The 141,351-nt window shown below is 43.8% G+C and overlaps 7 protein-coding genes across 24 annotated transcripts in view; 2 read left to right on the top strand and 5 right to left on the bottom strand.

The window, feature by feature from the left end:
* Positions 1 to 4,365, bottom strand: part of baz2ba (bromodomain adjacent to zinc finger domain, 2Ba) — a 79,804-nt gene extending 75,439 nt beyond the window's left edge. For 7 of the 9 annotated variants that reach the window (XM_088295624.1, XM_088295630.1, XM_088295627.1 and 4 more), the window contains exon 1: positions 4,126 to 4,361. The gene's annotated coding sequence lies outside the window, so the exon portion shown is untranslated. Of the gene's footprint in view, positions 1 to 3,173; positions 3,387 to 4,125 lie in introns of those variants that run through there. The other 2 variants (XM_088295631.1, XM_088295625.1) reach the window with 2 other exon arrangements.
* A 17,165-nt stretch (positions 4,366 to 21,530) lies between these two features.
* marchf7 (membrane-associated ring finger (C3HC4) 7) lies at positions 21,531 to 35,065 on the top strand. Of its 4 annotated transcripts, none has more exons than XM_088295389.1 (11): positions 21,531 to 21,601; positions 26,187 to 26,384; positions 28,136 to 28,267; positions 28,901 to 29,069; positions 29,975 to 30,151; positions 30,237 to 31,245; positions 31,721 to 31,890; positions 32,364 to 32,467; positions 32,547 to 32,651; positions 33,740 to 33,788; positions 34,052 to 34,280. In XM_088295389.1, the coding sequence occupies exons 2-11, from the start codon at positions 26,196 to 26,198 to the stop codon at positions 34,141 to 34,143; spliced, it is 2,196 nt and encodes a 731-aa protein (XP_088151515.1). In that variant the 5' UTR covers positions 21,531 to 21,601; positions 26,187 to 26,195; the 3' UTR covers positions 34,144 to 34,280. The 4 variants fall into 4 exon arrangements, with proteins under 4 accessions (XP_088151515.1, XP_088151514.1, XP_088151516.1 ...); XM_088295388.1 differs by having other exon boundaries at positions 29,972 to 30,151; XM_088295390.1 differs by lacking the exon at positions 33,740 to 33,788 and having other exon boundaries at positions 29,972 to 30,151; positions 34,052 to 35,065.
* A 4,255-nt stretch (positions 35,066 to 39,320) lies between these two features.
* ly75 (lymphocyte antigen 75) lies at positions 39,321 to 64,405 on the bottom strand. Its single transcript, XM_088295391.1, has 35 exons — positions 64,202 to 64,405; positions 62,489 to 62,860; positions 60,856 to 61,029; positions 59,779 to 59,940; positions 59,323 to 59,442; positions 58,348 to 58,488; positions 58,084 to 58,281; positions 57,010 to 57,167; positions 55,701 to 55,808; positions 55,110 to 55,198; positions 54,682 to 54,839; positions 53,769 to 53,962; positions 52,982 to 53,124; positions 52,834 to 52,912; positions 51,892 to 51,963; positions 50,816 to 50,939; positions 49,775 to 49,810; positions 49,211 to 49,380; positions 48,412 to 48,479; positions 48,247 to 48,323; positions 47,134 to 47,270; positions 46,780 to 46,888; positions 46,532 to 46,692; positions 45,833 to 45,962; positions 45,542 to 45,762; positions 45,298 to 45,460; positions 44,416 to 44,580; positions 44,228 to 44,347; positions 43,342 to 43,533; positions 42,845 to 43,071; positions 42,015 to 42,213; positions 40,653 to 40,814; positions 40,448 to 40,564; positions 40,063 to 40,248; positions 39,321 to 39,555 (listed from the first exon to the last, which is right to left on the bottom strand). The coding sequence occupies exons 1-35, from the start codon at positions 64,272 to 64,274 to the stop codon at positions 39,380 to 39,382; spliced, it is 5,181 nt and encodes a 1,726-aa protein (XP_088151517.1). The 5' UTR covers positions 64,275 to 64,405; the 3' UTR covers positions 39,321 to 39,379.
* Positions 64,406 to 64,925: 520 nt separating this feature from the next.
* On the bottom strand, positions 64,926 to 87,434 carry pla2r1 (phospholipase A2 receptor 1). Of its 2 annotated transcripts, none has more exons than XM_088295392.1 (30): positions 87,151 to 87,434; positions 85,679 to 86,059; positions 85,432 to 85,605; positions 84,481 to 84,645; positions 84,027 to 84,140; positions 82,902 to 83,051; positions 81,952 to 82,140; positions 81,718 to 81,881; positions 81,290 to 81,403; positions 80,745 to 80,857; positions 80,484 to 80,653; positions 79,633 to 79,844; positions 79,405 to 79,550; positions 79,114 to 79,198; positions 77,684 to 77,819; positions 77,574 to 77,609; positions 76,564 to 76,724; positions 76,240 to 76,304; positions 75,774 to 75,877; positions 75,566 to 75,702; positions 74,227 to 74,344; positions 73,458 to 73,597; positions 72,892 to 73,033; positions 71,656 to 71,891; positions 71,127 to 71,301; positions 70,591 to 70,725; positions 69,832 to 69,954; positions 68,347 to 68,523; positions 67,375 to 67,410; positions 64,926 to 66,859 (listed from the first exon to the last, which is right to left on the bottom strand). In XM_088295392.1, the coding sequence occupies exons 1-30, from the start codon at positions 87,299 to 87,301 to the stop codon at positions 66,645 to 66,647; spliced, it is 4,464 nt and encodes a 1,487-aa protein (XP_088151518.1). In that variant the 5' UTR covers positions 87,302 to 87,434; the 3' UTR covers positions 64,926 to 66,644. The 2 variants fall into 2 exon arrangements, with proteins under 2 accessions (XP_088151518.1, XP_088151519.1); XM_088295393.1 differs by having other exon boundaries at positions 66,711 to 66,859; positions 67,319 to 67,410.
* An 815-nt stretch (positions 87,435 to 88,249) lies between these two features.
* On the bottom strand, positions 88,250 to 102,967 carry itgb6 (integrin, beta 6). Of its 4 annotated transcripts, XM_088295394.1 has the most exons (16): positions 102,779 to 102,966; positions 99,988 to 100,136; positions 99,580 to 99,659; positions 99,315 to 99,513; positions 98,702 to 98,948; positions 97,750 to 97,915; positions 97,527 to 97,688; positions 97,357 to 97,452; positions 96,106 to 96,195; positions 94,591 to 94,725; positions 92,792 to 93,212; positions 92,489 to 92,711; positions 91,027 to 91,121; positions 89,696 to 89,809; positions 89,139 to 89,305; positions 88,250 to 88,840 (listed from the first exon to the last, which is right to left on the bottom strand). In XM_088295394.1, the coding sequence occupies exons 2-16, from the start codon at positions 100,040 to 100,042 to the stop codon at positions 88,742 to 88,744; spliced, it is 2,349 nt and encodes a 782-aa protein (XP_088151520.1). In that variant the 5' UTR covers positions 100,043 to 100,136; positions 102,779 to 102,966; the 3' UTR covers positions 88,250 to 88,741. The 4 variants fall into 4 exon arrangements, 3 of the variants coding, with proteins under 3 accessions (XP_088151520.1, XP_088151521.1, XP_088151523.1); XM_088295395.1 differs by lacking the exon at positions 89,696 to 89,809 and having other exon boundaries at positions 102,779 to 102,967; XR_015843106.1 differs by lacking the exon at positions 88,250 to 88,840 and having other exon boundaries at positions 89,265 to 89,305; positions 89,696 to 90,898; positions 102,779 to 102,967.
* A 5,193-nt stretch (positions 102,968 to 108,160) lies between these two features.
* Positions 108,161 to 125,284, bottom strand: rbms1a (RNA binding motif, single stranded interacting protein 1a). Of its 3 annotated transcripts, none has more exons than XM_088296655.1 (14): positions 124,941 to 125,284; positions 121,110 to 121,252; positions 119,790 to 119,848; positions 118,257 to 118,348; positions 116,315 to 116,472; positions 114,946 to 115,025; positions 114,761 to 114,861; positions 114,623 to 114,672; positions 114,447 to 114,537; positions 113,414 to 113,464; positions 111,285 to 111,386; positions 110,827 to 110,895; positions 110,513 to 110,587; positions 108,161 to 108,806 (listed from the first exon to the last, which is right to left on the bottom strand). In XM_088296655.1, the coding sequence occupies exons 1-13, from the start codon at positions 124,989 to 124,991 to the stop codon at positions 110,519 to 110,521; spliced, it is 1,116 nt and encodes a 371-aa protein (XP_088152781.1). In that variant the 5' UTR covers positions 124,992 to 125,284; the 3' UTR covers positions 108,161 to 108,806; positions 110,513 to 110,518. The 3 variants fall into 3 exon arrangements, with proteins under 3 accessions (XP_088152781.1, XP_088152783.1, XP_088152782.1); XM_088296657.1 differs by lacking the exon at positions 124,941 to 125,284 and adding an exon at positions 122,117 to 122,303; XM_088296656.1 differs by lacking the exon at positions 108,161 to 108,806 and adding an exon at positions 108,892 to 109,177.
* Positions 125,285 to 130,291: 5,007 nt separating this feature from the next.
* psmd14 (proteasome 26S subunit, non-ATPase 14) lies at positions 130,292 to 136,412 on the top strand. Its single transcript, XM_088296165.1, has 11 exons — positions 130,292 to 130,438; positions 131,507 to 131,562; positions 131,685 to 131,756; positions 131,937 to 132,056; positions 133,169 to 133,239; positions 134,088 to 134,238; positions 134,323 to 134,430; positions 134,688 to 134,762; positions 135,591 to 135,716; positions 135,928 to 135,990; positions 136,239 to 136,412. The coding sequence occupies exons 2-11, from the start codon at positions 131,515 to 131,517 to the stop codon at positions 136,335 to 136,337; spliced, it is 933 nt and encodes a 310-aa protein (XP_088152291.1). The 5' UTR covers positions 130,292 to 130,438; positions 131,507 to 131,514; the 3' UTR covers positions 136,338 to 136,412.
* The last annotated feature ends 4,939 nt before the right edge of the window (positions 136,413 to 141,351 follow it).

Raw genomic sequence — 141,351 nt, 5'->3', positions numbered from 1 at the left:
GCAAAATGCCTATTAAGGGTATTGATTGGACATGAAAAATAATGAAGCACAAATTCATTATAGACAATATATTCATTCTGAAGTTTTTATTGCTGAAAATTGCTAAATTAGGGGAGTCAAGCCAAGAATGTTCTTTACAATATAAATAATAATAAATTCATAAAATATAAACACGGCAAGCTGATCAATATGGCTTTAAGTTGGGCAGTAATATGCAGCATTTTTTTGTCCATCTCGGAGGCGGCCATTTTGCCATTTTCTGGCGACCAAAAATGACATCACAGTTGGTCAGCGCTTAACTAACGACCAATCATAGCGAAACGTCAGCAAACAAGTGAGCCGATCAACACAATATGAATCGGAATGTTGTGCTTACACTCATGAAAGTGCAGAGAACATTATTATTTTTAGGTTGACTAACTTGTGGATTGTCTTCTCACGCACACCATTTCAGATAAAGTGCTGCAAAAAAGCCAAAGAGAAAGAGTTTGTTTGGCGTATGCCAAGTTTAAGAGTAAATCTTGCGATGCAAAAAGTGTACCACACAAGCGAGTCTTCTGAGGGGCACTGGATGGCTTCTGACATCACATATAAAAGCAGAAACAATGTTGAGAACACTGCAGCATAACGTTAAAGCAGAAACAATTGCTGAAGATATTTACATCAGCACAGTCAACAATACGGACGTTCAAATTCATCCGTTAGTCACATGAATTTCTTCAGGCATAGTGTGAAAATGACTTGGGATGCGAAATGATACATTTGAAGCCCTTCCATTCAGTCAAAGGCACTTTCTATCTCACTCACTTTTTCGATAGCATTCGTATGGCATCAGAGCAAACCCAAACATCGCCGCTAATTTTCTGAAGAATTGTCTAATTCCAACATCCCGGCAGCAGACTATGGGGCTGGTCATCAACACATGCATCATTTAACATGCCGCATCAAAGTCGGTCAGTAGACCAGCCAATTTGATTTGGAGACAAAAAGCTATTGATTAAGACGAAATAAATCGCTATAATATTCTCAAACATGCAGCGCTTGGGTCGCGTGTCTCCCAAAAGATATTTTGTAATAAAGGATTATAGTGCATGCGGCTTTGTGTGCACATGGGATTGTATTCTCCAAAGCTGTCCAAGTTCTGTCAGATTCAGCACCCCAAGACACAGAGCTCGTGAACCTAATTTCACCTAATCAGCTTAGTCAATAGCAACCATTTGCTGTGACTTTGCTAGACATGCAAATAGGGCTTAACTATGTCTATCCTTAATTCCTCAGTGTTCATGTTGAGCAGAGTTCCTCCTTTATTGCTGCAAAAACAACAGTTCCAATATAAGAGATGGGACAGCCATAGTGAGTATTAAACTATTGTGAGTGTGCTTTCATCTCAAAGCAACGACGCAAACAACCCCTGACGGATCGGTTAACCCTCAACACGTTGGCTCCTGCCTATTTCTCAAAAATCTGGATGGGAAAGCACAAAATGTAAGCACAGTGGAACCCTGACTTAAAAATTCCCCATTGTATGAGTTTTCAAGTTACCAGCTGTCGTTGAGTCACTTTTTTGCTTTGTGAGCCATATTTTGCATCATCAGCAAGCGGCTGCTCAAGCAAAGTGAAAAAAAGTGTCATCAATGCACTTTCAGTCTTTTATTGAACAGGTCAAACAGAAATGAAAGCACTTGCAAGAAGCATGGCGCAAGCCTTCAAACAGCCGAACAGAGCTGCTGATGTCACCAAGTCACGCCCCCTTAAAGGCAAACTCGTCACCAGACCTCAGTCCAATTCTTATCAGCCTACAAACGGTACTTGCTTAGCTCGAGATTTTTAAGGACCTTTCTGTCGTCTTGAATGTTGCACTTTGCGACACGTGTTGGCCATCTTTACGCAGGCTGGCAAGTATTTACATTACATAAACATAGATCCTGCCTTGAGTGCTGAATCACTCGCAGACATGGCAGCCATACTGGAAGTGGCAAAGTGAAGAGACCTGTGACGATACCTCGTTCATTCACTCCATTAAGATGCACCTTCATGGCGGGGCTCATGAAATTAATACTGAACCATTACTTCTGATTGCATGATGACATTTTAACACCAATATACGCGTACAATTTGCAGATTTTATGGCAAACAATAGCCACATCCAATATGGCTGACGCTCTTGACGTATTGTACGGAAAGTGCGGCTCTCTCCTATCGATTGTTGGCATGAGTTGATTTCAATTGGAAAATGGGTCCTGGCACATAAGTCACCTTGTGAACAAGTGAGAGCGACATTTGAGAATTTCAAAAGCTGAGATGCATTGCTGCGTTTTCAATCCAGCGATACTACAAATGGCTTCTAAGCAGCTCCATGAAATCAAGCAACTGTTGTGTCGATGCATCAGCGGCGTGAGGAGGGAGCACCATCTCCATAAAGACAGGACAGGAGGACATGGGGGACACGGGGGGTCTACGCCGGCCTTCATGTTTGGCTAAACATCTGCTTCTTGCCACTCTGGCTTTGCAGCAATAAACGGCCAAACAAAAGAGGTGGGAGGTGAAATGATCACATTTTCCATTTCAAAGCGTTTGCTTGTTTGGCTTAGTTTTTCCTTTCCTGTCCCCTTTGGACATTGAGCTCAAGTTTAGCTCCACTGACTCAACAACATGGACTAGCGAAAATAAGAGATAGGAGACAATTCCTGTCTCTTTGGACATACAAGATGTGAGCTGAAGTTTAGCTTCACTGTCTCAAAATGTGTGCAACAATAACTAGAATAAGAGATAAGAGGATACTATGAAGATTAATGGCGTCTCTTTCTTTCGAATCCCAAGTAAAGCTCAGCTTGGATTACAACAGACAAGACAGACAGTCTTCCCCCAATCAATGTGCTTTTATGTTAACAAGCTTACATTAATTAAAAGACATTTCATTTCAGATTAATTCGCGCTATTTGGACAGAATTGACACTGACAATTCTCCCCTTAATAAGATTCATCGTAATTAACTTCCTTGTTTCCCTTTCCTCCTCCTTTTTTTTCTCTCAAGTGTCTTTTGCTTCATTCGGAGATCAACAAAGCACAAACGTACTGGTTCAACTTGAAATCAACATTTGAACAATGCACGAGTATTACTCACACGTTTGTGAGCAAAGACAAAACGGCAGCTTTCACTATTTTATACCCACCTGCCCATCGAAAATGACGAGCTTGATCGCCGTTTCGTCGTCTTGTCCACTCGCGGCTAACTCGACCGCTCATTGCATTTGCATGTGCTCCCACAAAACGTCAATCACGAACTCGTCAATACTCCCTCGTGTGCTCTCCCGTCAGCTATACCTCCGTTTTCGCTTCTTTTTTTAGTCGAAAACTTTGTTGTAAAACTTAGCAACACAACGTGGATGCAAGCGAAGGTGAGTAGTGTTTGTGTGCTGGTGCTGGTGCTGGCGGCGCGGGGGGGGGGGACATTAAAGATAGCCAAGATGGCGAAGGGCTTGTTGTTTTGGCAAGGGGACAGAGAAACTGACGATATTGTGAATATACACACAAAAAAGGGTTACATTTTTCTGTGTCACGGCTTGAGGAAGCGACCTCTTCTCCCCCTCACCCCCGCACTTGTGTCTTGACCAGCCAAACAACGGAACCGGGGGCACCACGAACCGGGGGGGGACCAATGAAGGACTAAACCGAAATCAACCTTCGGGAATATGCTACAGTCGTGGTTAATTTGTTGTTAAAGTGGACGGCGTGCCCCGTTAAAAAAAGAACTAGAACAGCCACCAACGCGATAAGCGTTCGTTCGATGACTAAAAGCTAAAAGCACCACGAAGGCAACGTAAAAGTTGAATATGTTGATAAATAAAAGCAAATAGAAAGCAAATGATGCGTGAGAAGAGAAGCAAGCGAAGCAACACAAAAGACGATCTATCCCACTCTCGGGTCACCACGAAGAGAAGCGAGAACACTTCGATTGTGTATGTAAGAGCAACAAAACTCCGATTTTAAAACTCATTTGCTGCTTTCAAGTAGTGTAAAGCACCAAAAAGCGAAGCCACAAAGCAGCGATTCCACTTGCTTGTGATGAGAGCGAAAACGCGGCGACACTCACTCAGTCACAGTGAAATAAAACCAAACACTTACCTTGTTTTACTTTCCACTTTACTTATTTCCAACGTGGATTAAAAGGCTCAGCTAAACACTCCGGTTTGTTCGTTTGTTTTGCTTCTTTTTCCACCTCTCTGGGTCGCTTTTGGTTATGAAAGAGGTCGATGACGAATGATAAAGAAGGGGAATTGGGCAGTAATTGAGTCTCGCAGAGTGCGTGTGTGTGTGCGTGTGGGTGTGTGTGTGCAGATTGAAGGAGACTCTCCTCAACGTTTATTCAGGCTCCACTTCAAGGAACCGACCTGACGTCGTCGGCTCTCTACTGCCACACAAAGAGAGGAAAAAAAGTTGTTATTTGTGCAGCGGCCCCTTGGCAACCAACAAGAATGCAGTCATTGACCGTTATTACTTTGAAATGCGACATGACATTAAAGACGTCCAATGCTCGTAGCGGCCCCTTAAAAAAAGACGATGCGTATCACTTTATGGCGATAACCTGCCTCAAATGAAGACATGAAGTCACATTGTTAGATTTGCATTCGTGTATTTCGAGTATTCTCGACCAAATCCTAAATGTCCGATTTTGCTTTCTTTCATTTTGACATGACATTCCACGTGGAATTATTGATTGCAATAAATGTTAATGATGAAAATGATATCCCAAGCTTTCTAGCACGCAGTGTTAAAGGTTAATAACGTATGCAAGTAGTCATTTGAAATAAAAAAAGTAAGACTAGATCTATTTCCAAGCGTAGTGAAACGCCTTCAAAACTTTTGTATGCTTATGGTCTTTTTTTTAAAAAAATTAAATCCATGTTTCATTTAAAAAAAAAATCTCTGTGCATGGAGCTCTCCCTGTGCTGAAAAGGCTGATTTTAAAAAGACAATATAGTCAAGTTGTCACGGTTCCGTTTGAAATTCATGTCAAATGCGACTATTCCCATTGTTGATAGAAAGACCATATGGAATGATTGATTGTGTTAAATTGAATACTAAACATTGATACTCTATATTCAGAGGTTTTCAAGCATGCACTATGAAGGTTATGACAAGAATATGCATTTTTAGTACTTATTCTTTTCTCCATCATTGAAAGTGGCATACGGTCTCCCCTCACATATTTAGAGTTCTGCATTCACATTTTCACCTATGAGCAGATTTTCTCTTAACCTTGTTTCTGTTAGTCATGGAAAAACATACATCGTTCTATTTTCTGTGGCAAAATACTGTCTAGGACAAGATTGTAAGCATATGAAATGCTAGTTTACAATCAGCGTTTGTGGCATATTTATGGTTGAAACTAATACTACAGGCAACTAATCAATTTTAGGGTTTCATCAATTATGAGCAGAATTCCACTATCTATGGTTGTGGCCACTGTATACTTCTAAGTGGACCCAACTTAAGTCAAAATATGCAAAATCACAAATAAGACCAATGGTGCTTGTGTTTAAGAGTTTTTGAGGGAAAAACTGTCGCTTAGTCGATTTGTATTGATTTATTTATTTTTTGTCGCTTGTTAGGAGCAGATTACGGATGAGCTTCATGTACACTCCCGCTTGAGTTAAATTGAAGCAAAGTTGGCGACGTACTTTCAGCCCATTATTGAAAGGGAGACACAGTCAAACATACAAATACAAAATGTTGTATGTCAGTTTATTGAAACTGTTTGTTTCTTGCATGCACTCTTTTTTCTTATTTCAGGATGAAACGTATGATGTGATTATTAGATGCATCTTCATCCCAATCTGTCTATGTGCAGCCATTTTTTCATGATCAAAAGTATGAAATGATACTTTCTTGAGCTGCAACTAACGATTAGTTTAATAATCGATTAATCTGTCGATTATTTTGTGGATTAATCCATGAATTGGATTGAAAAAAAAACAGTTTTAATTGCCATCCCTTTATTTAAAAAAAAAATCAGATTGACTGCATCGAAAATGCACAAACATAAATGAATGTCAGAAAATACCACAGAAATATGAGAATATTGAAATATATGAAATGCTGAGATTTTGCACAATTTGGAATGAAAAAGGTCATCTATTTTCGGTTCATTTGATGATTGTCCATGGACTGTTGCACCTCTAATACTTTTTATGTCCAGTTACTCGCTCCGAATCTTTGACTAAAGCGTTGGCTGCAATGTGAGGGGGCGGGCAGAGGAAAATAGTCTCACTAAGTGACCAATTGATGAGCGTTGAGGGGGTGATACTTGATCAAACAAATCCAAATCAGTTGCACACGGGCTCAACATGAGAAGGCATTTGTCAGAACAAAAAACAGAAACGGGACAGCTCTTCCTCTGGGTAGGATCAATACATTGCCTGGCAAAGACAGCCATCTGTGCCTAATTGTATTCCTTACCTCCTCTTCTGAACACACAATAAGCAACAGGCTGAGCACAGGCCCTCTGACCCAGACTGGCTTTCCAGACGGTGGAAGATTATTTCATTCAACTGGAAAACAACAAGGGGGTGGGGCCATGGGGGATATATATATTTTTTTTTTTGCAGATGGAGTGGGCAACTGCTCCTTAATGCCCCACCCTGATGAGGACGGGTCAAACAACTGGTGCATTGCCTCATGTCACATCACTATTTTTAACCGGTAGTACAAACGATTAACAAAGTGCTCACTCTTACTTTATCGACACCCCATAAATCAACCCTAATTCTTGTTAGGAGCTGGGTGGAGGGCTGCTTTACAGGCACGTTCATGTTAACGCTTCATAAACATAGAAAATGACCGTTAATGCTTGATGCTTTTTCTCTCCTCTCTGCCAATGTCACCGTGTGTGGCACCTTTGAAACTTTTTGCTGCTAGTGCTAAATCAATCGGAATCGTCTTTAATAGCCGAGTATGTTCAAATCACAAGTTCTCATCAATAGTTGGGGTGAACTCAAGTACTTTAACGAAAAATCAACTATGCACATTGACTTGTTTGTGGAACCTTGAAGTCATCCTGTCACCATTTTACTTGCATATAAAACCAATATTAATGCCCAATGAAATGAATCCAAATGCCAGCCCTTAAAACACAACATTTGTGCTACATGGTTTTAATAAAAGAAAATAGCACCTAATTCCAAACAAGTGGCTTAGTAGAGAATTTTCTTTATGAAGCGTAATTAATTACTGTATCTTGGGAAAAGTCGGAGGTCTCAACAAAAACTGAATGCCTGAGCTGTGTACCTTTAATGGCTAGTGACATGAGGAAGATAGCAGGTTAGTCGCACTCTGCACATTTGGACGTTCCGTAGCTCATTTTGCATTTGTGTGTTTGACTGGTTGCGCCGTTCAATAAATACTTGGAGGTACTACTGTACACATTCAGACGCATACATAAATGTGCAAAGTACATCGAATCCTTAGTCATATAAAGTGACTTGATAAAACCGAATTGTGAAAATGCTCGAAGCACAAATATGACGAATAAAAATGGCACCGTTGAAATGTGCAAATTGGCCAAAGTGTCGCTGCGAAATTACAAGTTAATCATTTAAAACAGTCGACTTATGGTAGCTCACGTGGTATGCGAAATAATTTAACATGTGCCTAAAAAAAAGGACATTTTTATCATGTCGTGTGGCAGCAAAATAAGGAAGCTCAATGTGTTTATTTTTAATTCCCCTAGATAACGTCTGACTGGGCCAAATCAGATAAGTGCATACAGTTCCATTCCCCAAAAATATTGCCATATGCATATTGCCAATTCTCGCAATGTGAATGGTTTTTCAATATATTGTGTGTGGTCTAGGTCAGACAGAAAAAAAAAACATTTGAATTGTGAAGCGCCCAGATACTGAGTCTTGGGGTAATTTTCTCCGCACTGTGTAGTGTTGGCAATGAATACTCGTTACTTTTGATCCAAATTGTATTAAGTGTTGAATATTGAACACTTAAATGTTACTTTAGCACCGCGTAGTGTGGATGCATATGACAGTTTGTCAAAATGAACACCCTATGGTGTCGACTTAACACCAGATTTGTAACGTACTGCACTGGCTAGTATTTTCTGGAGTGCTCCATGGTGTCAAATGATAAGAAATTAATGGCAATCTTGGTTGGTTCCGTAGTGCTGACCAGAGGGAGGGCGCTGGGAGACATAGTGACCAGGGCCAGCTGAGGCCAACAGAAATTCACCTTGCAGCATGCACATCCTCAAGAGTAGGTTGAGAGCTTGCACATCGTACCACTGAGAAGGCCGAGAAGGTAGGAGGTCATCGGTGATTCTTTGACTTGGAGGATGGAGCAAGAGAGCATGTTGTGGCTCATTCCCGAATTCGAGGACCATTTACGCAGCCCCCTTTTTGACAGACTTTCTTTTATTTTATCATTCCAGAAAAACAAGCTAAACATCCAACCGCGCTCTAAACACTGTTATATATATTGCTCGCTTTGGAGCAAATCCCATTAGAGATAGTCAAAAGCACCTTTTCAAAATATTGCTGAATAAATGCTACGCTAAATCAGTTTTTGCTCAAGAGTTAGCTTGCTGTTATTCCCGCTGAGTCGTATTGCTCCCTTTTTTTTCTTTTCCTCGTGTTGGTTAAAAGGTGTTTGGGAAAATATCAGAGCACAATTTCTACTATTTAAAATGTGTTTGTGGTAAAGCAAAATGTTTTAAGATTGACAAGGAGAATGTGGCAACAAAATACCAAAAAGCTGTTTTGAGAAGTATTTTTTTGATTATTTCTTTTATTTTAATATGTGAATTGGTCAACGAGAGGGAGGGAAGAGAGTCTCACCTAAGAGTATTTTTCTGAATGAGCCTCACTATACCTGCACCTACATTTTTGTCTCAGGACAACACATTTACATAACAAGTGCACGTATGCATGAATTATTTGAACAGAATGTCCTTTGATTCTGGAATGACCCTTCTCCGCATGTTCTCCATCTTCCGAGGTCATTGATTTCTCTCTCTGTGCTCCTTTTTCCATTACCTGTTGCGATGGGGGGGGGGGGTCTGGCTGCAGTTCTTCAAACAAAATCCTCCCCATCTGCCTATGTAGCCTCTGGCCCCCCTGCTGTATTTCTCCATCTACGTTTGTCGCAGCGCTGACAGGCCATGAGGAATGACAGTGTTTGTCATACAGTAGCAGCGAGAAGCAAGGATTTTTTAATTGCACTGGAGAATCTTCATTATGGAGAGCGTGTGGGGGCGGCATGAGGAGTGTGTGTGTGTGTGTGTTTTTTATGGTGGACGTGGGGATGGGGGGGGACACACTGAGCATCGTCATTAGGAGAAGGCACTCGCCGCAAAGAAGGGTGGGCCCTCTTTGCATGCACACTGAGAATGGCTGCCGTACCTCAGTCATTTGTAACATAATAAGTGCCAGCACAATGACTGCAATGCTAGAAAGAGCACCACAGGGAAGAGAAAGGGGGGAAGGGAGAGCGAAAAGAGTTTGTGTGTGTGTGTTGATTAGAAAGTATAATGAGCTCTAAAGAAACAAGAAAAAAAAATCTCTCCTGAGACTGATGGAAAACAAATTAATCTGGTGATTGGGATTTAATTATTATTTTCCTATTCGTCCAGCCTGCAAAGACAGAGACAGCCGTCAGAAACGAGGAGCTGTGCTTGCATTTATTGATTTTTGCACAGACACATTCAGGGAATACAGATGAATGTGCCCTCCTCCCCGCACAATCCTCAATGTGGGATGATGCCTTTAACGCGACTCTGAGATGCTCAATTTGAACAACAGAAAGTGGCCTTAAAATAGTGCTCAAACAAGAAAAGTGGCCTAAGGAAAGCATCCTTTTCGAGAGCTGAATTACACCTTGCTTAGCATTTGGCGCTACGCTACATCGTAACAATTAAGCAGCCAATAAATTCAACAAAGACAATGTTCTGCTGTGTTAAGCATCATTGTACCGTTAACATCTTAGAGCCGTACAGTCATTTCATTTTGAACCTCGCATCCCCCCGCATCGGCTTCTTTCTTTGCAGCATCCTTTCAATACGTTCAACATACGAGTGGAGAATATAATGCTTTGCAAAGTCAATGATTTGAACTGCTGACGTGATGAAAGCACGGGGGAGCAATTTGCCACCGGTCTATGTAATATTGCTACGCCTCACGTAACACACTGGCGCTCCCTGACATGAAATTCTGCCACGATGCGACACGAACACTCTTATTGATTCGAGCGCAACCGACCGGCCGTCATTGAGGAAGGTTTGCGGCTCAAGTGATGGCTTTGAGTGTGCCCGACCAATCGGAGATCTTCCTTGAGCTTTTCCTAAAATCAAAAAGTGCTCTTCTTCACCTTTAACCCTCAGGGACATGGCACTGACATTTGCGGCACACCTTGGTGTCAGCAACAACAAGATGATTACGGGACTCATCACCTTGCATTTGCAGAGTTTCTTTTTGCGGAAAAGCGGTACACATAATGGATGGATGGATAGATAGATATCCTTCTCACCAAAAGTTGTTGGACAACACTTTCACTCTGAGCTATAGAATTCAGAGTCCAGTCAGTGTTTTGGCTTCGACCAGTCTTTTTTTTATGATGTATGCTCTTAAAGGGGAAGTCAACCCCCCCAACATCTTTGCAATCATTTGTTCTATGCGTCTAAACACATTTAATATTGCCTTTGCGTCATATAAGTCAAGCATTCAAATGCAGCCGGTGTCACTTTCGGTTGACTGAAAATGACATCACAGTTGCTCAAGTAATGACCAATCACAGCTCGCCTACCTTCTGACGCTGGTTGTTGGCTGAGCCCTGAGCAACTGTGATGTTATTGTCCGTCCACAGGTCAACTCAAGTGACAAAATGGATGGCTAAAAGCTGCTTAACTGCATGAAACTGAAAATTTGGGGCTTGACGTCCCCTTTAACCCGTATTCCACAAAGGCAACGTGAATCAGAATGCCGCAAACATATTCTTGTGAAGCGGTTTTAGGGCTTGACTCCCCCTTTAAGTCCAGACTCGAGCGTGAGTACGATGCCTACCTCGAAAGCGCAACGGAGGACATCTATAAAATGTGTTGTTGGTTTTTTTTCTGCCTGGTTGACTAATAAACCCGACCCAGTCCAAAGGAGAGCACTTTGGGCAGTGTTGATCGTGGCCAATGGAGTCCCTCTGCATGATGTAATGCACAGACGGGAGAAATCATCATAATGGCAGAGTAGTGGAGTGACTCATTTGTTGATGAGGTGTATTCACAGTGTCATTCGGTGATGAGATGCGTGCGCATGGTGTCGGTGTGCGACCGACCGATAGAGCGGGAGGGAGAAAGACGAGCGAGAATGCATTAGTGTGCTGCTTTTCTGGGAACGGGGACTCATTTGTGCCGGGAAAAGTGCGAGGCCCTTCAGTGATGCGTCGCTCCACAAACAAACGACTCCCCGGCCCAAATCCAACAAGAAGCCGTCATTTGAATTTTCCACGTTTGCCTTCTGGCAACTTTTGCCGAGGCCATCGCATTTCTATTTCCTTCACGTGAGCGTCACCCCGACAAAACAAACACAGCAGTTGAATCCACTGAGCTGTGCACTTTGTTTTTACAATTGGAGCAACAGAAAATACAGTAAGCTGGAGTTTCCCCTGACATGGAAGAAAGAAGGTGCTTTCGTTCATTGCCTGAACGGTTGATCTTGTTCTGCATTTGTGACGCCTGCAGCCGAGGGGATTTCATTTGTCACGGTTGATGTGAAACTAAATAGGAGTCTCTCTCTTTTTTTTTTTTTTCCTCTCTTGGTTGGCACGCGTACGCTCTCGTGACAAACCGTCAAATCAATCACTTCTATCTGTTAACATTCAGCGCTGGACGAGTAGCACCAGTAGCGCTTGATAATTTTGCTTACTATCGAAGACATGAACACACCCTTTCACAATATTGTGATTGCGCATGTTGAGTGGAAATGCAAAGTCAAACCTTTCACGGGCTTCCACACAAAGAAAATCCACAGGAGACGCTCAGCTCCCATGGACAACGATTGTAGTTGGTCGTCGCAAATGTTCTTTGCTTCCTTTCAAGCAGTCGCAAGTTTGATTTGGTTGAGGGTTCGTTCTCTTTACATTTTGGTTCAAAGCGTGGAAAAAAATTAAAACCAAACAACAATCCTGTGCATTTGGAAGTTGAGGTACCACTTTATTATTAGAATTAGAATTAGAATTAGAATTAGAAATCCCTTTATTGTCATTGTACTCAAGTGTGCAACGTGATAAAGCGGACACGGCGGGAAAAAAAACGTTTGATGTAAATATTTCAGAACATTTGTATCTTGAATCATCGTCTCCGATTGAAATGAATGCAAATGTAAAAAATCCATTCCAGCCCTCAAAAAAGCACCAAAATTATTTTGCCATCGACACCTGCGGATTTACCTATATTTCTTAATATTTGCAAAGTTTTTTTTTTATTGGCGTTTATTCCACTTTGTCAATAATTTTATATGCAGATTCCTGATCCCTCTGCACCGCCACATTTGGTCTCCACATAATGTGCACCCATGGCAAATGCGAGCAGAAAACATAAGCGAAACGAAAGTTTCGTTTTCTTCTTCCTCATCTGTGGCTTTTTTTGGCATTTGGCAAACCAGCTTCATGACGATTTGGCCACCAAGTCATATCGTCCTTCTGCTGGAAAGAAACCGTTGTGAGATGAACTGGCACCATCTTCGCCACATTCCAAGAGCAACTTTCTTGCAAGTATCTCAACACAACTTTATTTATGTAGCGCATTTCACAACAGCAACTGGAGCTGTAAAAAAGCGCTTTCCACAAATTCCATTCAATTACAAGCTTGGTGGGGGAACTCAATAAACCTGTAAACCACTTGATCATAAAACAGTCAAGGCGAATTAAATCAAAACCCGAACCCTACCCCTAACCCTAACCTAACCCTTAACCGACCCCTACCCCTAACACTAACCCTACCCCTCGCCCTTTTTTTGATAACCTTTTTTTATTTTAATAATATTCCCTTTATTAGTCCCACAATGGGGAAATTCGAGATTCGAACCCAGGCCTCCTGGGGAGACTGGGTCCTGAACGCGGCGCCTTAGACCACTCGGCCATCCTGGCAGCCACCATTTTTATTTAGTTTTTTTTTTTTTGATGCCTTTTTTTTTTTTTTTTCTACTTGGGCGGCGTGGCGTGTATGTGTTTGAAAAACACTCGACAGCTGTTTGACATTTTGTTTTGAGCAGCTTTTGATGACGTATTGCTCTCCTATAAGCGTAGTGCGCCATTTGGATTCATTGACGAGGTGTCTCGCTGTCGTCATCGTTTTTGGAAGTATTACTGATTTGACTGCATTTCAACATGCGTCCAATTCAATGTCGTTATTTGGATAGCATAAAACACCAATTTGTTCACCTATTTAGGATGTGAATGATGCTTTAGTCATTCTTGGCTCTTTGTTCCCCCTATGAAAAAAAATACAGGCAAACTTTGATGACAAGAAACTGCGCCCAAATTATTCGTCCGGTCCAATTGGAGACCTCAAAGTCGGAATGCACGAAAAATGTCCATACATGTCACAGGCTATTTTCAGACTGTGGTGAAGCTCGCATGATATTGCTGATGCGTATGTATAAGCAATTATTATTATTATTATTTGAAAAAAGAAGTCATCCACAAGCATGCAAGACAAAAGACGTGCAAGTGGAATTGCAGAAGTGCTTCAAAATGAGTTGAGTTTTTCTATTTGATTTCAAATATTTTAAAAAATGGAAGATCTTAATCATTATACTCGCCGCTACCACAATCCAAGAATCGTTGGCCGAGCTATCTGATTATGTTCCCTACTTAAGACATTTCCCATCAAATGGAGCAGCGTGCGTTTCAAAAGCAAAAGAAGTGATTTTATTGATGTGGATGGACATGTCTGCATGTATGGAGACGAAATAGTCATCTTTTCCCATACCGAGCGTGAATGCTCAGCACAAATCTGCACGTCGTAATGCTTCTGACTGTGTCGGATTTGAAATCCGTGTTGACAAATTCAAGGACCTTTTCAAACCCCCCAATAAATTGTACAAAATGTTGAGATGGCTCCAAACATTTCCCAGGGATGTCTAGGGGGTGGTCCCTAAAGAAGAAAAAAAAAAACCCGGGCCGTGTGTTCCTTAATGGTGGCAGGCGTGGGCTGCTCTTGGCGGTGCGCTCGCCGTCCCTCAGTGACGTCTGGTCACAAATAGGGCAGCACACAGCACAGAAATGATCCCAATGGTGACATCATCTTTGCCTTCGGTGTGCAGGGGCTCCCCTCAGAGCTCGTCGAAACAAAGAGCAGTCGGCGTGGAGGGAGGGAGGGAGGCAGATGTCACTTTGTGTCTGGGGAACATTAACGCCAACAAATGTTCGCTCCGTGTTTTGGGGAAAGCCTTTTAGTGCCGTTATTGGGTTGGACACAGCTTGGAAAAAGTCCCTAATTGAAAATAAACGGCTCCAAAATGTCACTTTGTCACGAGCCTGCACAATACGTGGATTTCAATCAAACAGTTAGATCAACAGGAAGTATATTTGCTTGGAGTCGACTCATCGCTTACAAGCATGTGAGATGTCGGCCCCGGACGATGAGAGCCAAAGTGTTGCCGCATGCGGCCTTGCCTCCCAAACGTTTGACGACATCGCCGGCTCCGGAAGGAATATTTCTGGGTCGTGAGTTTCTCAAAGCATAATACGGTGCTAGCGAACACCCCTCTAAAAAGGCTTGCAATCGGTTATAAAGGATACAAGGTGGTGTCAAAGTGCTACTTTTGTCAAAATGAAGCTCATCATCTGCCTTCAACAAAGTTCCTCGGCGCCAAGATACCACAAAATGGCAACACAGCCGACTTAAATAAAGCCCTTGAATAGAGGTCCTTTGCACTAAGTTGCCACAAGGTGGCACCAATGCACTACTTTTGCACCGATGAAGCTCCTCAACTCACGTTAACCTATTTCCTTGGTTAACGTGAGATGGCGGCGATGAACCTCCCCAACCTCCTCCTCAAGATGGCGGCTAAGCTATTCTTTGCTTGATTTGACCGGATCACAAAAGCACAAATGGAGAGATTTGTTGCAAACAATGAAAGAGAATTGGCCAATTGGCCTCAGTGGAGAATGACGTCAAATTTGTTTTTGAAGTCCATTCAACTCTGCCGCGGACCGAGTTCTTCTCTTACTTGAATCTTCCTTTTCATCTGCACTCGCAAGAACTCCGAAGCTTTTGCCCTCACGTTGCTTCCTCCCGGAACATGGCGGGGGCTCTTGAAGACATCGAGCTTAGCATTGTCATTCTCCTCCGTGTGGTGTCCGTGTGTCTCCACAAACATCGTGAGAGAGGAAAGCGAGGCAGGGAGAGGAAACAGATTCTCAAGACCCGGACAAGCCGTGGGAAAATGGGGGTCCTGTCGAGGAAAAGCAGAAATGTCTCAGGACATTCCTTAGTGATTACACACTGCTGGACAAATCCAGACATTCTTCCAGTTATTTTGTCTCTGAAGACTTGAGCCGAATCCACACTGTGGGCCTTTCTGAATTGCACAAGTAGTCCGCAAGTGCGTGCTTTTCGGGTTTACTCACGACACCCTGCTATCAAACCAAGCAGCAGACCTTCTTTTCTTTTTGCAATTTAAAGATCTTTCCAAAGTAGCGCGTTGCTTTTCTTGCTCATTTCTTTTGAGCCATTGTTGCCGTGTTCCTCCGTCACGCTGCATCATTCGCACACTTGCTTGGTGAGCAGCTTCAGATTGACGAAGAGAAACTTTGGACAGATACACGAAAACGTTTCTAAGGAAGAAGAAGTCACGTTGGGCTTTTTCCTGTCAGGGGGTCACTCGCATAATTTGTTTGGCACAGTTTTTCTGCCCGATGCCCTTCGTGACGCAACCCACCGTCAAATACTTTGCTTCAGTCCCATCTTGAGGCATCTTGGTGCCACGTGTTCAAGTGAATTGAGGAGCTTCCTTTGGATCCGTGTTGTGATTGTGATTGGCCATTTGGTTGCGCTATTTTGGTACCCTGGACCTCTACTGAAGTCAGTTGAGGAGTATCATTTAGACAAAAGCAGGGCTTTGCCACCATCCTACAGAATCTCGACGCCGATGAACTATGTTGAAGTGAGTTGAAAATTCGGGCTTTGCCCCCGTCTTCAAGCATAACCATACTGAAGTCAGATGAGGAGCTTCATTTGGACAAAAGTAGGGCTTTGCTGATATTTTTAGGCATCTTGGTGCCAAGGAACTACGTAGAAGTGAGTTGGGGACTTACATTGAGGCAAAAGTAGTGCTGTGCTACCATCTTGTGGCATCTAAAGACAATGACTAACATTTTATTTGCGGATTTTCATTTTCATTACGGCAAGACGGAGACAATTTTGTTTTCAAATAGTAGGCCAAAAAAGCGGAGACACATTCTTTTTCCGACCTCGTAACCACCGACACGCAATTATTCAGCAAGCGAGCGAGATGTGGACATGTTGCCGTGAAGCGTGCCTTCCCGAGCACTGAAGATTAACGATCAATGCCTCACAGAGACAGGTAAGTATCCACCTCATATCCAAGGCACATCAAAAAGAAAGGAGTGAAGCAGGAGGAGGATATTGTGCGCGCATCTCAGGTTACATGTCCATGAGTGTCGACGGCATGGCCTGGGAGAGCGAGCGGCCTCCGGTGGAAAAACAAGCGTGTTCCTCCCGCGTCACAGCTAGCATGAATGAGAAACGGCTTTGAGGAACGCTCCATTGTCATCCTATCAGCGGCACTCTCGTTGTCTCCGTTCACACAGAAGTGTGCACAATCGTGTGTCTGAAGAAGGCCGAGGGGGGGTGAACGCTACTGGCCTGCAGCCCTGCAATTGGGTTGAGCAGTCTCCTCCCCTACGCCACAGACCTTGTACTTCCTCGTTTGTCTAGGTCACGCATCCTATTTTGCTTTTTTTTGTCAACAATTAATTTGCGGAGCCGCCCTCCTATATTTATCCCTTTCGCTCTCCGATTCTCCTTCACCTCTGGCTCTGTTAGCCTTGAGTCGATTTACATTTGGCCGATCACTGTTGTGAATAGAATAGAATAGAAATCCCTTTATTGTCATTGTACTCAAGTGTGCAACGAGATTAGAGGGCTCCCCTCTCCAGTGCAATACAACAATAATACAGATAAATATATCAATTAGATAAATAAATAAGACTGAATAGGGCATATAGAAACACATCACAATGCTGTTTGTTGTGCTGCATACCCCGGCGTGATAATGGACCGCCGGTGCTTTCAAGTGCAACATCTTCACATGTATGATGAGTTATGCGGTTGACCTTCACATCATCATGCATGTCGCTGTGCAAAAAAAAAAAAAAAAAAAAACCTTTCTGGAGCCCCTTGCACTTAACACCACTATAATGTGTTACAGTTCTCCATTGAAAATGTATTTTACGCTGAAGTCGTGTGTTTTATTTAGTCTGTATCATATCTGTGATCAGGAGACAACATGAATTTGAGTAATTGCAGTTGACTGCTGAAAATCTTAACTGAAATGCTGCGGAAGTAATCGAATTGTTGAATTGTCGTCGTCACAAAGCTACATTTCAACAAATCAATTATTCTCACAGCACTTGAAGGAGGAACGGTTTGAATCAGTCAAGAAGTGTGGAAGGCGGCGAGAAATGAGTTCAATTTCTCTGATTATGAGATTTTAGGAATATGATGAATAGTCCCCAAAATGAATGAGCTGATCAGTTTGAAGTCGGAACGCTTTAAACCAGGCAAGACATGTGGAAAATATCTCTTCATTTGTGAATTTTATTGTGGAATTTGGGCAGAAAGATAAACCGTTTCAAGATGTCTTGAATGAGCTGAACAGTTTGAAGTTGGAATGGTTTGAATGGTGTGGGAAATGTAGAAGGTGGGGGGTCAAAATGTCAAACGGGTCACAATTTGTTTTTTTGTTTTTTCTCGATAATTTGGGAATTTCTTTCATGTGATAAATAGTTTGCCAAATATACTAAATGTCTTGAATTTGCTGACGTTGGATTGTCTTTAATCAGTTGAGAAATGTGGGAGGAAGTCCATATTTAAAAATTCTGCGTTCTTTTCGGAATGTTGCCAGGGAAAATGTGGAAAAATGAAAAGTGTTGGAATTTTTGCAATGTGGAAACTTTGTTTTCAAGATTTGGAAGATGAGAGGATGAGTTACATTTGGAACATGTCTCCATTCATTTGAACTGATTATTTTTTTCATGGAAAATGTGGAAAAACTAGAAATGCCGAAGGCGTATTGACAAACATGTCAATCGGCACCGAAATGTTTTAATTAAAAGTAGACTAATAATGAATGCGCAAATGTTATCCAAGGTTTCCTTCCAAATTAGAGCCGAGTTTGAGTATGCAAATCAAATGAAGGCTGCTCATCCAGGATTTACAGCGATGACAGGATCCAACAGTGCTTTTCAAAACAATTATTCTAATTGATCTAATTGAACTTGTTGAAACCGGATTTAATCGTCCCCCTGACTTGGCAAACAACTTCTGGAGTGCAAATTAAAGACGGAGCGGCTTCTAAATTGGAAAACCGAGACTGTGGTAGATAAAAGTGTGAACTACACCGCCCTCTAGTGGCTTTAAATATTACCGCGATCACAATGACGTCATCATCTGAACGGTGCTCAGTGTAAGATATTAATCAAAATACAAATACAATACAAAATAACTTCACATTAGCATGCTTTTCCAATCTCCGAAAATGTTTATCCTTCGTTGCAATTTTAATGTCATGCGTGAAATGAATGGCTATACATTTTTTTAACCATCAATCTGTTGAAAATATAAAATATATTGACCTTGTTTACATAATTAGTTTTAACAGCAACTCTTAACATAAATCAGAAATGGTAACATTGTCGGTAAAGAAAACACGTTAAAAGTGTCCTCCATTTGTCGCATTTTGATGAAGCTGTTCCAATCACGTTACATATTTGAGAAGCTAAAAAAAGGGGGGGGGACGTATTGTACGACATGTGTCTTTAAGCTTCAGTGCAAAAAATGTATTATCAAGGCTAATTGAATAGCCTCGACCGCAGCGTACATTGGACATGTTTTATTTTTAATGTGCTCATGAAGTAATTACGTTGTACATGCTGTTGCACTTCAAAATGGGGCTTTGATGTGAAAGTATTTATGTCCTTGTGTCAAAGCACTCCTGCTCAACAGCAATAAAACGTTTACCTGTGACTATTAGAATCAACACCATAAACGTGGTTGACTAAATGGAAGATTACACAATTAATCTTTTTTTTCTTACTATTTTATCAGGGGAGCAGCATGTTCAAGTTCACGGTTTATAGACACCAATATAAAACACAAATACAATTTACAATCAATCAAATATATTCTTTTTAAATCGGAATCCCCGGAAGCTATCTATGGCTTATAAGCAAGGCCCAGTTATTTAAAAAAGAAAATGATCATTTACAATTCCAACCAATGAATCAGAATCAGACCCAAATGAACACGATTTAATAAGACATATCATTTCATCATTTTCGTTGAAGTCTCTTTTTGGAAATTGATCCAGACTCTTTTATATTGCTATCAATCTCATTCCAAATTTTTGGACCTTTGGTTACATTTCAATTTCCTTTTCTTTCCCTTTAAAAGTTCTTTTCACCTTTTCTTGTGTTCATGAGTGGCAACATGAATTGGTATGAGATGACAAAGTCTATCATTGAGTCCAAATACGACATGGTACATAACTCAGGCATTGTGAAAAGTTTCAGAAGCTTTTACCGATCAAAAAAAGCATTAAATTTGCTCCATGATCTAACTCAAATCACTTTCTTTTTTCCACAAAAATAACTTGATGTCTGTGGCTTAGTTAATAATATGAATTATTAATGATACAAATTCCTTGTATTCATTTATATGTGAAGACACTGATCATGTTTTGCTCAGTTGCTAAAACACATTTTAAACCCTCCACCCACTTTTTTCAAAACACTAAACACAAATCCCACATTTTTACTGCATTTACAGAACTCCTGACTTTGCGATTGCAATTTCAAGTCCACCTCAAAGGTGTTCAAAAACAAAACAATGAGTTCACGCAAGATAAACACACACAGAGTAGTTGAGTCACGATGAGATCAACTTTTCTTGAAGAACTTACGCAACTTGAATGTCTGGTTGGTTGTGGCTGACATTACTTTTACGGTAGTGTTGCTCATTGTTTCCGGGAGAATGGTTTTGAAAACAACGACCTACGTGTGTACCATCTCCTCGTGACTGACCAATTTGCGGAACACACGTCATACTTTGATCCGCTCTATGTAAACATTTGAAGCTTGTAGACCGAGACGTCGTCTTCACAGACTCGGCAAACTGAGGAGGATTGCAGTTGTCCGATCTGTTTCAAGGTCTTTCGAGCTCCTGTCATGCTCCCGTTCGATCACGGGTCCTGTTGTGCAAGTGTGCGGATGCGGCACCGGTGGAAGCAGAAAGGAGATCCATCGCGTCCAGTCTTGAGAAGGCGGAGCTCAATGCAACTTGCCACTGAACAACGCGTGTGAGACCTTCCCTCACGCCTCAGTGGAGTCAGAGGCCATCTGACAGTTGCACAAGAAAAAAAAGGAGCTCTTCTTCTCAGACCATGACGAGTCTGTGTGCCTCATTTACAAAGATGCAAAAATCCACAATGGCCACAGATTCTGTGCCCTCGATGACCACGCAGAGAAACTCCAGAAAGCTCCGCAGGACGTGAGGACAAGAGTGGAAGTGAGAGAAAGTGCATCAAGGTCCAGAAAGCAATTTTGAGGAGCTTCATCACTTTCCAAATCTGAGGAGAAGGCCAAGTCGTCTGCTCTGAGGATGGAGAAGAAGAAGAGTCACATGATGACAAAAAAAGATTGAAACTCTCAGCAGCTCAATGGGTGCTCGCTCAGACATGGTCAGAATCCTCCCATTTGTATTCTTTAACTTTTGACTCAACATGAGACTGTCACTGTTCTGCTGTTCTTTTTTGGTTTGTATTGTAAATGTTTTTATATGTTTTGATGTGTGTTCTAATTACCTGCTAATTTATATTAAACCATATGGAAAGCGCTTTGTTACACCTCCAGCTGTTGTGAAATGCACTATAAAAATAAAGTTGTATTGTATTGTAATCAACTGTTTTCAAGCATGCTGGGAAGTGCATCGCTACTCGGTAGGAATAATATGTTGCATTTTCTTGGGCAAAAATGTAACAGGTCAGTGCAAGGCCGCAGGTTGAGTCCGCAAAGTGTGCCCCAAAGTGCAAATAAATTATTTGAAGTCAAGACCTGGCCCATGATATGTTGTTTTCTCCCCAACAGCAGAGGTTTCTTGCACATGTGACATGTCCCTCCTCATCAACCGCTCGCCACATCCAAAATGGCGAACCCTACGTGTGATCTTTCCACTTATATTTGTAATCTATAACACCATAGACTTGCCTGCTATTTATGCCGTGCCATGTGACTTCCTGGCTCTGTGCTATCACAACAACTCCGCTCGTTGGCACGCCGATTTGCTTTTACCAGGAAATCCGAGGTGAGGCTTGTCCCTTCTGTTTATTATCGTGCTTGTATTTGTCAATGATAATAAGTCGAAAGGGGACGACTATTCCATAAGGATTTATTTGCTCGATCAAAAAAAAATAAACAAAACAAAACAACCTTTGGTTTTCTCGTGTCAGCGCCATGCTAAGCTAATCTGTAATCAGTTGTCATGTACACATAGCTTTACTTACGAGCTCCTCCTTTGAAGCTTTTTATACCATTTCAAAGCAGAAATATTAGCGAAAGTCTTGCGTCCTCATTGATCTCATCATCAGGCTCAAAGAGTTGCTATACAATTGTAATTTAACGAGCAATTTTGAGTGCTCAAGTTTGTTATGAGGCCTGTTGAGACGCACGGTCTTTTCTCTTTTTAATGGCAACGTGTCGAGAGAAAATCACTGAGCAGTTATTCGATATCCTTGATGTCGTTGGCGTCGGGCCGCAAAAAAATGAGTCACTTTTCAGGATTGCACGTTTGTCAACCATAATCGTTGCATCATCAAAGCGATCAAACCATTTTGCAACACTTTAGCTTGGTCTCTAATATGTAAAAATAAATAAATGAATAAAATTACAACCACAAGTGTGGGCTAACCAGTAGTATAGGTTCTTGAAAATATATGAAATTGCCCAAATTGTGACTTGCGAAGTTTTCCTCCTGAAGTCGGTGACATCTACTCGTACGGCCTTCAATTGGACATCAATGATATTGATTAAGCAATTTGAGCACTTTTTCAATATTGTCCATCTTGAAGAGATCATTCGGTCCGGATGGTCCTTTTTTCCCCAACAAGCAATATTTTTTTTAATCTTATCGGCTTGCATTTTCAATTTCATCAATTTGATTTGGAGAAATTGGGAAGTAACTTGTCTCAAAATGGCCCTTCCAAGTCAACAATATAGCCACGCCCTCCACCCCATGTTTTGGTAGGACTCGGGAAAGGAACTACACTAAAATGTGTAAAAACTGGGGTCAGTCGCCTCCAAAATGTATGTGGACATCTTTTACTTATGTCCTTTTTTAATGTAACACGAGTTAGACTCTGCATGACTGATTTATGAGCATCTTCCATGCAATCTCGCTAATGCCGGATGTGTTTTTGTTGCTAAGGCACCAAGATATGCTAACACAATGCATTTTGGGAGGCTTTTCATAAGCCACATTGTTTGTAGGTTGTTTATATTTTAATTTCAATTTCTAAGCGCTAGCGCGATGTACTTCTACTTGGTGGCGATTGGTCACCGTTTTCAGACACTAGGTGACAACAGAATGAGACAAACCAAGCCAGGAAAAACCAAAACGTTCCTCCTTACTTCCCTGATGCAGTCTGTCTGATATGTCCGTCAAGTAGTCCCCTCCCAGTTTGGGGGAGTTCCAACTTGTGCTAAAATTGTCCCCCCCTCCAAAAAAAAAGAAGAAGCTACAAGTAGTAAATATGCATCAAGCGCTAGTCTCCTCCAGGACCTTTATCTAAACGAGATGAATATTTAAGTAGCAGGCCGTCCTCTCGTCTTGCCAACTATTAAATGACCGCCTATCGTTGCGATATCACCTATCGTAAAGCGTCATGGTCTAAAGGGCATCAAAGCATTTAAAGGCCCTGACTGTTTGAAAAGTAGACAGTTGGGAGAATGCCACTTGCGCAATCCCATCCTTACGTTGTGTCAAAGGTTTGCCCCCCCAAAGGCTCCAACAGTGTTTTTGATTTGTTCGTGGAAAAATGTATTTAAATCCGTCATCGTGTTATTTATTTTTTTTGGGGGGGGGTGTGGGGGTGCTTGAGACCCGGTGCGGTTACTTGCTCTAAAGTAGTCATTAACATTCTCTATTCGTCTCGATGTTATTAGTTACTGTGCCACAGACTAACGATTGTTATTGGTCTGGTGAGACCAGTGATTGTGCCTCAAAACCCTCCCAGTTCATAGGAGAGTTCCGGCGCCCTCTTCCTGCTTCAAGGTCCGAATAGTCCAACTTCCCAGCTTCCTCGAATGCAGCACAATACTATTGTTGTCTCTCCGGCATAGTTGGTTTGAAGTTAAATTTGGGCCATTGCCGGTGAAGGCTGCGGTCGTGTCCCCTCTCCCGCCGGCTGGCGTTGGCCGTTGGGGCTTCTCCAACACGGCTTGCAGCTGACTGTCATTGCTGTGGGCAGCGCCGCCATCCTCACTTGTTACCCTGGCTCGTTGTTAGCGCGGCTTGTGTGTGCTGCCCAATGAGCCGCAATTGATGCGTGCTCCAGGCACTGAGGCTTGCTGCACAGGGGCAGATCTCATTTGTTGCTTTGGAAGACTACGGCCTCCCCTAGACAGCTGCCGTCCTTTCACCCTATGCGCTCAAAATGTTGTGGCGTGTCTGCTACGATAACCGGTCCCGCCATGAAGAGGGTGACAAGAGAGCAACAGCTGGCCTCAGCAATGGAGCGTTTTCACGCGACGTTGGCAGAGGTGAGGTCCCTCTTGCAAGAACCTCAACCTCCTCTTTCTACGCAGGTGGCTGGACCGTCCACCCGCCCACAGTGGCGCTCGCTCGGGATGTCATTTCATCGGTGCCGCTTCAGCGTCTCATTTCCGTGACGTTGAGGAGGGGCCGGCATCCATGATTTTCGAACCAGACCAAGGCGGGGATGGCTCAGGCTATCTTGCGTAGTTCTTTAGAGCTCCTGCTTTTAGAAGTTCCACAGCCGCCTATTTCAGGAGCAGCTCCCTTGTCAGTGTCTCTCTGTTCCATTCCGAGAGATACTGGGCTCTCTCCCAGGTTTCGGTGGACGGCTGAGCTTTGGCGGTAATGCGTGACGCCACGAGTGCCGGCTTGGATGGAATGCCTGACGTTGAGTTTGTTATTGCGTCCCCTGAGCGGACTCTTTGGCCAGCTGTGCAATGTCCTCAACCTCCGTGTCGGGTTGCTGATGACCTTCTGGCAAGGTCCTGTAACGCCGGTGCACGTGCACATCATATTAATAACCCCTGGCTCGTCTTGTGTTTGCAATCAATCCATCCATCCATTGGGGCGTCTTGGACACTGCTGCATCGTTTTCTGACCCAGCTCTGCAAAAGCAAAGAAACGTGGACCAACCATGCCCTCCTGGTCCAGACGCTGGCGCGGAATCCTCAAGTGAAATAGTCGGTCGTGTTCCTTTGGAACCAGGCAGAGCATTTTGGTTCTGCTCGCAGTGGGGCACTGGCGAGAACCGTTTGCGTCTGTGAAACTCGGCAGCCCCTCTTGGGCCTTTATCTGAGCTTGTCAACAGAGTTTCTCATTCTAAAATAAAACGCATTTCCCGGGAATCCGGCAAATATTGCGAAATGCATCTTCAAGCGTCAGAAATAAATCTTGCATATTCCATCCTCCTGGAACACTTCACGTTGAGTACATTTGGCGTTGGATTCCTTTTTCGAGGGCAGCTATTTACATTTGAAGTGTCGTAGTCCCGTGACTGCGTTCTCAGTGCTGAAGGTCCCGCCGTGCACACGCTCGCGTGCGCTTCATTTGGAACAACACACCACTCCTTGATTGCTTGATGGGCACGCGTGCCGCTTAAGGGCCTTGACCAGAAGGTTTTTGTTTTTTTTTGACGTCACCAGGTAAAATACAGCCCACTTTTGAAAACATTATTTACACAACAATTCCTTTGCTTTGATTATGGATCAGGTGAAATGCAAAAGAAGCACTTTGAATTAGGGGTGTCCTGATGTGATATTTGTCTCGGATATCGGTGGCCAAGAAAGGGCGTAACAATAGCAAATTGCTCGAATTTGCAGTTTGTACATTTGGATCTTCTGCGGTCTTAAGTAGAGTTACAATACGCAAAAGCTCGAAGGGGGCTGAGCCCAAAAAATTGGAAGTTGTCATTTAAAAAAACAAAAACTGAAATGGGTTATCACTTGATGAAAAGTTTAAGGACACAAGCTATAAAATGCCAAATCTCCTCAAAATATATTTAGTTCTTCTCTAAAGTTGCTATGCGTTATGGCATGGATGTGAAATGTGTTGAAAATGTTGCCATCAAAGTGAAAGGTGTATTTTTCAACACTTGTGTGTTTTTCAAGCTGAACTAATGAAGTCATTTACTACCAGCAGAGTTAAAAAAAAAAAAGGATATTTGACGTCTTTCATCGTCAATGGCAGTAAATGAGTTAGTTACGGAAGTCCAACAAGGTTGAAGGGGTTTCCATCTGGGCGGAGAAGGTAAAAAAAAAAAAAAAAAATCCGTATGACGCTGGTTGATTGAAATTACAGGTGTCATTTTTTTGGATTGTTCTTTCCAGCTGTGCATGGTCGGACCAATTTGCTCTGGAGACGGAGAGCAAAATCCAATCCGGTTTAATGGCACGCAAGAAACTTGTCAACTCTTTACTCTTTTAATTGTGATCTAGTTGGTGTTGAGGGCTGACATCTTTTCTGGATGGAAAGAATGTATGAATGAATCTTTGTTTGCGGTGCTTTCCCACGAGATTTGTGACACTCGGAAGTTCTTTTGTCAACCAGAACAGGTTGAGACGGTCCATGCCCCGCCTTGACGCGTTCCGTCTCGTCTCTGTCAGTAATTGTGGCGTGGCGTCTTTGGCTTGCTCAACAGGGAGCCAGAATGGACTCCAGGTCTCTCCGACTTCCCTTTTGCCTGTCCACGTCTAGTCCCAGAGCGTCCTCGTCCTCGTCCTCATCCTCGTCCTCGACGTCAATGGGCCCCGGCAGGTGGTACAGCCGCGAGACTCTGCCTCAACACGAGCGCTTCCCGAGAGCATCGACCGCTTACAAAGCCGATGTGGACCAAAAGGTACTCTTGGTGCGCTTGCTTTATGTTTCGCCAATGAGCATACGTCCAACTTGATTGGTCACTACTCGTGTCAAGTTGAAGACGGAGTGAACTGGCAGGCCAAATTTGGGCTGAATAATTCTCATTGTGATTTTTTGGGTTTGTATATGAAAAATGCGTTTATTTTCTTCATGCCACTCGTCTGCCAAAAATCCCGTTTTCCAAATTGGAATGAATCGTTCTGCTTCAAACTGATGGTTCTCTCTCTTAATATTGACCATATCTCAGTCAGACTAAATGTTGTTAAAATCAGCATCTCTTTTTTTCAATGTATTTTTTTTATCGAGACAGATTTGAAATGTCAGACAAAAACCTCCCCTGTTGTGTTGTGCTGGTGCGTGACCCTGAGCACTTTACGGCCGTGGTTCTATTTTACTCCTGGCATCTACAATGGATGCTGCTCCAAAAACAAACGTATCATCACACATTTATGGGGCAAATCCGTCTTATCGGCTGGATTTTGGCCACACTTTTGAGATTTTGAGCTCATTTGCATATTCCAATTCCTAGAAAAAGTCCAAAAATGGCAGTGAATGAGTTAAGAATGGCGAGGGGACGTCATGACGAAGAAGACCAATGACATATGGATCAAACGCGCCAATTTGCAGTCCGGTTCCATCTTGAAGGCAGACGGCGACAGTTGGACCTTGCTTAATTCAGCTTTCCAATCAAATTCTTGAAAGGATCACGCTGTCAAATTGCAGTCGTGTGAGACGGGTTCAACGTTCTCGCCGCTTGCGTTCGGCGGGCGTCGCGAGAGTGTTGCGACGCGTGCATGTCAGTCGAGTGCCCCGCCGGCCCCCCATCACGGCTCTTTTTATAGAACATCCTAGATTCCTTGCCAGTTGGCGCGCGTGTTGTTGGTCAAGACTCCTCTCACAGGATTGTGTTGCAGATGGTCGGCGGGCGCGGGGTGTCACGTTGTTTCCAGAAGAACGCAGATTCGGTGCAAAGGCCCAACAACAAGCTTGTTTACGTCTTATTTGAGGGGCCGTGCGTGTGTTTTGAGACTTTGTGGACACGAAGTATAGCACAGAATTTACGGCAGTACTTTTTAGAGGTGGTACAGAATTCATTGATGACTCATCGATTTATCAAATGAATCCATTTAGAATCATCCGCAAGTCATTTCAACACTTAATTGAAAATGTCCCAATTCTTGCAATTGAAGCTTCTCAAAAGCATCATTGTCTGATGTCCGTCGTCGTTCGTGAAAGCAGACTCATTATCTTGTCCTGTGCTGGCGCCGATCCCGGCTGACTCCGGGCGAAAGGCGCATCGCACCCTGAACCGGTCGGCGGACCGGCACTGCGTGGGAACGCAGCCCACGCCGCCCGCGCACAAATCAGGCGAAGGCCATCCGTGACTCTCGTTGTCTTTGCGTTGAATCCAAAGAAAACGTTCAACATTTTTGCGCATTTTCCCACATCTTTCATCGGTCTGTGCACTTTCGGCGCCGTCAATTTGAAATGTCCCGTTTTTGAAGACAGGGGAATAAAAGTTTGTTTCAAATCCGATGAGCCATTGTTAAAATCCTTTTTTTCCTGCTCTGGTACTTTTGAATGCATTACCTCGGGATGTTTGATTAGTTATAATGCGGACATGTGGAAGGTTCCGATGACGTAAATGTCAAATGACTGGTCTCGGCGTTCAATACGAAGGAAGTGTTTTGCCATGTTGTTGAAGACTACCGCAAATGTTCTACTTGATAGAGGTCTCGCCTGCTGAGCTCGTCCAGAGACTACAGCAGCCCCGACCGCAGCGGCCGGAAATCGCTCACATCTTCCACCCGCTCTTATGAGCGTCCGTGGGCCGAATCATCCGTCGGCAGCAGGACTAAACTGGTACGAAAGCTTCCACAAGCTCTTGTTTTTGTGCGACAATTCACAAACTTCTTCTTGACCCCAAAATCGGCCGCCGTGTGTGTTGTGTTTTTCCGTGACGTGTTTTCTTGGCCAGCCGTCTGCAAGTCAAGGTTTGGCGTGTGTGTGTGTGTGTGTGTGTGCGCGCGCGGGGCCTCCCCCCCCCCCCTTCTTTACTGATTGGAGGCCTCCAGCTCAGCCCGCCAATCAGGCCAAAGTGGGGAGGGAGCGATTACTTTCCGATGTGCCTCCAGTGACCGTTTAAATGTGGAGTCGCGTCGCGTCACTCACTTTTTGGGTTGCTTTGTTTTGGTAGCGCTGTCGTTGGTGTCGTGCACTCTTTCTTTCTTTGCCATCCCCCTCACCCATCCATCCGTTTGTTCATTTAGCCACTATTCGGTCGCCAGAACATCTTTGGATTATTTACTTGTCAGTTCATTTGGGGGTGAGAGAGTGCACCCCATGTCTTGTTTTCGTGCGTTGCCGTTTGCCCCTCGGTCGTGTCTTCCACCACAATAGCGCAGCACACCGCTTTACTTTTATTCTGCTCTCTCCAAACATTGCAATCTGGAAGTTCCTTTTTTTTTTTTTTGCCACATCTTCATATTTCTGCAGACTGATGCGGAGGGGAGGTTTGGCCGTTCCGGTCAGTTGAGCGGCGCTGATGATGGAGACAATAAGCGGGCCAAACTGACAAACAGCGACAGGGGACTCTACTTAAAAACATCCGGCACCTCGTTTGCAGGATCCGCCTACTCCAGCAGTGGCTCTCGCAATTCCGGAGGTACCGAAAACCCGATTGAAGCCAAAGAATACTCAGCGGCCAGCACTCTTTGAAATGAGGAATTTCTAAAACAAAAAGTCCTCATTTTCACCCTTCACATTATTTTGCCGTCCGTTTTCAGTCTTTCTTGAATATGCCACCGTGATGGTTTTGAAATATCGTACGCGCCTACCACACTCATAATGCGAGCAGGAGCAGCAAGTTGAATGTAGTTGTGCTTCAATACCTCAACTTGACTTTTTTTATAGAGCACTTAAAATAAATCAATAAGCAAAAATCACACGTTTAAAACCGAGACAGTTCAAACAATAAATGAATAAGAAAGGAAATGCAGTAAGACGCCAAAGAATAAAAACAAATTTTAAAACGACACGGAGCCGAGGCTTGGCGGGAAGCCGTTCCGAAGCGAGGCGACGGAAAACGCTCGATCGCCTCCCGGCCGTCTTCGGCGCCTTCGGTAGCGTCTGGTCGGCAAAACTGAGGCACCAGACGGCGACGGAAAGGCGGAGGAGCTCACCGAGGCAAAGTAGACAAATTTTAGAATCTTAAAGTGACCCCGCAAATGAAGCGGGGCCAGAAAAAGAAAATGTACAGCGGTGGGTCAGAGTAACCCGATCAGATGCTGTCGGCACCTTCTTTTCTGATTCGCAGTCAGTGATCGGTTGCCACGGAATCTGGTGGGAATAAAATGGATGCACAAACAAAGCGGAACATGAACGGCAGCGACAAATATTTTCAAATTTTAGTAAATTGTTCAAGACCCAAAAAATAAACCTGCTGTCATGAAAATCTCCTAAGCGGAAATGCACAGAAACGCAAGACGGGACTCATCGGGAAGGTCCAGAAAGAAGAAAAGTTTTTGCAACAAAAGCCAAATGTTTCGTGCCGCGTTCGTCTCCCAGCAGGTGTGAAAGAGAAACGCAGCGAGTCGTCGTGGAACCCGAGCCATTTTCTGTCACGCTCGTCACCTTCCTGCTCAAAGACGTCGTCGTCCAGCAGAGACGCGGCCACGCCCAATGAGCCCGGTGTGTCGGGGCTGCGCGAGCGAAGGGCGAGAATCCAGGAATTGACGTCTTCGTTGTGTGCGTACTTTTTGCCAACACTCGGAGGACTTGCTTGTTTGTTTGCTTTTTATTTATTTATTTATTTTCTTGTCGCCGCTCTCAGATCAGACAGACCGTCTGAGTTCCTCGTACGCCCAGGGTGCCCGACCCAAAGACTCGGCCTACTCGTCTTGCTCGTCCACCGCGGAGCGAGCAAGCTCCCCGGGCGGTCACACGGCTTCCACCTCCTCCGCAAATCGCTTCTCCGCACCTCGCGACTACAACACCAGACCCTCGGCGCGCTTCGTGAACGCCTCGTCCAGCTATGACTGGTTTCAGGAGCAGCCTTCCTCCCGCAGGCGGGACGCCCCGCTCCCTCCGAGACCCGCCCCCGAAGGTGGCGACCCCCAATGGCGTACCTCCACGCGCCATCTCTTATCCCGCCTCTTCTCGTCCCGCGCCAACCAAGACTCGCCATCCTCCAGTAGCTCATCCAGCGTCCGCTCGTTTGATGACGACAGTCTGTCTTTGGACAGCGACGAGGGCGCCCGGATGTCCGCGGATGCGGAGCTGGCCTCTCACAAGTGGAAAGCAAATCACGCTGGGAGCGGGCAGCGCCGAGCGGACCTCTCCCCGATTTGGGAGAATAAAGACCGCGGCGTGGCTGGATCCCGAGCGCCGATGCCGAGAGAGCCTGAAGTGGCGAGCGGCGAGGCGGCCGCTGGCGGGAACTCCTGGCTCGCTTCCTCCCTGCGGAGTCGCTGCCCTCCTCTCCTCTCTCGTCTTCGAAGACATGCGCAGGACGAGAGCGCGCGCCCGTCTGCCGGTCCTACCCGTCCTCAGCACGTGCTGAGAAGATGGGATGACCTCGAACTGAGAGCGCCTCCGAATGACGACGACGACGACGATGAAGAGGAGCGAGGGGCCGTGGGTTTGAATCGCTACAGGACCGCCCGTCCTCGCAGGCAAGAAGAAGACAAGTTCCCCCAAATGGAGGAAACTTTAGTGGGCTTGGCACAGCGCCGCAGGGGAGCTGCACTCCAAAACGGAGCCACGGCAACTGAAGGTGGTGCCGAGAGGACGCCGGACGTGTCGGCGAGCAAACAGGAGAAGCTTCGCATTATTAAGGAGAGGTAATTGACGTCCGTTCTTCCATTTGACTTGATTTGCCCGGACGATTTTATTTTTTGGAACTAGCTTGCGTCGTTCAAAGCGCATCCCGGCCCATGTGCGCTGTGTACGGAAAGCCGGTTGGGTCATCGACGGGAAACCGGCAAGCTTGTTTTATTTGTAGCGCACTAAATGGTGGAAATAGAAAAGCGCAAACGATTACGAGAGCGGCATGACAAATGAGGAGAGACGCGACGCAATTCTCAAACGACTCGCACGCTCTTTGTCGTCATCGGTAAGACAATTTGGCGCACCTCAAAAGGACAAAAAGGAAAGCCGTTTTGAATCATAACCTTGTCATTTGTGTTTTCTTTAAACGAGGGGCGAATGATTACAATTGGACGGATTGGATGTTTTTTTGAAAAAGTTGGTCAGGAGTGTGTGGTCACACAGAAGACAGAAAGAAAGCGCAAGTGATGCTCTTGTTCTCTCTGCTAGGCTGCTGCTGGAAGATTCCGACGAGGACGAAGGCGACCTGTGCCGAATTTGCCAGATGGGGGCCGAGTCGGCATCCGACCCCTTGATTCAACCTTGCCGATGCACGGGAAGTCTGCAGTACGTCCATCAGGACTGCATCAAGAGGTGGCTCTGCTCCAAAATTGGTTCAGGTGTGTCGCCTTGTCCCCCAAGCTCAGTTGCTTTCTTTTCATTGTTCCGGTGGTGCCAAGTCACAAAGTCGACGTTTCGGGTGTCCGCACGTTACATTCGGAAACTTTTTAACCATGCAACGTAAGACGAGACGTTCGGCCCAAACTAAGCCAGTCAAAACGAGACTGCGCCGCAAGTTGTGACGGGGCAATCGGCGAGTCTCAAGAAAGCTGGCGCTCGCCGGACGGCCTGCTTTTTGTCAAACGATGTTGTCCGTCATCTGCGTTTCGGTTCAAGTATTGCCTGACGTGGCTGCTCCTCCACTTGCCGGACACGTTGAAGTGGCATCGAGTGTAATTGTCACGTCACGACACAAATATTTGTCGCGCGGAAGCCCCGAGCGTTGACCAGCGTGTTGTTTTTTTTTTTGTATGGCTCACGTGCTCCACCTTAACAACAACGAGTGAAACCTTTGCCACTTGTGTCGTTGAAGGCACGAACATGGAGGCCATCACCAATTGTGAACTCTGCAAGGAGAAGTTGCGCTTGAACATCGACAACTTTGATGTGCAGCAGCTTTACCGGACGCACACGCAGGTAAGGAGCGCCTTTTGGTGCCCATGTCAACGGAGGCCTTTTTGGGAATTGCGCTGAGACGTCTCGTCTCGCTCCACAGTTTAAATATGACGACTTCATCAGCAGTGGTCTCTATCTGGTGGTCCTGTTGCATTTTTTTGAACAGAGGTTCGCCGATGTCTTGGGGGCCATCGACTCCGCTGGGGTGAGTGGACTCGACTTTCGGTCTGCGAAAAAAGCGAACGTGGACTCATGATGACGGTTGTTTACGACCAATGTTCATTTTTGTGAACGTCGGTGCTTCTCAGCTGAATAGCATCATTGCCTACGTCTTCATGAAGTGTTTACGCCGCAGGGGTGTCAAACTCCAGTCCTCGAGGGCCGGTGTCCTGCATGTTTTCCATCTCTCCCAGCTGCAACCCACCTGATTCAAATGAGCAGGATACTTATCAGGCTTCTTCAGAGCTTGCTGATGAGCTGATCATTTGAATCAGGTGGGTTGCAGCCGGGAGAGATTGAAAGCATGCAGGAAAGCGGCCCTCCAGGACTGGATCTTGACACCCCTGTACGGAGAACAAGAAAAAAACAAAACCAAGTCGTCTGGTCTCAATTGAACCTTTGCAGCCGAGTTGAGAATCGACGCAGACTTCAAAGGAAGGGAAAGAGTTTTGAGCGAGCGCATCGGTGGCTTGATAAGAAGTGAAATCGGACTTGGTCGATGATGCTATCGGGCTAATGTCAAGAAAAAGTGGAGTGACGCACAAATGAATCCGAGAGAAGGAAGTGACGTTTGGAACGGGCCAGATCGCAACCGAGAGAAAACCCGCGGCGGCTTCTGAAGATTGCCGTCCGCCGAGGAACATGACTTGGGTGAGGCGCTCTTGCAAAAAGGAGCGTGTGAACAAGATGGCGCTGAAACTGCCAAAGGAGATGCGACCAATAATTAAATGCACACTCAGACGATTTGTCTTTAGTCAAGAGCACTTGGAAACAAGAAGTTTTGGAGGCTTTTTCTTTGTTTTGTGCTGAGAAATGGAGTGTTGCTCATGGGTACGAAGATTTTTGTAGAAAAGAGCATAGAATCTGATTTCAAACAACTGGACATTTTCTAATCTGAAAGTTCCATCGACTCCATATTAGTGGCAGGCTCGGCAAAAAATGACAACTTGTTCATCACTGAAGGCACGCGACACCAAATTTGGACCTTCTGTCAATGAAAGTTGGGCCATGTAACGTGCGTTCACTGTATTGTTTTGTTTTGAAAAGAGCAAATTGTTCCCTCTTCCCATCCAGTCGTTTAACCTGGTGAGAATTCTTCCAGAGCACATGGACAACGTTGAAAGTATGTCCCGTCCTCTCCACTCACGAGTCACAAACATCGGCATGCGTATGGAAATCCCTTTGAGCCACTTTCCCTGCCTCGATATCCACGTACCAGCCGGTGAAAAAAGCCGTTGCGAGTTGTCCGGGTCGTGAGGCCAAATTGCGTTTGAAGTACGCGCTCCTTCAGCCGGATATGGGGAAAATGCTCAAAGGGCTTTCGACTTGTCCGCGCGCGGCTTTGCCAAGGCGCACTTCACCGACTTGACTTTGTTGTTGCCGCAGATCCTCGTGAGGAAACAAACGATGAGGAACAAGATGGCCGTCCTTCGATCGACTTCTCCGACTTGGACGACGATCTCGACGAGGAATACTGAATCATCGTGAGACTCATCCGCTTGCGGCGAATGGAAAGCTGCTCCAGCATTTCTTCCATATCCTTGATGTCGTCGCTGTCGGGCACAATCCTCACTTTTACAAATTCACTTTTCGGATTGGGAATTTTTTTTTTTTTTTTTTAATTAAACAAAACTGGTAGCAAACCGCACACATTGACATTATACCTTTTACCTGCCGTTGCACATGCCACACTTCCACCCTGAAATTCTCTTCAATCCCGAATATGCTGGGGAAAAAAACCGCATCTAACAAAAAAAATGAGGCCAAACTGCACACGAGTTGACAACGTTCCAATTGTACGACTTGACATCGAGCACAAGCGTCTCAAACGCTGGTGGTTGAGGGCCACTTTCTTGCGTGTTTTCCACCTCATTCAAATGAGCTTGCTGAGGAATCGGGGACAGACGCAAAGCGGCCCCCGGCGCTCGCCGTTTGAGACGCCCGAAGCGTTCGGTGGCGGCGGCGGCGGCGGTACCAGTTCTCTAATTTACCTACTAGTGTGCTGAAATGTCGCTCGTAAGACACAAACGTTCTAGTAGTGCACCAAACTGTCACGAGTGAGGACAAAGGGTGTCCTCGTGCCAGCGCATGGACCTCAAAGGCTGGATGGCAAAGATATGGAATAAATACTTGATTGCCGACACTGCAAACGTTTACCGATAAGCAACAACTGAATTGCCGTGTGAAATTTGTTGCTCAAGCACGTTGTTTTGTTTGGATGCGAGTGCACTTTATTATACAAATGCAACCACAAGTGCTTTAATGTTGGAAGGTTTTGTTTTTGATTTTGTCTGCTTTTCCAGCTGTCATTGTCATGTCGGTGTTCCAAAAAAATATGTTGAAGCATAAATTGAGTTGAACATGTTTAATTATTGAAATAAAGACAATTTTGAAAAGCTACCTTGCTCTCTGCCTTTCGTCGTGTTACCGTGGAGCTCTCACAGCTCATATTTATACAGTGCGTGTGTAAAGCTTTAAATACAGTTCAATATTTAAACTCTGGTTTATTTGCGTCAAAGCTAATTTGCATTTGCAAAGCCAAATCCAAGCACTGTCCATATTTAGCACCTCCCAGAACAAAACACGCTGCTTAGGTTATCATTGCCTTGCGGACCAACACTGCTGAAGTGTGCTGCTTGTTGGCACCACTAAAGTTCTGTGCAAGTTTTGAGAAATGTTTCAGAGAATGAGGCCTGTAAAGACGACTGTTCAGAGCGTACTCAAAGATCAAAGAAAGCTATTAGACTCTACTTCGTATTAATTACAAGATGATCGTCAATGTTCACAAAAAGTAGTTGAAATGTGATTCATCGCAATTAATTAGGTCACTTTTTTGGCGATGAGTTAATGTAATCGCTTGACAGCAATAAAACAAAAAGGAGATGACCTTGTCGTTCCAATACTTTTGGAGGGGACTGTCTTTAGTTAAAAGTCAAGTATTTGGAGGGATAAACATTTTATTACTGCAGTCAGGCCATCCTCCACTCGCAAAGACGAAGTTGAGCCAGCCTCCACTCTTATTTTCAATACTGTGCAACACGGTGCATTACGGTAATGCGCCGAAAGCGCTTGTTGATGGCCACCTTCAAAATAAAAGCTGTGAAACTCAAGTATGCACGTCAGTGGTTCGGATTTAAAATAACGTTATTAAACTTTTCTTTTCACCCAGGCGGAATGCAAACTGACTCAGAATTGTACCAAGAAATGTTCTGAATTGCGAGAGAAATTAATGTTTACTGTGCATCAATGGCTGATATTACAACTGAATTAAAAATAATAATTAAAAAGTAAGTTTTCGTTATCCCGCAACCAGACAAGGGCTAGACACTTGGCCACCCCAGGTATCCAACCAACGTACTTTCATCAAACTCTGATGTGGCATTTCAAAATAAAAGGCCAAAGAAAAATACCAAAATTTGATAATTACCCCCGAATTTGAAAAATCATTCAAAATTAAGTTTTCGTTATTCCGCAACCAGACAAGCGCTGGGCTGCACTTGACCACCACAGGTATCCAACCAAAGTACTTTGAATGAAATCTGATGTGTCATTTCAAAATAAAAGGCATGAGAAATCTCAAAATTTGACCTTTACACACGATTTCGAAAATGTATTAAAAATTAAGTTTTCATTATCCCGCAAACAGACGAGCGCTGGGGCACACTAGGCCACCCAAGGTATCCAACCAAAGTACTTTGAATGAAATCTGATGTGGCATTTCAAAATAAAAGGCCAAAGAAATATCAATGTTTGAACTTTACACTCGATTATGAAAAATCATAAAAAATTACGTTTTCGTTATCCCACAACCAGACCGGTACTGGGGCACACTAGGCCACCCAAGGTATCCAACCAAAGTACTTTCATCAAAATCTGATGTGGCATTTCACAATAAAAGGCCAAAGAAAAAATCAAAATTTGATAATTACCCCCGAATTTGAAAAATCATGAAAAATTACGCTTTTGTAATCCCAGAATCAGACTGCTCCTGGGGCACACTCGGCCACTCCGGGTATCCAACCAAGTTAAATTCATTAAAATCTGATGTGGCCTTTCAAAATAAAAGGAAGAAGAAATCCCAAAATGTTTCATTTACACCCGAAAGTTGAGATTTCTTCCGCATTTTATTTGGAAATGCCACATCAGATTTTGATGAAAGTACCTTGGTTGGATACCTTGGGTGGCCTAGTGTGCCTCGGCAGTAGTCTGGTTGCGGGATAACAAAAACTTAATTTTTAATGAATTTTTTAAATCGGGTGTGAAGGTCAATGTTACGGCCCTGGGCTAGGGCCCACCTACAAGGCCACGCCCTTTAGTTGTAAAGTCAATGGACTTGTGCCTCATCGCTGGACTGCTTTCCCGCTCGTTCCCTATTGGTGGACTGCTTTCCCGCTCGTTCCCTATTGGTGGACTGCTTTGCCTGCTCGTTACACATGGACGTCCCCATCAACGAGCTCCACCTGTGCAGCTGGGACCAATAAAAGGACCTCGGTCCAGCTGCTCAGGGCGGCTGGAACTTTACAGTTCAGTTCGCCTCGCTTGCGCTCGTGCTCGTTGTGTCTCTTGTTTGGACTTTTGTGAATTCTTGAGACACTCGCTTTTGTTATTTGTACTCATTTGTTAATACTGGTTGATTAAGATCCTTTGTTTAAAACCTACCTCTTTTCTTTACTAAAAATAAATTGTAAACTCTTTCCACACCAGCTTGGTTTATGTTACTTCCCTCCTTCCCTAGCAGAGCTGGTCGTAACAGTCAAATTTTGATATTTCTCCTGCCTTTTATTTTGAAATGCCACATCAGATTTCATTAAAAGTACCTTGATTGGATACCTGGGGTGGCCAAGTGTGCCCCAGTACCCGTCTGGTTGCGCGATAACGAAAACGTAATTTTTAATGATTTTTTCGAAATTTTGATATTTCTCATTCCTTTTATTTTGAAATGCCACATCAGATTTTGATGAAAGCACCTTGGTTGGATACCTGGGGTGGCCTTGTGTTCCTCGGCACCAGTCTGGTTGCGGGATAACGAAAACTTAATTTTGAATTATTCTTTTATCAAATCAGTTGTTATATCAGCCACAGTTGATCCACAGTTAACATTGATTTCTCTTTCTTTCTCGATTCATAACATTTCTTGGTGCAATTCCGAGTCAGTTTGCATTCCCCCTGGGTGAAAAGAGAAGTTTAATAACATCAAATCCAAACCATTTAAATCCAAACCACTGACGTGCATACTTGAGTTTCACTGCTTTGATTTTGAAGGTGGCCACCAACAAGCGCTTTCGGCGCATTACCGTAATGCACCGTGTTGCACAGTATTGAGAATAAGAGTGGCGGCTGGCTTGACTTCGTCTTTGCGAGTGGAGGCTGGCCTGACTGCAGTATTTTATTGGAGGGAGTACCTGATTTTTAGAAAAACAAAGTCTGCTGTACAACTTAGAAACCAACTTTACAGTTAAACACAAAAGGCATGGTCAGGTTTGACATTCAACAACTGAAGCATCTTTGGTTTATTTGCAAAGCAAATCCACATGTACAAAGCATGTCCAGCAAACGCGTGCGCACAATATCAACCCTCCAAATGTGTCTTCCAGGTGGCGCTGCTCAGTTAAAGTGCGTTCTTGCTCAGTGACCAAGTTCATTAATAAGTCCGAGCTGACAAGGCAGCAATTTTGGACGCTTGTCTGAGTCGCCCTCTGCTGGCCAACTACTGTACTTGCAGTTAATTATAAACATGCGTTCCTCGTTGCCCATCTGGTCGTTTGTTCAACGTAACAAAAGCTATTCCAGTGACGTGACCGCTCCCATTTCTTTGCAGGACATCCAAAAAGGCACAGTAAAGCACAAAAAGTCTTTGTTTGTCTTCTTTAAAAGGCACAAACTTTAGAATTAAAATAACAATTGAGCTCCTTCAATCTATTCCTTCAGACGATCGCAAATTAACAGGACATTTTAGTAAAAAGGAAAACAAATTTTACAACGTGAGTGTTCATCAGTGCAATGGAACCTGCCCAGGCAGAGAAATTAGATTTTGTACACACGATTTAAAAAAAAAAACAAAAAAAAAAACCTCAATTTGGGGAAAAGAAAAGTCGGCATCTAACGAATGCCAAGAACAAATGAACTTTTTGGCGCAGTATCAGTTACGGGTGGATTACCACCATTTGCGGCAAGACTTGGTCTAGTAGGGAGTGTAGCGGATTTTTGTCAGGCAAAAACCAGCTTGAAGCATCCATGCTTGGCTTCTTGGTTTGGCGAAAAGCAAGCCAGAGAGTCTTTGTTTCCTCAAAGTGATGTTATACCTTTTTTTTGGAATGCAAGAGGTTGACAAGGTACTGTGGAATACTTGAAAAAGTGTGTTTTCACAAATTCAAGTGTGTTTAAACTGTGTGGGATTAGTGCAACTTATTTTTTCCCCAAAATGCAAATGGTCTCACTGAATTGCAAATTTTCACCAACAGCGGGTGCGTCTGCAACGTATCCCCCGGCAATAAACGGGCTCATTGCGCTTTCAAAATGTAAAAAAATCTAAACGAAGACACGGCATTCACACAGTCGGATCATATTTACACTCTTCAAAGAAGCCGGTGGGAGAGTTGATTGATAAATAAATTATTTAAGCATTAAAAATGGGCAGGAAAACGGAGGGTGGGCAGGAAAACGGAGGGTGGGCGGGGCACAGCCAAACTTCCTGAGGCAAACATTCGGGCGGGCTCATTCGCCTTCTGTGATAATACTGGTGGTGTCCGACTGGTCGGTGGTCCTCTTGTAGCGCACCGTGGAGGAGAAGTGGGCTCGTTTCTTCTTGTACACGATGAAAGCCACGGCAAGCGCGAGAGCGAGCAGGACGACCACGAAGAAGCCCACAGCGACGGGAGAACCAGAAGACTCTGACAAAAAGATAGTAGAAAATGCTATTCAGCAGGGGAACAGCCAGCGTATATTGTATTATATTTACAAATGTCAAAGTACAAATGCATTTTGATTGTCAATTCATGGGGGATGAAAAATTAAAATCTGCCAAGAACCCTGAAAGGGTTTGTAATTCGCTCTAGCAGAAAATGTTTGTCCTTTTTATATATATATTGGGAATTGTTTGGAAGAAAAATAGCTGTAAAGACGACTCCATTTAGATCATATTCAAGGAACGAAGAAAGCTATTAGAACAATATTTGATTTAAAATACAATTGGTGATTTTACATTAATTACAAGATATTATTCAAGTAAATACCTGTTAAAAGCTGCAGCAAAAAATAGTAGCCGAAAAAAATGGGATGAATTGCAATTTCTTTTTTTTTTTGCGATTTAATCGCTTGACAGCACTAACATATTTACTTGCAGAGAGTAGAAATGATTTGTACTCGGCTCCAGTAGTTGGGCGTGCGAAGACACTCACTGGCTTTGGTTTGGCAGACGACGCGACTGAGGCTGGCCTGGCAGCTGACGACACTCCAGCTCCCGCTGTCCTTGGTCGCCATGACGGCGCACGGGGCCTCCTTCCGCTGCGCCGCGCTCACTAAGCCACCCGACTTCCAGTTGGAATACGACAGAGACGAACCGTCCTCCCAGCCTGTGGGAGAACCTAATCACAAAAACGTTGGTACAAACTCACCGAGTAGAAAAAAGCGATTGTGAAAAAACAAAAATGACAGAATATTGTCTTTCAAAAACTGTGCTTAATAGTTTTACTTGTACGCTCTCTGGCCTCACATCTCCATTGATGCAATTAAAAACAAACAAAAAAAAAAACCGCTTCGTTACGCTCTGCATCGGCAGTTCACCTCGCTCATCGATGGCGACGCCGAGCCACACCCGACCGGTGATGAGAGGATCGTCGCTCACATGCTTGGCCACAAAGTCGTTTTCCTCTTTGCTTTTCACAGACAGCAATTGAGCGTCTGCCAAAACAACAACAATAAACACGGCAGCAGTTTGAATAAGATGGCTTGCAAAAGTGGCTCGCTGTGAGCGCAATGGCCGCCGCACCCATGCTCCGACAGATGCTCTTGGCCCGCCGCATGTCGTAGACGCTGTAGTTGTAGAAGCTCATGTCGAAGGCGTAGCAGCGGTCGTCGCGCTGCACCCACTTGGACGTGCCGTTGCTCTGAGGGCAGCTGTTGACCTTTGCGCTCGCCTGTAGCTTGGCTCCTGGTTCCAGAACACACGCAAAGCCGGAGGTTGGACGTTAGCGGGTCAACATCAAGAGGCCCAATGAGATTCATAAAAAAAGAAAAAAATCTAACAAAACTGGTCCAAAAATGAAGCATGCAGCTCAATGTAGCAAGATGCCACCGGATGGCGCCAAAGCTATTTATTGTACGTATCATGTGACAATGTCCTGAGCACACAAAGTGCAAATAGGTGAGTTTTTGAGGAAAGAATGGAGAGTAGACTCTCCAAAAATTCAGGCAGACCACAAAAGGCCAAACGGTGATTATGAGGCAATTTGCTGCACAAGACACTGGTCCAATTTGTGAGAATTCAACGTGTATTCTTATTTTATTTTTTATGGTTTTCCTCTTTATTGTTCAAGGATTTAATCTGAATTTTTTTTTAACTTTTTTATTTGCCTGTTGATTAATGTATGAGTATTTCAATAAAAATGACCATCGTTTCGTTTGGTTTATTCTGAGTGATAAACTACCTAAAATTTTTTTTTCTATGTCTATTTCAATTTTGAAATTTTATGGATGTTTGTTAATTAATATGGGAATTTAATCTGCTTTTTCTATCAAACATTTAATGTGTGTCTTTTTTTTAATGTATGACATGAATATGAATGGGTTTTTTGTACAAATATTTGAGTTTTTTCTTTAATGGGAATTGAATTTAAAAGAAATGTTATTTCACATATAAGTATTTAAAACATGCATTTTTTTCAGTTTTTGAGTGTGGTGATTTAATTTGCTTGCCACTTGTTCTTTTAATGTAAAATAATTTGATCTCGATTTTTCTCACTTTTTTGGTGTTTGTTTAATCACATTTCTTTAGAATTAACAATGCAGTTTCACTTTATTTGTGTTTGTTCTTTAATGTATGAGAATCTAATCATGTTATTTCTTGTTTCATCTTCAATGTTTCATCATTTACTCTGTCTATTTCCCCCCCCCCTTTTTGAAACGGAAGTCATTTTATTCTACGACATCATTTTTGGTCCCTTTCATTGGTAACAATTCAACGTGTAATCCCTCCTTTTTTTTGTATTTGTTTTTTCAATGTGTGTAGTTAGTTTGTATTTTTGAGTTGGTTGTTTGAAAACCAACCTCTTGCTCAATGCTAACACTCCTTTCATATCCATTTCTTATCAAAAATAACCTCCCCGTGTGTACTTGAAAACGGATGTCTTACTCTGGAACGGGGTGCTGGTGTTGGTGTTGTAGCAGATGGCGCCATCGAGCAGCGAGCGGCAGCTGCTCTTCACCCAGGCACCCGAGGGCATGACAAAAACGCAGTTGCCCACATTCGGCTGGCCCTCCACAGACTCCGAGATGTCCACTTGGTACTGGGAGCTGGTCCCATCCGACCACTCGTACGACTCCCCCGCGGCCTAAGTGGATGCACGCAAAAGGTTGCGGAGTAAGGAAAAAAAAAAAAAAACTTCAATCGCACTGCTAAACTCTTGAAGGTCGACTCATGTACGGAGGTTTGGATCCTATATTTGGCAAAAAATTGCATGTTAGAGAAATGACGGTATATTGTATAGGCTGCGTTCGGGATGCAAAGATTCAGCCAAAATTGAAACCATATCGATTGAAAGGACTTAAAAAAAATAATGAAATAAATCAACCTATTGATTTGCAACGCCATGTCTCTGAGGTCTCCGCTGTAAAAAAATTCTGTAATCCGGGTCATCCGTGATGCCAAACAGCCTCAGGGACGTTTCAATGATGAGAAGCAAAACAAAAACATTTGGGAAAAATCAATTCAAGTGCTTATTCGACTTTTCTTGAGCACAGATGACACATGAGCCGAAATTTGTTGATGGGATTTCAGTCCCATCTGCAATAAAAAAGTGGATTGGCGTCCAAGGAAAGTGAAATATGTTTGCATGTATTTTAAAGATCGTTTCACAGAATCGTGTGGAGTTTTGGGTTCCGTTTCAAAAAAAATCCATCGGATAATGGTCAGACACATCCAAATTAGAATTGAGTGAAAACGGACTCTCAGCAAGTTCTGACCTCCTGGTTGGACAGCCCAACCCAGAGCGGGAATCCGTCCGTCTTGGCGAGGAGCTTCACGCGTGCGGCATGCTGGCCATCGTGCACGCTGGCCAGGTGGCCTCCACGCTGAGCGCACTCTTCCAGAGCTTGGTACCAACTCAGTTGGCGTCGCGTCACCACCTCGTACGTCAAGTCGCCAAGATGCTGATAGTTCCTCGTGGATTCGGAGTACTCCTCTTTTGGTTCTTGGGGGAGAAGCAATCGAGTGGTGACAAATGGGAAAATGCCCACGCTCGTCCAAATGTGTCGACTGGAATGAATTCCCGCACGTCGGGACATTCCACTGCGCGACGGACGTCAACTCCCATCGACGGCAGAACGACGCATGAAAACGAGTCGGCTTAAATCTTCTTCTAGCGTGGCCTTTTCCACGAATGAGGCCACAACATATTCTTGCAAAGACATTTTCCGACTTAACCTCCCCGCATTTTCCTCCCGATTTGCGAATGACAAACCGTGATCCAGTTTGCAGGTCACGATGGCTCGTCGCTTGAACTCGGAGAATAACATTGGGTTGGTGACCAGAACCCATTCGCCTTGGAGATTGACACCGGCCATAAAGTCGCCATCCACTTGCGGTCTTCCATTTCTCCAGTTGGAATATTGCACGTTGGTGCCATCGTGCCACTTGAACGGGCCGGCGCTCGCTGCAAACACACATTTGACAAGCTCATTTTCAAGACGCCACATTTTGCTTTCCTGAGAAGAAACCAACAAAAAAAAGTCAAGAGAAATATGGAAAACCAAATTTTGCTTTTGCTATTTGGTCCAGCCTGCTACTAGTGCTTGACAAACGCCTACTAGTTAGGTCTACTACGGTTACTAGTGCAGCACGCTAGTTTGCTCTGAAGGTTCCATTTTATTCCAAAAGTTGAGTCGGCCAAAAGTCGTGGAAAACCACCAACGGAAACACAAAGACAGTTGTTGGACAACTACGAGCGAAAATTGTCTTCCAAATGACAAAGAACATACAAAAAAAAATGGAAGAAACGCTTCGACGCTTTTCGATCATTCGATGACATTTAAAACACGAGAGCTTTTTCTCTTCTAAATCCGTCAATGGCAGCGAATGAGCTGGAATGCGCCAAAATATCCAATATTGGGCCACATCAGAAACATTCGCTGCGGAACGCCAACGCATTCGGAATATGATGATGACATCATCAATGTCAAAACATTCCAAAAATGTCCCGGTCAAATTCAATGTAATCGTGCACCATGAGAGAAAAAGTTTTGGGGGTTTTTTTTGTCAGCGTCGCGACAGAAACAATTTGCATGGCGTCACAAACGTGGTGGGCGAGCGTGCGCGCGCAAGAAAAGCAAAGCCGTCCAAACACCCACTTTTGTTTCGGATCAGCCCGAGCCACACAAACTGAACCAAGCTTTGAAAAGGCACAAGTTGCTGCCTGATGAACTCGTTCTCCTCGCCGTTGCGGATGCTGAGGATGTCGGCGCCGTCGTCTGCAACGCAAACACCTCATTGGGACCGGCACGCGGAAAATTCTCATTTGCTGCCGCGACTTTCTCACAAAGGTTCACGCAGGTTCTGCCGATGGACCCGCGGTCCATCGGATCCCATCTGGACGCAGCCAACTGGAAGGAGTAGCAGTTGTTCTTGAAGGGAATCCAGTTGGGGCCGTTTATTTTGTGGGGACACTTTGCTGCCGCGTCTTCCGGTGTGGTTATTATTTCTTCTGAAAATCAAAAATGGCACATTTAAGTTTTGTAAAGATTTTTTTTATTGACATCAGAACAGTTGACAAACAAACCAATCCAAAAGCTTTGTTGGGGGTGCAAAAAAAAAAAACCCCACAATATTAGATCAACCCGTCGAGTACAGAAATGTTACCCAGTAGGACAACATCAAGGAAATTTGCCCAGATTTTTTTCAAAGATTGCGGACTTCCTCCTAACCCCAAAAATAGATTTTCCGGCGTACAATAAGAAGAAAGTGAAAAAAGACTTTATTTGAAGTTTGTTCATAATTTTGACATGACACTTGTCATGGATCCTTCTGATAATCGTCATTAAGTGTCATTTGCTCAATGATGAGGTCACTTTTCATGTCAACTTTGCATCCTTTATCGAATGACACCTGAAGGGTTGAAGGACATGAGCATAAATAAACTTCAAATAAAAGTTCATTCAACCGATGACTTCCCCAATCAGATGGTGCTGTGGGCGGGCCAATCTGCTTCTGCAGGCAGGGCCACCAGCACAGCAAAGAGAAAGAGAGAGAAGTGGGCTGCAGCGAGCCAAAATAAACCAGCGTTTAATGATAGCCCGTGAAAGTTTAAAACAAAAAAGAAATTGGCAAAATGATCATTATGGGGCCGATAATCGGTCTATCACTAATGTCCGGACAGGATGGCAATTGGCGAAAATGGGATAAATGAGAAATCGTCACTCACCGTGCGGTTTGTGGCAGATGGCGCCGCCGAGCTCCTGCTCACACTCGGTGGCTTTCCAGAAGCCGTCGGTGTCCAGGTAGACGCAGGAGCCGGCCGTGACGTCAGAAGACCAGCGACTGAAGACGGTGTGACTGTGGTCCGTCCAGCGGTAGTGGATCCCGTCCTGGGGGGAGCGAGCGCGGGAGCCTTTTGAGCATTGCGTTGACGTCAGAGGCCAAACGTGTCACGCGAGGGGCACACAAACGTCTTCGCTGAAGAGGCCGATCCACATGGGCGTGCGCGCACGGCTCACGTGCACGCTGAGCGTGGACTGCAGGAGGGTGTCGGCAACGCTGGCCAGGTCCGCGCCTCCTTTCGTGCACAGCTCCAACGCCTCGAACCAGGTGAGGTTGCTGACGAGGAGCCGGAAGGTGTGGTTGTTAATCTGGAAGGGCTCGCGAGCGACGGACGGCTCCTCCACTTGATCTGAAATGACAAGAGAGCCACGATGAAGAAGGCCAAAAAGTTGGCTCGGCAGCAAGAAGCGGCGTTTCACCGGCGTAGTGTTGGCAAATTGCCCCATGTTGATATTGGCTACAGGAGGTGAAGTCCCACGTTCCCATCATGGCTGAGTTTGGGTTATTGATTACAAAGACACACAAATCCAAGTTGTCGGGGTCAAACGTCTGCAAAGAAAAAAAAATCTCCAGATGCTTTGAAGACAAAATTCAGAACGCAAAGAAATGAAGTGAGGACCGCGGCGCCGCTCAACTTAATGTACACCAACACGGTTCGGTAACAGACAACCCCCCCGAGGACCACACGGGACATTGTGATTTTCTAGAAAAGCTGCCGACGTCATTTGAAAATGATCAGTTTTGGTACTTCCATATGAAGAACAACATATGAAGTCATTCCGCCCGTCCGTCCGCTGCCCATTGAGGAAGACCAATCGTTGAGGCGTTCGAATCTGAGACACTGCGCTTTGCGTTCGGAATGATGTGAGCTTTGCATGACATTCGCCAAATCACAATTTGCTTTATAAGAAATTATAAACATGGTTCAATGTTGATGGAAAACAAAAAAAAGTGACGAATATTCGCATACACTGATTTTTCATCGTCACCGTCGTGCGAAAGCGTCGCCATGTCGCCACATCATGCGACGGCGATTCCTATTTTGCCACTTGCAAAATGTGACACACATGCGGCGTTCACTTGATCCCGCCCCCTAGCGGCCGCGCATCGGCACTCACGTTGACGATTATGGGCTTCTGCATTCCAACCAGAAGTGGGTGGAAATTGACGTAATTCACCGGCGACTTGTCCAGCCACTCCAGTTTGGAGTGTTTGCGTTTGAGACCGAGCCAAATGCCTCCCATGTCCTTCATTTGAGGCAACAGGCTGGTGATGAAGTCTAAAGAAGGAAGCGGTAGCATTTGGGATGTTAGGAACAGAATGTGCTTCAAGCTCAGGGCAGTCATTGGAACATTCAAAGAATGACCTTGCTCCACTTGGTCAGATATGGTGACCAGCGTTCCTCCAAATGAGAGGCACACCTCGTTGGCCGTCTTGAACGACATTGGCTTCGCATTCGGCAGCACTGTGTAGCACTAGAAAAAAAAGAAATCAAATGATTGTCGTTTCTGGAAAAAGTTGCAACTCAATTGAGGGAATCCAATGTTGGAACGAAAAAGAGGAAACGAGGTGGAACAAAGAGTCAAAACCGCCTCGTAAATGTCGCCGAGTGCTTCGGACAACAGAGCAGGCCCTGACCACTTGCCGCCATGTCGAGTATTATTTACACGCCGCTGGCAAGGAAGAGGGCAGTGACGAAAGGATGTGACAAGTCTCAAACCTTATTTCTGAAGGCCAGCGAGGAATTTCCGCACGACAGGCCCCCAGAATGAGGCTGCAGAGGGTCGCTCTCCACCAATGTGACGTTAAGTCTTTCGCACACAAACGGCAACTGCTGTCTGCAACTGTGCTCGTACTCTGAAAGTAATGCGGCACAGAAAAAAATAAAAAACAAAGCCAAAACAGAAAAAAAGTCAAAACATTGTTTAAAAAAAGAACAAAAAAAACCAAAGCCAAAACAGAAAAAAAGTCAAAACATTGTTTAAAAAAACACCAAAAAAAACCAAAGCCAAAACAGAAAAAAAGTCAAAACATTGTTTAAAAAAACACCAAAAAAAACCAAAGCCAAAACAGAAAAAAAGTCAAAACATTGTTTAAAAAAACAAAAAACAAAAACAAAGTCAAAACATTGTTGAGAAAAAAAGTCAAATTATCCAGTGGCCACCCGTGTCCATGGCGCTTTGTTTAAAAAAAAAAAAAGAAATTTTAGCTGAGTAAATGCAAATGTAATGAAAGCTCTTTTTTCCTGTTGACCTTTCGAAATGATCAAGAATTGTTTGATCAAATTGAACTTTTGGAGCAATGTGGCCACTTTTGACAATTAAAATCCACGAAAACTCTTGATTTTGTTCCAGACTCAATTTGCTTTCCTAAGTTCATTGTTTCTCACTTTTGAACAATTTCAAGTCCCATTCTTAACGTAGAGTCGCTTGTAAAAGTGTCGTTTAGTGCAGACTGCACTTCAACGGAGCAAGAATTTATTTTGAAGAAGTGGCGATACCTTCTGCTAATCATGGAAACCATTTTGCATCATTTTGAAGTGAACATTTGGAAGCGTTCTCTGTGCAAAAGACTCAAAAGTAATATTTGCAATAGAAACAAAAAGGTGGGTGGAGTCTTGAAAATATACCAAAAATTTTTCAATCTGTGTATTGTGCAAAAAAATAAAAATAGATTGGAAAAAAATGAAAACAAATGGTTATTTTTCCCCCCAGTAAAAGAATGAAAAGGCATGACAAAAATGGAGCGTGGCTACGAACTCGGCAAGGGAAGTAACATCAAACAAGGCCTGCCGGTTGAACTCACTCAACTTCAACGTATTTTATTGACTCACTCGGAAAGGGGCTCTCGGGACTGATGGAGGTGCATCGACCAAAGAGAGCTGAATAAGAAAAGTGCAGCCACGAACGTCTGCAAGACACGAACAAACGCTCATGTGCCGAAAAGCCGACTGGCAAATGAGCAGCAACGGCGCCGGCGGCGGTGGCGATTGTCTTACGTCATGGGGAACATCGGCCGGGGATCTTGCAGATGGATCCACCAACCTTGCTTGGGAGAACTTGACAACTGCTCAAGATCATTTGACAATTAATAGCGTTCGTTCGCATCGCACGACTCCAGCAAATGTTTGGAATTGTACTCGACAGAGCTGGCCAGTCCGTCTCGGGACGGGCACCGGCCGACCCTCCGGCCCGGCGGGACAGTCATTTTTTTGGGGCAAAGGGCGACAAATTTCGAAAAAGGAAAGCCGCGGATGGATTTGAGTAAGCCCACGAATCGGCCCTCGTGCGTGTGATGAAACGACTCGCGAAACAACAAAAATTTCCTTTGGCGCGACCAACCGCTTGTGTATGAAGAGACGTGAGACAAACGCTTCTGCATTTCCTTACGCGGAGATCACGTGGTGACCCACTACTGGGGCGTACCATTACAAGAGGGGGCGGGGCAATACCACAGACAAAGAACAAACCATGAAGCCACTTCGGTTTGACGAAACACTTCTCACGATAATAAATGAATCGTAAATTAGCCAGCAAATTATTCTCAATTTTGATGAAAAAGGCCGGAGAGTTGAGGCAGGCTGGGTACCGAGATTGCGGCCGAAGAAAAAAAAAGGGGGTCAAGTGCCCAGCTCTGGTAACTAGACACACAATACTCCCCAAAAAAATTGGGGATAATTGAGTTAGCGAAAGTGGCAAACTGTCCAAATTCCGCTTCAGTGCAGTTTGGCAACTTACACATGACATATTATTGTTCGGTTGTGTCTGAATTGGAAGTGTCACCGCAGCAACGCTCGCCTTTTGTAGGTTCTCGTGGATGAGTCCGGTGGCAGTGGAGCTCGGCGGCGAAGCCAGTTTGCTTCCGTTCATCGTGCAAAAGAGGATTGCCTCCTCGTAAGTCAGCCGAGGCTCGTCGACAAACCAGAACTCGCCGCCGTCGATGAAGATGGATGTCTCATGATGCACACCTGAGAAGCACGACGCAGCTCAAGAAGCGCACTCTTGAGTCGCTTTGCCACAAGGTCGATAATTCGTGGTCCACTTGTGAAAAGTTCCTTCCAATTTGAAAGAGAACTCGATTTTTTGGGATTGAATTATTTCATGAAATAATTTGTTGAAGAGGGGAACTCCCAAATCTCGCTGTACAAAAAGGCCAGTCTGATTCTGATTCTGAAGCTGGGGCACTTTGGGGGAATTCCAGATTGGGAAATTTCCACTGGCATTTGTCATTATTCCCGTCAGAAATTCTCATGGGAGTTTGCCAACGTTTGCCAATTTTCCAACCCTAATCTTGACGACTGTCGTAACAAAGTCTATTTCAAGACGTAAATGACTTTACACCATCAAAAAACTTTTTATTACCTGGATTGTACCAGTCTGGAAACGTTGGTGTCTTTCCTATAAAATGACAAAAGAAGGATCCGTTTTTAAAGACTACAGCAATAAAAGCAGCGCTTCTCAAATCGTGGGGCGGGGAGGTGCAGTGCAATGCTTGGGCGTGGAACACGCTTTTTTTTTTTTTTTTTTTTGCCATACAACAATGACATGTAATTGCACATCCAGTCCAGTAGTTGGCAGCAGCGCGCTCATTGCCTATTGCGAGGATCAACTCTTTGGTGTAGGCTTGTTTTGCAACGGAAATGCTATCATTTATAATTGCGGCGGAGCATGGGTGGTGGTGGGGGGGGCAAATTGTTGTTTTTCATCCTTGGGGGGCGTAACAGAAGATACTGGAGAAGCACTGCATTACACAAAGTCTCTTTCTTGTGACAGTTGCTGGTTACTAGTGTGACGCTTACTTACAATGGGATTATATAAATAGCTCGCGGAGAGCCGACGGCTTAACACGATCGAAAGTCATTTCAGCATTCAGATATCCTCAATATATTCCAATCGTACAAATGGAGCAAATGTAACAACTAGTGGAAGGCAGCTTTGCTACTAGTGGGCTGAACTGACTTACTCGTGGGAACTAAGAGCCTCGAGCTACAGCAGATATCGACTCGGAGAGCGAATAAATGCTCAAATGGCTTTCCGCATGAACACTTGAACTGTCCAAATTATTCTCACTCAAAGAACGAGACAAAGCAAGGCGGCTTTTTAGTCAAGCTGCATTTGGCTGTTCCGACGGCCAATGGAAAATAAGACGCCGACAAAGGGCAAGTCGGTCCCAAGTGGAAATGGTTTGAAATGACATTTGTCTTTGATTTGGTCTCTTTTCTGTTGAAGTGTCCAAATGTTGTTAAGGTGCATTCTCGGAGCTACTTTTTGCTCTGGAACGCCGTTACCGATTTGTAAATGCTCGTCATTGTTGTGCGAAGCACATTGCGTTACCTCGCGTCTGAAATGTGCTCTGGAAAGAAAGCTGCCTTGCCTTGCAAAGTCTTGAAGTCATTTCCTTACCGCGAGGGATTTGGCAGACCCATTCCAGCCTGGCATCGCAGTGAAACGGCGAAGCGTAGAAAGATGCCGGAAGAAGGTCGTGGAGGAACAACATAAAGAGATGCTTCATGCTTTCCCTCATTGTCTATTGAGGAAAGACGTTTTTGCCATTAATGTCATCGTTGCGATCAGAACGCACCTGGTAACAAGTCAAGATATCGCATGGCATCGCGATGCAATGTTTCGAGTCGCAATTCTGACAATGCTAACATGTGGTGCCCAACTGATAAATTATCGTCCGTTATTTGACTTTTTTTAAACGTGGTCACATAAGACAAATTGAATGATATTCAAAAATCTGCAAAACAAATTGGCAGATTTTTTCCAATTTTCCTCTTTGTTAAAGTTAAATACAAAAGGATAAACTTTTGTCAAAGAGTCAAATGTTCTCGCTGTGATGTAACGTAACGGTCATGTGACGGAAGGGAGAACGTTGCGCGTGCGGCAAACGCAATTTCGTCGGGGCTCATTCAAGGTTGCCAAGACGTTTTTCTTGTCGCCATCAAATTTTCAACATGGGTGAACGCGGTTTGCAAATCATCTGGCGACCGACTTTACAAACTTTTGCGACCTTGAACAAAACCGGACGAACAAAAACAACAATCGGGCCGTGTGCAAACACGCGTAAGCGCCCAAAAAGAAAGCCGCTTCATTCAGGAAATGAATCTGCCAATTCATCGCGTATCCAAATTTGATCCTGCCAAATGTCAAAAGCGGCAGCCGTCGGACCTTAATAATAACAATGCGACTAAATGTCGTGGTAAATCAAGTCCATATTATTCCTTCGCAGAAAAAAACATTTGATTCAAACAGAATGCAAAAATTACACAAGTGGTTTGTCGAGGGTTGGAGAGCATGAGCAATTCCTTGAGGCTCCTTTTTTCCATTTTGTATTTTCGAATATATATGGATACATTCGCTTTTCTTTTGTTCGCATCACTTGAGCGGTGACGTTTCACAAGCCCAGCGATGACTTCAATTTGCACGTGTTCTTCAACCCAAACAAAGCCAACGGAGCAGAGCTCAACGTGAGTCACCTTAAACGCAACGCAGTCGCGACTGTACGCGTCATCCTCACGGAAGTCTCGATGCATAACATCGATCGTCACCTAGAGGACAAACGGAAGACAACATCTTCGTTAGTGTGTCTTGATGGAAACGTGATGAGCTCCCAAAAAAAAAAATAAAGTGATTGGATGATTACGATTTTTTTTTCAGCGCAATTCATTTATTAGATCAAGTTGTTCCCAAAGAGCGCAGAAAATCGATGCCTGTGAGCAATTTTGTATTTCAGTAAAGTTAAACTTTAAGTGAGCAAAAAAAAAAATAAATAAATAAACAACTTAGTTTTCAAAGTCGAACAAAAAGTGCACGGAGTTCCCAGGCTCAGCTGCATTTGCTGTAGTTCAGTAAAAACAAACATCTCTTTAAAGTTTATTCAAATTTGGGCAAAGTCGATTTCTTTTCCTTCGCATGCTCGTTCGACCTCCCCCGTAGTGCGTGTGACTCGAGGTGAAAAAGCAAAGAGGCTTCCTGCTGTTTGGCTGCGACAAGGAACCAATCAGATAGTGCTGTGGGCGGGCCAATCTGCTTCTGCAGGCAGGGCCACCGGCACAGCAGAGAGAGAGCGAGCGAAGCGTATCCCGCAGCAACAATCGGCAAAATGCCAAATATCGGCTCCGATAATCGGTCTATCGCTGGTGACAACAGGCCCTTCGGAATACTTTTAAAAGTGCATTTGAACACAATTAGTGTTCAAAGTTCAAATGGGTTGAATTGCGTGGGAGGTGTGAAATCATTTTAGAAAAGACAATTTTCATCTGTCGCAGATGTTTCTGGAATATATCTTATATCTATCGCAATCAACCAAGGTCCACGCCAACTCCCAATGCACTTTTAGTGGCGCAAGAAATTATTTAACTTACAAACAACCACCCTCTTGTGACCACTAACACCATAGAACAAAAAGTTCCACACACCGGTCGGCCATCACTCCACTGCCAAGAGCGGTCGGCGGGATTTCTTCTGTTCAGTCCGATCCAGAAGTAGCGATCATTGCTGCGGCACCGACGACGACGGGTTAGGACGATCCGTCTGATGGGCTTGCATGCTTCATCTCAGCGGTACCTGATGGTGTCTGTCATCACGTCATGCAGCGCCTTCATCTCACGCGGAGTGCCGAAGCTGGCCAGGTCGGCGCCAAGGGCCCGACAAAACCTCTCGGCTTCCTCCCATGAGCGCTTGCGACTGAGCCGCTCCTCATGAAACACCTGAATCGGAAACCGACAAAGAAAAAAAAACTCTTAAAAGAAGCTGACTGAAGAGATGAAAAAGAAAACGAAACGCATTTAGTTGGCCTCTTCTATATATTTCTTTTTTTTTTATTGGAAAGCCATTTCAGCATTTACTCCAAATGCTAGACATCCAGCTTATCAAATCATCTTTTATCCTTTTCAGTGCACCAGTATGCTCTTTGACTGCTAGTAAAGCAATTAAGGGTACTAGTAGAACAACTAGCGAACGCTAAGAAAATGTGTCCGTGTCTTACTAGTAACATTTCCCCTCAACCTTCGGCCTACTAGTACACGATTAAATCTCGCGAACACTACTCCTTCGGGAACCTACTAGTAGCACCAGAATGCCCACTAGAAGTTTTGACTCACTTGTAGCGTCGATAGTTGCCGTCAATGCAGACATGCCGTACGGCAGTGGAACTAGTACTGGAAAAAACATTCATGTCATTCTACAAGCGTGTGCCCCAGGTGATTCCACTAGCGTGCTTGAGTTTGTCTTCATAATGAGTACTAGTGATCTCTCTCTCTCTCTCCTTTTAGAGGTTCAAGGCAATTGAACAAATGTTTTGGCTTGTGTGCTAATATTGCTAATGCTATTGCTAATGGGGTCACTCGCTCACCTTGTAGCAATATTTGAAGTCGGCTACAGCTTCCCATCCAGCAGGGCATGGCAATGATGGCTCTGGTTCTGACGGCATAACTGGACTGAGGTCTGTCCTACAAATGGTGCCGGCGTTAAAGAGCGTACAGTTTTTCACCTGCCACTCGCCCAGGCGGTTTGCGCCGGCGATCACGGCACAACCTCCGGCGTGCTCTGAAACCAAACAAGAATCGTTGAGTAGAACTTTGAACCGAAACATTTTGCACATAACTGAAATCCTTACCACATTGAAGGGAGCATGAAGATGAGATACCTTTTCACTTTTTCCAGCCCTCCCAAAGTTGATGTAGCGCTTGTGTGTCTTTGTTTTTTCGGATCAATTTGCATTCCCGTTGAACGTACAGCAAGCGTGTCTCGACACTTGTCGGCCATATGAACACAAAGGGACTTTCTGCGACCCGTTGGTCTAGGGGTCCTCGGTCCTCGGTCCTGTTCCCCGAGGGCCAGTGTCCTGGCTGTTTTCGAACACACCTGATTCAAATGATCAGATGAGCGAAGGAAAAATGAAGCTCTCGATTTGCTTCATGAACCACTTGTTGCATTTGTGACTCGCTGCTTGAAATAAAGCTTTTAAAACATGTGCTTTCAGCCCAATGTTGAACAGAGAGCGCCATCTGCTGGAGTCCAAAAATGGCACAACTGGTTCATCAAGCAGATTTGAAGCTTCATTTGCCCATCACGAGATCAGATAATCAGCGAGGTCTGCACAAGCGAGATAACGATCCTGATCCTTTGAATCCGGAGCGTTGCAGCAAGGAGAGACGGAAAAGCGACAGGACGGCGGCCCTCGAGGAACAGGTTGAAGACCATTCTGTGACTTTCAAGGGCCCAATCGTCGGTTGACGTGTTTTGTAAAGAGCACGAGTTCCTACCTGGTTGAAAAGAGCCCCAATTGGTGTACGTCACTTCAACTTGAGAACGCCACCGATACTCTCCCGTGTTCTTCACATCCTGCAGCCCGATCCAGAAATACTGCGGCGTATTACTCATATAAGATCCAAGCAAACGGCTGATGAAGGCCTGCTCAAAACTAGAAATAAAAAAAAGAAAAATGACGCTAAAGACACGCAAAGCGCGACAGTGAGACTTTCTTGCCTCGCTACGAACACGTCATTTCATTTTCAATCGGATATCCTCCTCTGACGATCATTCTTTGGAACCAACAAAAATAAACAATTCCGTTGCTTTTATGGATTTTTGGGCTTTCCTTTGAGCCATTTGGGTACGGTCAACGTGGCAATTTGGGTCTGACTTTTTATTTCTTGGTGCTCGTCAAATCGTCAAGAGAAGCAACTCTCACCTGTTTCTTATGGTGACGTCACAGGCATCTTCGAAAGACACTTGCGTGGTGTTCACTCGGTAACACGAGTTGCCGTGTCTCCTCCATCCCTAAATTTCCACGGCAATGACATGTTGGCAAACTTTCACAAACATGACGAGGGAACCAGAATTTTGGGAGCGAGGCAAACTTCTGTACTAGTTCTCGCTTTTTGTAAAATACATTGCCATAAAAAATGCATCTTTTTTTTTCTTCATGATGTATTTTTGGACTGAGGTGACCGCAGCAACTTATCGTCGCAAAAATACGGTAAGACGTGCTTTAGCTTGCGTGCCAGTGGCTCTGCGAATGTCAGTAATGATGAAATACTGATTTGATAGATTTGATCATTCACCAGAAATTTGAGGAAAGACAGACTTGACGTCAAACAAGTATAAAGAGGAAGTCATCATGGCCATGTAAATAACCAAGAAAAAAAAAATCGGCCATAAAACTGATTTAAAAATGATTTAAGCCCAATCTAGTTTTCGGCGGCTCAACTGTAAAAGAAATAAGATCCCAAATTGGGAGTTTGGTTCACACTTTGAAATTTGCTATGCGGACCGTCCTTACATCTTGAAAGCGACAGCCGGCCGTCTCCGTTGATTCGCTGACTTCTCCTTTGGTCTGACACATGAAAGCTTGTTTGTCAGAACAGCGGCCAACCTGCCATCCGTGAGACTTGGAGGGACACACACACAAAAAGAGGTCAAGGCCAAGTTAACAGGCTTGAGATCTTGATGGATCGAGCGCTTGGAGCATATAAAGACAGAAAAAACGTGAGAAGCCTCCGCGACTCCTTTAATGACCTTGTCGAGTGACTCAAAAGATTTGTTTCGAAGGAACGTTTTACAAATGGTTTGAAGACAATTGTTGAAAACGGATGCAAAGACTGCAAACTACGGTATGAACAACGCAAGCGTGGCAATTTTCCAGATTTTTCTTTTTTTTTTAGAATGGTGCCGAGTGATGCACTTTGCAAGTCCCTTCTCACCCACTAAAATAATTGATGCCGCTTTGTTCGCGTCAGCAATCATCGAGCAAAGATGGTCTTCAATCGTGTTCCTGGAGGGTCGCCGTCCCGTCGGTTTTCCACCTCTCCTCGCTGCAACGCGCCTGATTCAAATGATCAGGATTGTTTTGGAGCTTCTGCAGACCTCGCTGATGATTTGATTGAGGAGCAACTGCGACATGCCGGCGAGCTAGCTATGCCTACAACCGCAAATTGCATCTTCCCTTTGGATAGTCTACTGGCACGGCGGCTTGAGAGTGCCTCGTTGTTGCTTCCGAGTGTGCACACTTCACAAGAGAGAAAGCGAAAAAAAAAAAAAGTTTTTGAGCGCCTTGTTGTGTTGGCACGAAAAGGCCCTGCAATGATGCGTGAGGTATATCGCACGGTTACATGTCAGAATAAGAAAGATGCGAGCTGAAATAGCATTCATCCTTCACATTTGATTGGCAGCTGAGCGGGGTGTGGCTTGACTTTTTCTTATTTCCACAATCGTTTTGATAGAGATGCCCAATTCTTAAAGCGTTTCAATTTGAGAGGGTTGTTAAAAAGGTACAATAAGTGCCATCTACTGGTCAACTAATAGAATGCAACAACCGAAGCACGAGAGACGCCACATCACGAATGTCTTCAGCAGAATGTCATCACAAAAGAGTTCATGTTTTGAGATATTCAAGCGAACGTCACAATTGGAAATGACCGCATTTTTGAGGGTGATGGCAACATTAAAAAAAAAGAAAAAGTTCATGTTTGAAATGATGACCGTACTTCAAAAGTTTGCATTTTGAAATTTGTGAGCCGAACGTTGCAAAGTACTTCCCTAACACTGACACACACACACGCACGCACGCACGCGTAAACACAAATACATACCGAAGAGTAGAAAACGCAGCTGATGTCCTGTGAAGACTTTGTCGGCTGGTTTGGGCTCCAGAATGTGAAGGTGACGGGAGTTTGGTCCAGCCATTTGAAGACGGTGGGATTTACGCCCTCTCCGACCAGACCGATCCACACATTGACGCGCCGCCCATCTGACAAACAGGAACGCTCATTTGACAATCATTTTCAACACGCTCATGAACCGTATATATTCTCGCTTTTGGACATTTGCAACTTTGCTAAATTGCCTGTTTTTTTTTGTGGACTGGGGACGTGTCCTCCGTTATTAAAACTTTGGCTAAAGGCGTGTCTGCCATGCGGTGCCACTGCGCGGGACAGCCTTATTTAGTCCGGCCACAGAAAAAGGGGCTTTGCCGCCATTGATTGAAATCGGTCGGCAATTCCAAGTCTTTTTCGAAATGCTCTGAGATTTTTTGCTACTCGGTTGCGATGCCCTGCGCTCGGATATCTACGGATTATCCAATTAGAATTCAGTTAGCGAGTGTCGCCGGGCAGATTTCACTATTTGTCCGAGGCCTTCGGATATAATGGTGCGGGCATTTCTTCCGTGGGACTCCGGGGCCTTTTACACTTGCGATAGCCAATCAGATCGTGAGTTGGTTCCAGTGAGGCCTTCGCGCTGGTCTTACGATGAAGGCGATGAACGCGTTTTGCAATCGGATGCTCACTCGCGAGGGGGCAGCGCTATGCCGAATCAACACAGCCGAGAGTCGTCACTGGCGACCGTTCGAAAATCTAAAATATATTCTTGCTTTTTTTTTTTTTAACCACAATGGCCGAAGGAGGAAAAGTGTGGATTTAATTGCAGATACGCTTGCGAGGCCAATTTTAAGACGGACTTTTCAAGAGAAGCGAGGTCGGCCAACACTCGCTCAGTACTGTCGAAGTGTCTTTCCGTTATATTATTGTTCTACCAATACGAGGGGGATTTATTCAAGTGGGAAAGCATGACATCCTTAACATCGCGTGACTACTGTGATTCTGTAAACACGTGTGACACATAACTTGTTTCTTTAAGCAAAACAAAAACACATAAGAGGTACAAACCCGCATGAAAGCCGGTGCTAATCATCTCCTTGGTGTCGACGGAGTGGAAGCTGGCCAGAAAGCTTCCTCCCGCTGTGCGGTTGCAGTACTTCTGCGCTTCAGTGAAGTTCGAAGGCTTGTCCGTCACTAACTTGTAACACCATCCGTTCCAAGCGAGCCAACCCGGAGCGCACGCCGTCTCTTTATACACGAGTGACTCTGCAAGAGCAGGAAACGTGTCCTGAAGACGATGACGGAAGGCGGAAAGTCACAAAAAGAGGCTACCTGTCCGACTCATTTCAGTCGCGTTGACCATCTTCTTGCAGACGTACGGCAGTTTTTTGTCGCACGCTTCAGCTTCATAGCGCTGCTTGGAGTTGAGGACTCCACAGTCGGACTCGATGATGAGAGAGATGGGGGGCATTCCTGACACCCAAAAATGAGAAAAACGCTTCATGAGCGGAGAGCAGACAAGTGGCGTTCGCCGCCGGCTGTCGTCTAAATGTCCACATTATCCGTCATCTGAGGGGCGGAGTTAAAAGCGAGAAGAAGAGATTCTCTTTCTGACTCAAAAAGTGAAAGATTTTTAACGATCTACATTGGCATGTTGGAAGCAAAATGGGGAGGGATATCCACTTGAATTCTTTTTTTTTTCCACTCAGAAAGTAAATTTGCAAGAAGAGTTTTTGAATACATTTTAAAAGGCACTTGAGGCTTGAAGCCAATTTTTTTTTTTTCTTTTTCATACGGTGAAGGACCGAGTCCGCAATCTTAAGGTTGGCAGACGGCCTCGCAGGTTGTGGGTTCAAATCCTCAACGACAATAAACAAAATTGCGTATGGAATGACCTCAATTCCTTTGAGTGTTTTTTTTTTTCAATAAAACAATAAAATTGACTCAAAACCTCTTGTTGTCAAATTTACAATCCAATACAAGACAACTTTATTTCTGGAGCTGGAGCTGCAACAAAGCGCTTTCCATATGTGACAACAGATGCCAGAAGAAGAGCAGAACAGCGAAAGAATAAAAGTGCGTCTTCAAAAAAATGGACACGGACTTTGAATGTCTGGTGAAAAAACGTGACCATTGTTTTTCCAAGTGAATATCACTCCCCATTTTTTTTATGTTCCGAAGCGTCGAATAGCGTTTGTATGTTTCCCTTTGAAAGAACTCAAAGAGTCGCATTGATTCCGAGGAACAGGCTGACCTATTGCAACGTTCACATCATGAGCGAAAAAGGAAGAGAAGAAGCGGCATCACCTGCTTCCCAGCGCAGGATTGTGAGCGGCGAACCATCGGACCACTGCCAGCCCTGAGATGCGTCCAACTGATGGAGGCCGATCCACATTCTCTCAGGCATCGTGTTGAGGCCGTCTAAGACTGAATGGAGCAAACGTCGCAGGACGCGTTGACAAAAAAGAAATGAAGATGAGGAAGCAGCGCTGACCGCGGCCGGCGCAAGGAAACGGGCAAACATCAGAGATGCCATCGAGTGGCACAAGTCTGGACCTTTAAGTTGCAATCTGGCAACAAAAAGGTCAGCGCGTGACGTGCTTTCAAAGCTACGAATGTGTATCCCCTGATCATGGCTCACGTCAAGTCGCGTGTGTGGAAAGCTGTTTGAGACGTTTTTCTATTTCCTCGGTACGAGTAAAACAACTCAAACCAAAAGTCTGTGAAGAATATTGAGTACAACCGAATGCAAAAGTTTCTTACACGTGGAGGAGTGAAGGTCGTCAGGGCGAGTCACGCTGAACAAATCGGCTCCTTGGCTCCGACAGGAATCGAGCGCTTGCTGCCAGCTCACGGCGGCATTGGGAACAAACTCGTAGCAAAAGTTCTCTTCTGGCCCAGAGAACAGAGTCTGGCAACCCATTTCTGAAAAGTCAGGCAGATAGTTGAGTGTGTGTGACTTTTTTTTCCGTCGAACACTAACCTTCAGGGTCTGATTTACTAAATATTTGTGGGCATAAAAACGTCAGCAAACGAATGTCGAAGCTCATCTAATAACTCATTTTTCATTCCACCAAAACCCTGAGCAGTAGATGCCAACGGATGGCCGAGTGGTCTAAGGCGCCGCGTTCAGGACCCGTTCGAATCTCGAATTTCCCCATTGTGGGACTAATAAAGGAAAATATTATTCTTATTATTATTATTTAGCACGAGCAATATGAGATGATTTCGTCATCATCTGAAAGGAAGTTATTGTATTGGTCAGTGCGGCGGAGAGTTTGTGTAAAGGCAAAAACAATTTGGAGCTTCTGATTGATGGAACGCCGACATGTCCAAACTCGCCGTCCTCCATCATCTTGATTCCATTGAACAGGATCGTTGAATAAAGTGCGTCGCGTCGAAAACAGGAAGGACCAGAGCTGGACACTCCAAACTTGGAGTTCGTCATGCCATACTGTACGACGTAGGACAAAACTCCTTCCAAGCTAGCATTTCCTCGCCGCAATTGATGTTGAAGTTTTTTCGAGTGAGTTGTGCCCAGTTTTAAACGCAACGTTACTCCGACTGGAGCGATCGCTCCAAATCTTGCGCTCTCTGAACGAGTTCAAACGAAACCTGCTTCACAAGCATGATTCGCTGTTGGCAAACACATTCTTTGGATGTCTCAGCTGCGTGGAATTCAAAATGAAATATCCAAAATTCGCTTGCGTCTTTCATTTGCTTTGCCAAACTTTTCACAGTGAAAACAATCACGGGTGTAAAACAATTCATTCAAAAAAGGCGATCTACATCGCTTAGTAAATCAGACCCCTTTTTTTCTTTTTGTTTTTTTTAACATGCCAGGTTTTAGGCAGGTGCCCTTCTTTCTGTCTTGATCGTAGTCAGCGGAGGTGGCGCACCAGGACAGTCCCGGCAAGTCCGAATCTGGGAGGCAGCCGTGATGCCAGCTTCCGTTGTGCTTGAAGGGGAACTCACAAGGAGCGCCGGCAGAGTTTCCATTGGTGGTGTGAATGACTGCATGAATAAAAAAAATTTTAAAAAAGAAAGCACACAGAAAGTCAAAGGCCAACGACAAGATTGTGAGAAAAAAATAATGTCAAAAGGAAAGAAAATGGAACATTTTGATGGTAGAATTATCAATCATGAAACTAAAGACGTGATGGAACATTTCTAGTGGAACCAAAAGACCTGAAATGAACCCCCTCTGTAGTAGATCAGCGACCAGACAGGTGTTGTTTTTTTTTGCATCAACAACTCTGAATCAGTTTGGAGAAAAAACGTTTTCAAGGATGTTCTTATCAGGATCTTCTCAATATTTTCTTTTTATTTTTTCAAAGTTCTGCACCGCAACTGTATCTGTTTGTAATCTGTGCCTTTCCACTGGACAACATTCCAAAATTAAAAAAAAAGCTTTCCGCACACTTTTCCATGCAATGAAATGTGAAAGATTTTTACGAGCGATTATGAATGCAGCAGTAAGACGGGTCGAAAGTTTAACGAGCACTCCGACACCATCTTGCGCTTGAGGAGGAAGCCAAAATGCCATTAGCGTTTCGATGAGCCCTCGTTTTTTTTCCCCATGGAAATTTGACCCACTTAACTGCTTGTTACGTCGCATAAAAGACGAAAAAGGATCAGCGCTTAGAAATGTTCACGAACCAGTTTGGGCAAGTGACGCACCCTTTTGGGTGTTGTCGCTCTTTCATCTCAGAACATCAAATTTGTGAATTGAAAACAACAATTGGGGGGGGGACACAAATTGTTTTCTTCTTGCAAGGGGCGGCGGAACAGAAAATAATGGACCCAGACAATTTGCATCTTGTGTCAAGAGTCCAACGTAACCGAAAGAAGCTGGTCACTTTTCAAAAGAAACAATTATTTGTCAACCTTGAACAACAAATAAACCGCAAGTACTGCAAGTTTTTTTCCATCGTTCATCTTTGCAGTCCAAAGTGTTGGGGACCACTGAGCGTGACGTGTCTTTTGCGTGGCCTTGCGTGCGTCTCAGGTGATATTTGCGCATATTCAAATGAGGTGATATATTTGGCGGCCAAATTGCCCCCCTCGCAGCAAATGAGCCTCCTTGAGAAACAACTTCTAATTGACTAATAGCTACGCAAGCAAATAACGGACGTAAAATTGGCGCTCGTCTGAGGAAGGCCGTTCATGGCGGCAACAGCATGACGAAGGCAAAGGCATCGTCATGCTAGGCAGATGTGCCTCAGGACCCATTTTGGAATTTAGAACAAATTCCGGGCAGTTTGGACCGGGTATCCGTTCCTGTGATATGCGATTGTCGTCCAAAGTTCCATGAATTCTTTGACGTGAGCCCTCAAGTGTGTGTTAATGTTTTGCAACCTGAGCAAAACACTGGAGGTTATTGGGCCACATGAAGTGATGCGGCGGGCCCCATCTGGCTTCTGGGTCTTGAGCTGGGTCCCACTTGAAGGTGTTTTGCTCACAAGTCACTCACCGCGATACGGCCTCTGGCAGATGCTGTCCTGAGAGCCTCCTCTCACCCACGCGTCACGGGCGTCCCGTTTGGCGGTTAATTGGGCTCCGCTGACCACCAGGCCCATTTGGTAGACGGTGAACACGGCACCATGCAGGCAGCGCCACCACAGCAGGATGTCGGAGCCGCAGTCCGCCAGGGACAAAGACTTGGAGTGGACGTCCAACGCCAAGCAGAGGGAGGTGGCCACGTGGAAGAGGCGGTGACCCGAGCCCCACTTCCACAAGTGGGATGTGCTGTTTGCATCACAGGCAGAGACAGCCAAACTTCCGGAGTCGTGAGCTGATAAACAATTCCCTGTGATGGCGTGCTGGATGGTGAAGGCGTCCTCCACTGCAGCAGAAAACAAACTCAGATTTGAGCACGGTGCCATAAGGTAAAAACAGACAAACTCGCAAACATGCTGAACTAAATACGTGACTCCAGCTGCAGCACTCGCTCGTCAGGCCACGCCCCCTTTTGGCACAACACGGAAATGCTTAATGATGCGCTCAAACTAAAAAATAATTCTATTCATTTCTTTACATTGTCGTTGACAGTTTTTATGTGTACTATATATATTTTACAATAACGGGTTTTAAAAAATTCGAAGCACGTAACTTCAAAAATAAATATAAATCAACATTGAAAATGGAAAATATATCAACAACTTACAGATAGAATGAACAAATGAGAGGATGGGCAAAGATGTCATTCACACAGAATATTATCTACTGTTTGATGAGAAAGTAAGATTATACCGGCATTTCACCTGCAAAACGCTCCGATTATTATTACTGAATAATAACCTAACATCGGCCAATATAATCAGGAAAATATTGCTTTTTCCTCTACTGATTAAGTCTAATAATTCTTTTTTGTAAATTTAGAAACTCATTTTTTATTTACTTTTAAAATATTTTCAAGATTTATGTGTACAATGTACATTCTCTCATTTCAGTCATTTTATGAAGCTTATTTTTTTTTCTCTGCTTTGCTTCTGCGGTTCGTTAACTATTTTGTTTGTAAATGCTGTGGATGCTGTTTGTTAGCATGTCTACGGCGTTTTTCCATCAAGGTTAGCCTTAATCTCACAGACCTAATGGCAATAAACTTTGTGGTGGTTGTGCTAGATAATGAGCAATTCATTTTATTTTATGATTAGAAGGACAGGAAACTGAGAATGGTAACAAATGTAGGTCAGTGATTGTGACAGTGCAAAACGATGATGGCTTTTGCTGGCCTTGACGGTCTAGCACAGGAATTCAGACCTAATGCATTGGATCGTAATGTTGTATCGATTTCTATTTCTGGAGCACTCTCCACTGATTTCGGACAAATATCCATCGGACACGCCCCTAAATGTGAGAGCTACACAAGCACAAGCGATGTTTCGATCAAGTGACATTTTTTAACTTGACCGAAACAACCGCGATGATTCTGTGATTCGATCAGCATTTCAATGTTTTTGGACAAGATTGAAGCAAGCCAATTTACTGACTTCTCACACTTTTCTGATCTGTTTGTTTTATCTTATTGTCGCTCTGTAGGTCAGCGGCTATTGTCCTGGTTCGCGAGTGGGAGCTCTTACGAGGGCTGAGACACATTTAACAGGCATTAGCGCTTCGCCCTGCTAGCGAAATCGAAACAACTCAAGTAAAGTGCCAAGTGCGTGTTTTGCGGGCGGCGACTTACCAAAAGTCGAGCATGTGCCGCTCAACACCAACGACAAACAAAGTGTCGCCGTTCGCAACATTTTCAGCAACATTGTCCTTTTCTTGGTGGCGTCATAAAGATTCTGAGCTGCGGCAGAAAAGTAATTCACTTACTGTAAAGCGAAAGTGAAAAGACGGGCGCACAGTAATCGCCCACTGCTGCCTGCTGTCAATCGCCCAAGCGTCAAAGATTTCGACAAGTAAGAAATGTCAGATGAGCAAATTCCGGTTCGGGCTTAACAAATAAATCGAACTTCCGGTAGCCTGCTGATGATCGAGAGTCCTTCAAAAGAAAAGAAATGGGAGTTTGAATCAGTGCTTCTCAATTATTATCTTTTACGCCCCCCCCAGCAAGATTTATTTCTTGTTCATTTTTTTTTTACTTTTTGCTCACTAGTTGAATCAATGCTTCTATTTTTACCAGAACATTTGGTGCTTATCAGCTCATGCACAGTGATGTCCTTTTCATTTTGAAAAATGCAGCGGCTGCGGTTTTACTCCTTCAATGTAACTATGAATTATTAATTACATCCGGCTGTCGGACTCTCTCTTCAGACTGACAATAGCTGCCCTTTGCCGTCGAATTTTTCGAATGATTTGCGAATGTTCACCTCTGTTAAGTTCAATAAAACAATGTTTTTGCTTCATCATTTGACCTGAAAACAGCATTCATGTATCATTTTATCACCCAAAACTGGCTCGCGTGTTGGACCAACATGAATTTATTGGGATATACACAATACGCAAATGACACATCATAACTTGCTTTGTAACAAATAACACATCATTTTATATGGAAAGCCGTTTCTTTGAGCATTTATTGGAAGTCCTTGACATCCAGTTTAAGGTCTACCTCCGAGTCTCTGTCCGTACACACATGCGCGCGCACACATTTAGGTGCTACGGGTCCAGGTGGCTACTCGTGTGTGACACGTCTAATATTTGTGCAGCACGGTAGTAGTACACACTCGTAGGCCAAGTGGAAATAACATTACTAGTCGTGTCCTGAATTGGCTTAATAGTAAGTGACAAAGAGTTTAAGTCGGCTGTCAAGGAAATGGAATGAATGCTTGGAATCAACGACCTTCCATAACCTTCGAAGATTTGAGGTTTGACAGCTTCCAACACACAAAAACCAAGCATGTATTTACACGTAGTATTAGTAATACTGACAACACATCGGTATTCCAAGTGCACTTCCAACCACATTCATTGGACTGGATGTAATTCAAACGTACTACTGACAAAAGTACATGCAAAACATTTGACAACAATTAACGATACGTTTGCATTTGCCAGGCATCAATTTTCCCTTGAGTCACGTCAACTCGTGAAAAACAATTCCCCATGAGTTGGAATTTGTCACTTGGGAGAGCATTAAACTGAAGATGTGAAAGTGCGGATTTCGACACTCTGGTGTTGTTTTCCTACAGCCTGTGGAAAGTCATTTGAGCGTTATTTCCATATTGTTGATATCCTGTCTAGGACGCTTTGTTCTGACTAGAAAGGTGGAAAGGTGCTATACTAGCGAAAGTCCATTGAACAAAGACAATTCAGCACACTGGTCGTGTGGGAGATGCGACTGGTTCGAAATTGCGTGCATGATGATGTTCAAATGAGTTGTTGCTTCACCTCCATGTCATTTCTTTTGCCGATGCTTTGCCGGATTTTCGCTTTTGTCGAATGTCAGTGATTTTTCCAATTGCCATTGTAGGAAACACTGATTTTCGTTTTTCTGATGTGGGCTTTGAACGTCTCATGGGCCGACAAGAGCGTTTGAGACGCTGAGTGGAAGAGAGACGGTGATGTATTTTGGAGGTTGAAGAATCAAAAGATTCTTAAAAAGACAACACCGTGGCTCTTTATGTCTCAGAGTTGCAACAGTAGTGATGGGAAAGTGAAGCTTCAAATTTGCTTCATGAACCACTTGTTGCATTTTTGAGTCCTGTAGGTTGAAATGAAGGTTTTAAAAAAAAAAGGCAAGTCAGTGTGCTTTCATCCCAATGTTGAACAGAGAGCGCCATCTGCTGGAGTCCAAAATACCACAACTGATTCATGAAGCAGATTTGAAGCTTCATTTACCCATCGCTATGCAACAGTGGAACAACTCGTTAAACAATGGTCATACTAATAATGGTTTTCCCTCTACTGGAAGACATTTTTGCTAACTTTGGCATACTAGGGAGGACAACTACATGTTACCAGCGAGTCAAGCTCGTGCGCTAATTGTTACTTTAAAAGTAAGAAAAGTTACTTTTTAGACACAGTCATCCTACTCATGTGCTGAATTCTTTTACTAGTGAGTACATGGCCCGATAGAAGAAATGCTCAAATGATTTTCTTGCATGTCTTTCGGATACTGAATGAAACATTTTTTGCTCAATAGTGTTCGGAAGCAATGTGGCATTGTCAGTCTTTGACCGTTATCCTGAGTGATCTTCCAGCTCTGCGATCAGCACGTTACCATCCGACTCTGTAGCTTGGGAGCCGGTTTGTCGGTAATAGGCGCTACCGAGTGCGGGGAGACCCCGAAAATGGGCAGCATTTCTCCTGTAAACAAAGCACAGCGCTCCTGCCAGCAGAGCAAAGATCAACACGGCCACCAGCACAGCGGCAAGGATGACGCCGTGATGGAATCCTGAAACGCAAAGTACATAATCGTTGGTTAAAAATAGAAAATATGTCAGCCATTTGCTCCATTTGAGTGCAATAGGCCATCAAATTCCACTTTCAATCACGATGTATGACACGAAATTGCTTCCTTGACCCCAAATCAATATAAATGGTCAAAGTAAAATAAATAATAATTATAGTATTAAGCGCTGATTCTAGAATTGAAACCATTTTAACCCAATTGTTTGATTGGATCCATGAAACAAATAATTAGAAATATTGTTTTCGTGAGTTTTAATTGGCCCAAAGTGGCCGCAATATAACCAAAGGTTACGATTCCATTTATTATGCACAACAAATTTCAAGAGTTGAATTTGTGAAAACACAAGACAATAATCGGAAGTGTCATTCCAGGCAGCAAAGAGCGTTCACAGGCACCACATCAAAACAAGAGCAACGAAAAATTAAAAAATAAAAAACTCACAGAAGGCAAGTGTATAAGCCACTAAAGAGTTGAAGTTCAATTCAAGTCCACTTTACCATTGAATGGTTCCACTTCCACCTCGGCAGTTACATCTGCAAAAGTGCACACATAGTCAGTGAGGTTCTTTTCTTTTTTTTTGTTTTTTGAAAACTATCACTTAAACAACAAACTTTTGTCTTCTCATTGACTCTGCCATCGAGCATGTGAGAGCCTTTCGGCAGTGTGAATGAGAGCACTTCAGTTGTGAGTGTGAGAGCGTTTTAGTACCCTATGAGAGTGGGAAAAAAGAAAATCAGTAATTTGTTTCGTTGGTGAGTGTGAGAGAGTTTCAGTCGTGTGTATCAGCAAAAAAAAATCCGAATGATGTGAGAGAGAATTTCATTTAGGTTGGGACAGTGTTCCTGAAGTGTGTTTGAAAAAATAAGAGTGAGTGTGAGAGAGTTTGCCAGTCAGTCGTACGTGTGAGGATGTTTCATTAGGTGTGCGAGTGAAAACAATTCAGAAGCGTCTTTGTGACACCGTTTAAGGAGTGAATGTGCGTAGGAGGGCGTGTGTGGTATAATAATAATAATAATAATAATATTCCCTTTATTAGTCCCACAATGGGGAAATTCGAGATGTTATGTGTGAGTGGATAATAAATCTGCAGTGAGCGCGAGAGCATATTAATAGCATGTAAGCGTGTTTTATTGCGTGAGTGCAAGTGAAAAAATGGGAGTATGATGAGAGTGTTTCTGTATTGCCAACAAGTCTTTCAAAAGAGCGATTCAGGAGTATGTGTGAGAGCGTTTAAGTAGAATGACAGTGTTTCTGTTTGTGTGAGTGAAAAAAAATCTGAAGTCCAAGTGAGAGCCTCTTTATCGCGAGTGAGAGTGTTTCTGTAGTGTGTGTGTGTGTGTGAGAGAGTTGATGCATTGTGTAAAAGTGTGTTTCATTCTGATGCGTGAGAGTGTTCCAGTCGTTTGAAATTGGAACATTTGTGTCGTGACCGGGAGAGGTCAAGCTGGAATTGGCTCTCCCGAGATCACCTGAGCTCGTTTTGCAGACGAAGCCGCGCCGCTCGCCGCACCCTGACAAGCGCCACACTCCGTCCACCGCTCGGGTGGTGGCGCAGGTGTCGGCGGTCAGCAACTTGAAATCTGGAGCTTTGTTGGGCCAGCTCATGTAGTCCAAAGGTGACCCGTCCACCCAAGCCATCGAATCCGCTAGAAGCAAAAGACGTCTTTTATTGTCATGTCATTTCAAAACATACACTTTGTGTAGTCTTTGCTCAGGAAAAGGATATTTGCTTGCGTTTCAAATTGTATTCATTTGTTTGGGAGAAATCAGTGAATGATCCGAATCCGAACCGGAATGCCCTTTATTGTCAGATTGGAGCGCTCCGCTCGCCAGTGCAATATAACAAATCGTTTCATTAAATATATCAATGAAATCAATTCAAGATTAAAAAAAATGAAATCAATCATTTTATATCAATAATTAAAGTGCAATAAAACAAATCGTTTTATTAACTTATTTATTTATCTAATTTATATATTTGTCTGTATTATTGTTGTATTGCACTGGAGAGGGGAGCCCTCTAATCTCGTTGCACACTTGAGTACAATGACAATAAAGGGATTTCTATTTCTATTCTAAATATGTCAATGACATTAATTGAAGATTAAATCATTAAATCAATAAAAAAATCTAACAAAAATGCTCGCTAAACTAAACGAGTAGAATCTTATAATGTCACGACTAGTGGGAACATGGAGTTGTCCTACGAGTTTGTCAAGGTTGCCCTACATACTAGTTGTCATATAAAACAAAAATAAATCAATACATTTTGCGATTCTCCGTGATTTCCAACTTCTACGGAGTTGTCCTATTAGTATGCCAAAGTTGTCCTGCGTGCTCGTTGTGTCCAGAAATGTCATTCTCGTAAGACGCAGTTGTTCTCCTCATCATTGTAGCGTATCGTCGCTGTCCTGTGAAAAACACTCGTCCATTTTTTTCAGATTTTTCATTTTGATGTTAATCAGCTTCCACGACATTAATGTGAATATCTTTTACGTTTTTTTCCCCCAGGATAGCAACGATATGGAATAGTAAAAAGTGATGAGAAAATTGCTTCATGAACCAATTGTCCTATTTTTGAGTCCTCTAGATGGCACTATTGCTTTAAAATGGCAAGTCAGTGTGCAATTCAGCCCAACGTTGAACAGAGAGCGCCATCTACTGGAGTCCAAAAATACAACAACTGGTTCATGAAGCAGATTGGAAGCTTCATTTATTTACCCATCACGAATACGAAGCCAATTCAGTGCACGAGAAGAAAGACGAGGCCACGAGACGAACAACTGTGTCCGAAATGTTTTCCACTACTCTCGGATATTTGTTCCTTGTGAGGCAAACTACGAGTGGCCATTGTGGCACTACTGGTAGTTTCAAAGAGGCTCATAGTAGTCTTTGTGAGATGTCTACCAGCTACTAGTGTAGTCGTAAGAGTAGTTCACTAGGCAGACGCTCACTGTCAACGTTGAAGTAAAGCCCCAACCACAAGTTCTGGTGAAGGAACCCTGAAGACCAGAGCTGCTCCAGAACAAAGCGGTTCTCAACCTCATTCTCGATGGACAGCACATCTGAAGTGTTGACTGCGGAACAAAAAAAAAGTGATCTGCGTTTTGTGAAATAGCAACATTACATTTTTTTTCTGCACTCATACACACTACTCATAAAAAGTTAGAGATAAAAAAAAAACTTTGGGCTTTCGGGTGAAATTTACAGATTTACTTAAAATTCCTTTGAAGGTTAAATCACATTTAAAAATAAATAAATAAAAATACCCGGCACTTTTTGTAAACATTGGCTCAATTATGCTTGGAACTCGTGCACTTCAGCTCAACAGTACCACTTTTGTCCTGTAGGGGGAGGTCCAACATTTTAAGGCTTACATTTTAAGCACATTGGATCAGCTAATGCTTCAACTCTTTCTTGGGAGAAAGCAACATAACAACAAAGACAACATTCGTCCTCTCAGAAACATTTGCAATAAGATAATGAACTAATGAGAGACGTAAAAAAATGAAAAACAAAAGAAAAACATACAAAGGCACTAAACCAGTTCAAATGTGTTGATACATGTGGGAGGAGTAAAACTATTTGAAATGTTTTTTTTTATTTTTGACTTGGTCTCTCTGTATTGCAATTTTCAACAATACCCCCTGTGACATTTTTGTCACATCCCTGCGACTCTAAGCGTAAGAAAATAGATGGCGTTGCGCTCGTACCTTTGCGTCTGCAGTGCTCTCGTGCCTCCTCAAAAGTCAGTCTCTGCACCAGAGGCTCAAAGTTGTAACAGCCACGTCCAAATTTCACCCAGGTTGAGGGGCACACAGCCTCATAGGAGACAAAGGGCTTATTCCCTGCAAGGGAGAGCGCAAACATTGAGTCAAAGATGAATTGGGTTCATGGGAATTAACAGGAATGTATGGAAAGAAACGGACAAAAGAAAGTGGAAAGGTTTCGATCTTGAGTGAGAACCTGATCTTGCCGTTCAGCTTACAAATAACTCTCATGCTTTTTGAACCACGATTTGGCCTGCGTGTGCATTTAGGACAAAATGTTTCTATTTCTATTTGAAGACCATGCCGATACCAATTCCTCGTTAATTGCCACGATTCACATGGTAAAGTTTCCAAATGTGAAGGTTTTTCCACAAAATGATCCGCCGCTTTGCAACTGAAGTTGCGTACCTCGCCCACATGAAAAGCCGCAAAGAGATGCAACCAAATCTGAATCCATGTTTGGAGTGTTGATATTTTACTTGGCGGAGGAATGTGACACAAGGCTCCCGATAAAAGAGTTTCACAGTCAGCTCGCCGCCATCCGCCATTCACGTCCATGTACACGCATTCTCCGCTCTCAAAGTCATCTTGGTCCGAGTCCCAGTGTGTGTACACGGTATCGCCGCCGTCCGACCACTGGTAGTTGATGCCGCTCTGCGAACAAAGCGTTACGAACGCCACATTCAGACTGGGATGGAACATCGCACCCGATTACTCGCAAAACGTGAGCTACCAATTTACGACCTAAATTTGCTCCACCATCATTATTGGCAAAAAAAACAAAACAAACAAACTCTGGCAACAAAAGTGAGCAGACCCCCACATGAAAGTGTCCAATTAGAATTTTTTTTTTTTTATGTCAAAAGAAGTTGATTGCTAAATATTTAGTTTTAAAGAGATGTTGCTTTCAAAGTTGACTGACTTGCAGGTTTGCAACGTGACTTCTAAAATTGCATGCGTGAGCAAGTGGAATGCATTTGAAATTGGATTTCCTAAGAAGTGGCTTACGTCTTGGCTGTAGAGTCCAATCCAGTGCGGGAGTCCCAAGCGATTGACAAGTACCGTCAGGAAAGCCTGGTGGTAGGCGTCGGTGATGCTCGCCAGGTCCGAATGGGCGTCAATGCACATATGCATGGCGTCATACCAGCTCATGTTGCCGGAAACCACCTTGTAACTGCGACTTTTGTACTCAATGCTGTCGGGGAGCGGGTGGCGAGACGAGTACGTGGGGGCTTTCGACGGATCTAAAACAAGAAAAGGGAACACTGGTAATTGCAAACAAGACCTCGGCGGGAACAGTAAATAGCATTTATGTTCAAGAACAAAATGATATTGCATTTTAGAATTAGAATTAGAAATCCCTTTATTGTCATTGTACTCAAGTGTGCAACGAGATTAGAGAGCTCCCCTCTCCAGTGCAATACAACAATAATACAGACAAATATATCAATTAGATAAATAAATAAGAGAGTTTAGTACTGAATAGTGTATGTAAAAACACATCACAATGCTGTTCTGCAAGGTAAGGGCGTTTCTTTTAACATCCAAAAAAGAAAATGCACTCAATAGTGACCAGACAAGCACAATTGAATCAACACAAATGTGAAAGAGCCGCATTCCAAAAAAAAGAAAAAACTGCTGAGAAAATCATTTTCACTTTTGACTTGAATGACGACTTTGCCCATTTTGTGGAATTGCAATCAATCAGATAAAGTGCACTTTTCATATAATCTGCACTCGTGTGGCCTTTCCGACTCTAAGGTGCACAAAAAAAAACAAAAAACACCAGGCTATAAGCGGCAGTTTTCTATGTTGAAAAAAAAAAAAGAGTTGTCCAGAACAATTTTGTACTGTGAATGCACATCAACAGATTGTGAAAACAGTGCCTTTCAACACACCAACAACTTTGCTACTTAAAACAGAGCAGACCCAAGAGAAAAAAGAAGATTTATTTAGCGTATTTTCTGAACTATAGAGCGCCCCTAGTGGTGAAAGAAAATTCCACAGAAAAGAGCTGCAAGCTTCAAAATGGAACCAAAAAAAAGTATAGTCGGGAAAATACGGTAATCCTAATTTGAACAATTTTGTGTCTTATTTTGTGATTGACGGGCAAGGCCGAATGGATTCATGGCGTTTCAATCCATTTCAACGGGCACATGAAAGTCGTAAGTCAAGGTAGCGCCGACATTCCAGATTCATGCGAGCGAATTGGATTTCATGACTTAGATTGAAAATTGTAAATACCTTGAGCTTTTTGACAAACGAAGCCATACGAAGCCCGGCCGCACTCCTCGTCGTACCACTTCCCGGTCAGGTGGACGTTGTGGTTGTTGGACAGCACGATGCACAGAGGCTCGTCCGCCAAGCCGCCAAGCAAGTCATCCTCCTGCGGTTCCATGGCAGCAGACATCAGTCGACGTCTGCGCATTTCTTATACAAAGCACACCAACGGCCTCTTTGCCTTACTTTCAGCCCTCTTCCAAAGGATTCCCGCTGAATCCTTTCAATGTATCGGAAAGCAAAGATGCGACCCGAACCCTCACCATTTGGCCCGTCTTCTTTTCCTCCAAGTGATTTCATAGCATCGTCTCCCATTTTTTCTAAAGTGCGTTTTCATAAGATTGAAGTCTTTCCATGAGTTGAAAACCATTTCAAATCAAAGTGCTTTCCACCGAAAAGGAACAATTCCCCGCCGATTCGCTGTATTCATTTCCCAATGAATCGGTCTCAAAGTCATCAAAATGCAAAAGTCAAACTGGCTGACTGGCGTTCGGGTCGGCACGTCATGCTTTCTCTTCACGGGAGCTTACATTGAGGTCGCTCTCGGGTTCGACGGGAGACCAGTTGGTGTAGCCGATTGGTCTCCCATTCGTCCATTTCATGGTGTCTTGATTCCAGAGACCAATCCACACGCCGACAGCGATTCCTTGAAGCAGCATGGTGATGTACGCTGCATGGCAAAGACACACAGAGACATGAAAGAAGCAATCGAAAAATGAAAAATGACTCATTTCAACATCGTCAAAGACAACACCCACCCAAACTCGCACCTGTTGGACCTGATGCCCTCTGGCAGGCGCATCAAATCGAGGACCAATAGACTGAGAAAGAGTTTCTTTCCGAGAGCCATCTCCATTCTAAACTCTCACACACACACGAGACCACCCGCACCTTGCAGAACAGCAACGTGATGTGTTTTTATATATCCTAACTATTCTCTTATTTATATATTTATGGGAATTATTGTTGTATTGCACCGGAGAGGGGAGCCCTCTAATCTCGTTGCACACTTGAGTACAATGACAATAAAGGCATTTCTGATTCTGATTTGTGGCAGCGGAATGTTCGAGTTTGTCTCCAATTTTATTCGGACTTGATAAAGTCATGAAAATAGTTTAGCATGACGCATTCATTCCTTTTGTTTTGACTTTTCCTAAAGTTCAATTTAATGACGTGACTACTACGAAGCATCTTATCAGAGAGTTTTTTGTCATTAGAACACACATTGTGACATTTTGGGGGGGGACTGAAAGGATTCATGGCATTATTCGTCATTTCAATCACGTCAAGTCAATCTACCTTGTTCAATCTCATTTTCGATGGCCACGAGGGAGCCTTGGAATGAGGAGCAGATGGAGCGGGCGTCCGTCCAGCTTTTTCCCTCCTTTGGAGTGTCGGGAAGGTGAAGCAGGAGACACTGCAACATGCACACAAAGGCAAATGTTGCTTTGGAGCCATGAAGAAGCAAACCAAGGAACAAGGAGACCTTTGCACTCACTTGCAGTTAATTCACGACTCAATTCATGCGGAACCTGCCTTCTGCGTTCATTCTGTTACGAAAGCAACTGCAGAGTTGGCTTAATTAAAAATTATTATATATAATTAAAAAAATCTCTAATCTCGTTGCACACTTGAGTACAATGACAATAAAGGGATTTCTAATTCTAATTCTAATTAGTCAACGACAGCGAGCATTCATGAAACTTGGATACAAAATGTACCCAAAGTGTTTGCTTCATTATTGACACTTGAAGAATACAAACGTGTTTTTCCTTGATTTATTTCAGTTTACTCTAGCGACTGTGAAATCCCTCATGGCGAAATTCAACTCAATCGCAGAGAACCACAACCAATGAAGACATCCTGCAGCTTTGGAGCAACGCTGGGTTTTGCCGTTTCATTTTTTTTTCCACTTTACACGACAATTAATAATGACGGTCAGACTAATCTCTGAAGCTAGGAAATTTAAAAAAAAAAAATGTAAAAACTCTACTGAACTATTGATAACTGATGAATTTAATGGAGCGCTTCTAATTCTTTTCCGCTACGCCCCGAGCAAGAAGTTGAGAAGCACTGATTTTATGTCACCGCTATGAAAAGAAAATCATAATTTGGAGCTATCGGCATGTCGATTTTTGTCAAGAACTAATCAATCAATAAATTCAGTCGGGACTCACAGATCCTGTAAAGTGAATTCATAGAATTGCTTCGCATTCGAAATGTTTGAAGGCAAATGGTGAAATTGTGCAATTGTGTTTTCGTTTCAGAAAATGGGAAGACAAGCCCCAAATTTGTTCTTGCGGGCCCACTCTCCGAAACATGGCATTTGCGGAATATGAATTAAGCAGCCGTCTCAGGGGGGCGGCCATTTTGTCACTTTGGGCCGAGCCGCCGACCAATCATGGCTCAGCTTGACAAAACAGGTCCTGACGTGAGCCCCGAGCGACCGTGATGTCATTTTCGGTCGACAAGTGACAAAATGGAGATGGATTAAAAACGTGCGCATTTTACCACCAACGCGATACTGATCCGAATGCCATGCGTCCCCCAGTGAAGGCGCATTTAATTGCAAAGATTTTTGGGAGGTTGACTTCCCCTTCATATGTGATTTTTGAGTTCCCACAACGCCGGCGTCTACCTTGTGTCCAAAGTAGAGCCATTTCTCCGGGCAGCCTCCGATGTAATGCGGCTCCCTCGGAGTCTCCGCCACAGAAACGGTCTTTCGCTTACAAACATACCCGTAAAGATTGCTGCATTTCTTGGCCGCCCACTTGCCTGCGTCGCACAAGAACACGACACACACGTCACACACGCACACGTCGCACTCGTGGCAGCCGTGTGATTACCGCTCGATGAGGACATGGTGACACACGAGCCATTTTTGGGAACGGTGCGGCCGTCACTCTCTTGTGCCCAGTTGTGAAAGTTGACCTCCGTCTTGTCACTCCACCTTTCGACACAACTCAATATTAGGAACCCATCTCAAGTGCTCGATTTTACAAAGCCATCAGGGCGTTCATACGTCCGGTCCATGCGGAAACGCAAAATAGCTCCGTTGGGAGAGCGTTAGACTGAAGATCTAAAGGCCCGTGGTTCGAACCCAGGTTTTGGCACCAACACCCTCGTGAGGAGACGCCGAACAGATCATGGATGGATGGGTACTCACACGGCACTTCGATTGTCATAGTGAGATGAATCAAGGAGAGACCAAATTATACGTCCCGTTTGCTTTCCGTGTCCCTCCGATATCATTGGGAAACGACGCGGAAGCAATCGGAAGCCGCCTAAAGACACACACGTGCACACACACACCTGACCTCCCCTCCACGCCGCTCGACGGAAAGACCGATCCACCAGTCCGTGGGGCCGAGGGAGAGCTGCGGAGAGGCACAATCGACAGCCATGCGGCTCAATTTAAATCGCTTTCTTTGTGACGATCAAAATGTTTGCAAACATTCTACTTAAGCAGAACGCGTTTACAAAAGAAAAAAAGACGCGTCAAAGTCATCATTCAAAATTTAAACTAGAAATTCTAACTGCAACGAGCATTTTTTTTGGGAACGACTGCATTTTGGTCTCTCTCGTAGCCTTGGCGTGTATGGAACTCTGCCATCCGAAAAATGTGAAGAAACGAACCCGCCGCAAGCGCTCCTTCACAAAGTTCAGCTCCTCCCGGGAATGAACGGACAGCAGGTACGCTCCCATCATCTGACAGGCAAGAGAGACGGCGTCCCAGTTGAAGGGCTGCTTGGCCACCAGGTACTCAGCTCCGTGGTAAAACAGCCACGGCTCGCTCTCTGTCGGAGAGGCACGTGTCAGGATACCGTACTCGCAAACGTTTCGGGAATTGTGCGGCGCTGGCTGGAAATGGAAGCGAAAATGCACCTTTGATCTACAAGGTTCTACAGCAAGTCGATTTCTAGAGCGCATTTCCCAACAGCTGAAACTGTCACAAAGCGCCTTCCATACGGTGTCACATAAAAATAGCGGGAAATTAGAACACAAATGAAAAGACAAACAATAGATACCAGAAGAACAGCCACAGTCTCAGGTTGAGGCGAAAGCTAAAGAATAAAAATGTCTTCAAATGAGCTTTAAAAGCGGACTGAGGGGGGCGGGGCTTGCCTCACATGTCCTCTCATCGGGAAGGACTGGCAACAGAAAAAGCCACGCTTAGTCTTCCGGCGGCCCAACACAAGTATCATAAAACGGCAGCCGGTGAAGAGAGGCCAACATTGGGGTGGTGGGATCCGTCTTCCGAGCGACGAGCCGCAGCATTTTGGAGCAACTGGAGACGTTTGATGGAGGACCGGCTGACTCCAAAGTCAAGTCGCATGACGGTCATAGAGCCGACACGGAACGAATGCGTGTGTGACTGTTTCGAAAGAAAAGGCTTTCTTCACTTTCGCCGGCTGCCGAAGATGAAAGAAACGAGATCCAACAACAGCATTGATTTGACGATCTTATTTCCAATCGTAATGGAAATCACGGTGGCTACGGCGATATAATCGCTAAATCTGAACCGTTGAAGTGAACTCAGATATTCGACGGTTGCAAAAAGGGAGAACTCTGTGCTACTGAATTGTGGAGATGGAGCGTCGAGCTGTTTTTTAAAAATTTGCATACAAAAAACAAAAGACACTTACGCTCAGTGTACCAGTAGGGTGTTTTCGGTTGCTCTCCTGCAACGCGAATCCATTTTGGTCAATCATTGAATTCCACTTTTGATGACTGTCTTTTGGGCAACGACTTTTACCTCTGGCCAGCTTACAGATCCACTCGTGTTTGCTTTCACACGGCCGCGGCACGAGGCTGTCGGACACGTGACTGTACACGGCGCAGTCCCTCCTGTCGTCCTCGTCGTTTTTATCCTCGACGAAGGAGCTCGTCACCTGCATGATAAAAAAAAAAAAAACAAAAACGATCAAATGACATTTGCAGGCAGAAATGGCAAGCAAGCCGTTTGAGCATTTATTCGATATTCTTGATCTCCATCTTCTTTTTGAGCTCACCTGTCCAAAAAGTAGAATGTCTTCCTCGTCACATTTTTTCACTGCTGAATGACTTTTCGGCACATTACTGGCCCAACTTTGGCACACTAGTAAGACAAGTACGTGCAACTCGTGTGCAACTTTTGCTGTGACTTGGTAGCGTCCGAGAGGCGACGATTATTTGACACACGCCGATTAATTGGGCATTGTGGTTTTACCAGTGGCGGGCCGTCAAGGCCCAACATAATCAAGAAAGAAAAAGCGATCATATTCTTCACGTTGATGTCATATTATAGCCTAGTGTTGAATTTTGAGGTGAGAGTTTTACATCCAATCAGAATTCAGATGGCTCGTGTTGCCGGGCAGATTTCACGATACACTATTCTTCAGAGGCCTCCAGATGCAATCGTGCCGGCTTCTGTTCTCTGTGAGCAAAGGGGCTTTTACAGTTGATAGACAGTCGCGAGAGCCAATCAGATCACGAGGTGATGACAGTTGAAGTTACGTTGAAGGTGATGAACGCATCTTGTGATTGGATACTCACCCGCGAGGGGGCGGGGCCATGTGGAATCAACGCAACCGAAAGTCATCACTGGCGACCGTTGGAAAATCTAAAATATATGCTTCCTTTTTTAAACCACAATCGCCAAAAGTGTGGATTTAATTGCAGATCAGCTTGCGACGCCGTTTTCAAGAGCAGAGAAGCGAGGTCATCCAACACGCAGTCGTGTGTAAGTGTCTTTCTGTTTATTATTTCTCCAGCCGTGGAGTCATAAATGACGTTATTATGAGGGGGATTTATTGAAGTCGGACTTCACCAAAGGCCCAGGTGGGACATGCGCGGCCCGCCCCTGAGTTTTACTGGTGCGCCACGGTAGTTTGCTCGTAACGTTCAACGATGCGCAAGTCGTCATTGTCCGACGGTGCAGAATTGCCTCGCTGGAAAGGAAAATGAGCACACGACTCGATCGACCTTGAGCTGGAAAAGAAGAATATCCGAGAAATGCTCAAACGGCGTTCCATAAGCCGCATCATGTCGAGAGACGTTTCAAATACGCCGCTCGCCCCAAAGCCAAAGATAGGAGACAAGAGTTTGTCGTCAAGGTAAAACATTTTCCAAACTGTCCTATTTTGCAATGCACTTTGGACAGCTTGGGTGAAGTTCATTTTGGAGGATGTTCAAAGGGGCACTTACAGGAGAACCGTCAGACCATTCCCAAGCTCCCGGATGTTCGGGATCTCTTTTATTCAAGCCAGTCCACAGCCAGCGAGCGTCTGTTCTAAAAAAAGACCAGCGCAAAATTGAGGATGCGTCCACCGTGCCAGATTCTTCTCACATTGGCCACAAACTAAAATGGATTTGGTCATTATTGCTGCATGTAGCCTGTCCATAAAAATGTGCACGTGTGCGTGCACAAGCCAAATTCACTTGCATTTAAACGTCTCGATGCTATTACGCATGTTGCAATTTGGAGGCTGTACCAACCCTTCAAACATGCTACTGAGGAGTTGCTTGACAAAAAGCTGCTCCTCATGGTGGCGCAAACTGGCCAGCTGAGCTCCGAGAGCCTGACAAAAGTAATCTGCTTCCGCCCACGAACGTTTCATGAGCACCTTTTCGTCATGGAACACCTAAAAGAACAACATTCCTTGTAGGCGGGGCCCGCAGCAATCCTTTTTTTTTTTGGACAAAGAAGAAGGTTAATGCTCATACTTTAAAACAGGAGAGGAGACCAGCCTGAGAATCCCATCCTGGAGGACAAGCGCTGAAGGCGTCAATGTGGGCCTCAGGTGACGGCTCAAGCGGCGGGTAGCCGCTGATGCTCTGCTTACACACGGACAAGGCCTTGTGGGAATTGCAGTCTTTCACCTCCCAGTGGCCCAGAGCAGACCCGCCTGACATCGCAACGCATCCGCTGGCGCTGACTAAATTGGGGAAAAGGAAAGCGGGGAAGTTGTTTTGCAATCCAATTTTATTCCGAGGACGCTGGAGCTGAAACAAAGCGCTTTCATAGAATTTTGCAAATAATCAGAAGAAAAATGAAAACACATATGCTTGCGTGGCTTTTCCTCCGGGTGCGCCGCTAAGTTAATTGAACACTCTAATTTGTGAGCGTGAGCGCGGATGCTTGTCGGTTTTTGTGCCCTGCGATTGGCTGGCAACCCGTTGAGCGTGTGAGCCCGCCTACAGTCCGAAAGCAGCCGGGATAGGCTCCGGCACCCGAGCGGAACACATAATGGATGGATGCAAAATGGAGACATTTGACAGGAAACAAAAGAATCAAATCCAAACTTAATCCGTCAAAGACATTTGGAGGCGCAAAAGTTTTCAATTTCCAAACTCCAAAAAGCTTGGCCGTTGACCGCGGGACGGACTGATTTATGCAGGTCAACAACAACGAAAGAGCTCCTTTTGCAATCCTCAACCCATCCATGTCGAGAGATGTCAAACGAAGGCAAACCAGGGTTGAACTTTGAAACGCAGAAAGACGAATGACACAATCAAGCAATCTCGCCCTCCCACAAATCAGTTCCGACGTGGCGACGTTGCGCCGTTCCGTCTACCTGGCTGGTGTTTGTTCCAATTGGTGAAGGTGAGCGGCAGAGCGGAGCCATTGTGACGAAGCCATCGGTATTCGCCCTTTTCCCCGGAGTCTTTCAGGCCGATCCAATAAGACATGCCGTCATTGGCCCCGTTCGCACTCAGCAAACTGTTGACAAACGCTTGCTCGAACCTTTCGGACGGACGGGAAAAAAAAAACATTGCGAGAACAACCGAAAGCATCTTTGAAATGAATGCAATGCAATCCAATCTTAATGGCGCACCTGTTTTCCAGCGTAAGGAGAGGCGCATTGCAGTAATAACCGTTCTGTGCGTCGTGATGCGTCTGCTCATGCCTGGTGATGGTGTAACAAGAATGACCGTGACGCTTCCAGCCCTGAAACAGTCACAAATAGACACTCAATTAGTCTTTTTAAATTTGCCCCTTGGGTCTCCAGTGCCTTTGAACACGGCAACAACTTTGCTAATTAAAAACGAGCAGACGCAAGAGAGAAAAAAAAAAGAATGATTTGACGTATGTTCTGAACTCTAGAGCGCCCCTAGTGGTGAAAGAAAAGCCGCATGGTTCAAAATCAAGGAGAAAGGTTGCGGCTTGTAGTTTGGAATAAAACACACAAAACCTCAAACACAAACTTCAGTTTATGTTGTGCAATGCAGAAATGTCATCGCTTCTGCAGCATTTCACTTCACCTCGTCAGCATTTACGCCGCGCATGCACGCACGATTGCAACAGAAATGGCATTCGTTCGTTCCGGCACGCAAGAGCCGGAAATGTTTTCCATATTGAAATGCGTGGATTCGATTTGACCTGAGGGCAGCCTTCATCCCAAGTTTGGAGTTGATGAAGCCGTGTCTGACGTTTCGCCTTTCTGCACACGGCCGGATGTTGCTCATCACATGAAACCAAAACCCAGGCAGCTTCCTGTGAAAACATTAATTGTGGAATCATTTACAATTCATTGAGTGCACCGACAAGATAAAAAAAAAAAACTCTTGTGTGACATGTGAAAGGAGTTAATACTTGTTGAAGGTTTGACAAATCAAAAACTTGAAACAATCTTGCACACTTATTTGGAGAGCCGTGGAACAAAAGGGAGGCTTCCTCAAAGTGATTGTAGACAATCGTCTCCCAATGGACGCCATTGATATCAATTCATTCATTCAGTATTTTTTTTTTCCCCAAGAATTGAATTCTAGTCGGATGAAATGAGTTTTTTTTTTTTTTTTTCTGCCCACCTTTCTGTCTGCTTTGGCACAGAATGTTGCGCCAGTCAAGTTGTGCGGAGGGTGATACTGGTGCCACATTGTAAGAGTCACCGGTGAGCCATCAGACCACTCGACAGTCGCAGACGACGCTTGTTTCCGGAGACCGATCCACATGGCTGAAGCGTGGCCAGAATCTGCACAACGGAGCATTTGGACAGAGAATTTGCAGAAGAGAATCTGACGTTCCCGCAGTGCAGATCTTACAGTTTGCCAGAAGGCCGTGCAGCATCTCCACATGGGAGAGCGAGTGAACGCTGGTGAGGTTGGCATTGCGAGAGAGGCACGCCTGAGAAGACGCCTCCCAGCTTGCCGCCTGCGCCGAGATCTGGTAGCAGAAACCGTTGTGAGGCAGCCAGCCGTCATCACACACCGTATGGACGTACTGCCAGCGCTCTGGACAGGAGGACAAAGAGAGCCCAAATCAGAAGGCAACACTCGGGGATTTGCAAAGACAAGAAGAAGAAGAACCTCTTTGGAACTAATTGGACCCTTTGCAACCAATGAAAACTTTTTTTTTTCAAGTTCATTGCCATCTACTCCATCTTCGGTTCCATTCTAGAGTCAACAACTCAAATGTTGTCATTCCTTGTTTTGTTTTTTTTACTATTTTCGGGGGGAAAAGGGAGCAATTTCAAATATTATTCATAGTTTCTAAAACAGGTGTTGCAGTATTGCAGTGGTCCAAATTTAAATTGTGATCTGAGAATAATTAGCATTCAAATCATCCATTTGCTGATTTATTTTTCTTTCTTTGGAGTGTGTGTGTGTGTGTGTTGGGGGGGGGGGGGGCAGATGGGTCTTGGTTGGGGCTGTCCTTCCTGACTTGCTGAATAAATCATCTATTTGCTCTTTGCCCAGGCCAAATGTCCAATCTAAAAATGATTTCAAATACAATTACATTCATTCTAAGAAATTATTCTGTTAAAACCGTCACAAAAAATTGCAGTGGAAAAAATGTGATTCATCGCAATTAATTACAGAATTCTTTCATTATTTCTAATCCTTTTAAAAAAAATGAATCACTTATATATATATATATATTTATTTTTGATTAGATTTTTTTTCATTCCTCGCGTAGTCCACAGAGAAGAGGTGTGACCCCAACTTCTTCTTCAGACCGATACAAAGAGGATTCCGATGGTGTTGTTTCTCACCGAGTGGCTCGGCTCTCTGCGTATTATTGGGCGTCTTCTTGCAGATGTACGGCAGAGCAGACTCGCAGGAAAGACTCTGCCAGACTCCGTCAGGGCCGGAGTTGTACACTCCACACTGTCTGTTGTCCTCGAGAGGGCGAGCCGGCAGCGCTGATGGAAACGAGGCCATAACACGTGTGTTATTTTGCAGCAAAATTGGTTTTCTTATGAGCCACATTTCTCCAACAATTCAAACCAATCCCACTTGATCATATTCACCTCATTCAGGACATCTGCGGATATATTTTCCACATTCTTGAACCTTTCCAACAATGTCATTTTTCCCTGAAAATCATTCCCTTTGAAATGAATGGAGCCGCATTGCAGATTGAATTCAGATGTCCTGATTTCACATCTTATTGAACCCATTCCAAATTCAAACGCTTCAAATCATTCAGCGCACCTTGGTCATTGTAGTGTTGACGGTACCCAAATTCCCAAATGTCAACGATTCCACACTTTCCATTCCAAAATCAATACAGACCATATTTAGCTGTTCCTTCCTCACTTCCTGACGGATTCAAACCATTTCACCTTGGAAAATAATCCGTTCTTCCTATTTTTCACATTCCTGGAAAAAAATCTCCTCAATTTCACAATAAAATTCCCTCAAATCAAATCTATTTTCCAGATTTACCAACCCGAAATAATATCTGCCTTCAAAATGCTGAGAAAAATATCGGTCCCGTGAATAACTTTAGAATGCTCTCACACAGGAGCGTGTGTACCTAATTTTGTGGCCGGTGAAATGACAAATCAATACTAAAGGATTGTGCTTGAGATGAAATCAAACACTTTGCAATGAATTGAATTGATGAAATGCAAAATGTCAGACTTTGAGATGCAATGTTTGTGAGGAGGACTAATTATGTAAACTTCCTCTCAACGGGGCAAAATGTCTTGCAAACATTTCGGAAATGCAATGAAATAGTTCCGAACAGATGGTGCATTTGGAATGTCTTAAGTTGCAATGGCTGGTTAGGTGGAAAAAAAGTGGAAGGAGTCGAAGAACACAACGGAAATTGCCAGTATTGTGGAATCTCGCGACAAATCTGCACACGAGTCACGGAGACAAAAGAATCCTACCTGAAGTGAAATTCACCAAAGAGAGAGGCGCGTCGTCCGACCACTGCCACCCCCGACCGTCCTTTAAGTGGTTCAGCCCGATCCACGCCATCGTCCCGACACTTTCCAGCCGATCTAACGCAAGAACCACATTTTGCTTGGAATAAAATCAAGCAAAATCTGCTGCCCCCGCGACGGATAATGGATGGATAAAATCAATCATCGGTCTAACGTGATGATTAAATGGGAATGAAAAGATGGAAAGGAGCATTTGAGCAATTCTCATTGGAGGACATTTTCTTAGCCCATCCAAAAAAAAGAAAAAAATGCACAAAATACAGAAACGTGCAAATAAAAGTTGTCCTGAGGAAAAATAATGAGCACACCCTAAAATGTCAAATCTTTCTCTTGTCCCACCAACGCACATATCAAATAGAGGAAATGTCAAAAAAGTTTGGGAAAAGGCATTGCATACCTCTGATGTAGCTGTGCTCTGCCAAACTGGTGATGCTGAGCAGATTTCCTCCCTGAGCCTGACATGTCAGCATCGCTTGACTCCAGGTGAGGATCGTGTACAAGTTGAACTGGTAGCAAGCCCGAAGTTCCTGGTTCGACTCCCAGAAATACTCACAACTGTAATCTAGCAAGAAAAGTTGCTATGAAATAGAACGCTTGGCTTGATCAAAAGCGGTTTTGTTATTCATTCAAAATCCTCCATATCCAGTTTCAGATTCATGTACGGGTAAGACAACTTTGGCATACCAATTGGACACCTACATGACTCGTGAAGCAAAAAAAAAAAAAAATGAGACGTGACATTTTTCCAGCATCGCACATTCACAATAAAAGGCAAAGCGGAAACAAAAATCGGCAAATAAACTGCAAGATCTTCCCGTGCGGATGATGCCATCGGCCGCCATGACCCCACCAAAAATTGTGCCGCACAGTCAGGGAGGTGCTATGAAGATGATCTAACGAGTCCCACAATTGGTTTCTTCAATGATGTCGTTTAGGGCTGCACGATATTGGAAAAAACTGACATTGGCATTTTTGGGGGAGGTTGCGATAAATATTGCGATATTGAAACTAGAACAATTTTCACCAGATGACTCAAATAGCTCTGTTGGGAAGAATTTGGTTAACTCACCAGGACATCATTGGATTCATTTAATAATTCAAATATTTAACGTTGTATTTCCCACTTCAATGTAAACAGCATTGAAACCAAAAAAATAAATAAATAAAAGAGGAAATGAAATAATTGTATGCGTGAGCATCCGCCGGAGTCATGTTGTCCAGTGCTCGTATTGACGCAATTGTTCTACTGAATAAAAGGAAATACGAGTACCAGAACCTGAAGCTGGATATCGATGATGCAAGAGAGAATAATACTCCGGCGGTTTGTTCCGCAGGCGTAAACATTTACCGTGCACCGGACAGAAGCCCCATTTTTCAGCCTCATCATATCGAGTGGTGGTGGAGCACCACGGAAGATGATCTTCGCGGCCTTCGGTGGTGCACTCCGAATACCATTTGTTGTTGTATTTAAAGGGCAATGCGCACGGCATGCCGTGCGCATTGCCCAACAAAGTGTGGATATCTGCAAACGCACCGTATGGAAGAAATCAAGCGACAAAAAGTCTCATTTGTGCTCACTTTTTTTTTTTTTTTACCTTCATATGGATTGGAGCAGGGCCCTTCCCGCGGCGTGTTGTACCTTTTCCACTCGTGATAAGTGGCTCGTTTAACCACGACTAAATTACCAGCAACGCCCACCTTCCACCGGGACGCCCCGTACAACATATTTCCTCTGCAGCGCCACCAAAGGACCGGAAGGTCCATGTCGCACCGGAATGTTCCGAGCGGCTGCGCGGGGTCCGACATGTTCAGGCCCAGGCACGTGCTGGTGCCGGCGTTGAAGAGACGATGGTGGGAGACCCACTTCCACAGCATGCGGCGCGTGGGACGACGACAGTCCCGCAGGACCAGGTCCGATTGTTCCACGGTGACGCAGCGCTGAAGAAGGTTGCTCTCCAGGATGAAAAGACCCTTTCCTGCACCGAAGAAGGTGGACAAACCACAGATGACTTTTGCACCAAAATGCATTTCAGATTGGGGATTTTATTTTTGTGGCATAACTAAAAGACCGACAATAATAATAGGCATAAAAATAATGAATATCTCACTGAACCTTTTTACTTTTCTTACTTTTACCAAGGTATTTTCGTCATGTACCGCTACTTTACATTTTGCCATTTCTGACTAATATAAAATACATTTTATAATACAAACAAAGCAGAACAATTCAACTTTATCTATATAGAAGAGTAACAAAGAACTTTAAATATAACATAAAAATAAAGACAGTGAAAGCAGAAAATTAAAACAATTAAAAATACAAACACACAAACAGGAGACAACAGAAAAGTGTCAGTCTCACGTTGGAGCCCATCCCAGCAATCTTCGGGCAGTAGGCGGGGACACCCTGAACGGGTTGCCAGCCAATCGCAGGGCACACATAGACGAACAACCATCCGCGCTCACACTCACACCGAGGGGCAAGTTAGAGTGTGGACATGTATAATATAAGAAAAGAAAATGATTACAGTATTTTTAAATTAACTTAGGTGATTTAAGGCAAGAATATGTTCCTGTGAAATGATTAAATGAAAGTGCAGTGCTTTTTTTTCTTCTCGTTCCAACTATGTCAACTCAAGCACAGTATAAGCACCTTTTTAACAAATAGAAATACAATACAAACATGAAAATGTAAAAAAAAAGATGTCATGTTAAATACATTCGACATACAAATATATTTTTCAAAGAATAGTAAGAATTTTAGAATTTTAAAATGAACTAAAACCATCTCTCTTGAACTAATCACATAAAATGACAGTATTTTTTTTTTGTTTAGTTTTACTTATGTAAAATATTTGAATCAGTGCCGCGACTTTTACCAGAGTATTTTTATACAAGTATCGGCACTTGTACTCGAGTACAGCATGTGAGTACTTGGCCACCTTTTGATCGGACGTCAATCACGTGTCACGTCACTCGATCGTGAGCCACAAAGCTTACAATTATTTACGACGCTCACGTTTGCTTTTTGTTTTTTCCCCAACCGAGGCCACGAATGTTACTTAACTGTAAAACTCAGCGAGCTCTCCGTGCTTTAGAATCTCCCCGTCGTCATCTTCCTCCTGGGCGGAACACGCACAAGTTTTCAGCAACAAGAAAGTGACACAAAAAGTCGTCACCACGTCCACGGCCATGAAACGGAACAACCGGGAGAACATTTCGGCGGCGGCTTGCAAGGTCCAATATGGCGAAACATTCGGAGACGACACTTCTGGGGGGGGCAAACTGGGAACTCGTTGTTCGTCGTCGATTTTTTCCCCCCACTCACTCGCGTCTCGCACCAAAAGTTCAGCGGAGGACTTTGGAGAGTTTCAATGGGGGGCTGTGACGTCACGTCCGACCCAGAAAACCAAAGAAAAAAAAACAATTGAATGGATAAATTGATGGATGGATGGGTCGATCGATCGATCGATGGATAGAGGTGCTGTCAAGTGATTACGTTTTTCAACTAATCACAAAAAAAAAAATCAGCATTAATTGCGATTCATCACATTTTCCAACTAGAATTTTTTTAGGTGAAGCTTAATTGCAACAGATACTTGAATAATAGCTTGTAATTCATGTCAAAACCATCATATCTGGAGTATATTTCATTTCAAGAGTCTTCTAATTGTTTTCTTTGATTCTTGAATAGGATTTAAAGAGAGACATGTTTACGGGCATTTTTCTTCCAAACAATTCTCAAAACTTATGCAGAACATTTCACACTCTAGCAGTGTTGCTTTGCATGGCCCAGTGTTAACTTGGGCAGGTTTTGTTCTGAGATGATGTGCTGAAGATGGATAAGTAATATGGTACAATATTTGCAAAATATGCACATTTTTTTGGAAGTAAATCAAGCTTTTTTTTATTTATTTCTCTAACACTTTGATTTTGACAGCCCTAATAGATAGATAAAGAATTTGGACTTTTTCACTGAGGGGTGCCCGAGATGACAGAAGGCCGAAATTGGCACTCAAACTGACGACTTACTTTAAAGTGACATTTCTTCTCCATTGTCTCATGAAAAGATAGACAATCATGATAAATTGGTTACAAAAATGAGAGGAGAATTGTTACTTTCGTGAGACTTTAGTGTCGGTATGAAAAAAAAAAAAAAAAAAAAAACTTGTGCCACACCATTCCATTTTATTTCCATTGAAGGCTCAGCCTTTCTTCACAAAAAACGAAAAACATTGAAAACCATCAACTCAGCGTTTACATTCATTGGACGAACACAAAGACAACATTGTTCATTTTTTCAGTAGTCGACCACGCCAATATTTTCGTGTCCTCCCTCAGAAGCGTGTTGAAGCTTGCAGGTTCTCGCAACAGACAGCCGAGATGAGTGTGCGTGCGTGCGTGCGTGCGTGCGTGTGTTAGTCAGCGTGCATTTGCACCTGCAGGCAAACAGCAGCAAATGTTGGACACAGCGTCACGTCTCTTCATAGACTTGTCAGGATTCTGACTTACGGCTCGGAACCGATTCAGAGGTTCGTGCAGTAGTCCAAAAAAAAAAAAGTTGCGAAATCACTTTCCTGTTGTAACACGCGCACGCGCACGCGCACACAAAGACTAAGTGCACTCAGATGCTGCTTGGCATTGCCTCCAGCTGATCATCAGTAGTGATCCGTTGCAATCATCTTCTCCCGCTCTCGGTTCTTATAGGTAACATTTTTAAATGTCGTTGTGGAGCTCCTGAACAGTGGGTTGGTCCCCTGAGTGGAAAACACAAAATGATGCACTTCGAAACAACACCACACAACATTCACAGTTGGGCTATTTTTCTTTTTTTGTCACTCGGGCAAATTCTTTTCGATGTTCTGATCAACCTTTTTCATCGGGATTCCCCAAACAATTCCTCTCAACCAATTCAATTTGCAGATCCTCTCTTTGTTTTTTGTTTTTTTACACGCTGAAGAACCTGGATGGCATCTTCGCCACCAGTCCGGGTAAAACCCATGTACGTTTTGTCTTCTATGCTCGTCAATGGCAGCGAGTGAGTTAAGAACTCACCGACTGCCACTTTGCCTTTGCCATCTCAGCCTCAAACCTGGCCACCTCTTTCCCGTCGTGGACTGAGACCAGCACTTTCCAAACGGCCAGCAGGATCAGACCGATGCACACAATGGAAAGCGAGACCCCCAAGATGATCATGGGGATGTTGGGCGCCTCAGGACAACCTAGAACAGGATAAAAGACGACTCTGTGCTTCTCAATTATTTCCCGTTATGCCCCCCCCCACCCCCAGCAAGAAGAAAATAATTCACGCAACCCCACCCCACCACCCACTCTCTGCCGAAAATGTAAATAGCATTTTTGTTGCAAAATAAACCTACACCGTCGCGTTAATACAACGGGCAAGGAGAGCGCCACTGCCAACTACTGGAGTGGAGGTGCAATTACACTTTCTTGTAGTACGGCGGGGGAAAAAAGAGCATGTTCCCCAAGGGTCACACACGCCCGTCTCATCATGACTAAGACTAAGACTAAATCTAAAATGCCCGCCCAAAACAACACGGTTTATACTCGTCACCATTTCTTGCTTGCGCGTACTTTGTTGGCCAGCTTACCGTGCACGTGAGCATTGTAGATGGTCATCGTGTCCCCGCCAAGGACGCTAAACGAGATCCAGCATTCATTTTGGGACATTAGCGTGCATTGCATAGAGGCACTCTTGTCTACTTCTGAAAGGAAATTGGAACGTTTGTCATGAAGCCACCAAAGAATCGTAGATCAGCTTCCCTCTCAACTGAGGCCACAATGGAAAAGGATATCCTCACCTCTGTGGCGCTGTCATTGTGATCGCCGTATCAAAGAGGACCATCTGTGTGCGTGTGCGTGCGCGCGCGCTAACGTGTCGTCTGCATTATTGTGTTCACGTCTGAAAAATCCTCATGGCGGATCAGATATCGCTCTCAGCACGTTTGAAATAATCTCTCGTTTAAAGGAAGCCACGCTCCATCGGCTCTTCACATGCGCCACAAAAGGACAACAAGGTGAAGAATATGCGCGCCATTGTCCGAGGTTGAAAAGAAGCCGAAAGGACATGGCTCGCGGACAAATAGAGTTGAGATTCCTCAACTTTTTGTCTACGCCGAGTATCACCTGGAAAAATACGTCGCTCCGAAAACTAACATTAAAGTCCAGTGAGCGAGGACTAAGTGTTCATTGAAAATGTGCCTGAGCATTAAGCCCAAAAAAGTCAATCTAACATTCTGTTCACAGTTTGAACATTAACACCGTGCTTAAATAGAGCACAAAAGAACTGTCCCGAAATAATAATTCCATTCAAATTGATGGCACATAAAAGTTAGGCATAAATTGTTCTTGCGTCGTTTATGAGGAAACATTACGAACAGAACGACCGTCTGACATGTAATAGTTACGCGAGCCAATCGGTAAGTCACTTTGCAAACTGGTGAGGACATGACGCTTTAGCTCGCTATCAAGGCCAGCACGTCGCGAAAGAGCCCACCTGCCAAATCCCAAACCCGAGTTTGAACGGATTTCAGATCTCTCGCTCTTTTTTCAAACGACTCGGTGACGCCAACAACGATGCAATCGTAAACGACTCTACCGCACCAGTAGCACTACTAGGCCCAAACAGCAGTCACGTGACGTGCACTAGTAGCCTTCCTGGACCCTATTAGTAACACCAAAAGTAGTTTAGCCCCTCTAGGAAGGTGAAGTTGGCCTACTCGCGTCCCAAAGTTCTTTTCTACTGGTGCCCCCTCATCTTTCTACTAGTGTCTTGAATTGTCCTGGACTTGAAGCTGGCGATGGGGAAAAAAAAAAGCTCCAATGGTTTTCCATACGGGCGACTTGATTACGCACAGGCAATCGCAAAGTGGCAACGGCGTCACCTCGCAAAGAGACGTGCCATCCTTGGCGGGTAACGTACCGGCGGTTTTGTTGACGTCAATCTTGGGGAGGCTGCAGTTTTGCTGGCACAGCTCAGCATCGTCTTTTGCTTGCAGGTGGCACTCCACACACGTCCTGCGATCAAACGCAAAGGCGATCGTCTCAACAAGCGCTAGAGAGCATTTTGCAAAGGTCGCCCCCGTATCCGCTCCAACGGTGCCATCAAAAGACAACGGCAACGGCAATCCTCGAGGGCCGCGCCGAAGACTTTGGTGGCCTTTCCATGTCACCTGCGGGGTGTCGACGCACGGAAACAAGAGAACCAAAACCTGATCCGCCACTCGGGAGAGAAGACGGATCAGATCGATTGTGGGGCGTAAGGATACAACATCTTACATTTTGCTTTTTTTTTTTTTTTTACATTCTTCGTCACTTCTCCTCATTAAAAACGATCAAAGAATGTGAAGTTCTATTCTGACAAAGACGTGAAAAAAATAACAGATGAGATTTTTGGAGATTTCCAAAGAGCATCGGGTGCATGTTCGGTGGCAACTTGTGGAAATGTGGCGGCAACATCGGCAGTTGTCAGGACTGTTACAAACCCCCCGAAAAGATCGCCGTCCAAATATTTACTTTGTGCATACGCTAAATGACTCGGACGCTTTCTTTGTGGCCAGCGCAAGTTTAGCGCAAAGTACGGGCGCAGTTTTTTCTTTTGGTATTTTCCTAAACGCATGCAGGTAGAAGTGGGTGTCTGCGCTGTTGTGGGGGCGAGCACAGCCGACTTGATTCCGTCTCTCTCGTTTCCTTCACATTCGGCGCATCCAGAAAATCACTTGACGTTCTTTTAGGAGAAACGGCAAGAAGATGAAAAGTCGGCCACTGCGAAGCGACAACTCGGACGCCTTCAACCCCCGACGGCGCGTCTGCGTGTGACAAGCGGCTCTTCGGATGGTCTAATGTCGAGTCTACTTTGTGTCCCCAAATTTACAGGTGCGCTGGGGGGTGGAAAAGAAAATAAAAAAAGGCTTTTGGTGCCTCAAATGCCAAGAAAGGCGCCAAATTCCCAAACACAAAAAACTCGACTTGCCCGGAGAAGAAAATAAAGCTTTGGCACACGCGTGCACCCGTCGATGAAAAGAATAAAGCCCACGCTGGTCAGAATAAAATCCATTTGAGTTTTGACACGGGTCAGAATTGTTAAAAGAAAGACATTAAAAATATTTCACTGTCGTGCATTTTGAGCATCATTAAGGAAAAGTGATCACATTTCAAATTTTAGGTTTGCTTGTTTTTTGTTTTATTGCTGTCGCGGAGGCCGAGAACCGATACTTGAAGTCGATATTCATTGGTTGAAAAAAGGAGGGAAATTGTTTCAACATTGGGAAGAATAAAACCTCCAAAACTTGACTTAGTGTAAATGCCTTCAAGCACATTTCAATTCAAAACGGGTTTTTTTTTGTTCCCCCCCCCCCAATTGGCTTCTCGTGTCTTGTGCTCACCTTGCAATGGAACAAGCGTCTCCACATGTGGGGCACTTGTCACACAAGTCCCCCGACGCTCCGGATAGCAAGCAGACACAGCGGCCGCACTCGCACTCGCCTCGGCCGCTGCACAGGACTCCGTCTTGGGAAAGACACGCCTCGGTGCTGCTGCTGCAGTTGCAGTACTCGCCCGTCCAGCCGCTTTGGCAGCGGCACTCTCCGCAGTCGCACGCCCCGCGGCCTGAGACAAGAAACACGCTCATGCGCAAAAGCTCGCCACACGGCCGCGCCAATAATCCACAAGAGGATCGGACAGCTCACCTCCGCAGAGCTCCCCGCGGAAGCGAACGCACGAGAAGTCGTCACACTGGCAGAAAGGTCCGTAGATGTGACCGAAGCTGGATGCGTCACACACGCACTCGCCGCAGTAGCATCGGCCCTGCCCGCTGCAAACGGCGCTCTCGTTGTTCGCCACGCAGTCGCTCAGCGAGGCGCTTTCCTCACGGCATTCGCACTCGGCTCCCGAGAAGCCCGGCTGACACGCGCACACGCCGCAGCGGAACGTCCCCTGGCCCCCCGCGCACCGCCGGCTGTCGTCGCCTTCGGGAGGACGCTCGCAGGAGCAGGAGCACGCAGACTCCATTCGGATGTCCAACGTGTCCTGGAGGCCCACCGGCTTTAAGGAGAAGCGCCCGCTTCCAGTCAGGCAGCCCGGAAGCTCCACGGACACGTTGAACGTCACCTGAGAGACCGCAGAGCGGAAAAGGTGATCGTCGCAACGGATCGAATGACAGAAAGACGTCCAAAATAGCGGCGAGGATGTTGGGATGCATGACGGAGAGCGAGACCAACAGACGGGCGGTGAAAATGTGTAAATATGGCCTCCGCGCGCCGTATGTCAGCGGCGGGCCGCGCATTGACATGACATGACATTCTAATTCTAATTTCACACGTAGGCCTTCAGTGAAGTCGACTTGAATAAATCCCCCTCATCATTTATGACGCTAAAGCTGGAGAAATAATAAACAGAAACCGCGTAGCAAGACCTCGCTTCTCTTGAAAATGGCCTCGCAAGCGCATCTGCAATTAAATCCACACTTTTTCCTCCTCCGGCCATTGTGGTTTAAAAAATGCAAGAAAATATTTTCGCTTTTCCAACGGTCGCCAATGACGACTTCCGCGTGCGATGAGTGAGTATCCAATCACAAAACGCGTTCATCACCTTCAGCGAAAGGCCAGCGAGAATGCCTTACTGTCATCAACTCGTGATCTATCAACTGTAGAATCCCTCTTGCTCACTGTAAGATGGGCGGAGGATAGGTAATCAGTTTGTGTATTTATCATCATGTTTTTATACGATATTTCTATCAATGATAATTGCTTTAACACACTTGCGTTGTTATTTGAACACAGTATCCTGAAGATGTGTTTAGTTAAAGTAACCTTTACACCGTGAGTTGTTATTTTCTGCTGATGATTAGTTATTGATGTTTTCTGTCTTCTGCTAATTCGTCTAAAACAGACCACCAGTGTTAAGTAATCTCCTGTCTTCTGGTCATTTAGTTTAGGCTAAACAGACCTTCATTGTATTCTAATTTCTTGTGATTCTTGAGTCAAGCGAATAAAAGCAGAGCCGGTGAGAGGAGGAGAGAGGGGAGTTGCATGGAGCGCTGCTGCTCGCGTCGCGGCCTCTCTGTCCCACTCTTTGAACAACGGTGTCTGGTTCCTCCTGGCCTTTCAGCTAGCGTTGTATTTCGGCCGTTACATTTAGTAAGTTATTTCAGTAAGCTCTCCCAAAATGGCCATTCAAACCTGACACTCACAGACGACTGTCTCTGAAGGCCTCGGACGAAAAGTGAAATATGAAATCTGCCCGGCAACACGAGCGAGCTGATTTGTGATTGGATAAAAACTCTCACCTAAAAATACAACACTAGGATATAAAAAGACATCAATGTGAAGAATATGATGATGATTTCTTGATAATTTTAGGCTAGCAGAGAAGGCCTCGAACGCCTTGACCGCCCACCACTGGCGAATGTGTGATTATTGCTATCCGTCCACGATAGCGTGTTGACTCATGAAATGCCGTAAAGCAATTCCGTGTGAACACAACTGACCGTCTCTCCAGGTTTGACATTGGAACATTTTTTGAGGCCCGGAAGGACTGTCCCATTTGGACAAATAGCAGCGAAGGACATCCGGAGCTCTTCGGTGTCTCCAAGGACCTCCAGTTCGATCTCTGATCGCAGTTCCTGCAAAAGCGGCAAAAGCACAACTTTTGTTTTCCTCAAAGAAACACCTCCAAAGAATCACCACACTCAACTCGGTCAGCATCATTCGGGCGTATTCGAAGGTCCATTTCACTTTGCGGTGACCTGTAACGTGCCAAGCCTCTTTTTCGTGTTGAGTCATCGTCCCAGGTGTGCTGGGCTGTAAAAACAAGCTGATGGCTCACCTGAGCACGAGGATGGGCGGAGTTGGACAAATGAACTCTGTGACAAAGCGTCTGCGTGCTCAAAGGCTTAATTGCGTCTTATTTGAACGCCTGCGGTGTTTTGGGGTTGCTGACTTAGACAAAGATGACATGCAATCCATTTATTAGGGAAAGTTTCAGCAATTACGCCATATACTTGCTATCTGGCTTCAGGTTCAAGGTACGAGAAAGTTCATCACACTAATACAGAGGGGGGGGGGTAATGCGATGCTGAGGAGGGCGCGTGTGATCCTGGGGAACATGCTTTTTTCCGCCGTACTTCAATAAAGTGTCATTGCACCTCCACTCCACTAGTTGTCAGTAGCGCTCTCCTTGCCCGTTGTGCGTCGCGAGTATCAACGGTTTGTTTTGCAACAAAAATGTGATTTTTAGTTGTGGCGCAGAGTGGTGGGGGGGGCGTGAATTTTTTTCTACCTCCTGGCGGGTGTAACAGAAAATATTTGAGAGGCATTGCTGTCGTAGCATACCAACTGTGACAAACCAGGAATGCTTTTCTCACTGTGCTCTAAAGTCAACTAGTAATGTTAAGAAAATGATACTAATTGACTTAAAATGCGTATCAAATTCAAATTGCACTAGTTAAAATCTCCAGATTTACTTGTCGCACACAAACGTCCACTAGTGTACAATTTTGCCAATTTTGTGTTACTAGTACAACAAAGTTGTCCCAGTCGGGTGCAGAAATTAAATTCGTTGTGGAAAAAAAAACTTAGTCATTCTACTAGTGCACTGAATTGTCCTCCCTTTCGGGACGAAGAGCCGACGAGTACATGGACCTTGAACTGCATCCGACGGACACGGAAGAAACGCTTTCCAAGATTTCTGTGTATACATTAACCAGCACAAAAAGAGCGACGCCGCTTAAATTGGCCGTCAGACTGCAATTGTTCACAAATCGCGCAACTGTCACCGAGTGATGGGAAGTTGGCCATCGCGAGCACGATTGACACAAAAGCACAACGAGGAAGCACACGTTGCCGAGGAAAAGCAGAAAAGACAAAAACATATCAACCGGCCGGGACAAGACGAGACTTGCAGGTGAACATGATCACGCAAATTCCTGAGAAGCCAAAGAATGAAAGAGGGATTGGAAGAAAAACGTCGGGGAAAGTTCACACAAACGACGACACTTACTCACTTTGTACGCCGTTAAAATCAGTTGAAGGATGTTGTGAGAATCCGTGGCCACGACTCCGACGGTGGCGCCTGGTATCAGATTGGCGTAGTTCTAAAAAGAAGCAGAAGCGGTCATGCAAATAAGCGAGGCTCGCGTCTTCACCGCACTCAACCCGCCCGCGTTGTCACGTTTAGAGTTTTCTTTTTTTTTAAAGATTGTCTGTGTTCATTTGAAATAGCCCAACAAAGACATTCGTCTTGCAAATGAGCATCAAGCGAGCCGACCCGGTTGGGTTGTTTTCAAGAAGCAATGTTTAATTCTCGTTTCAAAGTGAACGGCAACCGAGAGTGATGAAGGAAGCACACTTTTCCGCTTCAAATTGGCTCTTTTTCTTTCAAGTGATGGTAAAGGAAGTGGCCAGCCAAGATCACCAACAAGCTCACTTGACTTATTTTTTGAACCGGAAATTGAAATGACTTATCATTCTCTTTTTTATCTTTTCATTTGGGAGAAATGAGGAGTGACGACTTGAAAAACGCCGACTCTTAACCAGGAACATGGCCACGCCCCCTCCACTCGCAAACGTGCTACTGTCAAGACTTGTCTTGGCGCTGGAGATGGAGGACCCAAACGCAGGGAAGCCAGGCAGGTAACTTAAAAGACGTTTAATTAAAAAAAAAAGAAAGGCAAACTAGGAACTCAGAAATCCGAAATGGCCAAAGTCCAAAACAAGGATCAAAGTAACAAACAGAGTCTAGAAAACTCATTTGGAATTGGCATAGACAAAAACGCAAACGGCACGAGACAACGAGCCAGGCAGGAGGACAACCGACGTCGACTTCTGACGTGGACAAAGAACGGACAAGAATTGAAAGCAAACCGGGAACTAAAAGCAAAGCAATTAGCTCGACACGAGGAACACCTGCACGAGACACAAGCGCGCGAAGGGTCGGAGGAAGCTGATTGGTTGACACTCGGGCTTGGCGAAACCAACACGAGTGGACACAAAAACGCAAAGCAAAACATGAAACTCAAATCAAAAAGCGAAAGCAACTATCCACGTTTCTCATATTTCTTGAGAGTGAGCAATATTTATGTCTATTTAAATGGCTTGAAATGTTTTCAAAGCATGTGTTGGGGTAAAACCACCAAACTTTAATTGTATTTTTTTTTAACAAGCAAACAAAAAAAAAAAAACAATCGAGGTTGTGTCCGGAACGTATTCCACGTGATAAACGGGGGTTCGCTGTACTTCGATAAGGTGAATCTTACTTCATAGTTTGGCTTCTGCGTTTCTGTCACAGCAAATATCAACAAGATATTGTTTTCCACCACTTTATCAATCAACTGGCCCAAAGTTGGATACTCCTGACGAGAAAAAAAAATACAAATAGTAGCATGAAGAGCGGGGATGATGTGATGAAAATGGATGAGATTAAAACCTGCTCGGTGGACATGGCGTATTCATTGTTGGTGTCCAGGTGACAGCGGCCATCGTTGGGAATCACAATGCCGGCCATTTTACTGTCCATCCCAAAGTGGGAGTCGGCATCGCTGACAAACACCAGCAAGCGCATGGAATCGTTCCTCCAACCGATTCTGTCCTATCAGAAGAATATTGTTGGTCATCTCCAACGGAACGCTCGCGTCTGCGCCGACGCTTACCCCGCAAACGGCCGCCTGCATGACGGCATCGAAGCCGCACTCGGGAACGTCGATGTTTGCCGACACGTGCTGCATGGAGACCATCTCGTTGAACTTGTCCGTGTTGCTCGTGAGTGATAAGATGTGTTTGTAACCAAACGTCGGCAAGCACGTCACATCGGCGCTTCTGGAACAAAGAAAAGAAATCTTTACGAATGAAAACCGGAGACTCGCAGCACTTTGTCGAACTGGCACAAGTGACACACATTTTTTTAAAACTCATTCATTGCAAAAAAAATAAAAGAAATTCGTAATTAATCGCAATTTTTCCACTACCATTTTTTTGTGAGGTATTTACTTAAATAATATCGTGTCATGAATGTAAAATCACCCAATATGAAGTGTTTCAAATCAAAGACTGTTCTCATAGCTTTCTTTGGTCCTTGAGTACGTCATCTTGAGAAACAAAATCATTCTCAAAACTTCTCCAGCATATTTAGTTGTAAGCAGCACGCTCCAGCTTTGCAAGGCAGGACTCATTTAACAGCGATCGTGTGTTAAAGATGGACAGCGAATATGGGACAGTGCTGGAATTTGGTTTTGCAAAATACATTTTGGAAGTAAATAAAAATGATAACAATATTTAATTATATATTTAAATCTTGAGATAACGCTTTCATTTTGACAGCCCAAATATATATATATATATATACATCTTTTGGGCTAACACGGCACACATTCAACATACAGGCCACGAAAAATCAAATTGATTGACGGCAATTTCCCGGGTTACTCAAACGCTACGCTGTGCCTCAGTCACGCGTTTGTTTCCGAAGCTGCCGTCGAGACTTTTTGTGATGAAATCATTTGGAAAAGAGAAGCTCTGAGACGCACTCTTTGCACCAGGCCTCCTTGACATGATTGGAGCCATTTTAAGCGCAAATGTCGACGGCCAAACGGCCACCTCCGATACCTGCAAGGGTTCGCGAGCTCCTCTTCTGTAATCATGATGAAGGGCAGAACGGGCTTCTCCACAAAAGATCCAAAGCCCATCCGAAATTTACTGGTGAGTTTGGCCATCTCCTTGGACAGGGTGGAGCCCAGGTTCTTGATCATGTTCAGATCATCAAACATGGACGCTGACAAGTCCATCAGGTAGTAGAGGTCCACAGGGTAGTCTTCAGTGTGCTGAATTTTCACCTGGAAAGTCACCTGACTGCCTGTCCAAAAAGAAAACGCAAAGAAGAGCTGAAGAGCTCAGCGCTTGCCACTTGAACCTTTTTGGACGGTCGGTCGGTCCTCCGCGCTCTTGTTATCAAGTTACCGTAACATTGTTGGGTACCAATAAAGTGTAATTGCGCATGCTCGCCAGTAGTTGGCGGTGGCGCTCTCCTTGCCCAGCCCACGCAGCGAGTATTAACTCTGCCGTGTCGGTTTGTTTTGCAACCAAAACAAAACAAAGCCCCTAACCCCGATAAAAATCCTTCGCCGGCTACTTTACGATTCAAAGGCGCTTATTTTCTGATGGATTACGGATCCCCCGGGAAAGAATGCCCAGCTCTGCTCCGAATATGAAAATTGCATACCAGGTCGTAGCTTGAGTGCCATTTTCTGCGGGGAGATCCGTGTGAGGTTCGGGTTGCCGCCCTTCTTCCCGAGCGGTTCATCCTGCAGGATTTCACTTTTGGAAATGGGAAACTCCAGCAGGCTCTGGGCACATCCTTTTTCCAGCAAATGCTCCGGCGTGTCACATCTTTCACTCGCTGATAACCAGTCGGTGAAATTCTTGGAAGGAGAAAATGTGCATTGTGAGATGTTGCAAAAGCCGCACATTCGGAAGCTGCTGGCTACCTCTTGCGTACACCAGGCACAGCGCGGACCAAGTTGGAGACATTGATCGCAAGTTGCAGCGCTTTCTGCTGAACATGAACCTTCAAAGCAAAAATAGGAATCAAAAACGGGTACAGAATCAAAGACTCGCTTTTACAATTCATTACATTCTCAAGAATACAATAATATTTGTAATGAAGAAAAAAAAAGTTCCGTATTGGATTAAAAAACCTGAAAAAACTCATTTCAAGAAACGCACCGGTTGTCCGCTTTGTTTGCTCGTTTCAGTTGTTTTATGATAAGCATTTTCTTCATATTTTCATTTCTTAAATCATTTGTTGCTTTTACCAAGGTCAGTTGTAATAAATGACAAAAACATAATCGTTGTCGAGGATCACACACGTACATGTTGTGTGTGTGTGCGCTCACCCTCCACGGTGGCGATCCAGCAGCGGAGAATCAGGCCCAGAAGGAAAAGCCCCATTTAGTAAATGCGCGACGTGACTTCAACTTGACTCATATTTCCACGCGTCTGCCAGCTTTGTGCCTTCGACGCGTCTTCAGCGCTTGACTTGTACCTGACAAAGGGGGAGGAGCAAGAGGAGGAGCTAGAGGAGGTGATTTGTGGGCCTCACCTGAGCTGCCTTTTATGTTCCCTTCCGGAGACTGTCAAGTCATCAACATGTTCCTCTCATTGAGGACGTTTTAGAAAAAGGCAGGAAGGGAGCTGGCACGTTGTCAAAAAGTCGCTCAAACACACGACTTTCCCGTCGGGATGGCATTTTTTTTTTTAATCCCTCACTTCTTTCTGGCCTTTTCTGCTTGACCCTTCCTCTTTCTCTTATCCATATTTACTTTTGACGCCACCTCCGGTGGCTGCGTGACGTGACGCTAATCAAATAAATTCAGGAGCAAATGCACATTCTTGCGAGTCCCAACCGAGCGCACCGATTGGCTGACGGCCAGCGAGCGACGATGGCGAGACAGAGAAGGAGAAAGGCAGACATTTTGTCAGCAAATGCTTGCATGACCGTGCGCATGAAGTCGACCGAGCTGAAAAATTCCTGCAGCCTCTCTGGGCCCGATTTGGTCTATTTCCTGATTTTGAAATAATTCTGGGGTTTTTTGGGGGGCCGAAATAACCGTTTTTTCGAAAATAACGCCACACCTCTCTTGGAGCGGTTACGCCGTTCCTCTTTTCAGCACCGCTCAAGCACCCCCAGCTTGGGTTGGGAGTGCGGGTGAAGAGCCATTTTCAAATTGATGTCCGGGCCATCGGAGGACGTCCACAGAGTTGTCCTGAAGCCCCTCCTTCCTTGTCTTGGCAGTCGTGCTTCGAGTTTCAACGGGCAGCCAGCTCCAGGAAAAGTCCTGCCGGTTTGAAACTTAGAGGCCACTGTGCTCATTGGGATGTTTAAAGCAGGAGAATTTTTTCTCTGCACAGATCAGACAATTCATTTGTGCGCTGACATGCACAATCGACTGTGGGAACGTGTGTCTTTCCAAATCATGTCCAATCAACTCATTTCACCAAATGAGCCGTCGGAACCTTTCGAGTTGGAGTGACGCGTCTGAGCTCGGCGGAAATACGATTTTCGTGTTTTTTATTTGGAATAAATTTGCAACATTTGTGACACCAATCCTGGAACATTTCGGAAACACCTTCCATGTCATCAATTGATTTTGTAAAGTTTGTGTTGGAGAGAGACTTTGTGGTTATCCTAACAATCACAAAACAAATCGAAATGATGGAAAATTGTGACATTCAATTATTGAAGTATACAACAATTGCTCAATTTACGTTGAAAAGGATTTGGTGAAAAAAAAAAAGAAGTATGATTTTGGCGCTGATTTTCTGCCAAAATAAGAAAAATCCATTTGGCAAGAAACATGACACACTTGATTTGTGGTTCATAAAAAAAAAAAAAAAAGATTATGCAGCAGCGTTTTTTGGTCAAAGCCTTTGAGTTCACATTCAAGCACATTTTTGTCATCAAAACGTCACAAAAAAAGTCACAAAAGATTTCAAGCTCACATTGCACAAGCTCGCATTATTTACGTTCTGCCACCTAGTGGAAGAACATTGCATTGCATTGTTTTGCCTGACACCGGCACAGAAAACAAATTCAATATTTGAATCAGGATCATTTCCCGTGACACATCTGAACATTGCATATGGAATCGAGTACATGTCGTGTAACCTTTTTATGGTTTACACACACACACACACACCAGATGCAACAAGTTTACAGTCTCATTCCATTCATTAGAAGAGCACGTGTGTAAAAACGTTCGAAAAAAATGGATGATTGCTTTAAATTGAGAATTGGTGATTTCAAGTCAAAGGAATCGAGTTTAGTGGACAAGATGTGAAGCACCTGCGCTCAAATTTCGGAGCGATGAGCTTTGACAAGCCACACCATTTGTAAAGAACGCTTTTCTTTCCTTATTGCTTCGACACATAACAAGAAATTAATTATTAACCAACACCGGCGACCTGAATATGAATCATCGTCTCGCCAGACATTTGTCAGTCGTTACTTTGAAAACAAACCAGGCCCGCCAATCACAAAGTGTTGAACGAGAAACACCTGCGGCCAACATTTTTTTTTACTCGGAGGAATCTCTGCGTTGGGGGAGTCCCATCCATCTGTCACCTCACACACACACACACACACGCGCGCGCACATATATCACCATAGCAATCTCACTCACTCCGGGAAAGTTGCTGGAGAATCAAAGCATCAACAACAACAAGCATCATTTTCATTCCTATAGCGCCTTCACAACTGATCAAATAAAGATGTTCTTTGTGCTCACTCGTAGGACATCTTTTGAAATACGAGGAGAACAACTACAAACTACTCGTGAGGCAAAGCTGTGCACTGGTTGACAACTGCTCTCCATCACATCCAGCTTAAGGTCTTATGAGTCGGACAAAAGTGGCACGAGATGTGGAAAACGTGCCACTAGTAGCCAGTTGTTCTACTAGTATGTTGCACGAATGTTCTGAATTGTCCGGTGCAGTAAGGGAAACTTCCGACTTCTTTACTGTCAGTTTTCGTCCCGAAGCTTTTTTTCCTCCAAATTTCACAATACCACCTGACGTCTAAAGAGGGTCACTCATTCACATTCAGCCTGCCATCAATCATTCTCTCCCAAATCATGAGATCCCTCACGACGACTAGCATACGGCGGTGGCTGCATTGTGAGGGCTCACCTTCAGGGCCGTCCTTGGCAAACATGCCGCCCCTTCCAGCTGCGTCGTCCTCGCTGTCATCCGGCGAGAAATGGCGAGGAGCGGAGCTGCATCATTCATTCAGGCCTGTTGCATCGCAGCGCTGCGCTCAGAGAAACAGAAAAGCCATTGTGACGGCGCCCTTTATGAAGCATGTGTGACCCCGCTGCCCATGTGTGTGTGTGTGCGTGTCCCATCGTGGGTGACTATGCATGAAGGGGTGTGCGTGTGTGTGTGAGATGTCAATGAGTGACGGTAGCAACTGTTGCCTGTGTGAGCTCCACTCTGCCTCTCGCTCAAAGAAGAAAGTGTAAAAGTGGAGTGCATTTATTCGATATCCTTGATATCATGCATAAGGTCCACGTACTAGCACACTCTTTGTCCAATTCAGTGCCCTAGCATAATGAGTTCGGCACTCTCTTAAGGGCGGGCCATTTGCAGTATCATTTTTGGCCCAATCGAACTTTGTACACACTTGTCATGCACTAGTAGTCTCCGTTCTAGGAGGAAAAAAAGTCCACTAGTAATTTTGCCACACTCCTAAAATGTATGTTTTTCTACTAGTTTGACAAAGTTGTCATACATTTACAATAGAATAAAATACGACTTTATTTATACATTTGTGAAGAGATGTCATAGAGTATTAGAAGGCAACACAGTCGTGTAAAAAACATGACTTGCGAGGACAAAGAGTACACTAGTTCAGTACTATTACTAGTAGGCTATTTGATATCCCACCTAAGGTCCATGTCGTAGTATCTGCTATATTTTCACTCTCTCTCACACCCACGCACGCACACACCAAAGAAGTCTTTCATATATACACAAAAACTCAAATGAACAAAAAATCCTCTCACACTGTACAAAAAAAACATTTCACACTCAAAACACACGCATATCCCAACTCCCCCCCCAAAAAAACTCACACTCTCCCATACACACGTATAGGCACTAAGTAAACAAACAACAGAACAAACAAAAACCCATCACACAATTAACAATTCTTCTTAGAGTCCATGAACGACTAGTATCCTCTTAAGTGCCCTCGAGTAGACCTTTCCAAAACACACACAAAAAAATTCAATAAAACCCTCTTTTGCCATTCCAACTTAGCTTGTTCTGATCAACCAATCAGACGACTGAAAAATGTCGACATCATTCAAAGGCCAGCACAGCGCCGCTTTGAGGACAAATTCAAAATTGAATTGGAAAAAAAAGAAGCAGTCATATGAGGCGGCACTGGCGATTCTGAAAAACTTTGGAAAAAAGATTACGTAGGTAAAAACAGCAACGTCAGCGTCGAGAGAGATGCTATGCCATAAATACAATTTAAAAAAGCGTTTCTGGTGGTGTTGACCACCCTTGACCGATTCCTCAAGAATATCGAATACGTATTCCGTAAGGATCACACAGATGATTTGAGTGACTATGATAGGAGACAAGAGTCGGCATCTGAGACGAATTACTGATGGTATCACAAGAAAATCAATCAGATTTAACAGTGAGGCACCCTCCCCCGCCCGCCCCGCCCCGTTTTTCATGTCTGTGCCCCCTGCCTAACCTTGAACTTTCTCAAGGGATCGGTGCCATGTGTCCCTTCAGCTGTGGGGAATTAAAACGAGCGAGCGGGCGAGCGACAGATACTTGGCATGTTGCGCGTGTTCGCAGGCTCGATGCCATTAAGAATGGAATGTGATGGACATCTGCGAGCGTATTCCTGGAGATGACATTGAAGGATGTGTGACCCAAACAGGAAACGCCGCCGTGTCAAAAATACACAGCCAAATGGAGAAACGACACAACAGAGCCACAGCGCATTGTTCGCAATGACAAAAACAAAAAAAATACACGTTCAAAAGACCTTCTCTTTTTTTTCCACACAAATTCTTTTCCGAATATGGAAAAAAAAATCCTCGTCGGCAGAGAGAAAAAAAAAGGAAATATTATTGACCTTGAGAGTCAAATATAGCGGGAAGAGAAGGTTGTTTTGTGGGTGTGAATTTTTTGGGGGGTTGTGTGCGTGTTTTTTTTGTTTTGTGCCCGAGGACAGGAAAAAAATCAACCCTGGCGCAGTCCCTGTGCAAAAAGTTAGCGAAATGAAGAAAAGAGCGTATATACGCGAATCAACGTCAACTCCAAGCAGCCAAATTGTGTGTTTTGTGGGTCCGGCAGAGGGTGCAATTGCTAATCTGGCACGTGGGTGCCTCGGATGCCTTTCGACTGGTAAGAGATGGAGCTCGGTGCCGCCTTTGTGTCTCAGCGATCAGCCGCGCCTAAGTCGGAGCTTAACTTGGGAGATCCGAGTTCTCAAGCGACTGAGGCTTGTGTGCCACAAATAGTGCAGCCGGAAAGGTTTTGCCGTATGAGCTCACACACGCGCACACGCTTGTTGCCCATCTTACTTGACGGCATTTCCCCTGACAAACTGTTTGCTCATATGAGGGCAATCTCGGAAGACGATGGCAGTCGCTTTTGTATTGCAAAGGACTGAAAATTTTCAAGCAGTTGTTCAAAAGTTTCACACGGGAGTTGTTGTGAAAGTCAACTTTTGTGTCCTGTGAAGCTCATTGCTCACACGCTGACCCTGAAAATTGGAAACAACGTACAAAAAGGCTCGTTCGTAAATGTTGACAATTTCAGTTCAGTTTGTTGAAAATGTTGTTCCTCGCTTCTTAACCGGATCCCGGAAGAGGGAGCACATAAGAGCCACCTTAAAAAGCAGCATGCCACCTGAGCCCTTCTTTTTGTTTCGTACGTCATTATTTCATTTTTTTCCAAGTGTTCTATAAAATGAAACGGAGTCGAGCTGAATCTGTCTGTAATTGAATAGTAGACAATTTGAGCAAAATGCTGTCGCTCACCTCTTAACTCTGTGCAATTATTTTCTGCCCCCCCCCCCGCCCCCGCGAGAATCAAACAATTCGTGGCCCCCCACCGCCACCCACTCTCTGCTACAACTCTAAATGATCGCATTTTGGTTGCAAAACAAACAATACTGCACACGATGGGCAAGGAGAGCGCCACTGCCGACTACGGGAATGAAAGTGCAATTACACGTCATTGTAGTACGGGGGGAGCATATTCCCCAGGGTCACACGCGCCGCCCAGAGGGGCTCCTCCCTCGCCCCAACTATTTGAGAAGCACTGTTTCAACCGGAGCATGAAAGAGGGAGCCTGACGCAAGTTGCTTTTAAATTGAAAGTCGACACAACAATCACATTGATTGCCATCTTTCAAAAGTGCGGCGTTGGCCTAAAAAGGCGAAATAACGGTCGCTGTGTGTCGACCTCATTAAACAGACGCGAACATTGTCAGAGAAAGAGAAGTCGTTTATTCAGCACGGTTTCAAATGTTTTCAAAGGTGAGAGCAACGAGATGATTGTTTTTTGTCAGTTGAGGGTGACAAGGGCAAGCAATGAGGATCAAATGTACAAGACCCCCCCCCCCCCCCCCACGATGAAATAACCTGCAGTAAAAGCTTGGTGACTGAAGCATTTCCGTACCCAAATCGTACAACCTGACCTTCTTCGCTGTGACTTTTTTTTCAAGCGTCACAGCAAAGAGTTTGTCTTGAAACAAGACGACTTGAGGAGAAAAGCCAAGCAAACAATCCGCTTATTTTCATCCTTTGATCTAAAAACTGAAGAAGCAATCTGGCACGAGCCACCAAGCGTCACCACGCACGGGAATTGCTCACTCGTGTGAATGTTGCGGAAACAACAATTGCGCGAAGGTAAAAGCTTTGGTGGGCTTTACGGCAACACGTTGACCTATAGTGACCCTAAAAACGTTGCGGGGTGGCGATGTATTCCATTGACGAAGGCGGCTACATTCGCCAAACAAATGCGTGGAGCCCGCCTTCATTTGCGGCAAAGTACGGAAGGAGGCAATCGCTAAATGGTGTCAAACTCATTTTCATCATGCGCCACGTCAGAGTTAGGATTTCCTTTAGAGGGATGTGAAAAACAAATGCAATCGCATCTTATCTCACAATTTTGACTTATTTTTGGAAAGACAAATTGAATGTAAAATCCAAAGTTGTGGAAAGTTGATTTTTTTTTTATGGTTATTTGGCTTTCGGGAGACATTTCAAGAAGAACCGAAAATGCTCGAGAACCTTCCCAGGTGAACTTCATTTGAGCTTTTGTCAACTGTTGAAATGTTTCCGTACCTTTGGCAAAACCTGTTTGACGTTCGAGCCACGCAAATGACAAAAAGCAAAACGCGCGGATGAAGCCGCACCGGCGCCGCCGATGCGCTTCAGAGAAAGAGAAGATTGCAACACAAATACTGGAAAAGGCACAGAAGCGGACATTAAAAAAAAATCTTTTTCCAGGTTTGCTATTGGAACCGTGCTCGTCAAATGAAGTTCATTTTGGGTTCAAGCAGGAATTTCACCCGAAAGCCAAAATGTTCGAAACAAATTGTGTTGACATTCCGACAAACTTTGGAGCAGCGTTGAAAAATTGCGTTTGGTTTTTCAGAGCCGACTTGAGAACGATACAATTTTCTTTGTTGTTGACAGCCGAACAGCAAAAGGCCGCCAACGACCAGCTCAGACCAAACGGAAACCCGAGAGCAGCAACAACTCGGTTTAGTGGCTACTTCAAAAAGGGAGAACGCTGACTTCAGGCGGTTTCAATTGGCCAGCCGTGGGCAACGAAATTAGATGATGACCGAATTGCAGCTCCACGTCTGCCTCAATGATGCAAAAATGAATTTTGGGTCATATTGAGTTAAAAAGGGCCTTGTTTCATAAAATGCTTATAATATTTGTAACAATTGAGATTTTCTGCCAAATTGAGAAGAACAAACCCAGCAAGAAACATGAAGACACTTTCTTCGCTTTTAGTGTGCCGCAAAAAAAAGTTGAAGTGGCGGCCAAATGAGTTTGACACGGATGCAGGAAATGGAGCATTAAAATTAAACTACACTCACATTCTTGAAAGAGAAAAAAAATAAGCAATGACGAATAAAGAAGAGGCCAAGTGACAACGTTTCAAAAGCGTGGAAGAGAAAAACGCCGCCAAGTGGGAGGAGACGTAATGCTTGAAGTCCGAGTTGGCCAGCTCCCGAGCGTGGCTTTTGTTCTGCTTCATCCACTCTGGTGCAAAAAAAAAAAAAAAAAAGGGGCTTTACCTGCAAACCCAACCACACCGGCAGACTCAGAACCATGAGGTAGATCACCGGTCAAACTGACCACGAGAGGAAATTAAACTGAAACAAACAAACCAAAAAAAAAAAAAAGATGCCAATTGGTTGTCATTTCCAAAAAGCGCAGCTCTTGCTTGATGTTATTTGGACAGTTAATAAAAAAAAAAAAAAAAAGCAAAGAGGAGGAAGATAAGAAAGACGCCGTTTGAGTTTGTCACTAGACTTTTTTTTTTTCCTCCTCGCCTTGCCTCAGTATTGCAGTGGGACTCTCATTATTGCTACCAAAAGACGAGCGAGCGACACACGCTTCCGGTGTGGGATCAATCAGACGCAAATAGGATGGCAAATGACACCTGATCAAGTTCAATGAGAAACGCTGGAAGATGGTGGGAAGGAAGGCACCTTTTCCGACATTAAAGTCATGACATGGTCACCTCTTTCAAGCACGTGATTCTGTGAAACGTTTGTCAACTTTAAAAGTCAGTGCAAACAAGGTTTTGTTGGGGCAGTCCCTCGAAAATCATAAAAACCTAGAAGGGGGAGGGGGGGACATCGCAATCTCATGCATGTAAAATCACATCATACTGTGGATAATGGGCTGGGGAGGTGTCCTCTGGAATTTGAGAATCCTTCTTGAAAAAAGAGAAAATCTTGAAGAGCATGTTGTTTCTTATCAAAATAAATCTTTTTTTTTTTTTTGATGAGCCAACTGCTTGAGTGCATTTTCACGGTCCTCGTTTTCCAACACACGCATAAGGGCTGTGCAAAAGAGTTTGTGTGTCCGGTCCAATCGGAGAGGGCGGCTAGAGCGCTGATGTCATCAGACCACTCCCGCCAACCCTCTGGCTCGCCGAGCCTAAAAACACAAACAACATGAAGAAACATGTTTGAAAATGTCGAGTAGGGACGCAAACGGCGTTCCATTCCCAGTTGATTGAATAATATTGAACTTTACAAACTTTCCGTGGGAATCTGAGCAAAATAACGGCAAATTGAGGGCGATTGGATGAACAACATTTTTTGTTTTGTTAAGCAAAATTTAAAAAAAAGAAGCAAGAGGGCTTTAGTGTGCCTGAAAGTCTGTTGCCAACTTTGAACGACTTCAAAAATTGTCACGTACGGAAATCGACCGGCTTCAAACCTGGAGAAAAATCAAATCCATCAAATGTTGTGGGCGTGTCCACTGAAGACGTTGAAAATGTAAACCGCGACCTCCGTCACTGTCCACTGTCAAGCAAATGTCATCTCAGCAAATTGCAAAAATGGATTTGACTTCATCAAGCGTCTTTATTATTCTTACACATTTGGGTCTGACCGATACAGATTTCTTTTTTTTTTAAAGGCAGGTGGCGTAAATTCGATGGCTGATTAATCTGCCCATCAATTAAACGATTCTGGTTCCAATTCTTGTTCCTTATTTCAGTTCAAAGTTTTTGATCAACACCAAAACACCAAAAAGAAATTTTAAGCCGCATTCGGCGGGTGTTAATTTAGAACACTGGTTGTAATGTGTTAACGAATTTCAAAAAAGAAAGTAAATACATAAAACAATAAATGAAAAAAAGACCGCTGCTAGTGGCTGGAATATATCTGACTGGGTTTTTCACGCCATGACAACGAGGCGCTCTAAAGCAGCTACGCCAGTACAAAGCCGCCGTTGTCCACATGCTAGCTGTCAAATTGTCATGTCATGTGATTATCCACACCGCTTATCGTGTACCGGGTCGCGGGAGGGTGCCGGAGCCTATCCCAGCTGACTACGGGCGAAAGGCGCACCGCACCCTGAACTGGTCGCCAGCCAGTCACAGGGCAGACAGACACCGTCACTGAGTGGGAACTGAACCCACGTTGCCTGCACACAACTCAGGCGAGTGGACCACTACACTATCAGTGCTGTCAAATTGGACTTGCTGTTCTGCTTTTCTCTGCATGACGGGCGTGCATCCGCAGCCGACAACAACAAGGCGCTCGAAAGCGGCCACTGGATTTTTTTTTTTTAACCAATTTCACAAATTTAACAGGATTTCTTTCGCAGCATTTTAGCAGCTCGTGGAGTGAGCTCAATTTATTCAAGGCCATAGCCTCGTCCAATACAAAAAGTCCAATTCCGCCCCATCATCTGTGTTGATGTCGGTGTCCATACACCAACACACACACACATGTATATTTACAAATTGTTTGTCTGTCAATAAAATAATAAATAAGTAGAGGGGGAAAAGTGCTCTGGTGGCATCTATAGGCAATTACTGGTGGATTTTTTTTCTTTGCGATTCAAGGCAGGGCTCAATCGCTATCCCCTGTAAAGAATAGCATACTGTCGTTAATGATGAAGATTAATAATATTCCCTTTATTAGTCCCACAATGGGGAAATTCGAGATTCGAACCCAGGCCTCCTGGGGAGACTGGGTCCTGAACGCGGCGCCTTAGACCACTCGGCCATCCTGGTGTCAAGTTTTGATTTAGTTTTTTTGTATTGCCGGTTGGGAAAGATCCACTTCGTTGCAGGTGACAAAAAAAAAAAAAAAAAGATCATATACCGGAAAACGTGTCAGGACAAATACCTGCGGTTACTTGCTGAGTTGACTGTAAGGGGACGAGTTGTTGGAAGAATCCACTTGTTGTGGCGTGCCGCTTTCCTAAAAAGCAAATTGATAACGGAAGAAGTATTATTTGTGTGTGTGTGTGTGCATCTATCTAGCTATCTATATTAGTTTTTTAAGGATACTTGCAGTGCAGTTCGATTTACTAGTAAACATCAAGCATTTTTTTTACTTTATTGAATTGCACTTGGTGAGTGAGAAAAATTAATTTTTTCATGTAGACCCTGATGGTTTGGGATGATGTGCAGAATGTTGTAAATGTAGAGTAAACCTACCGGCGCTGCTGGCAGAGGAGGATACTGCGGCATATAAGTACCTTGAACCCCCGGGTTGGCTGCCATATACTATGAAACGAAATAAAAATTTTTTTTAAAAAGAAATAGATCTCGAACCTGTTCTTTGAAACATATAATCGACCGTGAAGAATATTCTAAGATCAGTCGTCGGAAATTGCAAAGTGAAAACACTGTTACTGTACTGGACTAGATTTTTCATGTAACAATAATTTACTAGAGGATTTATTTCTCTGAAGATGTTCTACTTTCAGTCAATATATTTGAAAACAAATATTCTAGTGCTTACTTGGTCCAATAAGTATAATATACTTTACAGTCTGTCCTTTTTTACATTAAATAGAGTAAAATGAGTCCGATTCCGTAGTAATTTTACCTCCCAGACCATACATAACAGAACTTCAAATATTTTTGCCACATCTGTCGAAAATTGTTCTTACTGCTCCAGTGTTTCCAAGGGACAGCTGCCCCATTTGCTGCGTGATCATCGTCGAGGGGTGCAATGACATGGATGGATCCACAGAGGGCGACATCACCGGAGCCTGCAAGAGACACAAAACAGCTGGCGTTCACCGCAGATCACATGACATCAGAATTCCTCCAATGAAATCCACTCATGGGAAGAAAAAACTAGAACATGCAACAAAGTCAGCGGGTGGCTTCGGTTCAGAACAATATATGCGGTATCAAGTAAAAGAGATGCATACAGGTTTAGGCCAGCCAATGCTCACCTGAAACACACATTTTGAATATGTCTGAAAAATAAAAGTTTTATTTCGAGTTGAAAGGAAAGAACAAATGCAGGCGGGTTGTGTTCAATTAAAAAAAAAAAAAAAGCCATTTGAGGAGCAATTCCATGTTGTTGATGTCCAGCTTACGAGCGCATTCGATAATTTATTAGCATTCGAGTAGAGCGGCTGTGTTGCACCACTGACATTTCTGAATACAAGAAGGGAAAAAATCTTTGGAATACTCATAGGACAACTACATACACAACTTTGCACGCGTTATCTGCATTCTACTAGTAAACCACAAGATGTTAGCAAGTAGTAGTGCGAGTAGCATGCCGTTATCAACTAGTGCACAGTTGCGTCACTAGTGACACAAAGTCCTGTTCGAATGCCAAACTTGCCCCTCTAGTCAGTGGTTCCCAAACCTTTTTCGGAGATGTGAAATGTTTTTTCAGCTAGGTCCCCTTTTACTCTCTTCAAGTGATTGACAGGTAACGAGAGGTGGCACGTGACAGCTCGGGTCGAACCATTCAAGGTTGCGGGGGAATTTGTTTTTATTGAATAACCTGCTGGACATCAAATTCGTTTCATGACCTTATATTTTAATTCAATATTTCTTTTTTTTTTAAGGATTTTTGCATGTGTGTTTTATTTTAAATCGTGCGTACCCCGTGGAGTTCTTTCAAGTACCCCCAGGGGTAGTAGTACCCCCCTTTGAGAACCACTGCTCTAGCGAGTGGCAGTAATAGTAGTCGTATGACGCATACAATACGATACCTTTTTATTTATAAAGCGCATTTCACAACAGCTGGAGCTGTAACATACTAGTTGGGCCTAGGAGTATCACTAGTGCAGCACAGTAGTTTACTTGTAAGGTTTATTTGCATACTTGTATGGCAAAAGTAGTTGTGGGAATTTAACAATAAGTCATTGTACTAGTGCACCCTCGTCCAGCGCTAAAATTGTCTTACTATTAACTACAAAGTAAGTGTCAAGTAGTATGACACATATCTACAAATTGGGCTTACTAGCCTCACTAGTGTAGCACTCGTAGTTAGGTTTAGTCAATCTATTGGCGCACTGAATCGTCACAAAGCGCAAACTAGTACACGGACCTAAAACTAGATATCAAATTAATACTCAAATGACTTTGGAAAATATGTCGGAGCATTTATTCAATGTGTCCCGCTACTAATGCTTGCATACTAGTCCAAAAACACGCTCTAGACCAAAGATATGGACTAAATGCTCAAACAGCTTTCCATAGCGTCGTCTTTTGGGAATTGAGCATTTCCCAGTAACGCGTTGGGGGAGGGGCAGCGTTGCAGAGACACTTGTTCCATTGGAAACCATCTGTTGGAGAGTCAAAGAGTCACAAGGCGGTTGCAGCTTCAGGCATTTCCTGCTGGATCCAGCGAGAGGGAAGGCTGCTAGAGGGCTTTGCAGTTTTCCGACTTGTTCCATTTCTCTCTCGCTCTCACACATGCGCACGCACTTCAAACACGGAAATAAATACATGTTGTGCTTTCTTTTGTCAAGCTAAGTCTGTAAGAAGCATTTGGAGCATTTCTATTGATATTAATACTCATCGACTTGTACGAACTAGTACATGGTCCTTCTGCTTGCTATCAAGCAACAAATGTTCAAACGGCATTGCATGCGAGTCCTGCTATATTTAGGGGAAGTTGCGCTCTTAACCGTCCGTGTCAGCAGAACACGATGAATTTAAGTCATGACTTAGCATCTTGTAGCTGAGGACGAGGCACACGCCCACTTCCTGCACACTCACTCACGTAAAGGCACAGACATACGTAAACGACAAATGCATGTTGTCTTACCGGGTGCTGCATGATATACGGTTGATGCGCCACCCACGAGTGACTTTGAACCTTTGGAAAGGCAGGACAGGCGCAGTCAGGCACAGAACGGAAACAAGCACAGCAATGCGACGTGTTGAACAAGGATTCATGAAGAGCCAAATGTGGGTCATTTGTGAGATTTCTTTTCTTGTATTAGTCTTTATAGAAAATAGGAAACGGATGGACTCTACTTGTGGATGGTACGAAACGTGATGAACGACAGCCGCGTGCAGGGAAAGCGATGTTCACTTTTTTGGGGTTATTTCTTAATCCGATCCAAATGCGGTCCACTTTGCTATATTGCGGTGTATCGTTCACGCCCACACTATATTTGGCAGCAATGAAGAAGGCATGCAGCATATTGGATGAAGAAAAGAAGAAGCAGCAAAGAGTGAACTTCAGTAATTGTTGTTACCACCGAAGTGAGAGAATTTGCTTTTTTGCATCAATTGCTCCTCGTGTGTGTTAACAACCGTGATATTTTAAAAGTGCCATGTTAGAATGCGCTCTCATTTCTTGACAGTGAGTGAGAACAGGCGCTGCGGAATACTTCAAAACGATTATCGGCATCTGCCTTTTTTTTTTTTTTACTTTCAAGGCCGATAAATTAAAAGCTGGTTTATTTTGACTCGCAGCAGCGAACTTCTCTCTCTTTGCCGTGCTGGTGGCCCTGCCGGCAGAAGCAGATGGGCCCGCTCACGGCACCATCTGATTGGCTCCTTGTGCTGTGGGTAGCAGCCAATCAGCACTAAGCTGCCTGTTTGCTTTTTCACCTCGAGTCACACGCACTACAACAGACTTTGCCGAAATCTGAATAATGTCAGTCTACTACAACTCACAACTAACATTGTAAACTTTAATGTGATGTTTGTTTGTTTTGCATGTTAGCATGTTGTAAATGACTAAAGTTGTTTTCATGTTGTTATGTAAATACAACATACAGTAAAAAAGAAGAGTGAGGACGAATTTGATTGAATGATGTCCTCTGAGCTCATTTATCTGATGGTTCTACCTGGTAAGCAGAGACAGGAGACATGTAGGGGGACATCGCCGGCTGCACGGTCATTATCCTGTTGGTCACTGGATATGGAGATGGATAGTACCTGCATAACAGAGAGGGTCGCAAAATAAAGAACTAGCTTGGAATAACTCCTCACCGAAGCGTGCATAAGGTTGCATGTGACTGACCCATTCTGCATAGCGGCTGAGGACGGATCGTAGGTTAGAGTCATTGCGCCCTACAAAGAGAAAAGTCACATGATGCAATATCACCGGACGTACTTAGCGCGGACCCGTATCAAGACTGTCTTGAATGCCGATACGTACTAGTCTGAGATCGGCCGTCTGTCCATTGGGAACAAATCCACCGTGAGCGTGTTTCTTCCTTTGACTGTCTGCAAACTTGCACAACAAGGGCTGAGAGGGAGCTGAGGGAAAAAAGACGACCAATATGCTGAAGAACGGCCATTTTCATCACCGCCTCCACAAAGGGGGAAGTATGGCTTTCATACCAAGTGCACCGGAGGCGATCTTGATAAATTTCCCGTTAAAGTGTGAGATGACGGCGTTACACTGCTCGGTGGTGTCCATCCTGGTGACAAAGGAGAGAGCCGAACAACAATGAGAAACAGACACAAGCGCACAAAATGTTCAACGACATGACAGAGGTGTTGGCATTGTCAGGTTTTTTTTTTTTTAAGCAATGGTGGGTGGCGAATTTGGTGCCGGGGCCTTCAGTAGGGAAGTACCCGACTTAATCCACCGCTAATAGCGCCACCATTGCTTCATAAATACAGAATCCATCAATGTTAGACAAAAACGCTACATAACAGCACACATCTGCGTCACGTACAACATCTGGATTCCTTCGGGACAAAATACGTTTCAAATAGCGATGCAATAACATTTCCCATAAATCATAATCACCAGAGGTTGTGATTTTTAAACATGTTAATGTGTGCACATTTCGATAGACGTGTTTTGTTATTCGAGAACAAGCTTTGCTCTAACCAACCAATCAGATGACGGCAAAATCTTGAAATCCTCGAAGGCCACGGAGAATTTGAAAACGGATCGCTTAAACAAAGTCCTGAGACAGATGCGACTGACATGGCAACTAAAAAAGTTCAAAAGAAATCCAACGTGCGCAGCAATATGCATTTATGCAAATTGTGCAGCAGCACGTCAGGAACGGCCAATCAGAAAAGCGAAAGTAGATTTGGAGTTATTTGGAGACACTTTCACTGGTTTTTTTGGTTTGTTTTTTTTCCCAAGAATTTGTATGCGACTGGTTCAGCGTGAACAGATTCACATTCCCAGTTACAGGAAGAGAGCGTGAACATCTTTAACGAGTCTTCTTTTTTTCTTCAATTGAGCCCTACAGGCTAGAAATCACAAAAAGGTTTGAATAAGATACATTTGCGTATCATTTTTGCATTTTGATTCAACTTCTTTTTTTTTTTAACAATTAAATAATAAAGTTTGTAATGTACTGTACATTGCCAGCACAAAACAACTTCAATAGCCACAGTCTTTAAACTTGTTTCGATTTTTTTCGGGGCTCATCTGAAACAATTAACGACCAGCAACATGTTGTTGGTAGGGGGTCACTCCTACAGTTACAAAACCTTCCGGAAGCTTGATGGGTTCATTCTGAAATATTGCACATTGGAAACTTTCCGTGGGAATGCAGGCTCATTTAATGAAAATGTATTCTATTCACATTTGTCATAAGAAGATATCCACGTAAAATAAATCATAAAAAACAAAATAATAAAATAGTCCAGCAATTACGCAACCCTAGTCATTACTTTATCAAAATAAAATCAATAAAATGCAAGCTTTCCACTTTACTATTAAATTGTCTCTTGTGTGACCGACCTGGCAAAGCCGACGCCCCGACTGTTGCCACCGTAGTCGCGGAGGATGCGCGTGGAAACGACTTGGCCGAAAGGCTGCAGCATGTTCTCCAACTCTTTCTCGTCCACGGACAGCGGCAAGTTGGAAAGATAGAGATTTGTTGGATCTTGTTCCTGCTGCTGCTCGCATAGAAGAAGACAAACAAGAGCAAGCGTAGTCCACGTTTTAGTACGGTGCGGGGGGGTCATCCATATTTTCCGAAATTGGAGATAACATGCAACATTTTGCTATATCAGACAAGATAAAACAATGATCATCACATATTTTTTTTTACAATATACATGCAAATCTGAATTTACTGTTGTAGGTATTTTGCGTGACATTATTTTAGTATTACGCGAGTGGACTTTCATCAAATGAAATATGACACGGTTTTTAAGGGTCACAATGTTTACTTTCTTTGGTTATATGCGCAGCGTTTGTTGCGGCTCTGTGTGTAAAGTTTTTGGACGGTTCACAATTACATTCACGAGGATGCGAATGGACCGTTTCACGTCATATGTTAGCATTTGGCTAGCGAATGTTCGGCGGTTTGAAAAATATACAATGTTCAATTATTTTTGGTTTTATGTGTGAGTTTCACTGTAAACTTCAAATCGTGAAAAACACTTTGAAACTAACATGCCTTTGCTCTTATTTTAAAAAAGTGTGCAAGCAAGCGTCCTCGTTTCGCTTATTTAAAGTGATTTTTATACAGTAGTCTTCCGATTTTTGAGAGCAAGAGTCAGAACGGTTACTTCAAAAGTTGTCTTTTAATACGTGTTTTGATAAGTTGTACAACTAGTTGAAAACATTTTTTTTTTTTTTATGACCACACATAGTCACCGATTTTTCCCCAACACGTGGGTCGGGAATGTAGCACTCGCAATCAACGGGTGGTTCAATGTTCATTTTTTGACAGTTCGGCTTAAGCATGAGACATCTGGTGAAAGACTTTAACAAGCGCCTCACATGAGCACGCACTGAAAGAAACATCCATCTGCACTGCAGCAGCCGAGTGCCTCGTCGGCCTTCCTGAGAAACATCAGGAGAGCGGCGTATCCAAGCTACAGCCACGCACAGACTGCACTGTTTGTTCCCATCAGCTCTGCTACATCCAAGTCTTTAGAGAGCAACCTTTCGCTAATTAACTCTTATCTGCGGATTCAAGCATATCAACACAGTCTGGGCTGAGGAAGTGGCAGAAAGAAATGGTGAGAAAAGTACTCATAGGACAGAAAGAGAAGCGAGGATGACTCATAGTTAATTTTGCAGCTTTCCTGCTCCCATGCAGATGTGACGACACATACGCATGAGACCGTGAATCTCTCATGAAATAAAATAGAACAGTTTGCACATTCACTACCAGCCGAGAAAGAAAAATGGCCCTTTGACGTCTTTAGCCGTCCTAAGGACACTAGATGTCGTGTTTTTCTTTAGCCGTCAAAGAGTTAAAAAAAAACTTTCTTGTCATTTCATAAACAGCCGTTTACTTGTGATGAAATGATACTGACAAGATTAGAATAAATCATTTGAAATAAGGGCAAACATTTAAAACACTCGTGGAGATTGAAACTGAACATTACACTTATATTCACAACATTTCTGAGTTTGTGTGACATGGCGAAGCGTGGTGTGTGTCTGTGTGCAAACTGGTGGTCTGGTATGCGACATAACTGACAGGTTACTTGGCAGAGGGAGACATGACATCTGGTTATACAGCGAAAGTAAATGAGGTCACGGGAAGAACAGCTTGTCAGCTGAGGTCACATGACCAGTCTCATGTCATTCCGTAGTGCACACCACACGTATGCAGATAGGAAGTACGGACAACCTTGTGGCGATGCAGTGCAACATGCGCACACACGCACGCACGCACGCAAGCACGCGCGCACACACACACGCACACACGCGCACTCCTCACCTTGGCCATCTGGGCTTGAATGCCGCTGGTTTTCAAAGCATGCACGGCCTTCAAAGCAGCCGCTGGGCTGTCAAAATCCACAAAGCCGTAACCTGTAGTTGGCAGAGCAGTACTGTGTTTACATGAACAGCCAATAAATGGCGAGCAGAATCATAATCATCTTTATTGGCCAAGTATAGTGGTGCCTTTGACTTATGACTAACGCAGAACACATTTCAAAACCGTTTCAGCAGATTGCGCATCATGATTTCATGCTCGCTGACATGTAGCTCTTTCTGCCGTTACGTGCCTTGGCCACCACGGGCTGTAAATTACAAACAGGAATAATAAACCAAGATGAGCTCCTGCGTGGAGTTTGCATTAAGATGTATGAAAACGCTGCTGCCACCGTAACTTGAATTTTTTGGCTGGAAACTCATGACAAACGAAAACGGCCGAGCGGCGACTCGTATCCTGAAAAACTTGTAGGTCGAGTTTCACAAAAGACAAGGCACCACTGTACGTTCAAAATAATTGAGGTGCTTGTCTCCGGGACTTACACCAAAAGACACCATCACAAAATATACATTCAGGACACAATTGTACAAAGAGTCACGAGAAATACAAAGTGTGCAATAAGACGCCATTGAAGTGAATTGCGTAATTGATGCGGCGTGATGGCGCTCCAACAATGAATATACGATTCAGCGCAGTTCGTGGAGGAAAAAGGTCAAGCCCTGGTGCGATAGACCGATAGGCTTTTTTCGGGGATGATGCCGATTATTAGAAGTCACAATAATTGGAGCCCATATTCATTTGTAGAAAATGGTGTCAAAACGTTTGAAAGATAAAAACTCCAAAACTTGCCTTTAAGCACAACTTTATGAAACAACTTTCGTAATTTACAACATGTTAAAGATTTTTTTTAGATGTTAGAAAATGGACAACTTACTTTTAAAAGTCTAACAAAAGTGCAGAGTTGCCAGGCTCGGCTGCATTTGTTATAGTTCAATGAAAACAAACATCTCTTTAAAGTTTACTCGGACAAATCGTTTTCTATTAGTTGTGAGTAGTAGACTGACATTTATTCAAATGTGGGCAAGCAAAGTCTGTCTCCTTTCCTCCCTCTGCTCGCGGGACCTCCCCCGTAGTGCGTGTGACTCGAGGTGAAAAAGCAAACAGGCAGCTCACTGCTGATTGGCTGCGACAAGGAACCAATCACATCGTGCTCTGGGCGGGCCAATCTGCTTCTGCAGGCGTGGCCACGAGCACAGCAAAAAGAGAAAGAGAGGGAGAGAGAGAGAGAGATCGAGAGAGGTGTGCTGCAGCGAGCCAAAATAAACCGTCTTTTAATTCATAGGCCTTGAAAGTTAAGAATGAAAAAAGATGCTGCTAATCGGCAAAATGCCAAATATTGGCTCTGATAAGTTTTTCCATAATAAACATTTTGTATCTGTAGCCTGAGCACAAAACATCAAATGTGAGATGGAAGAAATGACAAGTATTGCAACAAATTTACAAGTCAACTAGAAGAAGTTAATGGCATTGACTGACCTTTACACTTATTAGTTGTCTTGTCCAAGATGGCCTTCGCCGACTGAATCTTGCCATACCTGCAAACACAGCGTGCGGATGAAGTAGTGAATAAACACTGAGGATCGACGCAGAGTTTGCTTGTTACGCTGTATAAAATCTGCGTCAAAATCAAAGCTTTCGTATCTCTTGGCAGAAGCCTTTTCTTTCCAAAGCCGTAAACCAATTGAGCAGTGATTAGCGAGAAATGAATCGGACGCAACGATTGCACGTCATTCAGGCTTAGCTCGATCTCGATCGCAAGCCTTTACCTGAAACGTGAAACAAATTGCATGCTGCTTGTTGATGCGCACGGCAACAGAATGGCGAGCTGACATCCCCATTCAGACCTTTTTGCGCCTTCATTTGTGCTTTGTGCTGGCAAACAACATCGGGAGCAGGAACAAAAGGAGCGAAAAGGACACAAACAGCTGCGACTGGTTACATGGATGAATGCCTCATGCCGTACGCACGTGCGGAAAGACAAAACTCGGCTAATTATGGTATCCATCCCACTAAATAGCCACACGGATGATGGCCTATTAGATTTTGTATCAATGTGCTACTTTAGATATCAATATTTCATTTCTAAGACAACGCGGGGGCGAAATGGGCTACTTGACAGGCCGTGATTGCTACGGCCGTCACGGTAGTGAAGTAAAATGTGAGTGCGGTAACGCGATGCAGTGTGTATGTGAATAATGAGCTGCTTTGCATGTTTTATAAGTGACAATTAATCGTATCAAATACTTGTTGAGCGGTAGTATGTGCCCCTCCGACCCCCACGCCAATTCCGCATCCTGAATTCAGAATTTTGGCAGGGGAGTTTCTAGTGATGGGCAAATGAAGCTTTTATGAACCACTGAACCATTTAAAGCAATCGATTCAAAGTGGTTCAAAGCTTCAGTGATAAGGACATCTGATGGTGAAAAACTAGAACTGCAGTCAAATACTATAGAGCAAAGGTGTCAAACTCTGTAATTATAATTTTATTTCCAGGTTTGAAACGTGCGTGGAGCTTCGGTTTCAAATTGCCCATCACTAGGTATTTCATTAGAGTATGTCGCGGCCACAAACCCGTGTAGAAAGCTTTGACAGAATGTGAGAAATGAGGAGGACCCCATCAGAATGTGACAGAAAGGCAGAGGACGTACACACACCTGTTAAACCGACGGGGAGAAAACTTAGCAAGACTTGAATATGGCAAAAAATAATAATAATAATAATTAGGAAAGTTAAAAAATGGGAACAGAGTGTTAACGTAGGCAGCGCATGTGCGACAGTTTCCATTGTTGCACTCACTGGTGACAGAGTTTGACCAGGTCCAGGTCAGTGGTGGCAGGAGGGAGGCCTCGGATGTACAGGTTGGTCTTGCTGAGCTGCTCCAAGCCGGTGCTGCTGCTGTTGCTGCTGCTGCTCGGACTGGACGGAGTCATGGGGTACGACTGTACACAAGAGGGCCACTGTTAAAGAGGTTACGGGAGCGACATCATCAAATTGAATCAACTGTTATCACAAGGAACTAACTGGCTTCTGGAGGGGATACAAAACGTTGAAGAAAACAGAAAGAAGGATTAAATTGTGGATGCTTTCCACTTGAATGCTTCATGTTTTTCATCAGGCTTAAAAGGGCGTCCGTGTTTCAATAAAACTCTTTGGCATTTTCTTATTGGCTGGAGAAAGCATTGCGGTTTTAAATACAGATGAGGTCCAACATTTACAGCAAGTCACTATAAAAACATGGAGGGACTATATTCAAAATCACTCCTTATCTGGTTGCCACGAAACAGTATTTGTTCGAATGTGTTGTGAGCGTAAAATTGTTCCCGATATACAGAAGTGCCCCCAACATATTGGATGCATTGTGACAAAAAGTCAACAATGAAAATGAGTAAAAAATAAAATACATAAAAATGATTTTCACTTCCATGTTCAGGGTATTGTTTGATTTTGGCCACAAGATAAATTCATGAATTGTGGTGTGAAAAAAGCAAGGCAACACAACACAGATGTCAAGTCAAGTCAGGTCAAGTCAAGTCAATTTTATTTGTATAGCCCTTAATCACAGACAGTCTCAAAGGGCTTTCTTTACATAGCCACAATCGACATCCCCGATCTTAACCCCGTGTGCCCCGTGCACCGATGGACAAAAAGTTTTTTGTTTGTATTCATTTTGCAAAATGCACGCATATGAAAACAATACGGTGTTATTTCAGTGCCTTCAGTGACGTCCAACTTAGTCCTCCCTCTAATAAAACCGTCATTGAAGACACCACGGCTGGAGAAATAATATACAGACGAACACTTACACTGTACTCAATGTTGCACGACCTAGCTTCTTCTTGAAAGGTCCGTCTTGAAAATGGCCTCGCAGGTGTTTAATTAAATCCACACTTTTCCCTCCTTCGACCATTGTGGTTTAAAAAAAGCAAGAATATATTTTAGATTTTCAAACGGTCGCCAGTGACGACCGACGGTGTGTTGATTCCGTCTAGCAGCGCCCCCTGACGAGTGAGTATCCAATCACAAAACGCGTTCATCGCCTTTAGCGTAAGGCTCACTGGAACCAACTCGTGATCTAATTGGCTATCGCAACTGTCAATCAAATCTGACAGTCTATCGACGATGACAGAAGAGCTGCCCGCACAATTGCATCTGAAGGCTTCGGAAAAAATAGTGCCCTCTACTGGTATTGTGAAACCTGCCTGGCAACACGAGCTGACTGAATTCTGATTGGGCTGCCAGGATGGCCGAGTGGTCTAAGGCGCCGTGTTCAGGACCCAGTCTCCCCAGGAGGCCTGGGTTCGAATCTCGAATTTCCCCATTGTGGGACTAATAAAGGGAATATTATTATAATTATAAAAACTCTTACCTAAAAGTACAACACTAAAATATAATATGACATCAATGTGAAGAATATGATCATGATTTCTTGATTATATTCGACCAGCAGAGAAGGCCTTGGAGGCCCGCCACTGCTCAGTGGGTATTTTGGCCCACTCTTCATGAGCTAACGGCTCCAGTTGTCTCACGCTTGAAGAGTACTTCCTCTAGAAGATCTTTCAGCACGTTACAGATGTTCAAAAAGGATTCACGAGTTCAATGACCAAACATTCATGATCTTGTTCATATTTTGGGGCGAACGTGAAATGAACGAAGCGTATTTTTGCTTGGTGAACGAGCTCATTCTGGGGCCAACAAACGGGTCTTGAACGGCAGATCATTTTAGTTCAACAGTGTCTGGTTTTCTCTTCTTAGACTAAAAGGAGAAAAACTAAACACACAGTAGACGAGCCTCAATTAGGTGGAAAAGTCAAACATTATTTGCCAAGCTCAGCCACCAACCGTCACATGGCGCAAACATCATGAAAATATGACGCGTACTTGGAGCACAGACTGCTTGGAGGAGATAGAAAGAAAAAAAAAGTGACAACGCACTTAGCTGTAACTCACAGCAGTGCTTCGAGCATCCCTGCATGTTTTAGATGCCCCCCCCCAACACTCTTGACTGAAATGAACATTTTTTTTTTTACAATAGTTAAACAAACTCTAATTTAAAAGTAGTTCTCAAATCAAATAGCTGTGTATATGCAATATTATAATGACGCTATGATAACATTATGGGTAACCTCTGATATTTGACCTGCCGTGAAAATCTGCAGGTAGTTGACACCCACACAAAAAGGTTTGTAGCTGCCTACAAATGCCACAAGGTGGTGGCAAAACAATTTAAATGGAAGAGGCTCCGGCCTGGCAAAATTAAGCTCTTTCACACAGGTCAACGTAGTTGCTTGGCACAGAAGGCACCAAAACAACATTTTACTCTAGAAAAGAACAAGAATAAGATTTTACAAACGTCAAATCGTGAACATCTTAATTTATCTTTGTGCTCTTTACCCAGGTCGGCATTGCAAATGAGAATCTGTTCTCAAATGTCTAAGCCTGTATTGCCATTGGATTTCTGATTTCTCAAGACATGCGTAAAGACCTTATACATGTATAGTATGTGCTTTCAGAGTCATAATTGTTCTCTGAAGAAAACTATAGCTACATTGCGGCCTGCTACAAAAATGAGTTTGAAATCATCACACCCCTGCAGTACAGTGATGTATCTTTTTTTTCTTTTTCATTCTTGTGAGACAAATCAGCACATAACTGCCCTGCAAAGCATTTCCTTCCCTTTACTCATCCTTTAAAATAGCTCCCAGCCAACCCAGATCAGTTGAAACACAAAAAGCAAGGACGGCAGCATTGTGCCATCTGTCCGTAAGGACAATCCACTCCAAGATCCACAGCTATGGATACCACCACAGTCATGCCAAGCCCAAACAGACATTTTCTTACCCAGTCAGGTGATGCTTCAACGTTCATGGAGGATACTTTTACACAATGCTGAGCTTTGGTAGGAACATCTGTTCATCCTTCAAGTAAAGGCCTGTTTTTATGTTGATATGCAATTACTGTATAACTACACTATTTGATGGGAGCATCAAAGTGAGAAGCGACAATGAGACACAGGCGGAAGAAGGGGCGGGGGGGGGGTGAACTCCCACACTGGCTAACCTTGACTGAATCAAATGAAAATCATTTGATGGAATAATATGGATGGCATCTTAAAGGTGGGTATCACTGTGCTGTAATAATTCACCCCATCGGCTCGGCTGTGCTCATATTTCAACCACGAGAGGCCATAAAAACTCCTGCGCCTTGCATCAATCTTCCATCTCAATCAGAAGGCGTGACTGGAAGTCGAGGCCTTCTATACGCCCCCCCCCTTTTTTTTTGTTCACCTGAGAGGTCAAAATGAAGAGTGCACACTGTCATGAGACACCCACCGCCGAATTCAGTGCTTGGATGCAGAGAGCCAGGAAAGGAGGACTACAATAACCATGATGCATGTTGAACAGAGTGGCTGGCCAAACAAGGTTATATGGACACAACAATTAAAGCCTCTCGCGGGTGATTTCATCCCCATCCTGACAAGTCGCCTCTATTGTTATTCATCACTTGATACTGAAGGCAGTTTTTTTTTCTTGGACTATTGCAAAGCAAACACAGGGGAAGGGCTTCCCAATGTCATTTCAGGATTTGAAAAGTGACAGCAAAAGTAGAAAGCAAACCACAATGGCCTACCTGCTTGCGAGTGGCAGCTTTCAATGGGTTGCCCGTGTTTGCAAAGATCATCCTGGAGGTTCGAGATTTTCGATTTCCTGACAAGATCTACCCCCTCTTCTAAAAAAAAAAAAATCGCAGATCGAATGAAATGGTCGGAAGCGGTGAGTGAGGCTCGAAAATAACCCGTCTGGTTAAAACGTCAGCATACTGATCGGGTTAGTTAAATTGAACAAAGCGCGCGTGGCCTCTCTTTTGCTTTGGTAGTGACACATTTATCCAGTTAGCTCAGTTTGTTGTACACCAGCGTATCGAGCGAGCCTCCGGTTCGGTTCATTGATCTACGACGTCCTGCTGCAGACCGTTCGCCAGTCCCACCTACTACGGACCAAACCAACACTCGCATCTGGGGGGTTTTGGCGTCCGATCGACTGTGATGCCATGCCGCAAAATATCTCCATTTGACGTTTAGCAACGTAGGGTGTCGTGTATTGACGAGTAGGCGCCTCGGGGTGAATTGAAGAGCGAATAGAACGTGCTTTTCAGGGTTTCATTTAACGGCGAGCGGAACACTCGCCACCTTTCGCGTTGGTGTCGTCCGCACATACCAAGCATTCTTCACCCCCACCTCCCCCAACCACACACACTCACACAAACACACGCGCGCGCGCTCAACCACACACACGACCACACACTTCCTCTTCCTACCCTTCCCCCCATCCCACACACTACATGTCAGAGAATCAGGATGTAATGAAATATAAGCAGGCACTGGCCTGGACTGGAGGTCACACTACGCCTGCAAAACAAATACATCAGATTATTTAAAAAATACATATCGACTGTGATTATAAAGCGCTAATAATAATTGTTATACTTCCACTTTGAATATTTTTTTTTTTTTACAAATCTTCAAAATCTATCTATCTATCTATCTTATGACTTTCTACCTGGAAATATAAATGGCTAATTGGGGCTAATTCAAACATTTTCACTTGAGAGTGTAGTCAATTTTGTTGCCAGTGATTTTGACATTACTGGCTGTGTGTTCCGTGATTTTGAGGGGAGAGCAAATTGACAGGGCATTCCATTCACATTTTTACAGACTTTATAGCAAAGTGCAATTTCTTTATTGGTGTACTATAAAATGATAAAAATCAAACATTTACAAGAATGTGAGGTGTGTGATCAATTTTTGTGATAATCCATGCATACATCAATGTGTAATCCATCTTGAGAATCCAATTTTGTGGCCTGTGACTTCTCAAATATGGTCTAGATCAGGCGTGGGCAAACTACAAGCCTGGAGCCACCTGCGGCCCGTTAAACGTTTCAATCCGGCCTCTCGAACTTGAAAAAAATTTATTATTTTATTTTCTAAATACTGTGGTGTATCAAGGACAGATGTTTTGTCGGAATGCTCTTGTTCATCATCATTTAAAATTAAATATATTTTTTTTTCTCCGATGAGGTGAGGTTACCAAAACACTCCATCCATCTGCCCCTGGTCCCTCTGTCAAATTTTTGAACCCATTGTGGCCCACCAATCCAAAAGTTTGCCCACCCCTGGTCTAGAATGTATGCCAATTATGAAGAGTTCATGGACCCACTGTTGAAGCAAACATGGAGTCATTTATGAACAAGAATTACAAATGTTGCTTTTACTTGATTGAGCTGCTTATGCAAATGATTGTAACAATGTCAACTGATGATTTTGGAATCATCTTTTTTGTATTGTAAGGGATCACGGTGATCTTCTCCATTTCAGCCTTCACAACCATCATGCTTAAGACCGACTAAAGCTCTTTAGGTGTTGCACTCAAAGAAGAAATGCCTCCCTCATTACATCATGCCCAAGTCCTCGTCAAACCAAAAGTTTCTCTTCCTCTTATATCTTTTTAAACGGTTTGGCAGGAGTCTCACTTGAAATAAATCTTCAGTTTTGACACATTTTCGGTCTGCCTCGTAACCTCCCAGGGAATGCAATTTAGCAACAACCTGTAGTTGAGAAACGTCCTACTGGACACTCTTTTGGATGTGACGAGTGTTCATTTAATAACGGCCATTTCATCGTCACAGACTGTAGGTCAAAGCGCTCCGAAGGTCTTTGTGGAGATATCAAAAGTAAACCCAAATCATCTGCGTGTAGGGCAGCTTTTCAAAGCATCACATGTCTCTCCCTTCACTCTGCTGGCTGGTGGGATTACGACTTCATGCCGGTGTCATGTTACAAGCTTCTCGTGTTCCTCGAAAGCGCCACTCTTTCCAAATCAAATCATCAGCTGCAGCAGTCTTTGTTGAGAACATTCCTTGTTCCTGTAATGGATTACAAATGTTCATTTAGTGACAGGAGACCCCCCCGCCCGCCTCCCTCCTCATCATGCTTTCTCTGTACATCTTTTACACATAAAAGACATCGATGTCGCGCCTCTTTGTCCATTGTGCCTACTCAAACGGGAGATCCGGCCAATAGGTCAATTGATCGGCCTAATTTGGTATCTTCAACAAAGCTTGTGAAATGACTTCCCTGTTGAGCAATGACACGAAAAGGTTTGGAACGGAATAAAAGGAAAAGTGTCAACCGATCGTGTGCAGAGCTGAATTGAATGAGGTAACCCCGTCAGCAATAATGATTGAGCAAACACTTTGCTTGTTTCGTGCATCGTCTTGACGCTGATCAATGGCTTGCCAACGCCGGTCCATTTCGTCGTGCAGGTACATTTCTAAGAGATCGATTCAGTTTCAAGAAGCAACCAGTCCGCGTTAAGGAGACATTTGCCAACGTAACAGCCAGATTGCGGTGTTGTCATGGAAAGTCGTATGAGCATTTATTCGATATCCTTGAAAATACCGCTTGGACCTGTACTTTCACACTTTTTGTCCTCACCATAGCAAGAAAAATGCTGAACTCTTGCAGGAGGACCCGGGCGCTCCAAATGGCATCTGACTTTTTTGCACTACTGCCTTCCATCATTGTATGGGATTTCTGCGTACTAGTAGGACAAATTTGCCACACTAGTAGTAGACAACTACATGCTACCTGTGAGGCATTTTGGTGCTGCGAATAAGGTCAAAGAAGCTACTATTGCATTTGACATGTCTACTAGTTGGACCTAGTGGTGTTACTAGTACGCAGTCGTTTCTAAGTAAATTTTGAATGCATACTTGTAGGCCAAAAGTGGGACTAGTAGTGATGAATTAATTTCCACTTTGGCACTTATTCGACGAGTGCAGTGCTTCTCAATTATTTTATATTGCCCCACCCCCTTGCAAGAAGAAAACAATTTGCGCCCCCACCCCACCACCCACTCTCCGCCGCAACTATAAACAATAACATTTTCAAACCTACACCGTCGAGTTAATACTCGCTGCGCTAAAGGGTAAGGAGAGCGCCACTGCCAACTACTGGAGCGGAGGTGTAATTACATTTTATTGTAGTATGGTGGAAGAAAATCATGTTCTTCAGGGTCACATGCGCCCCCCTCAGCATCGCACCGCGCCCCCCTGGGGGGCCCGCCCCGCTATTTGAGAAGCACTGGACTAGTATGTTTGAATCTTTCTACTTGTGCACTGAATTGTCGTACTTATACTACTCCACTGCAAAGCTATCCAATATCTGCGCAAACGGTCTTTCGAGCATTTATTCGTTGTCCTTGATTTCTATCTTAACGTCCATGTACTAGTACACTCTGTACTCACTAGTTGGACAACTTTGGTAAACTCGTATGGACAACTGTGCCTTACGAGGCAGGTAAACTGCACTGGTTGACCACTGCGTGCGACAAGTACTTTTAGTGACAAATTCTACTCGTTCACATCCAGTGCCTCCTAGTTGGGCCAAGTAGGGTTTATTATAGCAACAGCATATGCGGGAAGGAAACATCCACCAGCGGGTTTTAGAGGCTACATGAATAATATAAAGATTTAAAGTCTGCTAAGCCATTGTGGAGCTCAAATGGCCATTGAAAGTAATAAATTGTATGTGAGGGAAGCACATCCTGGCAGGGACGGACGGCTGAGTGCTGAGGTAGCAGGAGGTCCCATGGGTGTGGAGAGGGAGGGACTGAGGAATGTGGACTAGTTCTTCTCTTTCATCATCCGCAGCGTAAGTGAGGAATGTAGGTCCCAGTCAAGAGCTCAGCTTGCCAGCAGACCTGTCTGGTTGGACTTTGTAGCAGTCGACTGCCACTGCTGGGTGGTTTGTGGGACTTGTAAGCGTTCGAAGAACAAAAAGGAAACACTGAAGCTTTTTGAACAAGCTCACTGGTTGTGCGGTCTGGTTTGGGGTTTGTGACTCCTCGGGGATAGTGTCATGCTTTTAACTTGGAGAAACACTCAAGGACAAAGAGTGAAACCTTTTTTGTCACAGAGGGGGTTAAGAGAGAATCCACACAAGCACATTCTGACCCTAAAATCCAAACTGTTCACAGAAAGATCTAAACTGAGATTCAAACCCAGAAACTTCCTCAGCGAGGCTGTGCTTCTTGCCCTACACTATTCCTGTCAGCCTATTGACAAACATTCAAACGTCAAGACTAAAAAGAAAAAAAAAAAAAGAAATCTGGACAGCTGCGGAATTAAAAAAATTCTTACTTTGTCCAGAATTCCACATATCTCCAGCAATAAATGTCTATTAAATGAAGTGGTTCCAAATTCCATATTCAGCTCGTTCAGAACACCTTGGGAACGGTTTTCCGCATTCAATGAATTCCCCGCATTCCTCAAATTGCCCACTTTTCACACAAACTTGGCCAAATTAGGATATATTTTCTAGACTGATTCAAAGCATTCCAACATCAAGTCTCATATTTTACATTTCGACATTTCAACAATTACAAAGCCTTTCAGATCAGCCTCAGGATTTCAGAATTTATGCACATTTTCGACATGAATTGCATTTTTAAAACATAAGGAAGATGTGAACAAAATCCTACCCAATAAAAAAAATGCTGATTTCAAACTTATTTGGCCTGTAGATATTTAAATTGGCTATCATGGAAGCTATATTAGGGGAAACTACATTCCTATTTGGGAGTTTTAGATTCTATTTTAGAATCAGTTTTACTACTTTTACAGTTACATTCTTAATTTAGAAAAAAATGTTTGTGTATTTCGTGCATAAATGATATGAAATTTCCCAAAGGGAACAGAACATGCCCTCTAATTCTGGAACGGTCCCAATTAATGGAACAGTATCAGGGGAGCTTCAGCTCTAAAGCATTCAAATTGTATTATTCTGCCAGCTGGGAGGACCCTTCCCCCAGCCCTTCATGGCCACAGAGAGGAGAAACTGTACTGTATAGAAAATGGATGAACTGGCTCAGTCCTTGCATACTCACTTAATTGGGGATTTAGCGTCCTCACGCGTCTCACTTCCGCAATTGCATTTAGGGGTTGTGATGTCATTGTGCGACGGAAGTTGTTCTACATTAAACCTCATTCTGGCTGATTCATGGTACCCTGTTTGGCCGATTTACCTCCGTGTCTCAAAACAACCTCTGAAAGCTAGAAAACAAAAGGTGAGTATACAGATGCCGAATATGCGGTCAGTTGTATGGTTTCATTTAATACTTGGTGAGGTGGGATTATTGTAAATAATTTGTCGCAACCTTCCATTTGGAAGTTGACACTCGGCTAGCGTGCGTGAGCATGCTAACTGGACGCTAGCCTCGGTTGGAGTTTTACCTGGTTCCTTGAATGGGAGAGCGATTAAATGGAATATGTTGTAATGTTTAACAAAGCTGCAAAGGGACCTCAAGCTTCCATGCACTACGTGTGGTTGTCCAGACATAGGTGGGGATAGATTAGCAAAGTAATGCTTAGTAATGATGGCGGTCAACCAATCAAAATCGCACTTTTCTTGTACATAACAGTGGATGGATGTTTTCTTTTTCCCGTGAAGGAAATTGTTTTGACACAGCAGCAATAGTCAAACAAAAACACATTTATTGTATTAACTATACAGTAACAAAATACATAAGCACTGTAGCATTGAGAGGTGGAATTATAAGAAATGTAAATCTAACCAAACTAAGAAACAACATTTGAGGCTTTATGTGGGAGTAATATAGTTTAATTATGCTATAGTAATATTTGTGCAATTAGTTCCAAGTGCGAGTTAACTCACAGTGAAATTTAACTACACGATGATTGTAGTCCCTACAATCTGTGTATGAAAGGGTTAATGCATAATATGTAACCATAATATCTTACTGAGTGTATGTTATTCCTTTAGAATAGATCAGTTATCCCACCTGTCAGCTTTAGTGATTTAAATTTTTAATATTCATTTGACGGTATTGGAATTGTGTTATAATTAGGGTTGCAATTAATGATGATGTCAATAAACGATTAATCTGTCAGTCATTTGTATTCATTTTAGGTGTCATTAATTGATGAATTGGATTTAAGATGTTTTAATTTCCATCCATTTATTGAGCAATAGAACACATTTCAAATGGGCACTGCTGAAAACGCAGAACCAAATTATAAGCAATCGTGTTTTTTTTATTTTTCTATTTTTTTTTTTTTTTAATTCATGTTTATTTATTCATTTATTTTTTTACATTTTGTGTCATTGTCAACAGATTCCGACATGGACCGTCTCTTGAGGCTTGGTGGTGGAATGCCAGGTCTTGGCCAGGTAACACAGTCAAAATATTTTTGAAAACAAAATCGTAAACAGCCCAAAACTGGGGAAAAAAAAATATTCTGACATTTTCGTGAAATCACCTGATTGAATTTCCATCTGCATTGTTTGATCAGGGCCCCCCAACAGATGCACCAGCGGTGGACACAGCAGAGCAAGTCTATATTTCATCATTGGCACTGCTCAAGGTACACCCCATAAATAACAAACATGATCAAATATACACTACTCTTCCTTTTGTGTCCCATCACTTGCAAGCTATTTTTGGAACACTCTTGTGGGCTATTTGTGGTGTTGTCCTTGGGGCAAACATTTAACATTGACGTGTTACTTGTACTGTGTGATGTTGGTTATTTTTCCCTTAATAGATGTTGAAGCATGGCCGTGCGGGTGTACCAATGGAAGTCATGGGATTGATGCTGGGCGAGTTTGTTGATGACTACACAGTGCGAGTGATTGACGTGTTTGCCATGCCCCAGTCTGGAACGGTATGCTTCTTATTTTTTTTGTTTTTTTTTTAATTTGCATTGAGATTCTACACTCCAACCATGTAGTACTCATGAGATAAAGCAAATGGTGCACTGACTAACTCGGACGTCCAGTTTGTTCCAGTTTTCAAACACATTTTCCAACAGAAATAACAGAACTCAAGATGATTATTTCTAGATCAAATTGTCACCTTTATAAAGTGTATATCAACTGTCGTAAAACACATAAACAATGTTGAGTACTAAATATTAATTACGTAGCAAATAAAAAAAAAACTCATTATGTAGCGTTTGAAAGAGTGGGTTAGACACTTTTTTTTTTTTTTTTTTTTTAAACATCTCATACATTTTTTTAAAATGTGAGGGATCCATATGACAAGGTGAACAAAAAACTGTGCGTGTGCTTAAAATAGTTTGTTGTACTCCAGATAACACAGCACATCACACAGATAACCATATCTGTCGTAATACCAAGACTGACCTATGAGAGGCAGCCTTGTACCATGTGGCATCCGAACTGCTGGAAAGTGCAAAAAGAAGGAAGCTCGTAGTCATACTAGAAGAAGCTAAGCTATGGCAAACTGTTTGAGCATCTTTTCGATATCTTGATTTCCAATTTTAGGTCCACTTTGTCCTCTCTAGTAAGACAATTCAGTGCACTTGTAGAATATGACTTAAATGTTCATATAGCTTGCTTGAAGGCGACTAGTGCTCTGAATCACAAATGGAAAGTATTTATTTGATATCATGATGAGCCAGTTTAAGGACTATGTACTTGTACGGTCTTTGTTCTCACTAGTCAGACAACTTTGACATATCAGTTGGACAACGGCAAGTTAGTAGTGAGGCAAATACACGCTTGTGTATTAACTAGGGATGTAAAGATTCATCAAAAATGGATTTAATATCCATATAATCTTCTCCAAATATGCGTCGATATAAAAAAAAAAAAAAAAAGAATTGATTCGCAACGGCATGTTTATCAGAGCTGCTCTATACTTTTTCATTTAGGAATCAGCACACTTGTAGGATATTGACTAAATGCTGGACTTTGGAAGTTCTGTGCTCTGTACCGAAAATGTTAACGTGTCAAACCGGGTGTTGCCTCACAGGGTGTGAGTGTTGAGGCGGTGGACCCTGTGTTCCAAGCCAAGATGTTGGACATGTTGAAGCAGACAGGCAGGTAAAACATTCGACCCTGAAAATACCTAACTATATGGTCTCTTCTACAGGGCTTGCGTGCAGTGTACCAATAAAGTATTACTAGTTTGGTATGCCTCAAGAGTTTGCTTGTATTTAGTGAACGGCCTCCATTCGCAGCAGCAGTAAAAATTTCCGAGCCCACCTTAAATATATGTAGAATTGCACGTATAAGTCACTAGATGGCTTTACCTTTGTCTAAATGAAGCTCCTGAAATCACTTAAACAGTTCTTTGGCACCTGGATGCCACAAGTTGGCGGCAAAGCAATACTTTTTTGGGGCTTGACCAGACTTAAAAAAAAAAAAACTGCAAAAAGATTTATTTTTCAGCCGCTAATCAATGATAACAAATGCACAAATGCCAAACCGCTAATATCCAAAAGTTCACTTTGCTTGTGTTGCTGCTCCTTGTTGGGCAAAATAGCCCTTGTGTGATAATTACCTGAACACGTTTGTACATTTCTGTTAGCCCATCAATGGCATTATGGAAGCGTTAGGCGAGCAAACATTCGTTCGACATAATTATTTCAAGTTGGAGTGGTGAAGAAGTGGAAACAAGTATGCGCTGCCATTTATTTGGCGAACCGTGCTTCTTTTTGCTCCTGATAAGTGATGTCCTACAATAAGCAATCGCGTGATAGGAAGCGCTGAGGAATACTTGTAAGAAACTTTAATGTGGGACGGATCAAACTGTTTATTTATTTTAATCTCTTCATGGTCTCTGTATCTCAGAATGTTTATATGAGTATATTCGTCGCAAGAATCGGATGACCACGACTTCACTTTGCGTATTTATCAAAGCACACACCTTGCTGTTGACTGCTCATCAGGCCCGAGATGGTCGTGGGTTGGTATCACAGCCATCCTGGTTTCGGTTGCTGGTTGTCCGGGGTGGACATCAACACGCAGCAGAGCTTTGAGGCGCTGTCGGAGAGAGCGGTCGCCGTGGTCGTCGATCCCATTCAGAGTGTCAAAGGAAAGGTAGGCGACTGGCCGTGCCTTTTCTGAGGCGTATTGTGAATTTGACAATGGATTGGATTTGACCTTCTGCCGTTCCCGCTGCAGGTTGTCATTGATGCCTTCAGACTGATCAATGCCAATATGATGGTGTTGGGTCATGAGCCAAGACAAACCACATCAAATCTGGGACATCTGAACAAACCCTCCATCCAGGTGCGGTGTCACTTTCAATCTTTTTGTTCCAAGGAAACCAGATAGAAGACAGAATGTTGTCAATGTGATTGCTTTCATCCGAATTGATCAATATAAATGAGCAGGACCCGTACAGTTGCATCGACACTGTAAGCCATGTCAGAGTTTTGTTGGATGTGTCCAAACACGATTCTCAGTTAATTATAAAATATTGACCTCTGTTATTTCTGTTTGGACAGTATATTCACATATTAACCTCAAGTTGTCTCCAATTTTAGGCTCTGATTCACGGACTCAACAGACACTACTACTCAATCACCATTAATTACAGGAAAAATGAGTTGGAACAGAAGGTAAGACTCACTCACCCCAGTTGTTGAATCTCCGATTAGTGAAGCGCCGTTTATTGCTGCCATGTGTGTCAGGCTCACCAGCATTAAATGGTAAACATTTGGAATGTAGAGAGGCATTATAAAAATGTATTATTTTTTTTTTGTAAATTTAAATCCATACAATCTTTATTCACATTGAGAATAATTAATAACGTGTGTCTACTACCTTTCAAACGATTGTCAAACTCTTGCTGTAAAAAATCGTATCACCGAGCAAACAAAAAGAAGAGACGTTGCTTACAGTTCTCAAAGCTGTTTAGTTGTCACTGCCAGTTTAGGTGGACTGTAAAACTGACACGTCAAGCAAAAGCGCTTTAAATGTTGCGTATTTCAACACCCAAGCATTCAACCAAACCATTCAATAGTCTGAAAGGACAAAAGTGTGCTCGCTTAATGCTAACGTGTCATGCAAAATATCAAAGATGGGTTCATGTAATTGTAAGCCTTCAAACTGCTTCTTGAACGTACTCGGCGCAGCAACACATACAAACAGCATGCGGCATGACTCGTAGACATTTCCGTGGGAACGACTTGCTGCAGTTGAGACGAGCTGAAAGCCGCATCTTCTTCTGCTGCTTTTTTCTCGAGTAGAGATTAGTGCTGCTGTACTACACTGAAGGCATGCATCTCGAAATTCACACTTGCTTCAGTTTAATAAAACTGTTGTAACTAACACAGAAATGTGCGCAAGTATAAAGAAAAAAAAAATCAGCGTACCGCAATCGAGCAGGGTGTCACTGCGTTCGTGTTCTGCTACGAACGTGAGAGACTTGAATGACTGTCCTGTAGATGCTGCTCAACTTGCATAAGAAGAGTTGGATGGAAGGTCTCACCCTGCAGGATTACAGCGAGCACTGCAAACTCAACGAGACCATTGTCAAGGAAATGCTGGAGCTTGCCAAGAACTACAACAAGGTAGCAATCCTTTTGATCGGCAAACTGGAGCAATCGTCAATTTAGTATACGCCGAAATGAAATCTTAATTATGATCTCAAAAAGAACTGGAAATTGTTCTGTGTGAAAGCAAATGAATTGTCATTAAGTTTGACCATTTGCCACATAGACACACACACGTGCCGTGCGGACACTTTGCGAACCAACTTGTTTGTGTCCCTTTCCATCTCAGGCTGTCGAAGAAGAGGACAAAATGACACCAGAACAGCTGGCCATCAAGAATGTCGGAAAACAGGTGACGTTCCCAGTTTGTCATCATCTCTTTGCACGCCGTTTGCCAAAATCACATTCTCGTGTGGTGGGACTTTGGAGATGGATGTTAATTTGGACGGGAAAGCGCTCTAAATTTCTCAAGAAAACTTGTGTAGTGCCGTCGTGTCTTTCAACTAAACTGTGAATGTCACGGACAGGAAATGACGGAATGTGACACACGGCCCCTGAATGTTTGGCGGTCAATCAAGTTGATGTTTCCTTGTCCTGCAGGATCCCAAGAGGCACTTGGAGGAGCACGTCGACGTGTTGATGACATCTAACATTGTTCAGTGCCTCGCCGCCATGTTGGATACTGTGGTTTTCCAGTGATGACTCCCGTTTATATCTGTTCATATTACAACCCGTTTTCTTTTATATAAAATAAATGTTGTGTACGAAATACGATGGCTGCCTTTATCTTGCTTGAAGGTCCTTTGTTTACTTACCGTTAAAAAGTTTTGACATTTTATTTTTGCTTTCCAACACACTGCAAATAGCTCCTGAATAAAAACTGAGATAGTCCATTCCTCACACTTTCGGTGACTCCTATTCCATCAAATCTACTGGGACTGTGTCAGTCACGAGTAGCTCCCTGCACCTTCAATGGCGAATATTGTGTTCACGAATGTCAATTAGTACACGGGCCAAATAAAATTCATTAAAGCCGTATGAATATGTCGACCACTGTTTTCCTAGAACTACTCGTGACATGATTTTGTCGATCACTTCACGAGTAGTACAAGAAGTGCGCAGATGCTAAACTTGAACAGAAGAAAAAAAATGCAAGTAAGACATTTTTTTTCTTGTGCGTCTTACAACAAAGGAGAGCTCATACGACATGGTCCTGCAATACAATTATATTCAAATCGTGCTTGTAAATAATTATAAAAAAATGTGTAATTAATGTTCATATTTTGTATTGCGATCCTGCAGTCACACAAGCAAGCGCATTATTCTGTGATCTACAACTTGGTGTGTTGGCGCATGCTTACACTTGGAACAAGATTTTTTTTGGGACAAATTGTGTCTCATATTTAAATTGCGCTAACCATTGTTGACGAGCATAACCATCCAGATTTTGTAGATATTTTGCTGCTGTCTGAAGTCCCTTTGGTGGAATGATGGAGAGCTCCAAGAAGTGTTGCTCATCTGAGCCGGTGTTTGGTGCACAAGCAAAAGTTGTTCCAAGTCAGAGGCACTCAAACCCTCCAATATGTAAAGACGGCGATTCCGGCAAGCAGAACCTGACACCATAAATTCCCAAAAGGTGATCACTGTTTCCCAAAAAGAAAAAAAATCTTTTTGCGTTGACCAGATGTCCGTCAGAAAGGAGAACATGCTCCATGTGATGTTTGTCCCGTTCCAGTATGTCCTCACCAACGCGGCCCTTTGTCACTAATAAAAGGCTTTTACGGTTCCATTGTTTTGGTTGCAGAACAAACTTGCTGCTTACCTGATTTGAAGAGGATAGAAAAGGAATCCTCAAAAGAAATGATGCTCAGTCGCTTCGCCATTTTCCTGCTGGCCTAAACGCTCAACTCCATCCAACAAATTCTGAGATTTCTTCCCAGCAGTTTTTCACTTCATTTCTTGGCGTTTTGTTGAGCTGCACAGTTTCACTGCTTCCAGCCAGTGGGCTGGGCTGGTAGTGAATGAGATCAGCAAAAACATGTTGGGCTCATAACAACACCTCCGCAGGCCTGCTTTCAGGATAGAAAGATTTCCTTTCCATTTGGTTTCCGACCAAACTGTCCCATGAACTCACTGCTATACGATAACGGCTTTAATAACCTGCAAACATTTTTTTTTTTACAATAGATACGTTTAGCCAGAAACGGGGAAATCTGTGTGGTCTCACAAATAAAAGTGAGCGCTCTCAATCATGATGCAGGCAATATTTTTTTTCCAAGCAGGATGAGGTCATACAGCCGAGTACCTTGAGATACACAAAGTGACTGATGATTGATTGCCGTTTAAATCATGGCAGATGTTGATTTCAGCCTGAAGTCTGCTAAACGGTTCTGAATTACCTGTTGGGTCCAATCCTCGGTGTGCTATCACGTGTTGTTGATGGATTGTAGCTTTGGGGATCCATTCTGGAAACATTTGTTTTTCATTGCAAAACCTCAGGATGTCCGTCACAAACTTTTGCTTCGGTCGCATCCAGTAAAAGCGGAGAATGTTGCTATGGTGGTTCACGTGGGTTCAGTTTCCAGCCATTGGTGGTTGGAATTCATTTGTTCCCAAATGGTTGACCGGCAACCTGTCAATAGTTTCATCTATGTTGAAGTTGGCTGTGAAAAGTCTTGCTCTGACCAACCAATCAGAGGACAGAAAAATCTTTATTTGATCTCATGGAGGGTCGGCTTCAATTCTTCTTGGTTAAAGAAACCGTCCCATTGCTACAGCGGTGCCTTGCGATGAGTTTCATTTGTTCTGTGACCACACTCTTCTCTTGAAATCATTTTTTCCCATTGAAATAAATAGAAATGCCATTAATCCGTTCCGGGAAAAAAATTGTACTTCATGAAACATGACTTATCTAATAAAGTGTAAATGCGTTTTTTTCCACACAAGTGGCCACCTGGGAACAGCAACAAACAGTAACAAGCGTCATAAAAATGACATGCCAGTAAGTATTGTTATATTATGGCCACTGTTTGTGAGAATGCCTATTGGGGAATTCATGAATACAATTTATTTTGGGTTGTAAAAATCGGTGATCGGTCAACGCTTCTGAGGTGCTGAGCGCCCACTACTGTGCCTTTCCATGCCACGAACTGCCGAGCGTCATTGTGCAAAATGCTTTCACGAGCGTGCCTGAACCTCTGCTAGAGTGTCCCTACGGAGCAGTAAGCCACTCGTCCAGCGCTCCATATTTGCCCTACACAAGCTCCAAAGTCCCCTTTCTTCAACTGTTGACCTTTCCTTGAAACCAATTTAACGTGGTGAGGCGCAGATAACATGCATCATTTGGACATTGTTAGTGAAAGGCAATTTTGTTGGCCAGCTGTGTTGCCTCAAACTCCCTCCTCGTGCCTAAAACCTCCCGAGCAATTCTCTTTCTGCTTTTAAACACATGGACGACGGTATATTACTCCACCGCTGTGCACAACTGAAGAGCCGTCGGTTTATCTGACAAGTACTAATGGATGCAACGTGAGAAAGGCCTTGAAGTGTCTTTGAAAGTTTGGAGTCAGACAGAGGAGGCTCCTTCCTCACGCAGGACAAAAACATGAAGTTCAGCTGAGCAATCTCATGAGGACATCGAAGCCTTAAAGGTTTTTCACCATTTCAGCTTCCCTGATTTTTAATTTTTTTTGGGGGCGGGGGGAGCGTAGCTAAAACATTGCGGTGTGACGCACATTGGCACGAGTCGCCCCGAGCCCAGTGTATACACCGGCTTGCCCAAGTATGTTCTACTTTTCTTCAGCAGAGACAGGCAAGATAGTTGGAGTTGATGGGAAGACGGATGGAGCCAAATACGCCGAGCCATTTTGGAAGAAGACCTGCGGGAGTCTGCAAAAGACCTGAGGCTTCCAACAAGATGAAGATCCTAAACATTAAGCAAACGTGACATTGGAATGGTTCAAAACTAAACATGTCCAGGTGTTAAAAGGGCCAAGACAAAGTCCAGAACATTGAGAATTTGTGGAAAGATCAGAAAACTGCTGTTCTCGAATGCTCTCCATCTAACCTTGCTGAGCTTGAGCTGTTTTGCAAAGATTGGGCAAATATTTCAGTCTGTCCATGTGCAGAACTGATAGAGGCGTTCCCCAAAAGACTTGCAGCTGCGATCACAGCAAAATTTGATTCTACAAAGTATTGGTGGGGGGGGGGCATAATTTAACAAGCTCCACCACTTTTCCAAATAAATATCATATGACTCTCATTCCACTTCACAATTATCCCCAACTTGGTGTTGATTCTTCACAAAAAAACAACAACTTTTTTTTATCTTCATGTTTGAAGCCTGAAACGTGGCATTATGTCCAAAAATACTTTCACAAGCTACTGTAAGAACTTTAGCGCCCCCGGTGCATTTACGATGTGCAGCTAGCTAGCTAGCTCGCTAGCTAACTGCACTTTGCCTACACCCCGAACGAGCGCCTCGTAGTTGTCAAGAGTCACAGCGAGAAAGTTGCAAGCGCCAGGAGGTAGGTAATTATTTTTAAAAAGTATGTCTTGACTGCAAGTACGTGCGCTTGTCAGCACGTCATTGTCGCAACGACCTGATTGGATATATTGCAACCATCGGAAACTTTAATTGGATGTATTTTCACGTCTCAAACATGTAGGTTGGTTATGTATCGGCATAGGAAAGAAGTAGACAAAGTAGAATCCCGTTTTCCAGGTTGGAGTAACGGTGAACGTTTGACACATTCCGCGGACGTGACGGCAGAGGGAGGCGTTTGATTCCCCGCTCCCAATTTTGCTGCCTCCTTTTAGATGCTTACTATAATTTTTTGAATCGTTCACATTAGCAGGCTTGTTGACAAATTTCGAAGACATTCGCACTTCACGGAGTTTAAGATGCAATCTTGCCCGTATGACGAAAAAAATGCCGCGTTGTGAGTTTGGAACAGCAGTGTGACTGGGGAACTCGTGTTCAACCTCAATCTGCTTATTCGCACAAATGGAAACAGTGTCCAATTGTTTGCAATCCAAATGTGGAAATCTGCGACAACAAAATGAAGCAATGTATCCGTACTTGGGGAACTTGCGCCAGCGATTATGTAACGTTGGAATGCGACCATATGCTCCCTATCCACCTGACAGTCAATGCAACAAAGAATTTGGCAGAAAGTCTTATCATCCAAAGCACAGATAAACATATCAGCCCTCCGCTTCCTGCAAGCACCTCCTCACTGATGTTTGCGTCGAGATAGATAGCGCCATCATCGATAGGGATGCAAGTTAAGTTGAGGAAAGAAATGCGTAATTATGGAAAGTCCAAGACTGCATGCATGTGACTGGTGGAAAAATTGCACAACACCTTACTGATGACAGAAGATAAAAAAAAACATCCAATATTGTACATGGTCGACAAACATTGTGATATTAATTGTTACATAATACGTTACAACTTGGTGAATAAAATACGTATCGTATCCGTCACTCACTTCTTAAATATTGATATTGGAATGAATGAGGTGAGTTTTATTCTTTGTTTGGGGCAGAAAATTGAAAGCATAATGGACCAAAAAGGAGTGCAGACTTTGCGGGGTGAAAAAGTGAACATTTCTGGAATGGAGAGTGCGGGTGGTGGTATGCATGTTGAGCGGAGAGCAAATTTTGGGTGGCGTCTTATTTTTATTGGTTAACGCGACAATTTATTTTTAAT

This window comes from Idiotropiscis lumnitzeri, chromosome 5 (assembly GCF_059441095.1).
Source record: "Idiotropiscis lumnitzeri isolate Australia: NSW breed Sydney's pygmy pipehorse chromosome 5, RoL_Ilum_1.0, whole genome shotgun sequence".
Lineage (NCBI taxonomy): Eukaryota > Metazoa > Chordata > Actinopteri > Syngnathiformes > Syngnathidae > Idiotropiscis > Idiotropiscis lumnitzeri.
This window is presented reverse-complemented; position numbering and strand designations above follow the sequence as displayed.

Bases quoted from the DNA above. Each gene is read 5' to 3' on its own strand.
- pla2r1 (XM_088295392.1), bottom strand. From the start codon at position 87,301: ATGTTCTCCCGGTTGTTCCGTTTCATGGCCGTGGACGTGGTGACGACT. The intron at 79,551-79,632 runs GTATGAGCATTA...TTGTTCTTTTAG, and splicing joins GTCTCCTCTCCTGTTTTAAA to GTGTTCCATGACGAAAAGGT. The intron at 73,034-73,457 runs GTAAGCTCCCGT...ATGGAACCGCAG, and splicing joins AACCCGAGAGCGACCTCAAT to GAGGATGACTTGCTTGGCGG.
- rbms1a (XM_088296655.1), bottom strand. From the start codon at position 124,991: ATGATCTTTGCAAACACGGGCAACCCATTGAAAGCTGCCACTCGCAAG. The intron at 115,026-116,314 runs GTCGGTCACACA...CTTTGTCACCAG, and splicing joins CGGGGCGTCGGCTTTGCCAG to GATGGACACCACCGAGCAGT. The intron at 114,673-114,760 runs GTACGTATCGGC...TTCTCTTTGTAG, and splicing joins AGACGGCCGATCTCAGACTA to GGCGCAATGACTCTAACCTA.
- psmd14 (XM_088296165.1), top strand. From the start codon at position 131,515: ATGGACCGTCTCTTGAGGCTTGGTGGTGGAATGCCAGGTCTTGGCCAG. The intron at 134,239-134,322 runs GTAGGCGACTGG...TTCCCGCTGCAG, and splicing joins TTCAGAGTGTCAAAGGAAAG to GTTGTCATTGATGCCTTCAG. The intron at 134,431-134,687 runs GTGCGGTGTCAC...CTCCAATTTTAG, and splicing joins TGAACAAACCCTCCATCCAG to GCTCTGATTCACGGACTCAA.
- ly75 (XM_088295391.1), bottom strand. From the start codon at position 64,274: ATGTTGCTGAAAATGTTGCGAACGGCGACACTTTGTTTGTCGTTGGTG. The intron at 61,030-62,488 runs GTGAGTGACTTG...TTATTCATGCAG, and splicing joins CTGCCAGAGGCCGTATCGCG to TCATTCACACCACCAATGGA. The intron at 45,963-46,531 runs GTGAGTGCCGAT...TTTTCTTTGCAG, and splicing joins AGAAGCCCATAATCGTCAAC to ACGTTTGACCCCGACAACTT.
- marchf7 (XM_088295387.1), top strand. From the start codon at position 26,196: ATGGACTCCAGGTCTCTCCGACTTCCCTTTTGCCTGTCCACGTCTAGT. The intron at 28,268-28,900 runs GTACGAAAGCTT...ATATTTCTGCAG, and splicing joins TCGGCAGCAGGACTAAACTG to ACTGATGCGGAGGGGAGGTT. The intron at 32,652-33,739 runs GTGAGTGGACTC...CTTCCCATCCAG, and splicing joins GGGCCATCGACTCCGCTGGG to TCGTTTAACCTGGTGAGAAT.
- itgb6 (XM_088295394.1), bottom strand. From the start codon at position 100,042: ATGGGGCTTTTCCTTCTGGGCCTGATTCTCCGCTGCTGGATCGCCACC. The intron at 99,660-99,987 runs GTGAGCGCACAC...TTTGCTTTGAAG, and splicing joins CTGGATCGCCACCGTGGAGG to GTTCATGTTCAGCAGAAAGC. The intron at 98,949-99,314 runs GTATGCAATTTT...CTTTTTGGACAG, and splicing joins GGCACTCAAGCTACGACCTG to GCAGTCAGGTGACTTTCCAG.